Here is a 144,179-nt window from a genome sequence, read left to right as displayed (position 1 = left end):
CATCTACTGGGTATGAGGGGCACAGCATGATAGATGCCAATACAAGTAAATCCATGAATAAAGCCTTTAATTAATGTGTGCAATGGGAATACCATCATATTGAACTTTTTAGTTTTTTATTTATTTATTTATTTTTAACCTCAGTGTGCCACTTGTGAGTTTGAGAGTAGTAAATGTTAGTGCTGAACTCTCATGCAGTGACATTTAATGAGGTTAGGTGTAGTCTGACCTTAAATAATGTCACTGCCTGTTACTCTTACTAAGACCACACGCTCATATCACAGTATGCATTTTTTTTCTGCATATTTGCTTTTCCTCCCAGCTTTCAGTTAGGGCAAGCATTTTCAATGGTGAGCAGCCTCAGGGCAGCTCATTAATGCTGTAGAGGCTGCATGTTAGCTTGAACTAAATCTAAATAATTAAAAAAAGATAAGAGTAAACTTGAATCTGCATTGAGATTATTTCTTTTGGTATGCAGGTTCTTTATGTCCTTTATTATCCTTTGTTTGCTGAAAAACTGTGCCTTTTTATTGCACCTTTAACTTTTCCATGTTTTGTGCAGTAGCATTTGTCAGAAAAAATCACCTTTATGTGGTGTATTTAATTCAGCTTTTAAACATGCTTTATGTAGACTTTCCCATTTAAAGCTGGATGTTGTTACCATACTGCCATCATGTGGCAGGAGATATGGCCCTATTAAAGGTACAGTGTGCAGTATTTAGTGGCATTTAGCAGAACAAACAAATCCAGTTTTGCCACAATTGCTAAAACACATTTCTCAAACTCTTGGCCCCTTTCTCTAAACACTGAACACAAATCTCAGTTTTCAAGTTCCTTTCACAAAACCTCTGATACTGAGGTCAAAATCAAACAATTACATCTAAACAGTCCTAACTGCGCTCAAAATCAAACTCTGTTCTAACATCACAAACACACCAGCTGCAAGTCAGTACGATATCAATACTGATATTTAAACTAGTTCAGACCTGAACTGTGAGGGGTATGTTGGAAATATGGCTAAGTCAAAAGAATGGTTCAAAAAGTTAAGAAAAGAAATTATTGCCCTTGACAAAGAAGGAACAGGATACAAAAAATAGCAAAGGCACTCAAAGGCAACTCCTGCTTATGGAAAGTATTGATTGTTTGACTATTTTGTGTCTGTACCTTATATTCTCTGATCAAAAATTTGGTGCTTTTTTAAAGCTTTGAGAAGAAAAGCTGTATCAGCAACAGACCATGGTCTGTCTGTGGGGCAGACATGCACAGTGAGACAAAGCTCACCCTGAACAGCGAGAGATGATCAGATCAAGTGTTTTCATGGATGCTGATCTGAATGACTATTGGCATAAACCACCCCTCTTGATCAGGATGGAATTTCTTTCCAAATGAGTTGAATCGCAGAATTTTGTTGTTAATATGAAGAACTTTAATTCAGATCAGATTAGCCCTAACCCCCAATAGTACAGAATGCTTTTAAAAAATTCCTGGATCCAGATGGTGATTTGGATCATTCCCAAAATCTAATCAGTTCTTCCTTATGCCATTTCTGACATTTCCTAAAAAAAATTTCATGAAAATCCGTCCATAACTTTTTGAGTTATGTTGCTAACAATCTAACAAACAAACAAACTAACAAACTAACAAACCCTGCCGATCACATTACCTCCTTGGCAGAGGTAACTAGAGGCTGTTGCACACAAGGAATGGGCTTAAATTCATCAGGAATGCTGCCAGAAGCTGGTGTCTGACTATGCATCTCATATGCAGCCAGTCATAGAAGCAAGGGTGTTCTACTAAGTACAAAATGCTGTTCAGCATGAAGGGGTTAAGTTTCAGTTGAATTTAGGGAAACCACTTAAAGCATTTGTTGTGTTGAGCTATTTCAACTGCTTTTGTTTTATTTGTTCATTGCAAAAAGCAGAAAGTCTATAATTTGTCACAATAAACCTGATTTGCAACAGTGGTAGTAGTCCGACTGCTTTCCTAGTTGCTTAAGTTACTTTGCGAATAGTCTGACCCTACAAGGGGAACTGTAGTGTATTTTAACTGGCTCTTTATCATCATGATAATGCTTAACATTAGGCTGTATGATTCCTGCTCATCACTAATACCTTTGTCAGCACCATTGTAGTGTGGCGGTGAAATTTCACTACACATCTAAAAAAAATGCTTTGTTCATTCTTGTTGTGATAAAGATATCTGACCAGCTGTTTTTAATTTGATGGACTGAATTTCAGACACCATCAGATGACCTAATTTTAGCAGAAATGGCTCAGTTCAGACATTTGCAATTTTTACATTCAATACTCTTCAAAGGTTTTTGATTGCAGAATTCACTTTGCTTGCAGGTTCTTGCAGGTTCATTAAGTTCAAATGCTTGATAAAATTTCATTTAAACAAGTTGTGAAGCAGTTCAAAGTATTTCTTATCTATGCTGATTTAGATGGAGTTATTCAGATGAAGTTATGTTTGCAACCCTTTGAATGTACAAGTGTGGCATTGAAAGAGCAATTTAAAAAAGAGACAGACTATCTTACTTATGGGACTAATTGGTCAGAAATTTTCAAATGTAGTAACTTCGAAAGGAAGATGTCATATCTAATTTTGCATGTAGGCTACCGTTTAAAGACTAATGCTCCCTCACGCATGTCTTTATTTGTGCCATACTAACATTTGCTCACATATGCATGACTGCTATAACAGTCCCACATGCGATGCACCTCTCGTGCCGCTTCCAACATTCACACACGCAAACACACCAGCAGATCCTCCACTACACAACCACTCAATATCAGTGGTGAACCATGCGAGTGTCCACTGAAGCCAAATAATGTGGCATTCCTCTTCTTCTTCTTCTTCCCTGTTTGGAAAAAAAAGAACACTAGGCCAGACCATATGGACATGCACAATATGTAGAATATTGGCTGACAAGGTTTCCTAAAAACCAGCACATGCATCATAAAAATCTCTAAATTATACACCACCACAGGCAAAAACGGGGCTTTCACAGATGGATGGACATTAATGTTTAGATGTCCTGTGGTATTCAAGCGGGACTCCCATTTTTCAGGGGTCCTGTGTTTCTTTAAAGCACAGCTCACACTGTCATTCACAGTCAGAACTACTTATCAATATGTTTTTGCCTACAGGCTCCAGTCAGCTTGTCAGATGGATGATTGGCTGATCTTGAGACACGAGGGAAAACTGCTATTCCTGAAGTTGAATTGAGACATCAAGCATTTGTCATTACTGTGTTCTATTCAAAAGCAATATGTATAATAATAACTCTAAGTATACACCTATGCAGTCTATGCCACCATGGCCGATTACTCCCTCCCCAGCGGGGTGGACACATGGTGAGACAAAGCCGGTGCCAACAGATGCACTGACAGTCTCACCCATGGTCTCATTGGACGACTGGAAGTCATGGCAGAGGGTGAATATTCCTCTATTCCTCCCAGAATTGTGAGTATTCTCGCTACAGTTCGCTGTCTTTCTCTCTGTTACGCTCCAACTGGTTTCCTCAACTGGGCGTGCATCTTTCAAACTCTATAAACTCCAAAACTTTGACTAGAAACACACCCAAAAATGCTGCTGGGATTGAAGTTACTCATGTCCGCCATCTCCTGGTGTAAAGTGGTAAAAGCGCAGACCTCTGCCATTAGCCCTATCTCCCAATAGTACAGAATGCTTTAAAAAAAATCCTGGATCCAGACAGTGATCCAGATCACTCCCAAAAAAAAAAAAAAAAAAAAAAAAAAAAAAGTTCTTCCTTATGCCATGTAAAAATTGTCAAAAAGCCTTTTTCCATGAGGAGGACTAGACTTTGAGCAGAGGGGGGAAAGTACTAGACTATTGTACTTAAGTAAAAGTAAAGTTACTTGGGATAGAATTTACTTAAGAAGTAATAGCAGTGATCTATAAATCTACTAAAGTAAAAAGTAAGTCATTTAAAACTTACTTACTTAGGAGCTACTTTTCATACTTGAGGGGGTTACACAATAAAATATTATCTTTTCTTTATATGAATTAACTACAAGAGAATATGAATCTAAAACCAGTTTGTTTTTTTATAAGGTGAGACTTGGCCTAAAATCAAATACAACAGCTGTTTTAGGATGATGGGAATTCCAGCTCTCTTCAGAGATCCAGATTATTCGGCTCAGTTCAGCAGGAACAGCCTGGCTCCCAAACGGCTCTTCATTTGGTACCACTTTGACTTTTAATAAGTCAGACAAGTTAAACATTAATAACCAAATTAATAAAATTTAGGACGTTTTCTGACTTTAACATGCTGAGACTTAGGCTATATCCCTCTCCTTCACATGTGTGTCTCTCTCTGTCCCTAATGAATCATCTGATGGTCTGAGACGTGTGCGCATGAGCACACCTGCGCTAGTTTTACAAGCATAATATGTCCTGATATGGTTAGTTATGACTTCACACCAGACGTCATAAATCTGCATGTTTTTAAAATGAAACTTTATTTTAGTTTTAAATGGGATTAAAACGTATATATAATATAAAAAATAAGCAAGCAAAGTGTATCATCTCCAAAACTTTTAGGGTGGGCCGAATGGACAAGTGGGTGGACACAGGCCCATAAGGCCCGCCCATAATGCCGCAGTTGAATGAAAGAATGATAGTGATGTCAAGGCTCAAATTAGTAGCTTTAACTCATTGAAAGTATATAGGTGTTTTGAGTTAAAACAAATTAATACCTACTATAAATAAATAAACAATAGAATAAATAAGTAAATAAATAATAAATAGTAATATATGTATAAAATGAGAATCTGAAATAAGAAATGAGGAGATTGAGAAAATTATAAATAAATAAAACTAAAAGAATTTCAACATGAATGATGGTGAATGTTAGAAGGCCAATCAATGAGAGCAGAATCATATAAATGTTATCATTATCATAAAGCTGAAGCTAACTGATAGATGCTTAACTATGCCTGCATGTATATCATGTGTGCCAACCACCATTTTCAGCGTGCTTGTAGTTACCAGTGTCCAGAGAAGTAAAACTAGTATTCCTTTACTTGATTCATAATATTCAAGCTCTAAAATCCCAGTCAGCCAACTAAATATGATCCCACACCTGTTGATGGCTCAGTACAAAGGTGATCAGGTTTATCTGTATTTATCAGATCAATAAAAGATGAATGGGAATGGTTGTAGTGATGTGATCATGATAAAGCAGTGTAATTCCCAAAGAAATTGTACTTTGAGGGCTACAAGCTGAATGAGATGGTGCTCTACCAATTGTTAGTGAAAGTTAAAAATAAATTATTCATGAAAGATGCGTAGAATACATAAGAATGGTTTCTCAGATTCAGGTTAAAGAGAAAAGTAAGGGCCTTTACTGCGTAAAATGGGGGTAATTGTTAGTCTGTCGTCTAAAAATATTAAAAATAATAATTTGCTGAATATATTAAGGCTGGAATATAATAAATATAAATTAAAGAAAGTAAATAAATAAAAAATAGCTGTAAAATTACCAGTGGTTTAAAGCTGTCATATACTATGTAAGAGCTCACGATGACCTGTTATGCCAGAGTTAATCCTCTCAAATAATCTACAGAAATGCTGATCATACAATGGAAATGGTGGAGCTAACGGGTACTGCTATTTCTGAAGGAAGAAGGTAACAACTGACACGGTGCTCCCCAGGGTCTGGGCTGAGTGCGCTCCAGGTGGGCTGTGGGAGGCCTATAAAACCCACTGATATCATTTTGTGAAATAAAAAAAAATCAGGTTTTGAATTATCTTAAGATGCTCTAACATGTCAAATGCTTCTTTAAAGTCTATTCGGTAACAAACAAGCATGCATATTTAACTTGCATGTCCCATTTGAATATTTATTGTCTTTAGAATGGGTGTCATTGTTTAACTGGTGATGAACAAACTGGTGACACTCCTTTGGCATTATACTATGCTACATTATCTCTACTAGGAAAGGGTTTATATTGTCAAACTACAATTTAAAGATATATTTCAGAAAATATGTGGCTTGCAGATGCCTGTGTAAATAAATTGAATGCTAGTCACTCATTAAGTGTAATTTATGGCAACGTCAACACTGGCTTGTGGAGTTACTCACGCTAAAAACTAGGCATATGTTCTAAAATTCTGTTTATGAAATAAGAATAACGACTTAAATATTTTGAGGATCATGTCATGGTCAAATGAAGATTTTGAAGGTACCCAAAGATTTCAAAGTCTTAAAGTGGGCCATTGTGCACAGACATTTGGGAAAGACTGGCCTAAGAAATACTGAAGATGCGCATGAATTTTGCACAAATGGAATGCATTTGAATGTTAACAAGGAGCAACAGAGGATGAAGAAATATTAAAATGGATATCCTACATTTCTTCTCTAGAATATCTCCACATCCCAGCATGTTGTCATGAACTAGATTTTCAGAATATTAAAATATCAGATCGACAATGATTTTCCTTGGATTTCTGTATGCCATGAAAGAGAAATTATTTTCATTGTAGAGACTAACACTACAACAAAAATTAGTATTTTAAATTGATATGACTTTCAGTTAAAATTGAGATATTATACACTATTTAGACTAGACAGCAGAATAAAGGAGAAAGAACAATGTTTTATGAAGAAAGAAATCAATGACATACAGTGACAGCTAATAGAGGCTAAACAGTGCAGCATTACACTAAAAAAATGACTAAAATTGAGCTTAGAGAATGTCTGTGAATAATAAGAACAAACAATAATAATAACAATATCAATAACAATAATAATAATGACATAAAACCAGTGGTCAAAGAAATGCATATAGACTCCAAATTTCAACAATAAAAGTTAAAGTATATTATCTGTAAACAACAGTTAAGACATGCATTTCAAATGTTCATCAATTAATTCAATAGCATATAAAATGCATGGAGTACATGAAATGCCATCAAAATAGAGCCCCTTTGAGGTCTGGGCTGTGCCTTTACAGGCTCAATGAAATCCTCTTATTTATCTCAAATCATCTCCAAACTTTTGTTGCTCAAATTGGCTCTAGCTATACTATTTTGGCTATTTTGGCACCTAGGGCTAGAGCCAGCCCTGGTTACAATGTTTAAAGTCCCCTACAATAATAAAATCAGCATCTGTCTGTCTTCTTCTTTTGCTTGAATACTTTACTTTGATGTAATGGAACGGACCCATGGGCAAAAAGCTAGGTGTGTTTGTCCAGTTTTTATGCTTCATTCTGCTGTTTACATGACAAATTGAAAAAAATCAGGAAACACAAGAAATCAAATGATGTGTTATTTGATTATCCATTTAAATGCTCTGCTCACAGCAGCGGCCCCAGGACCCCATATTACCGCAGTATCCCCCACATGACACAATCGTAAGCCTTCTCCAGGTCAACAAAACACAGGTAGACTGGAGGAATAAACTCCCATGCTCTCTCAAGACGGCCCTATGAGCGTAAAAAGCTGGTCCACTGTCCCATGACCAGGATGGAATCTGCATTGTAAATCCGTTACCGATTCGACAACTGGCTGGAGTCTTCTTTCCAGCACCCTAGAGTAAACTTTACCTGGGGGGCTGAGTATTGTGATACCCCAATTATTGGAGTACACTCTTTGGTCGGGGAGTAGACCCCAGGGTAGACCCAGGACCCTCTGGAGGGATTATATATCTCTTAAAACTGGACATGGACAGGTTGTTTTGACTGGGGTGATGTTTCCACCGTGTGATGGGGCTGTGAGGTCTAATATGATGCCTTTATATCCATGGGGGTTCCACTTTATTGTCTACTTAAAAAAATCTTTTACTATTACCTGTTGGCTGTACTGAATGGGTATTAAAAACCAAAATTTTTTGGACATGTCCATTCTTCTCAGTATCTGGGCTGGTTTTAGGATTACAGACTAAATAATCTCCCTAATGTCTGCTTTATTCATATAGAGAGCTAATCCAGTGTATAGGTACTCTTCAAAATCTAATCACATCAGTTCATCATCTTTCATCCATGCTTGTAAGGAGCTTTTATAAGATGATACTAGTGAGATTGCTCCTGTAGACCGGGGTGATTTGCATTGTTTAATTTTGCTTTAGCCTGCTTTTTATGGACCTCTTTTTGGACACTGTTCTATTTTTCCCTTGCACATGAGAATATCTGCAGGGATCTAAAAATAAAACCAGATGATAATCATGTTAATGTAGAATTAGAAATGCAAAGTGAGTTATTAAAACATATTATTCAAGAAAACAAGCTCTCAAAACACACACCCACACATGCACTGGAGGTCAAGCTGTATTGAGGTCTTTTCCTGCTTCTGACATCAACACGCATCACTGGCTGGTTTTCTCTGAGCCAATCAACACACAGCTCACTGGGTGTCTCCTTTTACTGCAGTGGGGGTAAAAAGGAGCAGGACAGAAACAAATGACTGGAAAGGAAATGCCGAGAGGTGTGAGAGAGTGATCGGACCACTTACTACAGTGACGTGAATTTGTTAACTGTATGTCAGACCCAGAGATGTGTCACGCTGGACGGACCAATAGGAGGCTTAGAAATGGGGCCACTTATGACATCAATGCTGGCATGGGACGAGCATTGCCTGCATGAGGGAGCTTTCTGATGGGTAGACAGACGGAGGGAGTATACAGTGATACTCTAATCATCAGCAGTGCAAACACATAATACACATGCTCCCTGCATTGTAATCCACATTTGGCTCGTCGTACACAAACCAAACAGTGTATATTTTTAATTCAATCCGATGTTTACATGTAAAACATATATGCTGGTACATGCATGTGTATTGCTTTCTGTACATTGAAACACAACATATAAATACTCTGCTAATGTTGCCTGATCACATCCCATGCATTCAAAGGCAACTAATATGTATATGATTTGATGTTGCATTTTTCACTGGGCTGTCATTACTAAGATCATCCAAATAAAAAGATTTGAATGTAAAGATAGGTAAGGAATAGTGATTATCAAGCAAGAAAACATCTCAAGGTTAGGAGAATTGTAAAAATCAATCATACATACTTTGTATGATTAAAATCGTCATCCTTTATGCTTGTACTGAAACTTTGAATGTGACTCTTTGTGGTGTCATCATTTTATCGCTCAGCTCTGCATTAACCTTATTTATACCGTGGTCTTGGTAAATATTCGACTCTGATTGGCTCTGGAAATTCCATTGGTGTCCATTAACTTCTGATATATGGACAGCGTTCGAACTTCACAAGTAGTTCCGGTCAAAAAAATCATTACACTACTACTGTTGCTCCGTAGGAGTAACTATAGCAACCTGAGACAGTCATATTTTCTTAGCAGGGAGTACAGCGCTGCCAGCCTAAGGAGCCTGTGGACCCGCATCAACCGTCACTTAACTGACATAAATAAAATGACAGGTTTAAGACCAGTAAAGTAAGGCGGTCTTATCCGATGTACTTGTTTCCAGGCTCACCTTAACACTGAGAGGTGAGTGTCGCAAAAAACTCACTTCCCTCCTGTTCTAACTGCTATAAACTATTCTAAGAAGATTCAAATAACTTACCGTAAAATACCAAATAATCGCCGAGTCCCAATTAACTGCCAGGACCCAATTACCCGCGGGATGTGGCAGTACATCTTGACAAATAAACGGCTGTTCCAAATAAACATGGGGTGTAATTTATTTAAAGCTCTGATATGTGACTGAGATGAGATCCATATAGAATCAACTCTCAACTTCCCCTCCCTTCCTGTTCTTCTCTGTGTTTCACTCATGGTTTGCCATGGATGAAAATGTCAGCTAAATTGAATACTGACAGTGGCAAAGCACTCGTGGAGTGATTTTGCTCGTGGAGTGATTTTGCTCTGCTTTTCCACTGATATCAATGGCCGAATCACAGGCAAGAAAACGTTTCATCTCATCATGAACAAAATCTACACAGGACCGAACACCGCCGTAATTCCGCCATTGAATCAACGTCTCACTGAGCTGAGATACGGAAGCTACAATGGCCAGTGGGAACACTCCCTCTGACCTGAGCCTGATTGGCTGTGAGTACTAGCTTCCTCATTGGCTGGGGCACCCCCGTCCCTTGCTGGTTTACTCAAGTGAGATAGCAGCGCCATGCCCCGGTGCAGCGAAAAAATAAAAAATACGACATTAACTTTAAATTGTCTGTCGTCAACTTTGTGTTTGTTTAGTTCCTTACCAGTATTTAAAGTGTTTAGAGAGTGTTGAGTTGACAAAAGAAGACAAAAGTATAACTATGGTACTGTAATCTTGTCTTAAAAATGTAAAGGTGATACTCATACTGGTGTAAATAAATACCTTGATTAAATTTACCATCTTTTTCCAATTTTGCTAAGCAAGAGTTTTATGAGAAAGGAATTAATCGCCTGCTCTAAATAGCCGCCTGGTCCCAAATAAACGCCTGGTCTACTCAGTGATTGAGACGAACAGCTATTATTTGGTATTTTACAGCAAGCAAAAGAAAAGAAGCCATTATTTCATTACAGAGGCAAAGGAAGCACTTCTGATAATATCTGATAAATATTGACGTGTCTGGCGGACTTTAGCACCTGTAGGGCATGGACAGGTCCGTTTCATATCTGTAACCTCATAGTGCAGAAGGGGGAATTATTCTGTTTATTCAAATAGCTGGTCTGCTAAAACTAAGCTTTCTGTCAGATGACTGTTCATGTTAACGTAAAGGTTTAAAGTCTGATCACAGATGACTCTCAGTCTCACTTGTCTTCACGTCTTTTCATTGATAAATCCGTTCAGAAAGTGCGCTGAGCAGTATAGTTTGTTTCATTGTGACTTCGTATGCCTGCCCTATTTACAAGTCAAGCCCTCAGGCGTTGCTTGGGGAAAGGAATTATTGTTTTAGTAAAACTTTCTGTTTTGATCACAAAATTATAAATTAGTGGTTAATGGTTAATTCATAGTAAGTTACTTCTTTGTTACTGGTTAACTAGTGGTTAGTTACACATTTGTTAATGGTTAATTCATAGCGAGTTACTCCTTTGCTAGTGGTTTTACTTGTAACTACCCTTCTCTAATGGTAAACTAGTAGTTATAAATTCATTATTGGTTAACTTGTAGTTAGTTATGCATTCAATTATGGTTAACTAGTAGTTTGTTACTGATTCGTTAGTGGTTTTCTTGTAGTTTCTCCTTCGCTTATGGTTAACTGGTAGTTATAAAGTAGTAGTAAGTTAGTCCTTTGTTAGTGGTTTATTAATAGTAAGTTACACAATAGTTAAACCTAATTAGTAATAAGTAACTCGTTGGTTAGTGTTTGACTAGTAGTTAGTTGAAAATTTGTGAATGATAGTAGTTACTCATTTGTTAATGGTTGACAAGTAGTTTCCTATTCCTTTGTTACCTATTACCATTTAATTTGTATTACTTATCTATTTGTTATGAAATGATCAAGTAATGGTACACTGGTAGTTACCCCTCTGGTACCCCTTGTGCCAAAAATGCACACTTACTTGATATTTGTTTTAAAAACTTTGTCCTCTTTCACAATTAATATTATCATGTATTGTATTTTTTGTTCATTTTTGCACAATTTTTAAAATTCTGTCCCAGCCACAACAATCAGCCCAACATAAATAAAGTAAACCTTTTTTATAGCTTTAATATCCCTGGTGTGCAAAAAATGCACACATAAACCTATTCAAACCACTTCTTTTGATCCATACACCATTAAGGCATGAATCATGCATTTTCTGGTTTCTGGGCTTCATTTGAGAGTTGGGGCTTTACATTTGCACCTGGACCTTTTTTTTTTTTTACCCTGTGACGCCACTTTTACCATATATGGGCAAGGGCAGGAAATACATGTGTTTTCCACCAGATTTCAGTGTTATACTGGCCTTTGCTCTCCTTCTCACTAACTCTCTGCAGTTTTGTTTAAGTGCAGATCAGTGTGTGAGATTGTGAGTGTGTCTGTGCATGTGATTGTGTGTCTGTGCAACTGAACATGTGTAAATTACATGACCTTATGCCCTTATTCCTAAAAAAGCCAATTAGCATAAGTGAACAGTTTTTCTTTCATCCCCTTTCATCTGTAGTTTTTGTGCAAAAATCAAAAGCCCTCTGAAACTTTTTATTGACAAATACACATCCCACAAACCTGTAAAGAATGACATACACACAACTACACAGCTCTGAGGTACCTATGCAGGGGACATCCCCCTGCACGTGAAAGAGAAATAAACCTAAACAATTCCTGATTTTGTTTACACACCTGCAGCTGCAGTGGGGTGTGAAGAGGGACAGTACATGAGAAGTGGCCATTTCTTACTTTGAATTTCTAGAGACAGAGAGAGAATTTAGTCAGGAGGTCCAACAAGCCTTGGATGTTGTGATGGAGTCTGAGGTGGCTTTCACACTAGTGAAAGAGTGCCATATCAAGCTATATGGCATCATCAAAAACTAAATTTCTTTCCACGGTGCAGCAGTTTGTTCACATTTTTTCTCTTTTACATATGTAGTATACTGAAAAAGAAAAGACTGCAATGACACCAGCATTAAAACATGGCATGTAAGGGGTTAAAAAATTAAAATGAATGAATATTTGACATTTATAATTAGGGCTGACCTCAAATGACAAAAATATAATTCATTAACAGTAAAACAATTTTGAAATATATATTTTATAACATGATTTAAGGTGTGCATTTTTTGCACAGCAGGGTGAAAAATGTATTTTAGAATAACTGACCTCACAAAAAAAAATAACAATGCATTTTAACCAATGTTGCCAATAATCAATGGTATATGCCAGGCTGCAATCATCCACAAATAAGTTATCAAATTGTGTGGTTTTTTTTCCTAAAAAAAATTAGTTTGTTTACGTTACAAGCATGGCATTCATAGGGTTAACAGATATGACAATTATTGAGTATTTAGTATTTTTGTTAAGAGCACAAGTTGACCAAAACGGGAAAAAATAAAACTATTAAAAATAAATTAATATAACTTTTTTATTTACAACAATAACCCCCCTGTGCTTTTTTTGCGCACTAGGAGGAAAATGAGGCAGCAATTTTTAGGGATACCAGGGGGTTACTCATTTGATACCCATTATCTATGCAAAATATCTGTACTTTACTGTAACGTGTTATCATGAAAAAATAATATTTCAGATATTAATACATCTTAGCAAAATAGACACACAAACATGCTTTCACATATACAGTATGTGTACAGACACTTGAGGTATCTAGGTAGATAAATTGGGTGTCTTTACTCATCAATTAACTGTTTTAAACAAAGCATCAACACAAAGACCACAAGTCTTGTGATTTGTCTGCTGGGTAGCATTGTGGGATTGCAAGTCTGCTCCACTGTTTGCTTTCTAGTATGGAGTGATAGCTGTGGACAAGGAACAAATTCATCAAATCTATTTGCAGGCATCTGAAAATATGAGGAGTGCATGTCCTTATTCATGTCGCTAAGTGATCAAGCGAACACAAAAACCCATGTCCTCTGCTTCAGCTGTCAAAGATTTAATCACCTCTGAAGTCTATGCTTTTCTTCTTCGAATAACTTCAGAAAATACAACTGCTGCTCAATAATTATCAGCTCCAGTGCCAACATAATTTGATTATTTTTACTTTGTACAAAAACAAGCAGGACAGTGGTGGAGTATTGCAGAGAAATGCTGACATATCACTTCACAAGTATGAAGTGCTCACAAATTTTCAGTGCCATAAACAGGCTGTGCAAAAATGAGGCAGCTGTTGTGGCTCATGCCATGCAGACTCCATGGTCATGTAAGTCATCAGAAAAAGAGGACAAACTTGAACATAAAATCTTAAAGCACAGTCCTTCATAAAAATTACATGGATGCATTTTACATTTATTACTGTAACAGAAGCTGTTTGCATTAAATCAGCAAATACAGTCCCTGCCTTTATCTTTAACCATGGCATTCAAAATCTTGTTAAAAGTAAGTTGTTTATTTTTCTAGAGAGGTGTCCCCCCACCATGACCCTTGAGCCACAGGTATGTATGCATGTCTGAGAACTATGCAAATCTGCACACATGAAGTTGTGCACATGCATTATTCATGGATATTGATGGATGTGTGCAAACATAGAGGGTGTATAGTGAATACACTCTGTTCTGTAATGCAACGGTCTCAACGCAAGTGATTGTAAAACTTTATTGATCTAAGATGGGAGGATAAATGGAGACGTGATCCCATTCCTATACACAAATCCTGTACAAGGACCATTGACAACTTGAAATGACTTTTAAATTCTACTTATGATAAAAAAATAAGCATTTTGTTACTCCCTGGAGTCCTTACAGCAACACCTTAACATTTACTAACAAACGCTTTCCTGAACCAACTGACTCCAGAGAGGGGATTAAGAAAACTGTCTAGGACTTACCATCAGCAAAACAAGGACCGTCTGATAACCTGTGAAGGGTTTAGGGTCAACATATTTTAAATACATTTCCAAACAAATTGTCAACCCAAACATTACTTAAACATTTACACCTGAAAGGTCTTTAAATCTAATCACATATCAGACATATCAACCTTAACTCATGAAGGTAACAAGCCTCATATTCAGAAAGTGCACAATGCCTCATTCTTGAGGCGAACTTCACATGCTTTTGCAGTGAGGTCAGAGCAGGGCTTTCATTTAACTTGTGTTATACAGGAAAGGCAGAAAGAAATTCATATACTCAGCACAAGAACACCCCTGGGGATTGTGGGAAATAAATTACGTCAATACAAACTGTTTTAAACCGGTCACTCAACCGAAGAGATGACCTGCAGAGTGACAGTGAGTCCAGGATGTGGCTGATCACAGGCCTGTCAGCTTGTGTTCCCATTAATGTTCCCTTAATATAGAAATAATTGTTTTTTTCTGTGTTCAAAGATATGAGAGAGCCAGAAGTGTTATAATATATGAAGCATTTAATAAAACTGCTAACACATGATAAAATGATTAGGTTAAAATAACTTAAATCCACCCTCACTATCAGTGGATTTGCCATATGAACAATGACTTACAAATCCTGTTTTAATCTAAAAAAGGTTTCAAGTGGTGGGAAAAACTTGCACATGGACCATCTGGCTGCATTTGTTCTAATAATAAAAGACAATGTACCCTGAATAGAGGGCAACTTCAGTATGATGTGAATTTTCCACTTGGGCACTTGTTTGCACAAGCTAATGTGATTGCTGCAATCCCCAGGGATTTGACTTTACATTAATCTGCATTTCCATCTACTTTCTTTTTGTTTTCTCACCCTCCCTCCCTCTATTCCTCCCTCCTGCTCTTTGCTGCTGTGAGCCCACAGCTCCTATGGGAAGGTGTTGGGACGATAAGAAACAGACAGTCTGGAAAGCAGAGGCAGGAAAAGAGCAGGCAGTAGTGTGGTGGGGTTTTTACAGCTGTGTGCTTTATTCTCTATGTAGGATTTACATTTTTTTAAAGTTATTTGCACTTTGGAATGTAAAAACCATGTCTTACCATTAACAGGATACAATGTAAGGTCGTTTTCACACCTGATAGTCTGGGGGACTCAGTCCATTTTGGAACAAACTTTGCAACATTGTTGCACTTTCCTTTGGTTTGGTTTGCATTCATACTGCTCTTGGCCAAACGGACCAAACCATCTGAACACCTACAACCTCTACCCGTTAGGGGCGCTGCCGTCACAAACAAACGGCAACCAAGAGGAAAAGCCAGCGTAGAAGAAGACAAAACGGGGAAATCCCATTGACTGTAGAAAGAATTGGACAAACCCCCTGTGACATCAGTCGTCTGCTTACAATAGGCAGACTCAAACGTGGAGGCTTCCATATTGAAATCGCCATCTCAACCGAACTTTGGATCAACCTAACGGCCTGCTCACTAACCGGGACTTCCTGTCAGCCTGCTAGCTAGCATTCTGGTTGACAGAAACAAAGCTTCTGCCTGCCGAGCAGTGTTGGGTAGCGTTACTTTTGAAACTAACTCGTTAGATTACTGCCTTACATACTGAGAAAATTAATTTGTTACGTTACTGCATTACCTACTTCTAAAACTAACGCGTTAGAGTACTTTTGCGTTACTAAATATTAAAACCCTTTAGCCACTCATTTCACTTGGCGGTCTTAAAAACGACACATAACGACACACGTCTGCTTTTGAATGTGCACAATCCAATGCCCATGTACAGCGTAATTTACAGCCCATAATCTGTATCTCTGCAGCCTGAGAACACCACCAACAGAGAAGAAAACCTTTACAGCTCTTTAACATGCTCACAATCAGACAACAAGCTGAGCAGAGGCAGACAGAATCTCTCCAACACTGTGCGTAATAACCGCACATAAGTGGAACAGCTGCACAGCTGATTCAGTGAAAGCAAACAGAGCTTTTAAACTTACATTTCACCAGGATGCTGTTCTTGTCCCTTTCATCCAAAAAACATCATAATGGGGATAATTCCACAGTGGCCTGCTTTCCTCTCTGTAATCTCGTTGGCTAAACAAGCTAACAATGTGCGTGTAATGGCGCAGAATGTTTACCTTCCGCTGGCAGGTGTCAACGTGACTACAGGAAGAGAGAAGGACAAACAGAGCAGATGCTTAAAGGAGCTTCTTTTTTTCTTTCTCTTTTTGAAGCCATGGAAGAGAGAGGAAATTAGGGATTTTTCTTTCAGTAACGGATTACTTTTGTGAAAATGTAACCAATAACGGGATTACGCGTTACGTTACTTCAAAAAAGTAATCTGAGTACTCTAACAGATTACTTTGTAACGCAGTACCCCCAACACTGCTGCCCAGCTATCTGTCAATCAAATGAGATGCGCCAATCAGCTTTCATCCTAAATATAATCCAAATGATCGTGGTACAAAAAAATTCCCCCCTGTACAGTGGGAGCACAGTAAGACACTAGCTAATGAGACACATTTGGTTTTTTGAACCAGACTGTAAACCAGTTTATTTATAGTGTCAAAACCGACTGTTTAACATGTGTCCAGACGGTACTTCCGGTGTTCCAGCAATTTTTTGCACTTGCGCATTGGCTTCATTTTTCAGGAACGGAGGTTGCCGCTTGGGAAATCCAGCTCCTTCCGCCGGTCTTTTTCCACATAAACAATGAAAAAACACCTAATTTACACTGTCTTGGGGTTTCTGCTCTTGCATTGGGGCATTATGAGCAGCCAGTGAGACAGTGAGCTGTCCAGCATGTCATTCTTTACATGAGAAGAATTAAGAAGCTCGGACTATGATGTGTTGCTATGGCTACACAGACGCCAAACGAGGTACCGACATGTTTTGAGTGTATTAAATCACATATAAAACTGGATATCATTAGACCTTATGCCACTTCCTGTCTTTGGTTCACAAGTTGGTCCACTCTGCTTTCACACCTCAAAAGAACCGCACCAGGGTTCGGTTGGAAGCAGACCGAGACCCCCCTGTTTTCAAGCGGGCCAGAGTCCACTTGTTTTGCCCGCACCAGAGTTCGTGTGAGCTTTCACACCACTTAATATGAACCAGACTATCTGGGAAAACGGACCAGAGGTCATTTAAAGTGGACCAAACAGCTCTGGTGTGAATGCGCCCTAACATTTATTTATGATAGTTGACTGATTATTATAAACTACCAAGTTGATGTTCAACACTGATTTGCGGAAGCTTCTATGAGGATCCACCATAGCTCCCACTGAAACCATTCAAGGCCCTACACATAGTAGGAAAGACAAAAATATAAAAACATAAGGGTGAGAGGGAGCAGTGCAGAAAGTAATAACAAGGGGGCGGGATGGTCAGGTTTAAATTCAGGGAAATATCAGAACAGGCACAGTTGAGTTGTGGTTCGCCTCCTGAAACTGCTAACCTTGCAAAGCTGATGGATACGCCCGTTTCCTTGTTTTTCACTGGTGAATCCAGCTTGCAAAGCTCCCATCTGAACCATTTGTGCCCGGTTAGAAAATGACAGGACTAATCAGGGACAAGGGGTAGTACTTTCAGATGCAGCAGAGTTGTGATGTAAACAAGCAACAGCAAGAGCAGGTGCAGTTATGGAGGAAGAGATTAGCATGGATGTTGCTAAAGCGCCAGTTTTATCAAAACTTGACAACATATCTTTGTTAAAAGAATTCTCTGTAGCTATGCACGCGCAGCTCGATAGCAGCTACGTCACGTTTTGTTGCTCTGACTGGCCCATAGAGATGTGATAGAACATTCATCCAATCACACTCAGAGTTTTTTTTTTTAAAGCCTCTGCCTTTTATCAGACGTTGCCTATTGAGGCTTTCCCAGATGGATGTGTGAAACAAATCCATCTGGCGTGTCAGGTTATGAAACTATAGCACTCCTAATGAAACCTAACAAACTTCCGACTCAATACTGAGCATAGCACAGAGCTGAGGAAGACGACTTTGGTAATTGAAATGCCCATGTTGCTCATTTTTCTTTTTTTCTAGCTAGAATATTCAGAAAGATGACAACAGCACGGGCAAAGCCAACAGCATAATTGTTAGAAAACCTGCTCATAAAAAAATTTCTGTACAGCCTGTAAAAAAAAATGACATCTTGGAAGAACTTTCGAACGCCATGCAAGAAAACCTGTGTGGAGCAACTCGGTGCAGAGCACAAAAGGAGCACAGCAGCCACAGGAGCATTTTTTCAGATGAATTGTTTGTTCAATAAGATAAAACCACACAATACACACACATCCACATCTTAAATAAACCACTCCAAGTGTGAATCCTCTCTCCTGACCCTGATTCTCTTACCGGAATCCATCCATATCTGCCGACCTAGACCACAAACAATCCCAACGTTCAACCCTTCAATAATGTTTATTGATAATATTTATTTGATGTAAAGTCTTAACCTGGCATGCTGGATGGTAAACCGATCACAGACAGCGTTTGGGAAAGGGCAGAGGCTTTGAAAAAAACTTGGATGGTGACTGGATGAACGTTCTGTCTGTCACATCTTTATGGGCCAATCAGAGCAACAAAACGTGACGTAGCCACCAGTGAGCTGCACCCCTACCGAAGGAGTAAATTCCATAAAGACCTGTATAACGCAAAGCATGGCAATTGTGGACGTGTCAGTACATGACTTTTGCCGTTTTTGAAAAGAAAACAACTGTTCTTTGTTCTTCTTTTAATTAAGAAATGTCATCAAGTTCTGATAAAACTGGCGCTTTAGCAGCATCCATGTCATCCTAATGTCTTTCTCCATATTTGCACCAGCCTCTTGTTGCTGCTTGTTTACGTCACGACTCCGCCATACCCGAAAGTACTGCCCCTCGTCGCTGATTGGCTCTATCACTTTCTAACTGGGCCCAAACGATTCAGTCGGAAGCTTTGCAAGATGGATTCGCCAATGAGAAACATGGAAACAGCGTATCCATCAGCTTTGCAAGATTAGTAAAGTCTGGCCTCCTGGGAAATAGCCACAAAGTGCTAACCTTTCAGGAATGGAACAAGGAGTAGAAAAAACCCTGAGCTTAGCCCAAACCAATTAGGTCTGAGGGCATGCATCTCTACTAGGCACTTGCGTGTACTATTGTTAAGCCAAGATTTGAAATACCCAAAAAATATAATAATCATTTAGGGGAAAAAAATGAAAAGTTCCAAACGCTGCTGACTACACTTTATGAAAACATGGGTTTAAGTAGCACGCAAGCTAACTGCTGTACTTCTGGAAGAACTGTTACAAATACTCTGATGTTAAAACATTTATCAGAATGAGTTTCATTACTTATGTTTCACAACCTTTACAAAATAAGTCTCTTCAGGGCTGCTTTACAGAGGAATTAGTGGATATAATTGTGAAGAAGAAGAAAACAGGAAGAAGCACATGAGGCAATGACTTCATGAGTAACTAATGTGTTTATTTATCAAGGTTCAAAAACATACACTTACCTGGAAACAGCATGGCACAGCCAAATTCTTTTACCGTTCAGTCAGTGGCATCATGACGGTGACTGTGAGGCTCATTTATTGCTCTTACCTCCTCTGGGGCTTTTTGCTGCTATAGAGTAAAACCGGTGACCTTCTGTTCCTGGACACGAGCCCAGCGCTGTAACCTTGTGTCTACATCCACATAACCTTTGTGTGCATCTGTGTGTGTGCAGCTATAGGTGTAGCAATATTCTTCCTATCATTCCTTGCGTTTTACATCCATGAAGGGAAACACTTCGTTTTTTTTTCTGCAGAACATGTTAAAGCTGCAGACACAAGATAGTAATATTTATTAATTCACAGCCTTTATGTGATCTCTCACATTCATTGAACTACCCCCTGGTGGGCAAGAACCTCTCCCTAGTGCTGTACAGTAGAGACGTTGTTGTGACCTACATGTTTTAGCCAGTTTTGTTTTTATTTTTTTGAATGCAAGATGGTTGTATCTCAACTGGATGCACTCGCTCCACCTTTTCTGATTTTAAATTTAAATTGTGTCCCTGTGATGTATTAGTGTCCAACCTAACAGAAATGTACATTATGTAGATTAATATCTGTTCCTCTGCAGTGTTCAGGTGGTGTAAACATGTTAACATGTTTTGAGGAGATTAAGAATGGAAATACCCGGTGCAGCAGTTTAACACAGCGTTAAGTGGTAGCTGCTTCTACAATAAGCTCTTCTGGTCCCCTAGCACTAGTCGATGGACTTAAAGCCATCAGTTGAAAGTAAAGATTTCAGAAATACACTCCTGATCAAAATTTTAAGACCACTTAAAAAATTGCAAGAATTTACATTTTGCATTGTAGGATCTTAAGAAAGTTCTATGTAGAGCTTCAAAATGCAAAAAGAAGAAATGGGAATGAGACAAAAAAAATTAAGTAAGCAATTTATTGAAAGCAACAATTAAACTGAAATAGGCTGTTCATTACCTGATCAAAAGTTTAAGACCACAGCCTTTAAAAGCCAAAATCTGTGCAAAAATGTGTCTTTACTGTCATTTACTGTCAGGTATTCACACTGTCATGACCTTCTGATGGCAAAGGCAAAAATGCTTTCTGTCTTTGGGCATAGTCTGAGTTGAGCTGCATAAACAAGGTCTCTTGCAACGCGTCATTGCTGCTGAGGTTGGACACAGTAAGACAGTCATTTTGAATTTCTCAAAAGGAACCCTGCATGATCAGACAAGTTCATCTTGTTGATAGTTATTTGTATCTGTAGTATGTGTATAGAACTAAAAAACCCACTAGATATCTGCATTTTGAGTATTTTGAGTTTATGCCATGTTTTGGTCCGCACTGGCACTGTGATGTCACAGTTCTGCAGCGCTCCTTGCTGTTGCTATGCAGCAGTCAGTGTTAGGGCTGCATCTCAGAAACTCAGCACGTCTCAGCATGAATTTTCAAAATTTGAGGTCTCTTCTAAATTTTTTATTTGCACCATGAGGGGGAGCACCAAACATGGGACATGTTTCCACCTTCCACAAAGGTGGAAAAAAGTTTATTCTCTGATGAGAAAAAATTTAACCTTGATGGTCCTGATGGCTTCCAACGTTACTGGCATGACAAGGAGATCCCATTGCGATGTGAGAGGGGGTGCCTTCATGATCTGGGGTGCTTTTTCCATCAATGGAACAATGGAGCTTCAGGTTGTGCAGGGGCGTCAAATGGCAGCTGGCTATGTGGAGATGTTGCAGTGGGCATTCCTCATGACTGAGGGCCCTCGTCTGTGTGGTAATAACTGGGTTTTTCAACAGGACAACGCTGCAGTTCACAATGCCCGCCTGACAAAGGACTTCTTTCAGGAGAATAACATCACTCTTTTGGAACATCCTGCATGTTCCCCTGGTCTAAATCCAGTTAAGAACTTTTGGGGATGGATGGCAAGGGAAGTTGACAAAAATGGACATCAGTTCCAGACAGTGGATGCCCTTCGTTAAGCCATCTTCACCACTTGGAGCATTGTTCCCACAAGCCTCCTGGAAACACTCGCATCAAGCATGCCAAAACTAATTTTTGAAGTGACCAACAAGAACGATGGAGCTACTCATTACTGAGTCCTTTTTTGAAACTTTTATTTCTGTTTTGAGGGGGTTTTCCACGTTTTTTTTTTTTTTTTTTGAGCTATGGTCTTAAACTTTTGATCAGCTGATGAACAGCCTATTTCAGTTTAATTGTTGTCTTTAATAAATTGCTTATTTAATTTTTTTTTGTCTCACTCCCATTTCTTCTTTTTGCATTTTGAAGCTTGATGCTTTCCACGTAGGCTTGTGGATAAGGCTGCTACAATAGCTACATCCTACAAATTGCAGTAAAACTAAACCAGGCCTGTAGCTACTGCCTCTTTTTCCTTGAATGATGCTGATTGGTCCATTAATTCTCAGACTAGGTACAAATGTTTCAGCTTTGTGAGATGGACCCAACTAATGACAGACATTGGAGAGACATGGGAAAATTGCTTTGTTATTTGGAGATAATGACAAAAATAAATTTCAGTCTTGAAAATAAAGTGAAAATAGGTGCTGTGCCCCCCTTACATGACATCTTAACGAAAGATGTGATCATTCAAAAGTAGTGGTCTTTCTCCTCACCCCTTTGGTTGTCCTCAGCTGTATCTGTGGTTTCACAAATAAGGTCAATTACTTTGGCTCCTGGGTCTCTATGCTCAGTGTGAGCCCGTGTGACTCTGCTACAATGGGCCAGTAATGGCTCCCTTGCTGGGCAATAATCTCATGAGGATGATGACTTAGTGGTCCAGCTTTTACTAATGCTTCTCTGTTGCTTGCTAGTATGTTGGAATTCTGCATTAATTTAAAGTATGTAATCGTGCAATGCTTGTAAGTTTTTGTAAAGACTTCCCCAGAAGATCACTTGTCCTGGAAACCTGCAGCTTCTCGTGAGACATTTTCAGGCCAGATGGGAAATGTTGTGCAATCATTTTGTCGTCCAAATGGTTGTCCTCTTTGTTTCTCCAGTGAGGAGCTCTGGAGGGAGTCATTTCTACAGTTTCGGGAAGAACATGACCAGAGTGGCAACTCTGCTGGAAAATCTCAAATGGACAGTTTGTATCAACAAGCTTATTATTTTGGTCACTACATGGCAATACAGAGGCCTTTACATTGTAGCAGCATTTGGGCCTTAAAAGAGTAAGAAGTCCCACCAAAGCATGACAGATAGGCTGGATCAGTTTCTCTTGAGTGTATCTTTGTGATCTTAGCCTGGCGTTGCAACAGGGATGACGCCAGCCTCAGCTGTCCAATGGATATTCTAGCAAAACAAAATGTGAATAAGAAAAGGGATCATATCACAGATTCCTGGAAGGTTAGCATTGATTAATTTGGGACTTAATGTTCAGCATTTAAACAGAAGTAAAATCTCAAACTAAAGTTCAGTAAAGAGGCCCTGTTTTATACGGTCTCTACAGCCCAGATATTATAACCAGTAACAGATCTATCTAGTCTAATAAAAACAGTAAAATGTCCTATTTTTCCCCTTTCTTTTGGTTAAGGATATTAGGCTAAAACAAATGACTGCAATAAAGCACCTCCTTTGATGGAATTCAGTTCTCTTCAGATATGTGTTCCCAAAGTCTAAGGAGGCAATATGTGAGACAAGATAAATGGATTGAGAGAAAAACATACTAGTATTTTCTGCAACATCCCAGCAATAATTCCAGACTGCAACAGAATGTAACGCTACATTGGTGGTTTCCCTCTACAGATTTGGTTTCATGTGTTCAAAGAGTTGACTTTATATACAGTTATGTATTCTTTCTTTTAAAAAAGATAAAAAAGTAGTTATTTCAAAGTCTGATCCACTGTGGGGGCATTTCATTGTTTGGAAACCAACTAACTTAAAACATCCAAAGGCTGGTGGTAGAGCAGTGATACTGGTGGCTAATCCAGAACAGAGTGCTGCAGAAGCTTGTCCACTATGCTGTTCCTCAGGATTGGTTTCTATTTTAGTACAAGTACAGCATCTGCCAATTGACATGGAAGAAGTGATTGGAAGCGAGAGAGAGAGAAATATTTTATCTCAGAACAAACCTGGTTGCTGAGCTTTAATCATATCTTGTTTACTTGATCGAAAACTTTGAGTTGAACAGGATTTATATTTCACTTGGGACAACGAAAGGAAAAGTAATGTTACTTTTCCTTACCGCACAATTTTTTTTTTGTTATACATAAATTCTTACAAGTATTCTCCAAAGTGCATGTTGCTGCAGTAAAACTGTCAAATCCCCTTGATTCCCCTAAGTTGTACTATGACCAATGTTCCCTTTTTTAACTTTCAAAGCTCTTGAGAGGGCAGTCAACTCCACTGAGCACCTACTTCAGCAACTGTGGGTGGTGGGTAACATCTGACATGTATGCTACATCCACATGGCAGCACCATGACATCACCTCTTCAACCCCAAATATCATTACAGGTGACTATTACAACAATGATTAATAATCACATCCAGGGCCTAAAATCCACTTTTTTCACTGTCTGGTTCATCTCAGTTCAAACCCGATGCTTCACATGGGGGGATTTTTAAACTTAGGGGGATGCTTTTCCCTCTGTTTGGGATCACTATGTATCCACACACTGTGTAAATACTAGAGATGGAACGGTATTGGGAATAATGTGGTATCGTGGAGACAAAAGCGCCCCAGTGTTGTCATGGACATGTGACCGTTTCAAACGTAGGTCTAAAGGACAGCAAGTGTAGTTTTTTTTTGTGAAGCAGAGCATAGGAAAGTGGGAATTTCAGTTACCATTGACCCTTTCTGTACAATCATCCTTTGTGCTCCACTCACTAGTTTGATCTCACAGCGCGAAAACGATGGATGCTACAATTGGTGAGGGAGGATCAGTCTATGTGGAGACCTGAGTGACTGAAAGTTTTAAGATTGTGGAGGCTCCAGCAACTTTAAAATCTGACGTGTGGAAGTGCTTTGATTTCCTGGTGTTAAGAAATGCTTTAGTTACAACTTGTGAAATGTTTCCCAAGGGTTCATGGCCCACTTGAAGATGAGCCTCGTTCATAACATACCAAAATGTTTCAAACGTTTCAGAATGCAGAGCATGGTATTCTACATGCTTGTAAATGAGAGCAGAGAGAGGAAAAAAGAGATTATGGATGAGTTTATTAATTGTGAAAGGTGATCTAATGTCGGCAACTACAGCCGACCTGGACAGGCCGTGCACTGGCAGGCTTCCAGGCTTCTTTGAGGGATGCTACAGGGACACAGTAACCTCTCCTCACACCTGCTTAAATTGATGTTTTTGTGTGAAGAGAGGGAGATCCAAATTTAAGTGAAATTGTTGCATCTGCTGTGACCTATTATAATTTATGACATATGGGGGCCCTGTAAAAATATTGTAAAAGTTATATTTTTTCAGGATTTTCCTGATTATGAGAGTGAGACTTAAAGGGATGCAATATTTTGTGAATTTTTAATTGACAAAATACAGTATAGAGGACTATCAGTGTCAGATTCAGGACATGTGCGGAATTCAACAAGGGACAGCAAGATGACCGTCTCTATGGTAAGGAAAAGACAGGGTCATACTATCCACACGTTAACATGATAACAACAAGATCCAGCCATCATGTGTCTTTAAACTTAGCTTTTCAAATATATGCAAACATGTTAATCTGACTAAAATTGTACCAAGCTGATTTTTTTCAAAGTCAGAGCTGCACACCTAAATCATGCAGTTGGGAGTTCATTCACTCTTGCATGTCTAGCCTCAGTCAAACTCAAACTGGCCTAAGCCTACTGTGCATGCTTCACAAGTCCTATGTTGGGCCTCGACCCAGACAAACAACATAAATGAGGACAGAAAATGGACTGACAAGGAGACACTGCTCATGTTGTGTCGCACAAAATGTACAGAGCTGTAAAGTTGTGTTTGACATATGGTTTGGCATGTGCATATGTACTTTGACAAGGATAACAGTCTAATCAAATTGTTTTATGGTAACACGCTGACTACTGCAGTACAGTCAGCAGGGATGTAAAGTTCAATGATTAATGCTACATGGTGTAATCTTTTACACCATAAAACACACACGAAAAATCCAACTAATAGAAACAAAGAGTGTCTGGGAGAACCATCCTGCCTCTCTCTGTTAAGTGTGATTGTTGAAGAGAGTCAGACGTTTAGCATCCAGGCACTTGGCTGTTTCCGACCTTAGAGTTGCGCTCTTTGTACTGATGCTGCTTCTCCATTTTGTTTGTGATTTTCCTGTGTGGTCACCTCTATGTGCTTATGATTTGTGTGTTTTTGTGATATACAGTACTTAACAAATTTATTAGAACACTTGTCATATTTGTCTCAAAGAGAAGCATCATGAAGTGCTTTAATGCGGACTCTTTCATTTTCAGTGAGCTCTCCACATTTTACCATTTTGAACAGGAATGAGGGATTTCAAACTGAATTCACCCAAATTTGAGCCGGCTCACTGGGCTTCTCTGAGAAGTCGGAAATAATTTAAGCATAACATTCAACCACTAAAACTCATTTTTCTGTTCAGGAATGCAAGTAAATAACTATAATTTGACATATCAATCAAGAAATATTCATGTGCTTTACTATTTTTTTAGTTTTTTTGTAAATCAGTACATTTGAAAATTCGTGGATGACAATAATAATTATATTGTAGCATTAAAAATATCATTGTGAGACAAAAACAAGTGTGGATTTTGTCGACTAAATTAACATGACATTTTCATCGACAAAACTAGACTAAAACGAAAAAAAGAATTATTTGTTTGGATCTTGACTTAAATTAAAAATGTTTTAGTCAAAAAACTAAGAATGAAACTAAATCAAAATTCTTTGTTTAAACTAACACTGCATGAAATTAAAAACAGAACCTCAACATTTTGAGGACATTGCTGCAAACTTATGAATTATTACTATTATTATTATTATTTATTTATTTATATTATTATTATTATTTTATTTATTTATTATTATTATTTTTTACATTATTACATTATGAATGTATTTGATTGTAGTGGCGATGACTATGGTTGTAATATTGCTTGAGTATTATTCAACACTACTGTGTTCTGTTGTAATTTGTACTATTATTTTATTTGAATTTATTTTTTGTTTTTGTTGTTTGTTTTTTGTTGTTGTTGCTGTTTTTTAAATTATTATTATTACTGTTATTTGTTCTATGTATTACTGCTTGTTTTATTGAAAACCAAAATAAACACACTATTGAAAAAAAATATCATTTGGGTTAAAGAGCTTCTACATATTGGTGTATTAACCATTGCAGAAACATAAAAAATGATTTTGGTAATTACCAATGCTGTTAATTTAGGGCAGCTGTGGCATTAACCTTACTTTGGCTAGGGTTAGGGTGGTCTAATAAATTTGTTAAGCACTGTATATGCAACCATATGTGGGCATATTTGTCTGTCTGCATGAATTCACCTTCATTTTAGAAAAGCTCCTCGTCAAGATAGGCTTCGAAATTATAATCACACGATTTTACTTTATCATTGCAGTTTTTTTTAGCCCATTGGATGCTGTGGACAATGTTTTTTCCTTGTTGAAACACGTTAAAGATATCTTTTTAAAATATACTTTTGAAGGGAGAAATATGAGAGGAAAGAAATTATTTGGATATATTTTGCTTTTCACAACAGGACAAATAACCCAGTGCTAATTAGAATATTACCATCCTCTTGCCCCTGTTCTGTTTTGGTGAATAAACAGAGAAAGAGTAATGTGATGTTAATGAAAGCTCCATCTGAGGACTGGATAGTGCCAAAGCTGATCAATGACAACCAAGAGTGGATGTAATAATGTTTATCCAGTGTGCATTTGCATGTATACATGAGTAAGTGTTTTAGCTGATCTGGGAAACTGAGCTGGTTTGATGTTAATCAAGCCTGGCAAAGTTACATTAGCTTCACCGGCCCCACAGGCTCTCTCCTTCTTTCTCCCTTTTTGCACCTTTTTCTCTTCCAGCTCTCTGTCACACTGCTCCACTCTGTAAAGGTTTCCATCACTTTTAAGCTTTCATGATGCGTAACATTAAACCTGTCAGGTTGTTCAATGTCTAATATAATTAGGAAACTACTGGTAAAATGGAAGAATGATCATTTCATTTTGGTAACTTTAAGATGAATAAATGGTGGATTCATAAAGGGAATAAAGTGGCTATGTCAGTGTTGCAAGAGCAACCAAAAAAGCTGCATGCTAATCAACCCATAAGGGACACACTTTAGCCTCAGGAATAAAAGTTTGACATTGCAGATTCTCTGTTGGTGACTTGCCAAAAGAGAGCCTGCACCGATACAGAGAGAAACAGGGGAGAAATTCAAGGCTTCATAATGGTCAGATCTGATCTTTCCATAAAAATCTCCTTAAGACAGCAAAAAAATATTTCCCTAAATGTGAAAAGCCATCCCTTAATATAATCATGCTTTTCTTTAAGAAAGGCAAACTTTCTATAAAGGGATTAGTCATACAAAAAGTGCTGTAAAATCCCAGTGTCACTCTCAAATCACACTTATTACACAGTATATTGTGATTATTTCTAATTAGACTATTTGTCTTCTATTTTCATAGTCATTTTTAATCTTTGTTTCATATTGCAATGACATCAGTATTGGGAACCGCTATCTTATTCTAATGTGAGCTCTGACTATTGTTAAACCAATGAAAATGATACAATCGTCTGCCCACATACAGCCAAATGTGCTGTTCAAATAGAGCAGTATCGTGCATAGTAAAGAGGGTTAAATAGGCTATTAGCATAAGGTTCAAAAGCAAAGAACAACTCATACTAGACTGGATAATGTCAGGAGGACAAGAGCTTCTTTGATAAATATTGTAATTAAGAGTACGCACAGCAGATTGGTCATGTTTGGTTTTGTTGTATTAATGAATCCAGGATGTTGTATACTTTATGATGCACATTTACCCAGCTTTGAGACTAGATGAGCTGTGCCATGTAAACTAAACCTGGATACATATATGGGAGGGAATAAAAAGTGTTTGAGTGGGCAATTGTGTACATGTGTGTTGATATGGGTTTAGTACATATAAACTGTAGATGTATGAGAGTTATTTAGCCTAAGAAGTGCACAACTGAGTTTGTAATAGCATTTGTGCTCTGTGTTGTGCTGCACCAATCATGCTCTGTTTCATCCAGATGGAAGAAAAAAGGAATCAGTTAGCTTCTCTTCTATAATTCTTTTCACCAGTGCCTGGTACACTGGTTAACTTGTCATAAAAGTTAATGTCTTTAAATCTCAGGAAAACCAGTGAAATTGACTCATTATCTTAAGTGCTGTAAGTCACTTTTAGGGAGGTTATAGTGGAAAAACCTACGAAGAATGGCAACACCGTGACAGCAGGGAGACGCGGCCAACAAGCAGCAAACTTGCAATGGGTATGAAAGCCATGCACGTCGGCTGCAAGCAGCAAAACACACAGCCAGTGTGCAACGGCTGTAATTAGTTAATTCATCAATCAGAAAATCTCTTCTCTAGATTTCACATACACAAGCAAGGGATGGACGTAGGGCCTGATTACCTTTACATTTGTCAAATGGCCTCCAAAATCTGATCCAATCATCCATGGGTCAAAGTGAAATTTGTGCAGTTTAAAGAAAGTCCCTTGCAGTGTACTTGAGAAATCATGTTCACAACCAAGAATGAACATGAGACCCGATGATTTCAATCCTTGACTTCCAACATCAGATCAATTCATCCACAAGTCAGAGTGGGCACTTATGCAAAGTTTAAGGAACATGTCTGAAAACTTCTTGATATACTGTATTTACAACTACGGCATGAACATGATGCCCAATGGCCTGACTGATGACCTATGACCTCCAAAATCTAATCAGTTCATTCATAAGTCACAGTGGAAATTTGTGCAGTCTTAAGGATCCCTGAGATGTTGTGCTCACAAGAATGGCCAAGACAAATGGACAACTCAGAAACACAAGAAAAATACAGTGTAATGAATGAGTCAACCCCATCTGGTTTAGCTCCACTAGAGTTCAACTCTGTCTTTGATATACATTTGAAACAACAGATGTAAATCATATTTGTCAAAGCTAGCAGTGCTAATAACAACATCCCATCTTTGTCCTGACAGACACTGTGCAGACTCAGTCCTGTAGTTTTTTGGAGGAAGTGTTGTAACAGTGTAATCCATCATTGTGAAGTGCTTAGAGCTGGATCTGAGTTTGTGTGTTTAATTTTTGGCTTACAGCAGGTTATCTGATCGCCCTTGCTTACACAACCTCGCTGATACATCCTGATATTGTCTTGATTCTGTCATCATGTGTAAATATTCCTTTGTAACCTGCGAGACAAGGGCACAGTAACACTGATCACAAGTAACACAAGATCACACACAAGCTCTGATCTTTGAGATAGGAAGGGAGAAGCTACTTGGTAAGAGGAATCTGCTTTTGGTTGTTTCAGTTGGAAGTAGGTTGTTGGCAGTTTTGCTTAGGCTGAACGTGTTAGTTTCACTCTCTCTGCAACAATAGGTGAGGCAGTTGACGCGTGTGGCTCCCTCTATTGATTGCTAAAGTGTAAACTGCCGGGGCGGAGTTTCACTGTAGTCCAAGCTTTAAGAGAGTTTGAATCTAAATTTGCCAGCAGAACAAGCTCTGATCTTTGAGATAGGAAGGGAGATGCTACTTGGTAAGAGGAATCTGCTTTTGGTTGTTTCAGTTGGAAGTAGGTTGTTGGCAGTTTTGCTTAGGCTGAACGTGTTAGTTTCACTCTCTCTGCAACAATAGGTGAGGCAGTTGACGCGTGTGGCTCCCTCTATTGATTGCTAAAGTGTAAACTGCCGGGGCGGAGTTTCACTGTAGTCCAAGCTTTAAGAGAGTTTGAATCTAAATTTGCCAGCAGAACAAGCTCTGATCTTTGAGATAGGAAGGGAGAAGCTACTTGGTAAGAGGAATCTGCTTTTGGTTGTTTCAGTTGGAAGTAGGTTGTTGGCAGTTTTGCTTAGGCTGAACGTGTTAGTTTCACTCTCTCTGCAACAATAGGTGAGGCAGTTGACGCGTGTGGCTCCCTCTATTGATTGCTAAAGTGTAAACTGCCGGGGCGGAGTTTCACTGTAGTCCAAGCTTTAAGAGAGTTTGAATCTAAATTTGCCAGCAGAACAAGCTCTGATCTTTGAGATAGGAAGGAGAAGCTACTTGGTAAGAGGAATCTGCTTTTGGTTGTTTCAGTTGGAAGTAGGTTGTTGGCAGTTTTGCTTAGGCTGAACGTGTTAGTTTCACTCTCTCTGCAACAATAGGTGAGGCAGTTGACGCGTGTGGCTCCCTCTATTGATTGCTAAAGTGTAAACTGCCGGGGTGGAGTTTCACTGTAGTCCAAGCTTTAAGAGAGTTTGAATCTAAATTTGCCAGCAGAACAAGCTCTGATCTTTGAGATAGGAAGGGAGAAGCTACTTGGTAAGAGGAATCTGCTTTTGGTTGTTTCAGTTGGAAGTAGGTTGTTGGCAGTTTTGCTTAGGCTGAACGTGTTAGTTTCACTCTCTCTGCAACAATAGGTGAGGCAGTTGACGCGTGTGGCTCCCTCTATTGATTGCTAAAGTGTAAACTGCCGGGGCGGAGTTTCACTGTAGTCCAAGCTTTAAGAGAGTTTGAATCTAAATTTGCCAGCAGAACAAGCTCTGATCTTTGAGATAGGAAGGGAGATGCTACTTGGTAAGAGGAATCTGCTTTTGGTTGTTTCAGTTGGAAGTAGGTTGTTGGCAGTTTTGCTTAGGCTGAACGTGTTAGTTTCACTCTCTCTGCAACAATAGGTGAGGCAGTTGACGCGTGTGGCTCCCTCTATTGATTGCTAAAGTGTAAACTGCCGGGGCGGAGTTTCACTGTAGTCCAAGCTTTAAGAGAGTTTGAATCTAAATTTGCCAGCTGGGGCGGTTAGCGGCTGTGCACAATCAACTCAATTGTGCACATCTGTGGCATATCTCTCTATAAGTACACAGACTGCGCTGAAGCGTCAGCCCTTGTGGAAGCCCAATTGTGTGAAGACCACATTGGGTAAAGACCAGCGAGTCTACCTGTGCGAGTCCACCGAGCAAGGCCACCGACAGGCAGCACTGCCTCATAACAGTCTAACGCACCCCAGCAGTCTAACGCAACATGTGCAACCAAAAAATACAAGTCATATATGGGAACAGAAAGAAGCACAATAGTTACAGAAAGCTAAACCTGCATAATCTCTCCACTTTGCAGAATGCCTCTTTTCCACAACCTTTTATCACAGTTGGCCTCTGGAACTGCCAGTCTGCAGTTAACAAAGCAGAATTCATCAATTCCCTCACTAAACTGTCTAACATTCAGGTCCTAGCCCTGACAGAAACTTGGCCCTGAGAACACTGTAACACCAACTGCTCTATCAGTTGATGCAGTGTTCTTTCATACACCTCGCTCTTCCGGCCGAGGAGGTGGCACAGGCATTATTCTTTCTCATAGCTGGAACTTCAGCCAGTTCAAACCCTTGGACAATAACACCTCATTTGAATATCATGCAGTACAGGTCACTGCCCCAATAAAGGCTTACATGGTTGTGGTATACCGCCCACCTGGGGGTCACCTGAACAACTTTATTGTGGAACTGGACATGTTACTCTCAGACATGCCTGATGATGGCACACCATTGGTTGTCATAGGTGACATGAACATCCACTTGGATAGAGCCCAGGCTACTGATTTTATTTCACTACTGTCCTCCTTTGACTTGAAACTGGTTCAAACGCCTCCTACACACAAGGCTGGTAATACACTGGATTTGATTCTAACTCGCAATTGCTCCACGGCTAATTTGAGTGTAACACCACTTCACCTCTCTGACCACTACTTCATTCAGTTCTCACTTGGCTTACCTGAACTTCAGCAATCTACTACTCAATTAAGATCATACCGCAGAAACCTTCAGTCACTTGACCCAACACAGCTGTCTGACGAGGTCTCAGCTGCACTAGCCTCATGTAACGAGTCCTTCACACTCACTGTTAACGAGGCCACAGACACATTCTGCTCCTCACTGACCTCCTCTCTGGACAAACTCTGCCCTCTGGTGTCTAAGCCTATTCGAAATACTCCACCTTGTCCCTGGCTCACTGAGGTCATCAGAACCCAAAGGGCAGGGCTCAGAGCGGCAGAGAGAAAATGGCGTAAATCCAAACAAACCACTGACTTGAGTGCCTATCAGCAAAAACTGTCCTGTTTTACCTCTGCTCTAAAATCTGCTAAGAAGGCGTTCTATCAATCAAAGATCTGTGCTGCCACTGATGCACGCAAACTCTTCTCTGCTTTTAACTCGCTCCTCTCTCCTTCAAACCCACAACCCTCCAGTATGTTGACTCCAGACATGTTCGCCTCCTACTTCACTGACAAGGTTTCTACCATCAGCAACCAATTCTCTGAGCCTGTCCAACTCAGTTTTCTGCCACCAGCTAGTGATGCATCACTTAGCTCATTCTCTCCACTAAGTGAGAGCGAGGTCACCAGGCTTCTGCTTGACTCTAAGCCCACAACCTGTCCCCTCGATCCGATACCATCACATCTCTTGCAGGCGATTGAGCCCACAATCAGCCCTGCTGTGAGTTGTATCATTAACTCCTCTCTGTCCACAGGTGTTTTCCCAGCTGCTTTCAAGCAAGCGCGGGTTACACCACTGCTCAAAAAACCCACTCTCAACCCAGCCCTGGTTGAAAATTACAGGCCGGTCTCACTTCTCCCATTCCTATCAAAAATACTGGAGCGCACAGTCTTCAACCAGCTCTCAGAACACTTGCAGAACAATGATCTACTTGATCAGAATCAGTCTGGCTTTAGGCGGGCCACTCTACTGAAACTGCACTTTTGTCGGTAACGGAATCACTTCGCTTGGCCAGAGCAGCTGGTCAGTCCTCAGTTCTCTTACTGCTGGATCTGTCTGCTGCCTTTGACACAGTAAACCACCAAATCCTCCTCTCCACACTCTCTTCACTTGGTATCTCAGGATCTGCCCTACAGTGGTTTAAGTCCTACCTCACAGGGAGATCTTTTAGAGTATCATGGAAGGGAGGAGTGTCTAAACTGCATGGCTTATCAACAGGGGTGCCTCAAGGGTCTGTGCTTGGTCCCCTACTTTTCTCAATATACACCACCTCACTTGGTGCAATCATCCGCTCCCATGGCTTTTCTTATCACTGCTATGCAGACGACACACAGCTATTCCTGTCCTTTCCACCAGATTACACAACTGTCTCAGCTCGGATCTCATCCTGCCTTGCTGATATTTCTAAATGGATGAGGGAACGTCACCTTCAGCTCAACCTGCCCAAAACGGAGCTCATTATCATCCCAGCCAGTCCCACTATGGAACCGCAGATCAATATCCAGCTTGGATCAAATAATCTCTTGCCCACTAAGTCAGCCCGGAATCTGGGTGTCATGATTGATGACCAGCTAACCTTCAAGCTCCATGTGGCCTCGATTGCTCGATCCTGCCGCCTCTACAACATCAAGAGGATCAGACCCTACTTGACAGAGCATGCTACACAACTCCTGGTACAGGCTCTTATAATATCACGTATTGACTACTGTAACTCATTACTGGCAGGCCTACCTGCATGCACAGTTATACCTCTGCAGTTGATCCAGAACGCAGCAGCACGCCTGGTCTTCAACCAACCCAAGAGAGCTCATGACCCGCCTCATTATATCTCTCTACACTGGCTTCCAGTTGCAGCTCGCATTAAATTCAAAACTCTAATCATTGCTTACAAAGCAGTAACTAAAACTGCTCCTGTTTACCTGGAGTCCCTCATCCAGGTCTACACCCCTTCTCGCCCACTACGCTCAGCCAGCGAAAGGCGCCTGGTACTTCCAGCACATCATGCTCCTAAGTCACTAGCTCGACTCTTCTCCTCTGTTGTCCCTAAATGGTGGAATGAATTACCCAACTCCATTCGATCTACAGACTCCCTGTCTACTTTCAAGAGAAGGCTAAAGACCCAGCTCTTCAGAGAACACTTTGCACTTAGCTAGGCAATTCTCTACTGTTGTCCCCAGTAGTAGATTGAGTCTCAGCCAGACTATTCTCCACTGCTGCCCCCAGTGGTTGAATGAGTTTCCCAACTATAGTTAGCTCGCACTGTCCTGCTCTACTTCTGGGATTTCTTTGCCCAGCTCTTTGGGAATGATCCAGCACTTGGTACTTGGTAAATAGTTGTTGTGAAGTCTAATGAATGGCGATTAGTGATCCCACATTTTCCTTGATTCATTGTTGCTGTCTAATACCAAAAAAAAAAACATAAACAACAAAAAAAACAAAACAAAACAAAAAAAAAAAAACAACTACATAAACAACGTATATTTTAGGTACTCTGCCTTAAACTCTACACGGCAGCACTTGCGTCCAATTGGACCTGAAGCACTTGATGGCACTTACTGATGTTGTTTCTTCTTGTCTAGATCATTGCTTGTGTTGTTCTTGCTCTCAAATGTACGTCGCTTTGGAGAAAAGCGTCTGCTAAATGACATTGTAACATTGTAACATTGTAACACTTCAATGAACATAATGTCTTTGATAATGGGGAACAATATAAGCAATATATATAATCTTCTAAATAATTCACTAATTGGCTCAAGAAAATAGAAGATGTTTGTTTGAATCAAAGGTTTCATCTTAACTTGTTGCTGTCAAACACTCTTTAGAAATCTTATAGATGGCTCGGCTGATGGAAATTCAAACTGAACTACGGTTGTATTATCAAGATAGGGAGAACTTCACAAAGTGAATTAGAAAACCACTCAGAGAGTGCAGACCTCCCCGATTAGCCCTATCTCCCAATAGTGAAGAATCCTTTAAAAACATTCCTGTATCCAGACGGTGATTTGGATCACTCCTAAAATCCAATTCGCCGATTACTCCCTCCCTTGTGGGGTGGAGACACAGTGCGGCAAAGCACTGCCTTCGCTACGTGTGGACTGTCATGGCGGAAGCACCCATGGTCTCACCGGACGACTGAAAGTCATGGCAGAGGGTGAATATTCCTCTATTCCTCCCAGCATTGTGAGTATTCTCATTACAATTCGCTGTCTTTCTCTGTGTTACGTTCTCACTCGTCTCCTTGACCGGGCTTGCGTCTTTAAACTCTATAACTTCCAAAACTTTGAATAGAAACACACCCAAAACATGCTGCTGGGATTGAAGTTACTCATGTCCCTCATCTCCTGATGTAAAGGCGCAGACCTCCTCCATAAGCCCTATCTCCCAATAGTAAAGAATCCTTTAAAAAAATTCCTGGATCTAGACTGCGATCTGGATCAGTCCCAAAATCGAATTAGTTCTTCTTTGTGCCATTTCAGACATTTCCTGAAAATTTCATGAAAATCCATCCCAATCCACCCAATCATATAACCTTCTAACCTTGCAAAGCAGAATGATACGCCTGTTTCCGTGTTTCTCACGGGCAAATCCATCTTGCAAAGCTCCCATCTGAACCGTTTGGGCCTAGTTAGAAAGTGACAGGAACACTCAGCGACGAGGGGCAGTACTTTCAGGTGCAGCAGAGTCGTGACGTATACAAGCAGCAACGAGATCTGGTGCCATTATGGTGGAAGAGCTTAGCGTGGATGCTGCTAAAGTGCCAGTTTTATTAGAACTTGACAACAGTTCTTCGTGAAAAGAAGAACAAAGAACAGCAGTAAGTTGTTTTCCTTTCAAAAACAACAAAAGTTGAGCACTTACATGTTTATAGTCGCCATGTTTCACGTTATTCCTCAGTAGCTGCGCAGCCCGATAGCAGCTACATCATGTGTTTTGTTGCTCTTATTGGCCCATAGAGATGTGACAGACAGAATGTTCATCCAATCACACTGTTTTTTTTTTTTTTTAAAACCTCTGCCTTTTCTCAAACGTTTCCATTGAAGCTTTCCCAGATGGATGTGTGAAACAAATCCATCTGGCGTGTCAGGTTAATAACCTTCTTGGCGGAGGTAAAAACCTACTGTCCATGGATAATCTATTACATGCTGTACCAATGTCAGCATAAATGTTTGTTTTATATCAACATTTCCCTTTTCTATTCCTGTTAGGCACTGAAATAATATCATGACACTCCATAAACGAATAGTTTCGTAAGTCAATGAATGACTATATTTAAAAATAGGTTGAATATCATCAGTGCAATCTTCTTTTTTCCATGTTAGCACTATTTGACTTTTCATTATCAACTACTTAAACAACATGCATAATATCCAGACTAAAACTGCACTCAGACCTCATTTTGGCATATTCAATAAATAAAGTGGATTTGTAAAACTGTGCACACATTTTCATACAATTCTCTCTTTATAAATTCTGACCCACCAGGAAACATGCACATGTAGATTTGCCTTCTGTTCTGCCTTTTCCATGTCTCTATTGAGCCTTAAACAGTCAGTGCAAAGGTCCTTAGGAATTACAAATTAAAAAAAAAAAAAAAAAGAGCCAGCTGATCAAAGGTTTTTGGTGGAAAACCATGATGGCAACCTGAAGAAAGGTGGAGAAAACAGTGCCAATGAAAGACCCCATTCATCATTACCCAGAAGTTTGACTGCAGTTTTTTGTTTATGGGCCCACACTTATTTCTTCGCATAATGTCAGATCCTTCCTTGGCTATGGGATATTGTTGAGTTTTGATTGATCACTATGAGATGTTAATACAACAAAGTTTGATCAATGTACAAAGGCTTTAGGCGGTGGGCCAATGGAAGATAACGTGAATTTAGACAATCCCTGGCGAGGAAATACCTAATTTTTTGACTGCTAAATCTTCATTTCAGTCCATGTAAAAATAAAATTGTCATGCTCACTTCTTACACATTTTTTTTTCTATAATCGATAGTTTTATAAGTTATTTTAACCGGCAAATAGGGCAGACAGCTACGTTTGGGGTCCGATATGCATGACATAATCGGGGTTCTCATCCAATGGCACACTTGGAAAACTGTCTTGGACTCAAAGATCTGTCGTAGCTGTCAGACGAACGAATGGACTCATTATCAGTCATTTGGATTTAGATAGTTGTGTACATTCATATTTAACTGTACAGGAGGTTACAGTAACTAAAAAAATGTACAAACTACATACTGTGATTACAGAAATCATTTTAAGTAGCGGTGTTGAATGTAACTTTATTACTCATCGGCTAACGGTTGTGTTTACAGTCACATCTATGTATATTTATACACACACACATATATATCCAAAAGTATTTGCTCACCTGCCTTGACTCGCATATGAACTTGAGTGACATCCCATTCTTAATCCATAGGGTTCAATATGACATCTGTCCACGCTTTGCAGCTATAACAGCTTCAACTCTTCTGGGAAGGCTTTCCACAAGGTTTAGGAGTGTGTTTATGTGAATTTTTGACCATTCTTCCAAAAGCGTATTTGTGAGGTCACACACTGATGTTAGACAAGAAAATCTGGCTCTCAGTCTCCACTCTAATTCATCCCAAAGGTGTTCTATCGGGTTGAGGTTAGGACTCTTTGCAGGCCAGACAAGTTCATCCACACCAAACTCTCTCATCCATGTCTTTATGGACCTTGCTTTGTGCACTGGTGCACAGTCATGTTGGAACAGGAAGGGGCCATCCCCAAAGTGTTCCCACAAAGTTGGGAGCATGGAATTGTCCAAAATCTCTTGGTATGCTGAAGCATTCAGAGTTCCATTCACTGGAACTAAGGGGCCAAGCCCAGCTCCTAAAAAACAACCCCACACCATAATTCCCCTTCCACCAAACTTTACACTTGGCACAACACAGTCAGACAGTACCATTCCCCTGGCAAATTGACATAATTTTGCTCAAAACTCAAAAAAATGGTCTGGACAAAATTATTGGCACCCTTTTAAAACTGTGGGTAAATCATATTATTTTAAGCATGTTATTTAAACTCACCTGTGGCAGTAACAGGTGCTGGCAATCTAGAAATCACACCTGAAGCCAGTTAGAATGTACAAAAGTTGACTCAGCCTTTGTGTTGTGAGCCTGTGTGTGTCACACCAAGCATAGAGAAGAGAAAGAAGAGCCAAACATTTTCTGAGGACTTAAGAAGCAAAATTGTGGGAAAATAGGAACAATCTTAAGGTTATAAGACCATCTTCAGAGATCTTGAAATTCCTTTTTCCACTGTGCATAATATAATCAAGAAATTTATAGCCCATGGAACTGTGGCTAATCTCCCTGGACGTGGACAAAAGAGAAAAATTGACAAAAGAATGCAACGCAGGATAGTTGGAATGGAGGATAAACATCCTCAGTCAACTTCCACACAAATTCAGGCTGTCCTGCAGACTCAGGGTGTAAAAGTGTCAGCTCGGACCATACGTCGTCATCTGAATGAGATGAAGCCCTATGGCAGGAGACCGAGGAGAACCCCACTGCTGACAAAGAGACATAAAAAAGCCATGCTGGAGTCTGCAAAAATGTACCTGAGTAAGCCTCAATACTTCTGGGAGAACATTTTGTGGACAGATGAGACTAAGGTAGAGCTTTTTGGAAAAGCACGTCATTCTACTGTTTACAGAAAACTAAATGAGGCCTACAAAGAAAAGAACACAGTACCTACAGTCAAACATGGTGGGAGTTCAAAGATGTTGTGGGGTTGTTTTGCTGCCTCTGGCACTGGATGCCTTGACTGTGTGAAAGGAATCATAAAATCTGGAGACTATCAAAAAATTTTGGGCCGCAATGTAGGGCCTAGTGTCAGAAAGTTGGGTCTGCGTCAGAGGTCATGGGTGTTCCAGCAGGACAATGACCTAAAACGTACAGTGCTTAACAAATTTATTAGACCACCTGTCATATTTGTCTCAGAGACCATCCAGCATCATGAAGTGCTTTAATGCGAACTCTTTCATTTTCAGTGAGCTTTCCACGTTTTACCATTTTGAACAGGAATGAGGAATTTCAAACTGAAATCACTTTTTTATACCTAAATTTGAGCCAGCTCACTGGGCTTCTCTGAGAAGTCAGAAATTAGTCAAGCATAACATTCAACCATTAAAACATTTTTTTCCTGTTCAGGAATGCAAGTAAATAACTATAATTTGACATATTAATCAAGAAATAATAATGTGCTTTACTATTTTTTCTTTTTTTTTTTTGTAAATCAGTAAATTTGAAAATTCATGGATAACAAATATCATTTCAGTCAAAGAGCTTCTGCATATTGGTGTATTAACCATTGCAGAAACATAAAAAATGATTTTGGTTATTACCAGTGCTGTTAATTTAGGGCAGCTGTGGCATAAACCTTACTTTGGGTGGTGGTCTAATAAATTCATTAAACACTGTACTTCAAAAAGCACCAAGAAATGGTTGGAGACAAAGCGCTGGAGAGTTCTGAAGTGGCCAGCAATGAGTTCGGCTCTAAATCCCATTGAACACCTATAGAGAGATCTCAAAACTGCTGTTGCAAGAAGGCACCTAAGTCTGAGAGACCTGGAGCAGTTTGTCAACTGATTTTGTTTCATTTTTTTGTTTTTGTGTAATATCAGATATTATAATAATGGTTACACATTTTGCCTTAGCGCACAAAAAATGCACTTATACAAAAAGCTATATAAATGTTATCTAAAAACACATAATTCCATTTTTTTTCCATGGATACCGTTATTAGAGGGATATTTCAGGATTTTTGAAGTTGGGTCGTATGAGGTGCTTGGCTATAGTGGTAGCATTAGCCTCCAGTGATTTCTGTGTAATTTGATCCTGTTGTTTTTACGAGCTCAGAGAGAGCTGGTGCATAGCAGCTGTAGATGGGAACATGTTCTCCGCGTAAATTAACAAGTTTTAAGAAAAAAAGGGCCAAGGAAATATGTCAGCTCGCCTGTGCACTGTGTCAAAAACGTACACAGCACTTTATTTCTCCCAAAAACTCCTTCTGTGTCAGGCACTAACTTACGATGCAGCTTTTGCCAATTTGTATCCTTCCGCCTCCGCTCACTGTTTACTTCACACATCCGCCGGTCAGCTGTGTGGGTCTGCGGACTTCTTCAGGAATAATAACACCCCGTCAAGCTAAAACAAAGATAAAGAGCAATTTCGGCATCAGTGATGATGATGTGCCGTTTACTGTGGATGCAAGAGGATATTTGTATGAACCGGATGGATACAGACCAGACTTATACAGCGGGCTGAAAGAGAGACCAGAGAACCTTCATTTGAAATTTTAGAGTAGGAGAGATCCCGAGTTACCTGGTGGTGTAGGTGTGAAAAATGTGAATCCATGCTAACCCACTCAGAGAGCTGCTGTTGTCATGAGTTGGACTTAGTTGTGACACTTTTTCAGAACATAACTTAATCAGAGGATAGCAGCTCACAGACGCCTGCAGTCTGCATCACACTCCATCCAGAATTCCCTGCCTAATCGCCGGTGTTTTGCAGACCTTCTTCAACTTTCTGAAAATAAATTGGAAAAACAAACCCCGACTTGAAGGGCCGAATGGAAATTTGTCATCCAGGTAAGCTTATGACTGTCGCCTTTTCCTCTAATGGCTGATATGTGTGGTGTCCAGGAGGTGTGCTTGTTTAACCAGTTTAACATATTTTCTTGGCCCATTTTTCGTAAAACTCGTTAATTTATGAGGACAACTTGTTCCCATCTACTGCCGCTATGCGCCGGCTCTCTCCGAGCTCGTAATAAAAAGGGGATCAAATTACACAGAAATCACTGGAGGCTAATGCTACCACTATAGCCAAGCACCTCATACGACCCAACTTCAAAAATCCTGAAATATCCCTTTATTTTACGCTGACAACATGTTCCCATCTACAGCCGCTATATGCCAGCTCTCTCTGAGCTCATAATAACAACGGGATCAAATTACACGGAACTCATTGGAGGCTAATGCTACTACTGTAGCCAAGTACCTCATACAACCCAACTTCAAAAGTCCTGAAATATCCCTCTAACTTCAGTCCTCACCGTACATATCAAATATTCCTTGTGTTTCTGAAATTTAACTCCTAAAATGCCAGCTTTTATGATCAGAACTTGAGTCTAAAATGAGACCAAAAAACACAAAAAGTGAAAAATTTTTCATTCCATAAATGCAAAATAGATTGTGATGGGTGGGGATTATCAGGTCCTGGAAGTGTCAAAAATTGGCATCAACACTGATTTTGTTTCATTTTTTGTTTTTGTGTAATATCAGATTTTATAATAATTGTTACACATTTTGCCTTAGTGCACAAAAAAATGCACCAACAAGGACTGCATTGAAATATTATCATTTATTACAAACATTGGAACAGATGGACATAACAGCTTACGTGTGCATATACATGTTACACCATGCAAGTTGAGGAAATCCAAATAGTGTGCTCCCGACACTGCCTGGCCACATTTGGAGCAGCTCCTTGAAAACAGGCTCCTTTTGCCATGGCAGAGATGGCATCTCCTTTTTGCCCCCACCTCTGCTGCAGCTGGTCGTTGGTTGCCCTGTGCGGCCTCCACAATCCCTGCAGCACCGGGAGTACGTGGCATCCGCTGCCGTAGGACCATGGCCGGTCTCACCAGGCAGCTCCCCAGCTCATGTAGGGATAACCGCCGCTGGAAGTTTTTTCCCCTGTTCCACCCTGGCTGCACCTCCAGCCACAGGATGAAGGCGTTGTACGTGCTCACATCAACCATGTTGCTGAAGAGCGTCATGGGCCAGCGGCGAGTCATGCGGCGGCAGCTGTTCATCTCCACGAGCTGAATAAAAATAATAATAATAAAAAATATATATAGGTTACAATAGTAAAAAAAAAAAAAAAAAAGTGCAAATATTTCGAGTGTCATACTAAACAGAATCTGATTAAAACAAAAATAATCTTCATAATTTGAGAAATCTGGCTCCTCCCTTGGTGGAGATCATTATTTTCCAAAACTAAAGCAGATAGCGGCCTTGGCCTACCGCCTACTTTTATTGATTTACTTTTGTATTCTGGTGAGGTGAGGCCATCATAAATGGCACAATAATGCTTGAAAATAATTTAAACTCGATATTCTTACATTTGCTTTATACTTTCAAGTGTTTTTTTTTCTTTTAACATTTCGATGAATTTTGACGAATATATATGTATATGAACTTCGATGTAAATCAGCGGGAGTAGGACTGTTTTTTTTCTCTCTCTTTTATTTTCCTTTTCCTTTCCTTTCATTGTACATAATGTATTTAAACTGGTGCTTATGACAAAATGTTAATTCTGATTTTCCTTTCAAAATGAATAATGGACTATTAAAAAGAAGTACTGGCCCTATGGTAAATTTATTTCGATGTAGCTGCATCAGCTTTATTGGCCAGCTATGGTTAAATAAACAAGGAGTTTGACACTGAGACATTGTGATTGTTACGTATTAACAGTTAACATTAAACATGCACAGATGTTACAAGATTAGGTAAGACAATAGTGCAGATTCTCAACCACAAAACCAAAATGAAAACCGCTTCCATAAACTCTCTAGCTAAAGCAAACCACAATGTGCCATGTCATCATACCAATGTTCAGACAGTTGTACTGTGTAATATCACCTGCAGACCATGTTGATGATCTGATAACTGAGCAGATATAGTGCCTTCACTGTGTTCAAGCACAATTTATTCTCCCCTGCTAGTCTGCTATTACACTAGTAACACTGTTCCATTCCCAAGCACACTTGCATAGGTACACAAACTGATATTAGGTGGTAGTATGCACATAGTTGGCTTGTAAATCTGCCAACAAGAAAAAAAAAGACAGCCTCTTGCATCAACAGTTTTCATGCCCCATGTGAAGAAAGGATTCCATCCTGCAGGCTTCTATGGATTTTTTAAAAATTATTTTTGAGATGTCAACAAAGACTCTCGTCCTACTTCCATGTCTACCAGGTATAGATTGGTTTTTAATTAGACAGGAGAATTCCCATTACAGCTTTATTTTACTGACATCGTCCATGACTGTACTTGAATGCCCATGAATCGTGCATGAGACCACTTCCTCAAGCAGACTACGGTATTCTGGACCAAATATTCACCATCTGGACCAAATGAACCGGACTTGGAGGTAAAATGTTGGGTCTCTATTGTCAAACAACCCTGATGCAAAGGATGGAGTGCCATAATCAGTCCAGTTATTATCCAAAAGGTAGTAATTATTGTATAATAAATCCAGAAATAAAATGATTACTACTTGCAGACTCCAAAATAGAACTTCAAATATTTCCTGGACATATGGCTCCCATTATTGTGAATAAAACACAAAAATAATCATTTGAAAACATACTCTTATGATACAACAGCCGGTATTTTTTGAAACACTACAAATTTCCAAATGATTGGCTGAATCTTCGTGATTACAGTTTTATTTTTACATTTATCATGGTGACTAATTACTGTTTTTATTAACTTGTGCCTCTGGCCTCTGAAAATCTGGACACGCACACAGAGAAATGCTGTGAAACACATTTTTAAAAAACTAAAAATAACCTCCACATCACATGAGGACACCAGTAGAAATGAAAGACCTGTGTTGGCCATTTGGACACCACATTCAATTTGAAAATTCTACTCTTTTTAAATCAGAAGTCAAGCTTTACATAAAAAATGAAAGCATTTCTGAAGCACCTCTGTCTAGCCAATCATATAACGGCTGCTAATGAGTCAAACATTTCCAACAGTCTCTTTTATATGCTCACGCTTGTTCAAAGCATAGTTGCTCACTGTGGTGGCACATTACTGTAAAAAAGTAAACCTACACTCATTGTCACTGCTTCTGGTCTATCTCTAGTTTATGATCAGATTTACAACCTTGCACCTCTGTATGCAACTTCTGCTTTTTCAACATTATGGTTCCTGTTCATGTTGTCATAACCTTTCTGGATAATGTCACATAAAACAATTTGTCATGTTCTGACACAGAAAGATGTCATGGGCCTCCTGTTTGGCTGCAAGAGACAACACTCTGCCTGTGCTTGCCTGTTTAAGGAGAAAACAGGCTGTGCCTTTGTCCCTGTGTGTGTATTTGTGACTTTTGTAAGCACCGTGCAGCAATAAAAGTACTACTCTCTCATCCATTCCCAATGCCTCTCTTTCTTTTGCTTAACATCATAAATGCTATTTGAGAACACAGTTTTGACTCCTTACTCTCTGAGCCTTTTGGGCACAGTGACACACTAAGATGCTGTCTGAGTAGCACCTGAAATCACACCATATGAATCCCTAAAAGCACATCACAGTGATGATCCTTATAGATGTAACAGAAGATGCTGAGTGTATACAAGAGGTTCAGGAAGAAGCAGGCCATGTACAGCGCTTGTGATGATTTTCAGTTTTGTTCAATATAATTTATCCTTCATTTCTAGTTTCCAGTGCAGTTTCTAAGTTACCTTCTAAGCCATTATGTTCTGCTTAGACATACCTGAAGAGTTGAATGAACTTTCAGACAAAGTCCTGGCTAATGAAACTTTGCTGTACTCAAAAGCCTTTTGGTCAGCTTTCTTATACAAGACAAAACGTTAAAAAGAATACATCCTCCCTTCTCAGATAGAATAGCTTCAGCTGTCAGCGGCAGGCTCACCACAGAGTTTCATACTGGGTTTGGTTAAATATTCAGAATAACAGACTGTGTTTAATTAAAGACAATGTTGATATGTTTACTAAAGCACCACCCTGATTGAGTTTCCTCTCTGAATAAAGGAAAGTCTAAGAAAACAACCATAGCCTTGTCATGCGTCGGATGCCACACATGGATTTAAAAAAGCAGCTGGGAGTCTCAGACTGTTTCAACTACTGGTTATGGCTTAGTAATAGCAACGTCAAAGTTATATTTACCAAACTTACTGACACATTTATTTCTACGATATACATAGGGGAAATTGTTGCCTGATCTCTGGAAAGTTTTTGTGTCTCAAAAACTGCTGCTCACTTCCATTAGCCCTCATAGACAGCAGGCCAATCCTTACTGTATTTTACGGCGTACTATTTCCATCCTCATCATTAGATGCTTAATGCAGTTTGCATGGGGTGGTTTTTCCCCAAATAACTGTGCGCCAATGCATATGTGAGGTGATAGTCAAACAACAAATTAGGGGGAGCACTAAAGGTGTTCCTTTTTACTTATTTAAAAAGTACACACACTTTTTAGCGGAACTTTATCAAAGCATCACATGGCCCAGCTGCCCAAATGTGTATACTTGTGATTTTTTTCATGGCACCAGTTTCGAACCAGTTCACCCACCAAATCTTTAGAGGTATCAAGGACAATTGGAGCAATGGTGTGGCATACAAATTGAGACAGACAGACATACTGAAAATTACAGTAGTAAGATGAGTTTACTATGTGGCCTACTATATGCAGCTCACTATAGAGAGGATAGGGAGTAGGGAAAAGTGAGTGGTTTTGGACACAGCCACTGCTACTGCATAAGCCAATACAGCAAAGTGATTTTAAGCAAATGTAGCTAATGCTAATGTTGCTCACATAGCTTCATTAGCTTTATCTATCTTAGCTACATAGTTACATTACGTGAATAATATATGATTTTATGATATTTTCAAAACTGTAAAAGGTGTATAGTCTTCAGCTATGTTTTTAGTTTATGTAGCTAACGTAGCTTTGTTAGCTTTATCCTTAGCTTTGTTAGTTGTGTTAGGGTGTTAATGGAGGATAAGGTTTTTTTCCGGTGAACAGACTGTTTTGTCTGCTTTATTAAACATTTTGTAATTAGGTTTTTTGAGGCCAGGGTTTTGACTTTTGGTATTCTAACCTTACCTTAACCCTTACCCTAATCCTAACCAGAAGTTTCATCTGATTTCATTTTTAACGTTTTTGAGTGTATTTCCATACTGACAGTCTAACAATAGTGGTCTGCAAAAAAGGTGCATCTGAGGCCCCGTCCACACTGAGACGAATTCAGGAGTATACGCAAAAGTTTTTTGTCAGATTTCTGAATATTTGATCAGAACAAAGCAATATCTTTAACTGAAAGTCTTGCAGGAGGCTTGTAAATAAAGCTAGTTCAAAATGTCATCTACAGTGACAACTCTGAAACCAGATGATGTCATTGATCATTTCCACCAGTGATCTGCTAGGACAATGTATGCATTCCCAGTTTAAGAAAAAATGTATGTTTTAGGTTAAACTCTATAAGTGTCTTATCCTTTAGAAATATGATTGTAAAATAAACTTGTAGAGCCTACCAAGACACCTACAGTTAGAAGGTTCTCTCTCCATTATTCATTTAATACTATTTAATGGAACTGCTTAGCTAAACAGGAAAAAAAGAAAATTCCAGTAATAGCACACACATGCAAGACCTCAACCTGCACCCCTTACACATGCACACCTTGTCCATAGCTCTGTCTGTCCTAATTGCTACCATATGATAGATTAGGAGTTGTTTATGAGTAAGTCCAGCAGAAAATGTATCATATCCTGCTTGTTACTCCCCACCAGGGATAAATCTCTACCAGTGGCCTGTTCACACCAGTAACCACTTGGAACACGCAGCTCAAATGTCTTTATAGGTTTCTATGTGTGTGTGTGGTAGGGGAGAGGAGAAATTTATATTGTGGTAATGAAATATGCATTTTTATGGTCTTGTGTCGTATTTACAAGTCATATCTACGTTTTACAAGTGGAAAAACCTCGCTGTAAATCTGCGTGACTCCCAGAAAAGCCCCACAGTATATTGTCCAACCTTTTCTTTGGAAATGAAAAAATGCACCCAGTTCAATGTGAACTCCTGCTGATGCTTGATGTCATCAGACCAGAGCAGGAAACGCCAGACAAACCAGTTTCTATCCGTAAACTAGAAAGACTGCCTTTACTGGGCAGCAGGATGGCATTGCATCAGCAGCATGATATGATGTGTCTGCTAACCCTTCAGGAATCCATGGATAAAAAACAGCTTCTCGGGGCTGTGATAGTGGCCGTAGTTTTTCTGTAACTCTACCTCAGAGTGTGAGACATAAGCTTTCCTGTGCCTGCTTTTGTACACGTTTACACATACGTAGGCGTGCCATTTGTTCATATATTGTAGTGTTCTTGATATTTAAACATGATGGATCTGAGATTGCAGGTGAATAACAGACGTGGTCTAAATGACTTCACTGTATGAAGAGACACAGAAAATGGTCAGATTTGTTGTCAGTTGTTGTACCTCTGCTTCACCAATGGTCTCAGTCCAATTTTTTGCAGTCGCCCATTTTCGTGAACCATTCGCCTCCTTCGAGTGACCCTCTCTCTCTGTTTGCTCAGTTGAAGACAAACCACTGTGTTCAGATGGTACAAATACACATGTACATATGTACACAGAGGGGCAAGTTATTACACCATGCTTCACAAATCTTACCTAAAACAGAGCAAATATGAGGTCTAACATGGTGTGGCAGTATACATGGTTTGAGATGAACAAACGCACAATGTTGCTGCTTAGGGAAAATGTCATGAATTATATAGAAAGTTCTGTCGGCTTACATGTCAGCTACACAAGATTACACTGCAGGCTATATAGCAGCTCCTTAGAGAGACACAAAAGTGTGCACTCAAAGGGGTCTAAAAAAAAGACTAGAGGAGAGGATGAGTATCCTGGAGGATAAAGAGGAAGATCTAAAACATCTGGTGCACGGTGCTGACAGCTGAGAAGGAAAGAGAGGGATGTTCCAGGAAGGCAGATGGTTAAGCAGAGAGCATGAGAAGCCAAGGCGCTTAGAAAAAAATAATCCACAAAGGAACAAAAATAGTGGTTTTCACGAAGTCACCATATTCTTATCTTCAGGTCAAAAATGGACCATAATTAGACCAACCTGCCAGAAGGAAAATGGCCACATAGAAAAACATGGACTGTGAATTAAGATAGAGAAACAGCTGCTTGGGAGTAAAGCTGAAATATTTAGAGCTCCCACAGCGAGTGGCTGGAGTTTAGGTCATAAACCCAAACTCCACCATGTTAACAGATGGGACATAGGGCAAACTACAAAGTTAAATGCATGCCAAATTTCTGTCAAATGTCAGTATCACTCATGCTAGTTAATATTGTACTGTATGTACTCTGATGCCACACATTTTAGTGACCCATCTAAGCAAAGGATAAACAGCCTGTACTACAGACTGCTCTTCATATTACGTACATCTAAAAATAGGCCTTTTATTTGCATTTAAGTACTCAACCTTTGCTGCGGTAGTAAGGATCATTATGATGTTTTGATAAGGTAAGCAAGCTGATAAAAAGGATGCTACCAACTCTGTACACATCATCAGATATCTCAAAGTATGACCCAACCTACTCTGCATCTGATTGACTAACCCTGTGTCCTTACTCAACTATCACACAAAGACAGTATCAAGAAGTGGCCATTTAGAGGCAACTTTTAAAAATGAGAAAAATCTCAAGTTACCCCAGTCAAAATGTATTGAAAAATAATGAAGACTAGAAGGCACAGTTGAGAAAGGTTGCTCTATGAAGACTAAGGCTACATTCACACTGCATACCTTGCTGCTCAATTCTGATCTTTTGCTCAGATCTGATTTTTTATCTGATTTGATAATTGTGAATGACAGTTTTCAAACTCTCATACTGTAAATGCTCCTTTTCTCCACTTGTGCCTTTGTTTTAGTGTTTAAATTTTAAATGACAATGTTGTATCATATTGCTGTTTGTAAATAACGTCTCAAGCACCACCTGTTCACCACAGCCTACAGTCTTCACTAAACCACCCCTTACACTCATCCTACCCCTCACATAGTTTGTCCATGTCTATGTGTTCCTGTAAAGCGTCCTTGGGTTTCTCGTAAGGCGCTATATAAATTCAAGGTATTAAATATATTGCTACTTACTTTGGTGACATGCTTTATCTTCATTATCAGCCAACAGTGTTTTTTTTTTTTTGCAGGCAAAGTAGAAATTTCCATGGCTACATCAGACCCCACCAATCAGAGGTAGGGTGCTGTCAGACTTATGTTTTTGGTCCGGACTTTTCAGTTTGATCCACACTACAATGACAGGTATAAACCTCCCCTGGAACATGGGCCAAACCAAATGGCCTGACCCTGTTCTGACCAAAAGAGATGGTCTTGGTTTTGGACCAAACTGAACCATGGCCCGGTTCATGCCCAGTGTGAAAGCTTTATTTTGAAAGGTTCAAACCTTGGTATCGATGAAAGGAAATTTTGGCATGAGAACCAGAAAAGAAAAATTCAACGCCAAAACAAAATCAGCCGCAGAGGCACATGGAGAGAAAAGACCATGTTATTAGGGTCCAACTGGAAAAAAAAAACATAAATATACAGAAACTCTCCAACTGTTTTCTAAGGGGATGAACGAGAGAGGATACAAGACGAAGGGAGAATAGTGCCACCTAATGATAAAGAAACAGTGGCAGCAGAAGGCCATGAAGGTGTGCCGTGCTTTACAAAAAAGCTGTACTTCCATGAATAACACCACTCACCTCTCCTCAGTCAGCATTGCCATGGCTTACAGGACTACATACTGTCGTCTCCCTTCCTGTCTACAAGATAAAGTTTTCATCTAATGAGGAAGCTCATAAGGAAAACTCTGGCTAGTCATACTGCTCTATGAGTTGGTGCTGGTGGTAGTAGCACATATTTTTTTTACATTCAAGCTACATGCTCAATCAATGCGAACTAAAGAGACATGCAACCCATGTAGTTTATGACAATATCTCTTAGGTTTGTCATGCAAAGTCTGTCTGCAGTAATTCCAGAGTGAACCAAAACCAACCAAAGCAAATATACAATTCACCAAAAGCACGAACCTTGGTCTGGACTTTCAGGTGTGAAAACACCTTAAAGCCGAGTGAGCACTGTACCACAGTCATGGCAGAATGTCATCTCACACTATGCGACTGAATCGTTTACAGCGCACGACCATCGCACACTAGTTGTGTGCCTTACACTGTGCCACTGAAATTGGGACGGACTGTGACAGAAAACCACAGAACTTCCTTTTTAAAAAGACTCACATACTCAGGGTGAAGTGTCTCCATTCATTTTCCTCTCTCTCCCGCTCTCTCTCCCTCTCCCGCCCTCTCTCCTTCTCCCGCTCTCTCTCTCTCTATCCCACACACACACAAACATCATCACCTCAGGTCCACAGAGAGGAATATTTCCTGCTTGTTTATTTCCTATATCAAAACGGGGTGCATCAGAAAGTCATTCTAGCTGTTGTCATGGTAATTTTGGACGTTGTCTGACAGTTTACAAAGGAAAACAATCCCCCAAAGTTGTTTATTATGCTCGCGTTTCTGCTCTCACTGTATGGTGTCTGGAGTCGTACGACCAAAATATCAAACATGCCAGAAATCCTCCTGGCCAGTCAGGTGAGGTTGTGTGGTCGTACGACGGGGTGTGGTCGGCCGTCATATGCCCCTGTACACAGCACAACAAACGACACCCGATCCGACTGACTCTCTTTGGAGTTGTGCAACTCCAAATTCATGGCTGAATCGGAGGAAAATCGCAGTGCACACCCAGCTTAAGATTATGAGATTGTTATATCTTTGGCTGAAATTGTGAATTAAATGTTTTTCTTAAAAAGAAGCTGATGTATTACGAACTTTTGTCTTTTATATGATTTATGTTATTCCCACCCAGGTAGCTAGGGATAAATCTAATTTGGATATTTCTGAAATCATGGCCAATAGTTAAATCCACTATGGTGAAAATTAATGAGATTTTTAAATCTGGAACCGCACAATTAAGTTCTACTCCTGCGTATACTCTGCACCACTGTGTCTAAGTGTAACCTTGCAAAGCAGATTCGCATATTTCCGTGTTTCTTACTGGCAAATCCATTGTGCCAGGTTATATTAATATACTATTAAAGATAGCATTCTTTGATGTAAATATTTTTAGTTGCCCACAGCTAGCCTGACATCATATCTAAAAATGCTGTCACAATGCTTTCTTCCAAATCATTTTTTCATTTAGTACCAGAGAGAAAAAGAGCATTATGTGACTGCAGCACATCTTATTAAATCCTCTCATAAAATGTAGGGCAAACAGGTGAAGGCTGCTAACTTATTCAGCCACACGGTAGACAGATTTAGGATTTTAATCCTAAAAGAAACATGGTTTGCAAGATTGTAACAGCCAACACTTGGTTGGTAGTGTTGTGCTTTTGGTTTCATTGTGTGTTTGATTTTTCTGAGCATCATCCATTAAAGCTACCTCCTAATTCTGGAAGAACCAATTTCCCCTCTAAGTATAAATTCATCTCTATATTGGAAGTGTTTGACATGGGTGATTTAAGCAAGCTTTGACTGATACATGATGTAGTTTAAAGTTATGTGGTGCCCTTATGATGTCCCTTTTTCATCCCCATTTATACACTTCAGTGCCTGTGGAAATATATTACAGGATCATCACGGTTAATTCTCTTAATGGGCCTCCTCCATCTTCCTGAACAAGGCAGGAAATCTTCATGTAAACATGGCATCCATCCATTGCTGAACTGAGTCACATCCAGGGCAGCCTGCGGAGTGAGCAGAAACATGGGGAAGAGGGGCTGAAACGTGAGGGAGGAATCACCGGAGCGGCACAAAAAAAGGGATAGTGTCTAGTGGGAGGGGAGTGAAAGAGAGAGAGGATGAGAGAGAGACTATGGAAAGGAGTGGAAGCAGTGGCCTAGATGTGTGAAACGCCAGGGGTTGCTGTTTTTGGTTCACTGGTTGACTTACAAGGGGCAACTAGACCAAATGTAATGGGGAAGTTCTGCACCACAAAAGTAGGGAAAAAGTTGTCAATCCCTAGATTTTGAATTAAGCAGTTTTAAAATCTTTTGCAGAGTTGCTGAACTCTGATATTGAGGCACTGTCAAATATTTTGGTGCACAGAGAGCATGCATGATGATGGGAGTTTTAAGGGGAACGTGTAGAGACTAAACCTATGTTTTCTAAAACGGTCAGCATTCAAGCATTTGTCTGAGTGACTGATAGCGATGGCCTTGGAGGCAGACAGCGACAGAGGTTCATCGAGAAGCGCTCATGAAAAATATCCCCGGGCTGCGTTGGAGCGCAACGGCTACGTGAAGACATGTGTCACGCCGCTGCACCAGGACGCAGGGAGCCAGTCGTGGCTGAGTGTCGCCGTGACATGGACTCGCCGAGGAGTGTCGTCTGCTGTCTGCGTTGCCTCCGTCTCCGTTATTCTCGCTCTGCTGCTCAGATTGGTCGACTGGGATGCAGGCAGGAGCGGAAATAGCTCGGGTTCTAGTCTTCATTTCGCGGCGGGCTGCGCTGTGGAGCTGCTTTTCACTGCGTGTAACTGCATCTACCCTCTTTTTACACTCGTATGTGCCTTCTTCTGGGTCGGGCTGTATCTGATCCGCTGCGGGGTGCTCATCCGGACCGCCGTGTTTCTGTTAGCGGTCTGCCACTTGGGCGAAGCCGCGGCACAGTCGCTCCTGCGCGGCGCCGAGGAGCAGCTGCTCTCCCTCCCCGCGACCCTGGTAGTCCTCGGCTGCCTGGGCAGCGGGGCTCTGCTTGTCGTCCGCCTGCGCCAGGGAGTGTCCATCCTCGTCTTCATCAGCGTCATCAGGGCCGTCTCCCTCGTCTCTCTGAGCAGGGTCCGGGCCAGCTGGAGACCCTACCTGGCCTACCTGCTGGGGCTGTTGGGGGTTTTGCTTGCGAGGTATGCTGACCGGCTCCTGCCGGCCTCAGGGACCAGCGGGACGGGGTGCTGTGGCTCTGTGACCGGGGCGAAGGAGGAGGACATCCCTGTCTTCAAAAGGAGACGGAGGTCCAGCTCCATAGCGGCCTCGGAAATGATGGCTCACAGTCAGAGCAACAGCAAGTCCCACCGCAGGACTTCGCTGCCATGTATTCCGCGGGACCAGGTAAGACTAGTCCAAGTTTGGACGCGTTTGTCACATCACGGTGAATGATTTGACCTCTCAGTAACTGTAGACATTATCCTGTCCTCTGTTTGTCACTGCTGACATGTGTGACAGTTTTACGCGCGAGTCTTTCGTGACAACGGACCAAACGGGACACCGTAGATAGTCATAACAAGCGTTATTATGATAAGGATGATTTGTGAGCTCCATAGGCCTATAGTGATACTCTGACCTCTTAGTAGTTTTACATCTGTGAATAACGCCTGATATGGTGCTTTGAATTGCAACATCATCTGTTCGCTCTCTCCCCTGCCTCTGCTCTTAATTTGGTCATCATCATTGAGCTCGCGCTGTGTTTGTGCTGCTGATAAGCAAATGGATGGAGCACTTAGCATGCCGAGTTAAAGTGTGCTTGTGTTCCTGTGAGCGCGTGCATAGGTGTGAGGTCAAATCTAAATATTTCTAAAGCGTCTGTTTATCCTGGGTGCTGACCAGTGGCGTGGTGCACGTGCTCTCAAACTTTAATAAATGATGGAGCCAAATTTGAAAGGCTAAATTTGCTACAACAGTGTCCTTACAAGAACCCCCCCCCCCACTTTGAACGGTCTGTTAAATGGTTGTCAATCATTCTTTTAAGTAATGCCTCCTTCATTCTAAACTTCTTTTATATGTGATGTAGTTTAAACTTTAAGCCATGATAATTAGTTGGATAGAAATCCATGAATGAGGTGGATATACTCTATCCTGACTGTTGCTTTAATGAGCGAGCTGTGAGCTTCAAGCATATCTGTGTGTTATCCAGCTTGAAACACATCCTAAAATAGCTCTGATTTCAACCTCTAAACATTCATTCTTACATCATGTTGGCTCAGTTTCATTGACAAAATGCAATATTTTACATATCATGACACTTATAAGATTTTTTTTAACAAATCACATTTGTATCTGATTCAATCCTGCAGGTGTAAGCTTTGTCTGCCACAGAGCAATGTTTTATTTTATACTACTGACATATCAGTCCTATTGTGGCCTGTAAAACTGTAACAGATCTATCTTTGTGCTTTGAAAGGGGAATTGTGCCTTAAACAGTGCTGATTGTTATGCTGATTGTTGATAATGGCCATATACAAAAAATCAATAATGCTTTTTTTAAACTAAAGAGTACAAACAGCCAGAGTTTGCAGTCCTTCAGAATAAAACCATGCTATACATCTCTTTTCAAATCAGGCAATATAAGCCTTATTTGTTACATATTCTGTGATCATATCTTCCCTATCTAAATACCATCTTTTTTATTGTTAAATCATCATGGTAAGGTTAACAAGAAGAGTGATCCTCTGCTAAACATCCCTCAATTTTCACCTCCAAAATTTTGATGAGCAATTTTAAGTGAGACATAACAACTCTGCAGGAAGCATCACTGAAAAAGTGAGACCCAATTTTAAGCATTATATTATCAGCTAACTCAGGCGTACTATAAGACACCATCCATGTGAGTTTCAAACATATTTTCTTATAATAAGCTGCTTGATAGCAGCCAGGGGCAGAAAGAAAGGAATTTCATTTACTCCTGTTGCTGTAATTGAGTGGCGTTTGCATACTTGTTTTTTCCTGAGTAATAATGAACAACTCTGCTTTCACTAAAGTGTATTTTTGGAGGAAGTGTTCCCACATTTTGCACTGTATTCAGAGTAAAAAAGAATTAAAACTAAATGGCAAAGAGAGGAGGTCCAGTGTTTCGGTCAACTATGCGAAACTGGCCAGTTGATTTGGCTTACAGTTCCAAATGACGGTCAGGAGCACATAGCATAACATACAGCCAAAGTTTGAATTTCATTGACTTTTATTAAAACACTTGCCCTTAATTTAGAAACCTTATTGAGGATTCATATACTCCTACTGTTTTTGCATTGCAAGTGAAAGAATGATCATATCTCATTTTTTCATCCCCCATACCTTGGGACTTTGTTAAACCATATATTATTGCTATAATCATACAACAACTAAAGTACGTGTACCAATTTTAAAGATGCTATTTTGTGTGGATGTGGAAACAGTGTGCCTTGAGATTTTGGCTTGATCTTAGCTGTGCCTTGGGCAAAAGAAAGGTTAAAAACAACTGAAGAAAAATTAGGGGTCAATTTTGATTTTTCAGGGACAATACTTATTGTGATTATTAGTGATTCATAAGTCTGGTAACCAATATTTGGAACTGATATGCATTTATTTTGATGGAAAAAATGTACTTCATGCAGCAAAAGTAAAATTGCATGATAAAAAAAATGAAGGGGGAAAAATAGCCCTTGCTCTATGAGCGTGAGAATTGGCCCAGAGCAACACTGTAACAGTTGCAATACAGGAAGTGATGCCATACACTCACTATGTAAGTGGCATCCATGCTCCATGCTTATGTGTTGATTGGCAGATTCTCATGTGACATCTAGCCAATCAAATAGAAGATGTAATATTTTGATAATAAACTAACTTTACACATTTGAATAGAAAATTGTACCAAAGAGACTGTAGACTGTAAATTCAGTTTTAAATGTATAGATAATAACTTTTTTATAGAAGTTATCTCAATGAATACAGGGAGAACTTGCAAACTCTGCAAAAGGCTTATGAATGACAAAGCATTCATACCAGAAGCCTACTTGCTGTGAGGTGACAGCACTGACCACTGCACCACCTTGCAGCCCCCAAAATAAAGTGTATGAAGCCTTAGGTATGGGTATTAATATTTGATCTGCTCACAATCATAATTTAATTTAATTTAATTAAGGCTTGTGTAAGTTTAATAGTAAGGGCTGCCAAAAGATCATTTTTAATCACAATAAATCTCAGAATTTCGCATCTTTTTATGTCATTTTATCATGGAATTAACCAGGGAAAAAGAAACTTGTAGAGTTTTGAAAAAGAAAAAAGGAATCAGCAAAAAGGTAAATGTTTGATAGCACAAGGTGCAGATGACTCTTTACTTTTCCATTAAACTGTCTGTGAGTATTTTTTTTTAAGTAAAATGAGACATGAAGGATCAGAGGTAGACCTCAGCATCACTGTTTCTGCAGAGAGATGCTGACATGGCTTAACCAAAGTGTGAAGAATGGGATCATTTAGCATTAATTGTGATTAAAAAAAAATTGTGCACTAATTGTGGACCTTAATTTATTGTTAATCACACAATTTATCTTGACAGCCCTAGTAATAATAATGTTATATAAATTTATAAGTAAATCTGTTAATATTGGATGACATAGTTGAATTATCTTCCTTACATATTGTGATAAATTTTGACTTTTGCAGTGTGTTTATAACAAATGCCCATGTTACAGTAACAAAACATGCATCCCTAATTTCTTTTGTTGAAAGCTGTTAATATATGGATTAAAAACAACTGAAATTTTCAAAATGCCTTCTCCTTGAAATGTGACTGAACTACAGTCTGATGCATTAATTGATCATGTGTATTCTATGAAAGGACATCTTGAGCATAAATCAGAAGCTGTTTTTGTCAAAACACCATTTATGTGTGTCTGAACTAAACTCCTTATCTCTGGTGAACATTAGTAAGAAGATACAACCTTTTTTGCTGTAGATAACAGTCTTATGTTCATTTTTTCTTGAATAATCAAAGCTCTTTTTGTGTGTGCTTGGGGGTTTGTTGACACATGATAACATGTGCATCTAAATGTTTTTGTTTCCACCTCATCCCCTAATTTTGGAAAAAAAATTATGACACACAAAAAAGAACTGGTGATGGAGATAATGAATGATCCTCTGCAAGAATCCACGGTTTATCCTGAGTGGGTGATCTTATGCTATGTTTCCCAGAGTAAGACTGAGTGATCCTCCCTGATGACATTGCTCTGTTTACCTCTGATGACAACTTTGTTCTGATTTTCAGATTCTAATCTCATAGGTACACGATTAGATTAGGTACACTTTATCTATCCCTCAGTGGAAGAAATTCAGTTTTTACAACACTGTAAATCAGAACAAAGGTATCAAACAAAGTGTTAAAGAAAAATGTGTTGAAGTAAAATAAGATAGATGATTCAAATGATATATATATAGATTATCTGTAGCCTTCACATTTACATCAAAGATAACCTACTTTGAAAGCAGACATATTGAGTATTATAAAGTGAATATACTATCAGATGAGCACATATGAATAACAATTTAAGAGATGTGATAGTTCACTAGAAATTAGGTATCCTGATGCATCAGCATCCTTAGCCTGTGGACCTCATAGAATTGTACAATAAGCAGACTAGACATTTGATCAAAATCCACTTTCTCCTTTTAGGTTATTAATGCTTATTTTGAATACTCTTCATTCATACTTTTTCTAACACACAAAAATACACAGTTTTTTCACTCATGTTTAGTTGTTAAGCTTTAGCTCTACTTAATTTCACTTTATTAATCAATGTAATGTTTATAGTTATATGTAGACAAACTTTTCCTTTGAGTGGCAAATGTTGCTTTAAGCATTAGCCATTAATCCTGTATGTAGACACCTAAAACAGTCTAAATTTCCTCTGTAAATGCATGTTATTTGTGATCATTTGAAAAATTTAGATCTGATCCCACTCTGTCTGTGTGACTCTTGCTACTCTGTTGTTCATTGATGGTATCCAGGGAATGCTAACTGAGTGGACTATTGGCACTATTAACAGCTCCATTACACACTCCACCTCATGATGTCTGGAACAGAACTGAAGAAAGATTTAACTTTTAAATTAAAAAAAAAACAAAAAAAAAATGTTAAGGACATTGTGTCCTACTGTGGCAAGCCCTCACATGAACAGGGAAATTAATATAGGGGGCAGAGAGGAATAAAACACAGGCTGCACTTTGAGTTTGAAGTAGTTGAAGAAATATAGTAGCATTTTAGTGTTGTTGGCTGGTTGTGTTTTTGTATTTATTGTATTTAGGAACATTTTTATAGTCTTAAAGACACTGTTACAATTCTTTGCCCCTCTTTACAAAGTCCAGTTTCCGCCTGCAGCAGCAAAAAGTGTTGACAAGATCAGAAACCTTGCACAGAAACAACATTTAAGTTAGAAATTGGATTACAATGATTATACAAAAGTTGATCAATCTCTGTGAGTTGTGTCAGTGACTTCCTTCACTTTTACACATACACCATTTAGCACATTTATTTATAATAAAGTGGGGCTGCACAGCAGCGCAGGGTCTAGTCTCTCACCCAGTGACAGCTGGGATAGGCCCCACCCCCACCCACCATCCTGACCTTAAATGGCATGAGCTGCGTAGAAAAAGGATGGATTCAAAATACACTCCTAAATTAGGCTTAGAAATGTCTTTGTATTTAGTTTTAGCATTGCTTACCTAAGATTAAAATTTATTTTGGTGACCTAATTAACAAATGCATACACAAGTAGCTTCTTGTAGTTATAAGATATGACATTTAACCCAGGATGTATGAAATGAGTCACTCCTTGCAGACTGTAATGCACCAGCTCTCCTTTCAACAACTTAGATAGGCTCATGCTTAACTCATCTCTGGTTATCTGTCAATCATTCTCAGTTATTAAACCTATCACTCCTCTATTTTTCCTTTGAAAGACACTGAATCATATGCTCTTTTGTGTTGCTCTTGTATTTTAATGTTGGAACAACCTGATACAAGAATTTCTCTCAAAATAAAGTTCTATGTTATCTATTTCTTATCTTTTTCAGTGTCTTTGGGTGAAATATATTTATAGACTTCCACTTTAGATGGCAGATCTATAGATAACTGAGAGACATTGTGGCCAGGACTTGGACACAGGTCACTGTTTACAGTTTGACTAAATGTAAAAAATGGACTTAGAGTTGAGATTACCTAGAGATTCTGCAATATGGGATTTATTCTCTAGTCTGCACTAGTGTTGGGGGTTTCTATTCAAAATGTAAGTCATTACACACCTACAGCTTTGTGTAAGCACGTTGCTGTCACATTCTGGTCTTTTTTGGGCGACAAATTCAAAGTAGTGTTCACATCTCCAAACCTCAAAAGATGTCTGTCCTTCTCCATTGATCCGGCCAACATCACTTGTCTGATGAATGCTGTGTAAGCATAACCTGTCATGCCAGCTAGACCGTTTCTTACGTCCATTGCATGGGATACATTTAACCTCCCATGCAAAGTGTTTGGGAAGGGCAGTTTTCAAGAAATTCTCTAAAGGTGACTGGATTAATTCTCTGTCCGTCATATTCATTATGGGCCAATCACAGCAACAAGAAAAAAGGAGGTTGTAGTCATGCACAGTTCCTGTCAGTAACATGAGCTCGGCAGGCAAATGCTGTTGTAGTTTCCAAAGAGTGGAGCTTGTTGGTGGATAAACCTAATAATGAGGCAGGTTGGTAGAAGTGCAAAAACATCTTCCCTGCCATGAAAAGCCCCCAGTGTGGGTCTGTGCTCCTCTTTTAATAAAGAAATGCTACCCAGAGGTGATAAAATCTGTCCCTAAAGCTACATCCAAGTTAACTGCTACACCAGCAGCCTATGGCGTACAGTAAAATTAAACCCCACCCATAACAAACTCACACTGAAGCAGCTGAGGGGAGGAGCGGAAATGATCTTTTCTGCCATGACAAGTTTTCAGTGTGACTCTGTGACTTTTTTTTTTTTTTTTTTTTTTTAAAGAAATGTTGTCCAGTTCTGGTAAAAGTGCTGCTATTGTATAGCTACATCTGAGCTAATCGCTACACTGGCAGCAACCTTTGCTACTGGTTTCAAGTACAACTAAATGACGCTGATGGGTCAGATCTGTTCACAGACTTGGCACAATCCTTTCAGATTGAAGCTTTTTAAGATGGATCACCCTGATGACTGAAATGGAATCTGGCCAATCCTTCTACTTTGTTAGAGTAGGTTAACGTATGCAAGCATTAAAAAGGACTTTGATTAGATTTTCTGTCACAAATAGTGTAAGAACTTAAAACAATAAAAGTAACACATTGATTTCAAACATTAACAGTAATATGATTACTGATGTTAGCAACAATTATGTGTTTAATTACCGAGTTACAGATAAATGTAATCTGATTACAATAATGTGTTTCTCTATACTGTTATTCACAACACTGCTCTTCTTATGGACTGTATTCCTGTGTTTCAAATAGCATATCGGTTCATTCCACATCATTTGATCAATGGCTGCTTTTGTAAACATGGCCAGTATCAGCCGATACTGATGTTTTATTGATGCATCTGCTTATCCCTTATTAGGATTACACAAATGCAAACAGAATACAAAGTGAATTCAAATTTTCTATGCAGATATCTGTTTCTTGAAACCTTCTTTTGCTTAGTAGTAAGCCATTTTTACACATGCACATGAAAACTTGACCTGAGGTAATTGTTCAGTGAAGGAGGGATGTGAAATTATCTGAATCTGACAGGAGGGTGGGGTCCTTTCAAAGACAGGTTAGTCTTTTCAGTTTGTGAACAGGACCAGCATGAAATTCCACTAAAAATAAAGTTCTAACTCTACACCGCTCAGTGATGATGCAGTAAAACGAGGACAAGTCGATGAATGAAAAAACAAAAACCCTGCCATTACTATTCAATATTGTTAGATAACACTTTACTTCCCCTGATGCCTCTGGTTAGTACTACATGTGAACTGAAATGATGTGCATGTTAATTTTGCACTCCAGTCAGTCATGGTGGAGTTCTGATTCTGACTGTTAGCTTACGTTATTTATGAACATTCAAAGACCTTTGGAGAGAACTGTTCAGTCACTTCTCTTGGTTCCTTCCTTGTCTACTTCCTCCCTCCTTTCTAAAAGTCATATCATCTTTGGTACAGTAATCCATACTATGGATAATGAAGCTCTCCTGAGTGCAGTTATACCTGAGAGTAGCAGGGCTTTTCTTCAAACATCAGCTCTGCAGTATTTATGAAGCTGCCTGGTGCAGCCTGCCAAGCCAGAGGCAAGACAGACACTCTGCTGAGCTGCAAGCTGGAAAAAGCATCACCTTGGTGACTTTATTCTGCATATTCTCTCTGTTTTGAAGACATGGGATTAATTAATTTACTGTTGTACTTCTATGTAGTACATATTACATTAATGTTATGCCAGAAATCCCTTTTATGTGTTGTTGAGTCTAAATATTTGAAGATTTTGACATGACTCCACAGTGATCTTTTCTGCTTTGGCTCCACACAGATGATTTGTGTTTTGACAGAAGTTGTTTGTGTTTTAGCCGGGGTCTCAGTGGGATGGGGATTTCAGGGGAAAGGCCTCAGCTAGTTGTTTTTGGGTCACATGCAATTGAAAAACACTCGCTTTGTACAAGATAGCCACAGCTATAAATAGAAGGTCTAAGATAAGAACAATATTTCCAAGTATTTTGTTGTTCAGTATTTTCTTGTTCAGTTTCCTGTCAAAATAGCTCGTCACTCTCAAAACATGACCAAGTTCTGATAAGAGTCTTCAAGCTGTACATGTCAAAACAAGCCAGCATGTAAGTCAGTATCACTCAGAGCTGTTACTCAGCATCATGTAGAGTGTTTTTGTGAGAGAGGATGAGGATGGAGGCTGATGTAGAAGCAGAAACATGTGCCCAGAGATCTATTTGAGGGAAGAAAGGCCCACATTCTCTCACTGACGCAGATACATTCCCTTAGAGACACACAACCTGCTCCTGCCTGAGATTTGTGATTTTGTGTCACATATTTAACACCATGGAGATAATGGAGAGTTTTGTTCTTTTTTTGTGACGTGGTGATATTTTATTCACCTTTTTAACCAGCAAGAATCACTGATAATGGCTGACTCTGGAAGACTTTTGGTTCTTTTTTCCTAAAACGTACAGTAAGTGATTTTAGGGTTGTTGCTGTTTATAAACTATTATAGGTGATGTAGGCTCAGTTACATTTCAAAGCACCCTAACCCCTCGATTTTGCGTGCCCCCTTGCTTCTTGAAACAGATCAACCTTGCACAGTGGTGAAATCTTCCCCAAAGAAATGGGGTGACGCTTCAAGCTTCTGATTATTTCACAAGTAGTTGTTGACCACATCCCGTAAACTGATGCAACGATGATACCAGACAGTTCTACTACAAGCAGTTTTTTAAAATGTTACGTCATTTTACAAAAACTTTTGCCTGAAGGGACCTACATCCGACACAGGTGTTCCTGGTGCAATTAATGGATGAATTTTACATAATGAAGAAAAAAAAGCTGTTAAAGGTGGCTTTCCTGTGAGAAGCTTGCAACGTTAACCAGTTTTAACTGCCTTTCTCATAACCTTGCAAAGCAGATGGATACGCCTGTTTCTGTATCTCTCACTGGCAAATCCATCTTGCAAAGCTCCCGTCTGAACCATTTGGGCCCAGTTAGAAAGTGACAGGACCAATCAGCGTTAAGGGGCAATACTTTCAGGCACGGTGGAGTTGTGACGTTAGCAAGCAGCACCAAGACACCGGTGCAGATATTGCGGAAGACATTAGCGTGGATGCTGCTAAAGTGCCAGTTTTATCAGAACGTGACGACATTTCTTCGTTAAAAGAAGAACAAAGAACAGGACTGAGTGTTGAAAAAACACAAAAGTCGTGTACTGACATGTCTACTGTCATTATGCTGTTATGGAGTCTATGGAGTTTACTCCTTTGGTAGAGGCGCAGCTAGGTAGCAGCTACGTCACGTGTTTTGTTGCTCTGACTAGCACTTAAGGATGTGACAGAAGGTTCATCCAATCACCTTCCGAGTTTTTTTTTTTTCAAAGACTCTGCCCTTTCCTGAACGCTGTCTATGAGTGGTTTTCCATGTAGATGTGTCAAACACATCCATGTGGCATGCCAGGTTACCTCTCTCTCTTATCATGTGAAATACTTCCATAAACAAAACAAGGGGGTTACTGTTTTGTAAACGCATCTTACAGGGAGCTGAGCAGTGCATTAGGCCTTACCTTAACCTGGGAATGTCTACTGGGGCCACATCATTATGGGGGTTTGGGTGATGGAGCTCGGCATTTTCACAGCCAATGGCAGAGAATAATCATGGCCCATCACAAGTAAGCAGCACAAAATTTGAATGTTGCTTCCAGGAACAGTTCATGCTTCTTTTTGTACCAGGCTGTCATGCAACATCCACCATTTCCAAAACATTTTCCGTCCATAGCGTTGTGTTTGATAACCTGGCTAAACAAGTTGGATCCCTTTGTAGTTGGCACCACAGTTAAGAAGTGATTAAACTAATTCTACATTTTTAAATATTATTTCAAGCCAATAGTCCTGGTCAAATACTCTGTTTGAACTGTAGGAAGTCCACCTGCCAATAGTAGCCACTGTAGCTGTTCTTAATGACTATTGACACAGTCTGATACAAACAACCACTAACTCATAGCACTGATAGTGTCTTGTAGACACGACTTGGATATAGAAAATTGGGGTAAAGTTGTCGAGAGGCTGTGTCAAATTATGCTCAAATCCAAAGCATTGAGGGATGATATCCAACACAAGAATGTGGACACTAACCTGTAAAGAGGATTGGAGGCCAGCAGTTGCCACATGAATGTTTGCTAACATTAGCCACATGCCCATAGTCCCCAACTTTTTTTGTACCGAAAGACGGCATTTTCATGAACTGGTCATTAATGTGTGAGGGATAAATGTGGAGAAATAAAATGAAACAAACAACATAAAAACAACTCACCATAATGCTTAGTTAGTGGGCATTCTCAAATTCCTTTCCACCTTTGCAAAGAAGCTGTCCAACAACGTTTGTTTATTTACTTATTTTAACAAGCTGTGGGCTTAGAGAATCCAGTCATTTTCAACATGAAACATCTTTCAGACTCTGATACTCAATAAAAATAGAAATAAAATAAGTGATGTATCTTCCTGTGTGACTTAGCACCAAATGACCTACACACCGGTAATGGTCCATAGCTCGGTGGTTAGCTAACCTTGCAAAACAGATAGATGTCCCAGACTCCAACTCTGTCATTAGTGAAATCCATCTCAAAAAACTCCAATCTACAATCTTTGTGCTGAACTGAATACTCTCTGGACCAGTCAGAGTCATTAGAAGAGAATGAGGCGGTAGCTATGGGTGGGGTTTAGTAGTACTCAAAGCTGTTTGCAATGGCTGCCTCCAGTGTGATGACTACCTTGGCTATAGCTCTTGTTTAGTGTCAGTTTTACGAGAACTTGACCCCATTTCTACATGAAACAAAGAAAAACAACACTGAAAGTTTTTCACAGTGGGAAAGATGTTTTTCACCCTTCTAGCGACCTGCTTCATTACGAGTTTGTGATCGGGGGACAGGATTAGTTGCACTATGAGTGGTTGTAGACAATGACAGTGATTAGCTCAGACGTAGCCACAGCAGCAGTTTAGTCAGAACTGAACATTTATTTTTAAAACAAGGGCAGAGAGCATCATTGAAAGTTTTTCACAACCTACCTAAACAGCTTTTTGCTACAACTTCCTGAACCTGACGCCAAACGGCTAGTAAAAGAAATACAGCAACTGATGCTTTGTTATAAGTAAACAATATATAAATGCACTTTTTGTGTCTGTGACAAGGTTAGACACAGATTACACAGTGGTTACAAACAAATCTTAGCTTGGACGTTTTTGCTTAAAGGACCCATATGTTCCACTTTCCAGATGATGGATTGTCTGTTTCCTGAATGACAATGTTAATTTGCACTTTATTTTTTGTTTACATGGGGTAACACTGTTTACGCTGCAAAAACTCAAAATCTTACCAAGAATATTTGTCTTATATTTTCCAAAATGTTTCATTTCTGGCTAAATTTCACTTTAAATATGTAGAAAATCTGCCAGTGGATCAAGTTTTTTTTCATATTACAAGCAAAAAAATCTTGCTCCACAGGCAGATTTTTCCGACTTATTTCAAGTGAAAATTTGTTTGAAGCAAGTGAAAATTGTCTAAAAAAAAACAGTTACTTTTTCAGGTGATCTTAATTTTAGTGTAAAGAGATTTTTTTTTAACTATAAATGAGAAATTTTGACAAGAAATAAGACAAATATTCTTGCTAAGATTTTGAGTTTTTGCAGTTTATTGATTTGTTTTTGGAGCTTACATTCTGCTCTGAATTGTTTACATGAGCCCACAGATTTGTGCACTTTGTTGTTTTATGGAGCTCATATTCCAATGCTTGTTAGAAATGTTTTACATGAGCTCACACTGTTTTATTTATTGTTAACAGTAGATTACACTGTTATCTCTTGTAATTGCCAGTTCTTTCATTGAATAAAAGTTTCTTACTGGCCTCTTTCTGTAGATGTCGTATTTGGTAAAGTACATGAAATTCTATATTAAGTACACTGATTTTTTAAAGTTTTTAACCAGGAAATGAAACTTTGAGATAAGGAATCTTAATTTCCCACATAACAGTGGTTTAAGTGCTATTTTTATCTTTGGACAGTAATGGAGTGTAACTGTTTACATTTAATCAAGTGCTATGCCTTGGATAGAACACAATATGTCACTATGTTTTCATTTTACTTAATTGACATGACTGAACATGAAACAGATTATGTGCTGTACTGAGCTATTGTGTTCAGGCTTTTGTGGCCTTTTTACCACCGCCAAGGAGGTTATGTGATCAGGTGGGTTTGTCCATTTGTTGGTTAGTTAGTTTGTTTGTTAGCAACATAACTCAAGAAGTTGTGGACGGATTTTGATGAAATTTTCAGGAAATGGCATAAGGAAGAACTGATCAGATTTTGGGAGTGATCCAGGTCACCATCTGATCCAGGAATTTTTTAAAGGATTCTTTACTATTGGGAGATAGGGCTAATGGCAGAAGGTTGGCACCGGGCCAACCTGGGGAGGTGGTCTCGGGCGTGATTCAAGTGGACTCTAGCACAGTTCAGATGAGATGTGAATGCAACTCAGATACGGGACAGAGCGTCGTATCAGCTTTATGACATCATCGTAAAAGCTAAACTTCTTTATACAGCGTGGCAGTTTTTTCAAAATTTTCCTCAATAAAGGGCGGAAATCATCAGAATCCAGTCAATAAATGGTCTGCTGTGACTCACCTTACAGGTGAACACAGGTTGGAGTCAGTGAGAGGAGATGCAAAGGCAGTAAAAAATCTCCTGTCACCTCAAAAACCGCTGTATCTGTGCAGCGTGAGCACATTTAATCCTCTGAGCTGCATGTAGATGTGCAGATATGAGGAGCGAAGTTGCTGGCATCTTAAAAGTGATTTTTATCATCCATGGATGCAGGATGGACTTTTTGCCGGGTCAAAACAAAAACAATCTTCTTCTTCTTTCTCCTCCTTTGCGGGGTTGTAAACCAGCTACATGCATACCGACACCTGCTGTTTCAGACTGAGTATATACGCAAGTGTGCCTGGGCACTGTTCGATATTGCTAGTGTGAAAGCAAGCTTGCAGGGTAAGGGGGAGGGGGAGGAATCGCGCCGCAGCGCTGTTCAAATCAACTGGGCCTAATGTGAAAGCACCCTAAGATGATGCTGAAGTAACCTTTGTAGTTAAAAAAACTACTTCCCCTGTTGACTGGTGCTCTCACTCTCCCTTGTTTTCCATCTATGGCCCCGATACAGTTGGGATAATTCTACAGCTCCCAAAAGTCTCTCCTGATCACCTCCCACTGTTCTCCCTCTGGAAAAGACACTAACTCATCCTTGAGCGCAATCCACATTGCATGACACACCTCCCTGACAATGCAGCTCACAGTTGCAGAACCCAGCTTGAATCTTGCTGCCAAAGCTTGCTGGCTGATTCCTGTAGCAGGAAAGCGCAGGGTGACAGCTAGTCACTCTGCCTCACTCACAGGCATGCTGTGCAACTTGTGCTGGATGTGAGGGGCAACCCGGCAAAGCAAGTTATCGAATGCCCTGGCGGACATCCTAAAGTACTGGAAATGACACTCGTCATCAATTTCTCTCATTGGCAGTGCTAGAGAAAAGAATTCTCAATCCTCCAGTCGCGATGTATTTGACGGCCTCATCGACCACCGCCTCCTACAACGCTGCCTCCGTTTTTTGTATTTTATGCAAGAGGTACATTATCAATACTTCCTCATCAGTCGCCATGTTTGTTTTTGAGTTTGTTGTTGTCATAAACTTTTGACTCTGGGCTGCACCCCCGGTGGATGTATTGGTTAACATCCATGCCAACATAAAGGACGCATGGAAGTATGTGGGCAGTGACAGTAACATCGTTTGAAAAGGATGTATACATTTTCGTACGTAAAGGGAGTAGAAGCTGACCTTAAGCAGTTGCAGTGCATAGTTTTTTTGCAGAAAGTCTTCACTTAACTTTTGACTTGTTGGCTTAACACATTTTGCTTTCAATCGGATGCTTAGGAATATCCAACTTGTTACAACTATAAATGCAGTGCAAAAATTTTACGTATTGTACCTTTAAGGGAAGAAAATGTTGAAAGGTGGAACTTTCATGTCCAGGAAGTTGTTGAAAGATTTGCAGCCGTTTTCAGCGAATTATTTCAGTCACAAAAAATACTAAGAAAACAAGAAAAGCTGAGTGATGCTAAGAAAGAAAACCTTATTTCAATCAAAGATGGGTTAAAAGAAGGGAGTGATTGAAAAAAAGCTGCCAGCTTTGGCACAGGCAGCATCCAGCCCCAAGCAGCTTTCAAGCAGCCAAACGTATGAGAGATAGAGGAGGAGGAGGGGAGGCAAACCAGCTTGAGGGGAGCTAATGCAGGAGTGACTGCATGAGAGAGGAGTAGAGAAAGAGGGAGGGAGAGACAGAGTGTTGAAAGATCTGCTGGGGAGGGTGAGGAAAAGAGGGGGGAGAGAGGGGAGGATGGCTGCCAAGCACAGCAGAAGTGTTGATGGTAAGAGGACAACTATCTCTCTGGTTCCCTGTGTTTGAGCACTCCATGCTGCTCTAAACACACTATCACATCCTCACACACATAAAAACACCGACAGAGCGGAGGCAAATTCGTGTCCACCACATATGGTACGTGTGACTAGTATCACCTGTGCATTTGTGTTTGTATCCACGTAATGTGAATATGGCTCGGCGCCACATGCTCCAGAAGAGAGAGCGCGAGAGAGAGGAGAGGGCCAGGGGAAGAGTGTGTGAGTGATTGTGTGAGTGCTTCTGGGTTTTAAAAGCAGCAGCAAATAATTTTAACCTAGCCTGGCCACTACTGTATACACGTGCTCACACATTCACACACATGCAGTGGCTTCCCTGCTGGTTCTCCAAATTAGGTTTGGTGGCCTTGGACAAGGATTGCCTTGTTACTCGATTCAATGGTGTGTTTTAGCTCCAAAATATGCTCGGTGAGAGGTGAGAGGGGGGAGAGGGAGGGATGTCGGCCTGGGCAGGGGGTTGCAGAATCGACAAGCAGTCTGGATTAGTCCATATGTCTGTGTACGTCTGTTTTACGGTAAACATTGATGTAGCAGACAGTGAGCAGGGAAGAGTTGGTGGAAGTTTTTGCTTTGACGAGATTTCCCTTTTTTAAGTTTTTTACGAGAAGCAGAAGAGGAGGTAGAAATTCATACATTTTGATATGGGATTTCCTCCTGTTTTTTTTCCCAAAAAAGGATATCCATGTGGGCTCAGTTAGTGTGGGATCCCTGCAATCTCTCAGGGCAGGGGTTGTCAGTTAAAGCATAGGAGTCATGTCATTTTATCTAAGCTGTGATATGATTCAGTCCAGTTAATTATAAACTTTGAAAATTACAGTATTTTCATCAACTGGTAGTAAAATAATAATAATAAAACAATACTGATAAAATAGAATTATTTTTTTCCTGTTGCAAGTAAGATAATCTTTGTCAGTTAAAAAAACAGGCTTCCTCCATTAAAGGACATAAAACAAATAAAAAGGCTTGATTTTCAAAAAATAAAATAAAAGGTGACTATATTGTAGATTAATTTTCAAAGTAAAGAATTAAATAAAAAAAAAAACTCCATACTTGAACAGTTTCAACATAGGTTTTGCACCATCTTTTCCTCTTCCCACTCTTATACTTTTCTTACACTTTTCTTACATTCAGTGAGAGAAATTTTTCAGAACTCATCCTGTTAACCCTTTAAATCAGAGCTGAAATCAGGCCAATTATCAGACAGCCCCAGAGCCATTAAAGATCATGTGAAGTTAAATCCAAAATGTGTGTCTTAACACACTAGATATGTTAGAATAAGGCTGCTGTAAACATGTAAAAACATTCAGATCTACATAGACCTGATTTTGGATTTAGACCATTAGAAAGTTTTTCTCCCCTTTACTTGCTGGGTTTAACTTCAGCTGGGCAAATATGTGGGTTGGCGACATCGCCAGCCCACAATGGGGAATTACCCCATCCCCCCAGCTACAATGATTTAAAATCCCATAGCAGTTCATCTCAATACAATCTGTTGTTAGCTGATGCCTTTTTTGAAAGTTAACAGCCAGTTAAATGCTGTTTTTTGTTCATGTGAGGAAATTTCCCAAATCTATCAGTCACAGTGGCCTATGGATCATTTAAAGCATCATAACGGAGATTTGAGCCAGAAAACAGACTTGGTCTCTTCTCTGGCACAGAGCAAGGCTGCTACGTTCATAAGGGTTATATAAGGTCAAGGGGCTTACTTAATGGAGGTGTGTTTTAATCCATAGTTCACTTGTATCTAGTCCTGGATGATTAAAAGAAGCGGGCTGTGACTGTCTCCCAACAAGTTTCCCTAGAAAGTTTTACCCATTTCTCTTGCCAGGAAGTATAAAATTTGTCATTAAACTTCTAAATTTACAAGAATATGTACAATCAATTGCATTTGTTGTGTGCTATATTGAATTTTAAAGTGGAAAGAAAAGGTAGCTTGTGAATATGTGAAAATTACTTGTTAATAATTGTGAAACTGCAAGTAAATTAATGATGAACAACACCTCACTTTAGTTTGGGTTACATATTCTGAGTTACAAATGTTCAATTAGCCTAGGAATAATTAAGACAACTAAGAACAGAAATGTTATCTTTGTTTCAGAGACCATTCTTATTCAGAGTAATTAAGGAAGAAGAACTATTCCTGTGGTAATACTGGATTATAAGGGCCATACTAAGCAAAACATGATAAGATCATAATAATTGTGAACGACATCCTTATTTGGTGTTATTATGCAGTAATAGGGAGGTTAAGTGAAATCTCTCAGGTAACAGCCTTTTAGCCATAGATTATGGTCTTGTAGAATAAGGTCCTTACAAGCTCTTAATAATGGCTAATAAGCAGTTAGCATGCTACTAATTAGCATTCTAATTAGCAGCTTATTGTGGTGAGACTGTTGGTTAAAGACTTATAGTCTCATCCATCATATCAGGCACTAAGTTAATTCATTGTCTGTGTCTTCAGACCAGATGTTACTGAGTATGGATGCTCAATGGAGCCTCTTTATCAGATCTCATTTTTGAATCATCAAAGTGCATAATAAAAGACTGTGTATACAGACACTAATCCTACTCACATGTACACAGAATGTAGCCTTTGTGAAGCCTTTGGTCAGATGTGGTGTTTTCTTGTGAAGCAGGATCTCTGCTGTGGATGGGTTCAGATATGACTGTAGGTCAGATCACTGACTCACTAGAGTCTACTCTTTATATAAATGCACACACATAAACCATGCTATCTACTGCCAGCATCATATATGTGTGTATACTAGATACAACTGTTACAACACAATTATCAGCTCAGATTCCTCTGTTGCTGCCCTAAGAGAACCCCTTCCAGGAAGAACCTCTCATCTACTACCTAAAAAAGAAAGACACGCTACCATACTAACGCAAACATTAGATGTTAATTTTCCCTTAGAAAAAACAAATACAACTTTTGTAATGACTGTAAATCACCCCATCTTTCATCACAGCTGTTCTGTTTGGCACTTACTCCATCTTTGCATCACTGAGCTCATTCTCAAACACAGGTGTGTGAGTGTGTGTGCTTCTTAGCGGTTTATGCTAGGTCAACAGTCTGCTGACACTGTGTTTGTCTTGGACGCCTCCAGCCGGCCTGTAGATTACCCAATCAGATAATCAAGGGTATAATTACATCACATGCATCTGGGAGTGTTTTTCCCTTCCATTATCTCTCATAATTCACACTTACAAGTTACACGCACATGCGCAGCAGACACGCATTGATGACGTACATACAGCAGCTAATTGCCAGAGGGTGTCTGCTTTGAGAGACAATAAGTCCCCTCGTGGTCTCATCTGGACATTTGAATGCTACATTTTAAAAGTGCTCTCAAGTGTATCTGACATCACAGCAGTACAAACTTGTATTTAATGGTGCTGCCTTAAAGGGAGAAAGGTTAACCTTTAACTCATAACTTCCTCTCTTCTGTTGTAGGGGAGAAATTTCCTCCTGAATCATGTTGGTTCAGGACCTTGTCCTGTTACACGTCTAAAAATAATATATTTAGATGCAGCCAACATAAATGTCTACTTGAGAGGTCCATATGGTCCAAAGTGTGATCCACTGGTTTTTATCTCTTAAATGAAAACATGGTACTTTAAAGCTCCTGGAAAGATTTTTAGCTGATTTTGAAACAGACTGAATTTAATAGGGCCTCTTTATCAATCAATTAATCAATCAATCAAACTTTATTTGTAAAGCACTTTTCATACAAGAAAATGTAGCACAAAGTGCTTTACACACAGATAAATTAAAAGAAGATAAAAAGGGGTATGACCCAAACCCACTATGCCCGACCCCCTAACCCACAATCCATTCACGGTATTGGTAAAAATGCATCATAAATGCGCTAACTGTGCATGGATCAGCTGGTCAGCTGTGAGAACATCATTGCTCTCATTACTGTAAACTCTAAACATATCAGAGTCACGTCTATTGGAGCCATGACTGTAAATAAGTTGTTTGTTAATTATAAGCCATGGAGAATCCATTTTGCTCAGCAATGAAATAAACAATAAATTATAGGTTTTACATCGACCGGGATTGTTGCCTATTAAATTCCAAAAACTCTGGATTATTGCATATTGATGGCACACCGAGCTTATCAGAAATTATGATAACATACAGTTAAATAGCAGAAGGTTCATGCATTTGAAGTGATTGTTTTCTCTCCTATTTGTCCTTCTGTTTACTGCGTAATGCACACACACAGGCTTGCACGTTCAGTTTTCCTCACTCTCTCTTTCTCTCTCTCTCTGCACAAGAAACAACAGAACGATGACAGCACGTCAAAAGCGAAATGTAAACAGGCTTTTCCTACACAAAGGTTCTGGAATTGTCAACAATATTAGAGTCTGCATGAGTTAACATGAAGGCTTGTTGCAACTTCATGTACAACACAGAAAAGTAACAGCTAAGCACAATAACGCTAATAACCTCATTTAAAATTGTACACCAGGTATGGGACAACACAGACAGCAGCTCTACGCCATACAATCACCTCTGAACTTCCAAAAAAGTACGAATGTAGAATATAATTCTAATTTTATCACAGACGATCATAGGTGAAATACCTAGCCTACCTTTACACGTTTACTCAGCCAGCTTACACGCCTTCAGTATTTAGTTGTACTGAAAGCCCTCTAATGGCTGCCTTCACTGCTAGAAGTACCTCAGATATAGCTTTAGCATTTTGTCTGTTTTACTTGAACTGGACCACGTTTCTGTATCAAATAAAAAATCGAAACAACTCTTTAAGTTCTTCATGTTGGGAAAGATGTTTTCACTCTTCTGCTGACCTGCTTCGGCATGACTATGTGATAGTTGAGGGGGAAAGGGTTTCTTGTGTGACTGCTTGTATACAATGGATACTAGTGGAGCAAAATCCCTGAATTAGTCACAGCTACACTTTTGTCAAAACTGGGCATTTCTTTATTAAAAAAAAAATAAAGACAGCAACACTAAAAGCTTTCTGTGGCAGAAAGGGTGTTTTCGCTCTTCTGCCAACCCGCTTTGGCATGAGTGTGTGATAGTGAAGGGGTAAATTTTTGTGGTATGACTACTTGTATATAAGGCCTGCTAGTGGAGTGGTTAGCTCGGACTTACACGCAATTTCCACATAGGACAACTGCGCCGCACTCCGAAGCACCGTGGGTTTACTCCGACCTAAGGCGAGCGACCTCGCCCACTGGAAGCAAGTCTTGAGCATTGTGCCACGGCGCGCAGCCCAGATCAGCAGGAAGAGATCATAGGAGAACTGCGAGTTCACGCAGTAATAGTATGTCAACAGCAGACTATTTTATCTTTTGGGCTTAATTTATCATCTTTCTGGTATAAGTCCATCATATTATTGCTTCCGCCATTGGGTGAGTATATTAGGAAGTTAAAAGGTTAATGTTTGCTGAAAGGATCTGTGATTTATGTAAAATTCTTTGGCTAAATGCCCTCAAAAGTTAACTTTTCCTCGTCAATGGCACCATTGTAGCTCTGTGACCCACTGGCCTCTCGGTGACCCTTTGTTCTCGCTGCAGGATAAGACGTAATGTTGATATAGTGATGATTTACGATCTGGAGTCTGTGCATTGTGTTGTATTTTGAAAGAACCGGATATTCTACGCTTGTGAGTTTATCTTCTTGAGCTTTCTGATCGACGGGTATTGATGCGGTTTGGCAGTGGCCAGCGATGAAAATAGACCTGCAGCTATCTCGAAGAAAGCGTAGCGAAGTGTTGGTCCAAGCATATGCCGCTGCCGGTCTGGAGCGCTGGCTGTGGAAATACTCTGATAGACTAGAGAGGGAGCCATTTGCTCCGCAGTACGAATAGCTTTTTAGCTTGGATGCTGCTGTAGGACCGCTGCAGTTTACTCAGAACTGGACCACTTTTCTTGTAATTTCAGAGCAGAGAACCACACTGAAAGCTTGTCTTGTGCAGAGAAGAGGTTTTCGTGTGTTTCTTGTAGTGATGTGTCCCCTCCCTGTACAAAAGTGCACAGAATAAAGGAAGAATATTTTCTCCTCATGGCTGAAGTGATGTGTCTGTGTTGGTGCATTTGTTTCTGTCTATAACTTTTAACCAATCAGATGCAATAGAAGAAAAGCAGGGGGGGGTATGATGTTGCTCAGGTCTCCACACACAGACACACAGAGGGAGAGAGACAGAGAGAGAGGACAACATGTAGCTACGTGTATAAATTGAAGCAACCAGTTACAATAAATTTGGCTAAAAATAATAACAAAACAACAACAATAATGACAAAATCACTCTGTCAGACTACAGTCGGGCATTAGTTGGGGTCAGTCATATACTAGGTTTAAACTTAGTCTTGTTTCTGCTTAGTGATGTTATGATCAATAAATGCAAAAATTGATTATTTGAAATATATCAGTGGACAAGGCCTTTCATTCTTACTGGCTGAATAGAATCAAACTTTTTAAACATTTTACTTGTAAGAGCTAATGTTGCACTATGAAAAAATAGTTTTAGCATTGTACTAGATTTGAACATTTTCTGTAATTATGAAAATATAAATAAATCCAGAAACCCAAATTAAAAAATTAAAATTTTTATGCTCTTTTTAAAAATAAGTGCCAATTGGATACCTTTAAAATAAAGCCATACCCTATATATGTTAATGTAAATCTGCAGATATAGTGTATTGTAGTTTTAGAATAATTTACACACTTTGGAAACAATTGCATTTATAATCAGTGATGTTTGCTGTGAAGGAGGCTTTAAAAAATAAAAAGAACTACATTATTATTGACCAAGTCATGTAAAGTTTTGTTGATGTTTTAAACATGAATTTGCATGAATGATTGCTTGAAAATAGTGAATTTAACTACTTAATAAGCAAAAACTTAATGGGAAGGCATGCCCTTGGGCCCTCCTAAGTTTGGGCTTAGCCCTGGATTTAAACACTGCTCAGTCTTTCTGTCTTGTTAACACTTGACTCTTCCAAAAGGTATTTTCATAAACTGTGAATGTTAAAGCATTAAAGCATTGGTTCAATATTTCAGAGTCATGACCTGCAGTTTGAAGTCTAGGAGTTATTTCCTCAGGTTACTGGCCATAGTCCAAATATTCCGGCCCTCCAGCTCTCTTTCTCTCTCTCTTATTTCTATATGTATCTCTTACATTCTCAGTGACTTCCTCTGCCTTCCTCATCCCTCTCATGACCCCAACCCCCCATCTTTCTCTTCTTCTTCCTGTCTCTCTCTGTACTGCTTAGACTCACCCGGTTTCCTCTCCGTCCAACTTTCACAGGACAAATGCCAAGAGCAGTAATTTTGTGTCCTCAGCTGGCATCACTCACTGTTATATAAGACACTGTGTGTCTGTGTTGTGACATGTCTTAAATAATTTAGATATTAATATGCACTACATTTCAGTTTAAATTGTTTTTATCATATGTTTGTTTCATTATTCATAGCCTTAATTCCATTCAGTAGATTAGAATGTTAGACTTACTTTTGGAAATAAATTTTCAGTATTTTTTTGGAGAATGTAAACAGGAAGTGTTAAGTGCAGAGATGCAACTTTTTTTTTCTAATTAATGTGGATTGTGTGACCCTTGACCCATCCCGTAGTTTGCCAGACCAGGAAGTTGCGCTGTCGTGATGCGGTACAAGCGAGCAGAAATGCATAAAGGACAGAGACTTTTGAATGACAGGTTCAGCTTTCAGATCATGTCAGATAAGACTGAAGTTATTTTCTCCTACTGTCGACATGAACTGAGTTACAAGGAGTTTGTAGAGTCTTATATAGCCCGCTCCACTCGCTGGCTATGCACACCGCTAATGCAGAGAGCCGCCCCCCCTTCGCCATGCTGGATTTGTTTACAATGGAGACACTCAGACAACTCTGCAGGGATGGACTCGCTATCCGGCATACCGGGCATTTCCCAGAGTGCCGACGCACTTATGGGCCAGTATGATTTATTCATTTATTTAGGCTATTATATCTGCCATGAACCGGCACCACAGCTGCGCTATTGACTGTTGACTGGTCCGATCACGTCTCCTAAAAGTCTGCTCTCATCCCCACACAGCTCCTGCTTGAAAGTGAAAAAAACGAAACTCACTAAAACGATCGACTGGAACTGTAAATAAACACCAAATTTAAATAAAAGTCAATCAAGATGCTGCAAAACTGTCAAAGACTCTGCAGTCCCTATAGGAGATTGTCTGATGCATGGTGAATGTACAGCTGCATCATGAGGAAGAGGAGGAGACAGAGCAGCAGAGGCTGGTGTGTGACAGGAGAGCAGAGGTTAGTGAATGAGCTCTGTAGAGCATCATAATATAAGCTGAAAGCATTATTAGACTGTGGGTCTCCTTTATTTAGGAAGAAAAAAATGGTTTTAGATTAAACCCGGAGCTCTTCTATGATCTGAAGAATGAAGAGATGGTTAAGTCCTCTTAGTACACCTTAAAAGTTCTCCACTGAGACTATTACTTTGTGTGTTCATGAGTTTTGAAAAGAGGCTTCACTTGTGTATATTGACATCATTCCAGTAAATCTACTGGACTGATGACAGTCATTTCTTACTGTCAGCATTTATTTTACACTTGGACTTCATTTTTTAGTTTTAAAGTAAAATATGATAAATAATAGCAGACATTTTTTAAGTAATTACTTGCTTTTTCTCTTGAGCGGGGCAAATGTGTCCACTTTACTCACATCAGAACAGTGAAACACCATTAGATGTGTCTGTGCCTTACTGCTGAGCTCTCAGCAGAGACTTGACTTCTTTATGTCCATGTGTGATGATGAGATCTGTTGTTCTGTGTTCAGCTGCTGAGAACAGAGGAGTTAACTTCTAGAAGTCTAAAGTTTGACTCTACATTATTATATTATATATTATATTAGTATTGTTCAGTAATGTTACATTAAGGACAGTATCTCCATCTGTTGTGGCTTGAGTTTACCATGTTATGCTCTCAGCATATTTTTACAGCGTTCAGTATCTTTGATCTCAGACTAGAGAATTTTTTGGACTTTATCTGTTGTTGTTTTGGGTTGTTGACATGAACAAACATTTGCATAATGCATTTTTGTCCACTTGTGTTGATAAGGGTATTTAAATCTTGAGAAATAGTACTGTAAGGTACATTTAGAACAGACATAAAAGTGTGATTAATTTGCGATTAATCACGAGTTAACTATGGAATTTGTGAGATTAATTGCGATTAAAAATTTTAATCTATTGACAGCCCTAATCATAATCCTTTGAGATTTTAAATTGAATAAGAATTCATTAGCTATCTGAGAAAATGAGAGGAACCCAAGCACAATTACAAACTGAAATGTTTCATTTTCAGTTACAGAGTGATCTTCAGCACATTTAATCCTACTACTACCTCATTGTATCTTGTCACTCTGATTGGCTCATAATTAATTTGACAAAGCGTTTACATCCAATCAGTGTCTAAAAATGTTTTTTTTAAAAGTCCTGCCCTCCCCAAACACTTGTAACGGGAGCTTTCCCAGATAAATTCGAAAAATATCCATGCAATGGATATGAAACAGTTTACCTGGCATGTCAGGTTAGGGGAGGGGAAATGACTAAGGCGATTCTTTGTGTCTTTAACTTCACTACATATTCATTCAACCTTTTTTTGAATGACTAAATTTAACAATTCGTCACAAGAAGCTTTTCTAAAAAACAAATAAAGAAACAGAAGAAGTGGGAAATATAACAGAAACTTGCAGAGCAAGCAAATAGTAGGGAGGCTAATATTGGTCTGTGTTCTGAATACTTGACTGCTTCTTTGTCCCCTGCTAATGATGAATTATACTTTGAGTTGGAAATGAAAGACTTTTTAATAAGATGAAGTTTTGTTAAACTGGCATCAAACAATGTGCTGAGTTTGCTTTAAGCAGTTCCTTTCTGCACAGTAAGCATGGATGTCAACACTGGATTTGTTTGATGCCATAAAAAACACAATACAAAGGAATAAAAGCTTTGGAGAACAATGGTTAGAACATGTACAATGACAACCATGGAGTCAGGGAACAAAAATCTTACATATGGCAGGGAAATGTGTAGCTAAGGTAAGGCATACACTTCAGGATAATCAGGCCATATTTGGGCCCAATTTTCTCTTCTGACCAAAGCCAGCAAAGACCAAATTATCTTATAGTTTTACGGATTATCTTAACAAATTTCCCCTTGTGTGGTGTGGTAAGAGTGATTGAACCCTTACCTATTAACTTGGAAGATGATCAGAGTATGAAATGGTAAATATTAAACATGATCAGTATTACTATCCGAACTCCTGTTATGTGGGGGAAGCACCTGTTATGCCACGTGAAACAGTGTGACAACCAATGAGGGAGGGTTAGACTACAGAGGGAAGCACAAGAAACACTGCCATGGTGATGTTAAACGTAGAAATAAAAAATTAACACAAGAGTTTCTACAAAAACATCCCTGTAAAACCTGAACTGACAAGGAGAGAAGATGGACCATATTTGCCACTACAATGGATGTACCAAGTAGCTAACAGCTAGCAGCAGCTTGTTTACTCCAACCCTCAGATTCCACATATTCCACCTGGGCCACATCCCCAGAATGCAGAGGTTTGCTCTGAATGTGTTTCTGGAGTGATGGGCAGTGGTGAGCAGCTGGAGATTAGAGATCACAAAGTCACAGGTTAACTATGACATTGCACTGGAATAGTGTATAAACAACAGATTATTTTGCCTTTATGGAAGAGATTTACTGTTTACTTTGATATTCTTGGATTTTGACCTGCTGATCTATAAGTGACCTTTGGCCCTTTTGCCACAGAATATGTAACATTGATAAAGTGGTGAGATACAGCTGAAAGTCCATGCATTGTGTTGTATTTTGAAATTGACTGGATGCTTTCCATGTTTTTCCTCCTGCTTGGATTGATCTACCCTGCACAGCCAGTGCCAATTTGGGGGTTATGTAGCATTTGACCTTGCCAGATTTTTAAATTTTGAGAGTTGAGACTCTAGTTGTCAGTGAACAGTTTCTGTTTGTGTGTAGTGTGCTGTGTTTGTCACCTTAAATCTGTCAATCTATCGTTATTTGTCGTTATGTGCAAGGTCCCTCACATTTTCAAAATCTGTCAAGATTTTTAAAATCTTTTATTGTGTGTCAGGCCTAAGGGAATATTAGGTGTGTGAGCATAGAATTGGTACAAGGCTGAGGGAATATGTGACTAGAAAACAGGATATTTAAAAAATAAGGCTGGTGAAGCATAAATAGGGATGGGGATTGAAACCCATAAACCAGTAACAGCTTATTGATGCTGCTGTCGAGTCTAACAGGCTCTGTGGCACAATGCCATGTTATGATCACTGGTGTAAAAACATACATCTGCAAGGGGAACATGAGCTAAAACACATCAGCACTGTGCATCAGTCCAAACCAAAATGTTCATTCAGCTAGCTTGAAGAATAAAAGACTACTTGCCAGCATGCAGTCAAATGCTATGCTGGGAGTAAGATGCAATAGCTCTGGCTTCAGCTGCTATAGGGCAATTTTCTTCTTCGTCTGCTCAGCTCAGTGCTGGAAAGCGCTCCCAAACTGTGTAGGCAGTCCTAATTGTTTAAGAAATTCATCCAGTGTAGAAATTCCTGGATGAATTGGCAGAACTGAAGTTCATGAGTGGATAAAAAAAAACAGAAAGACTGGTTACCTCAAAATTAGAATTAAATTAGACAAACATATCCTGTATGTAGCCAATGATGAGTTCAAATGCCAAATGTAAAAAAAGAAAAAAAAAGGTAAATATTTACAGGTTTGAAGATAAGGATTTTTAATTTGCAGGATATAAAATTAATATAATAGATGGAACCATAACTTTGACTCAAGCTCTGCAAAGATAAAAACACTTCTGTTGTGAATGTAATGTCATCATTTTGTATTTCTGCCAAATAATAGAAACGTATCAATAGACTTAAAATACAAATGAAAGTGTTTTAGAATATTGAAAGGCACTAATCTCTGACTCAGGCGGTTATCTACAGTGATGCTGTTTGTGTAGTGTTCCATGTTGGGCCCTCTAATATCTTTGACAAATATGTAAAAATACGTAAATCAAATTGAACTGCATCACAAAGTTGTTACTCAGACAAGTAGCTAGACATTTGTACATAATTTCTGATTTTTTTTTTCAATGAATTGTGCTTGATTCTGAATTCCTTTCCAGAACAGTTTAACCAGGTATGAAGCAGAGAGTTTATTCCAGGTCAAGTTCCAGTATTTAGAAATAATTGGATTCATTCTATAAATGGCCTCCTGTTTTCTCTGAGCTGAGCCAAAGCAGCACAAAGTGAGCGCTCGCTTCTCATCTAAGGAGCAGACGAAGGAGTTGGCCTTGGGCTGTGATGTGTACACAGGATGATGCACACACAGGCACACATACACACTCTCTCTCTCTCTTTTGCTCTCACTCCATCTCTTTCCCTGTCTCCATCCCTCTCTCTCTCTCTCTCTTTCTCTCTCTCACACACACACACAGACACGTGCATTCGGCTGGTTTGGTTCCTCTAGGCCTGATGCAACTTTTGCTAATGTCAATGTGTTCCCTTTTTTCTTTCAGTTTTTTTCTCTCCAACATCTTTGCCTTCATCCTCCTCCCACCTCTGTCCATTTCTACCTCTCTGTCCAATCTCATTCAATGGCGAATTCAATAAGCCAGTCCTTATTGGATGAAGTTGCTCTGGTGTGAAATAAGCTGAGAGTGTGATCTAGCCTGGAGACAAAACTCCTCAGGAGATATGCTCCCATTCATGTTTTCTACATGTTCTCCCTTTTTGTTTTGGTTCCTTTAAGTGTTTCCTCTTGTGTTCACTCACAGATACCAACAACAATCACAGCTTTGGTATGGTCTTATTAGTATAATGAATCATGCAGGTTTCCTGTGGGGTTTGCAGGTGATGATAGACCTTAAACCTTTACAAATAAATTTGCTTCTTTGCTGAAGACATAAGCAGTATCAAAGGACAGTATGGTTGTGAAGAGGACAGTTCTTGACTGACAGCTCCCTCACTCTGTTAGCTTCATCTCACTTATGAGTCAGAGGCAATTTACACAAGTCGTTAGTGATTCAGCTGTGTTAATACCTCCCTTAACGACCATGATGCCTAATTAACTAGAGTGATTGAAAACACCTGTGAGGTTCTGCTTGCCCTGTGGGCAATTTCCCCAAACAGTGATCTTTATTCACAGATGTGCTAAGACTTTCAGATTCATTTTGATGCTGTTCAGTGTGTTTTTATTTGGTCTATTGAGTCGGAGTTGAATAAGGCAGTTCAGATATAGCTGAAACATTTTAAATTAGACAAAACATTAACCACAAATGTTTAACCGGCATACAACATATAACAAAAATTGGCTCCTCTGCATTTATTGTGCAGCAGCTCCCATTAGTGAAAAGTCAGTCAGCTGGCCAGTATGCTGTCACATTCAGCTGCCCGCTGCCTGTGACAGCAGTGTTTCTCATTGGACTGACAATTAAGCTCCAGAGTTAAGGTACTCTAGATAGAAGGGAATACAGCTGTTTTTTGAATTATACATGCTATTGATAATTTGACCATCATTAAGGCCTTCACACATTAAATCTTTTTTTTTTTCTTACAAATTTTTCACACATTAAGAAGATCAAGCTCATGTTGTGCTTATCATGTTTACACACTGACGGTGAAACTTTTTTACAGAACAGGTTCCATTTGTTAGTGTTTTTCACATTAGTTCAAGTCATTCAAATGGGTGATTGACTTATCAGAGCAGCACCTACTGTTTCCTTCTCTCTTGCTGGCTCGCCCCCTTCCCCTCTCTCTCCCTCTCTCGTGATGAATCCTCACTTTGTATTCATCTGTGTATTATGTTGATAACAACCATAGTAAAGACCAGATAAAGGCATTTTTGCACATTTTTGTTTGTGAGTTCATCCATCATAAATATGACATTTTAAGACCATTCACTGACATGGACAACACATTGACGCTGCTTCTATGACCTGTTGAATCCTGACTATATGATGATGAACTTTAACTTATTTAGTCTCTGTCTCAGTCACTGTCTGTGGCAATAAGGTGTTTCTATTTAATTGGTGTCAGTTCATTTTCAGTTTAAGTCATATCAAATTATTCAGGATGCTAAAAGATTTTGAAAAATATGCTGGAATCTAGACGTCAGTATGCTGAATTTTAGATAATTTATAACTAGAAAAGCAGTCAGAGAGTGCAGACCTCCGCCATCAGCCCTATCTCCCAATAGTGAAGAATCCTTTAAAAATATTCCTGGATGGTGATCCGGATGACTCCCAAAATCTAATTCTTCGATTATTCCCTCCCCAGTGGGGTGGAGACACGGTGAGGCAAAGCATTGGCTTCGCTACGCGTGAATATTCCTCTGTTTCTCCCAGCATTGTGAGTATTGTCACTACAATTCGCTGTCTTTCTCTCTGTTACGCTCCGACTCGTCTCCTCGACCAGGGGTGTGTCCTTCAAAGTCTATAAAGTCCAAAACTTTGAATAAGTTACTCATGTCCGCCATCTCCTGGTGTAAAGTGGTAACAGTGCAGACCTCTGCCATTAGCCATATCTCCCAATAATACAGAATCCTTTAAAAAATTCCTGGATCCAGATGGTGATCCGGATCAGTCCCCGAATCTAATCAGCTCTTCCTTATGCCATTTCTGACATTTCCTGAAAATTTCATGAAAATCCGTCCATGACATTTTGAGTTATGTTGCTAACAAACAAACAAACAAACAAACAAACAAACAAACAAACAAACCCACCCGATCACATAACCTCCTTGGTGGAGGTAATTAAATGTATAACGTGCGCACGTGGAAGAGAGAGAGGGGGAAGCACTAAAGCAGGACTTGAATCGTGAAGCCTGACTGTCATCTGTGAAACCGTCGGGTTAGTTAGAGAAGTTTATGAAATGCCCTGAAGTCTGCAGACACAAACTGAGCGCTGTCTCAAACCAGCGAGCCATGCAGGCAGCGCGTAAACTCAGAGCTCTATGTAGGTTCTCCGGTGCAGGCATAGTGCCATATCTGCCATGAAACCACAGCCAGTGGATGCGTAAAAATGCAGCACACGTGCCTGTCAACATCAGTGCATCAACTTCTCTTCCCTCGGGATTTTCCCGCCTCACATCATGCATGTTACGTTATAGTAACAGCGAAAACAAGTGCATTGTGCCACACAAATAGCATTCTGTGCAACACCCAGCTTACAGCATGGGCGTATATGGATACAAGACTGATTTAAGCGAAGCCTTGAGGCAGATAATTTGCCTCGAGGAATTTTTTGAATAGTATAACTTGGATAATTTGAGGAATTGTTTCGACCAAGAACATCATCTGACCAAGAACAAGCATTTCAAATTGAAGCTTTGCAAGATGGATCCACCTGATGACACATATGGAATCTGGCCAATCCACTGGCTTTGCAGTGTTAATATTACCTTAGATTGCATTAATTTGAGCTGAATTTTTTAAGGTTTGACTATAAAAAAGACGATAGCACAGATCACACAAGTATGAGTGCATCTAATTATTTTATCTTTTTGAGACAAGTTCTACATCATTTACAGGAGTTCTGGTGACTTGTTACACCATCAAACATAGGCAGTGCTCCTGCTGCTGGAAACAGACACTCTTGAAGCTTTTATGATAAATGTACACAATACACAGGAGATTGTTTAATGGTGTTTACTCAAGGAATACCGTGGCTATTTTAAGATACCAGGATGTCACATTACCACCTAACCTTAGACCATATACATGTTTTTGGTATCTTTTTTCCCAAAACTTGAAGTTTAAAATATTGTAGAAAAGTTTACAATTCCACAAGTTCTTCTTAAAGTTAAAATAGCAACACAGAAGAAAGAAAGAAAAGAAAGCTCAACAGTTTTTTGGAAAACAAAAAAAATTGATTGTATGAAGAATGCAACAATAGTGATTGGTAGACTTTTGGCTTTACCAGATTTGTGAGCCTTTGCTGATTAACACCAACACTCCGCTTGATCCTCGTCATTTGTTTTGTTAATCCGAGATTCAGATTGTGCATCATAAATCCTAAAAAAAAAAAGGCAAAAATAAGTAGACATCTCTATGATCCTACATTGATTTAGAATACTTATAGTTACTGTGCAGGGAAATATTTTTGAAAGGTTTTGGCTATTTCTTTTATCATTTATTCCACTTATATTTTGATGGTGACTCCAACAATATTTACATGTTGTTTTAGTTCATGATTTCCTCCATGTTATCACTTTGAACAATGTCTGAATGTTTGTGGTTTAATGAGACATAACTGAATTTACCTAAGGAAGGACTTTTGCACCACACATTCTCTGAAGAAGTACCTGTTCAAACAGAAACATCTGTTAGCAATTCAATTCAAGTCTCATCAGAGAGATTTTAGAGGTGAAACACGAAAGAGCCAAATTTCAAGGAGAACAGGCACAAATAGGGATGCAAGTCATTATGTATTCAGCTCCAAATGGAAGACCAGTGTCCGGATGCTAATGCCTTTCCCACGGGGCTCAGCCTGAGATGCTAACGCCTGCCGACGTCAGTGTCAATCAGCAGGAGCAGAGAGCTGACAGAGAGAAGTGGGCTGTGGGAGCTGTGACGTACTCCCCTCTCACAGTAATAGGAGTAGAGAATGACAAGCTGGCGTCAGTGGCCTAACACAAGTACAACAACGAGAGAGAAAAACACTCCACTTAGCTTCAGAGACTTGGAGGGAGGAGGGAGGAAGACCAGGGTGAAATGGTGTGTGTGCTTCAGCTGAGTTTTATGCATGCATGAGGGCCTGTTTGCATGTGATGTAGTTAATTCAAAATTCAGTGAAGTAGATGCTGCAAGAGAATGAATGCACACAGCTATTAGTCAGATAATACTATGTGATATTTTTATGATGTTTTTAATCTTATTTAAGTACCCTTATTATCATTGCTTTAATTTCTTTTTTTGACTTTGTATTATCAATAATTAACCCCTTAAAATGATGAAGGTTCAGTACTATTCCAAGGTTTCTCCATTTGTGGATAATGGCTCTTACTTTGAATGCTTTATTCCGAAAGCCTTAGAAATGGCTTCGTGACCTTTTCCAGACTGATAGACATTGATGACTTTGTTTCTCATCTGTTCTTGAATTCTTTCATTGGTTGTGGTGTTGCTTTTTGAGAGCTTCCAGCCAAAATCACTTTGTTAGACTGGTTCTATTTAAGTGATCCGTTGATTCAACAGGTCTGGCAGTAATCAGGCCTGGGTGTGTGTAGTGAATTTACTCAGCTTTCCAAAAAAAAAAAAAAAAAAAGGGTTGATGACTAGGGGGTATAAAAGTACGTGTATTCACACGTATCCATTCGGTACGGGCCTCTCGGTACGTTACAGACATGTACCAAATGAATACATGTGGAACGAAGCTCATACACAGATGGGAAACCAGAGAACAACTCACTGTTACACTGTCCTGACAACCACAGCAAACGACAACAACAGCCTGCAGTGTTTCCCACAGGACCGGAATCTATTTGTGGTGGTGGGTTATGATGGAGTTTGATTTGGATTTGAATAGCCTATATAACTTTCACTTAATGTCAAATGTAAACAAACACCAAATCAACTTAACATAAATACATTTAAATAAAAAATACAATAGCTTATTTAAATGAATAGATAAGAAACTAGGTTGAATGAATAAAGTAGGTAACTTAAACCAAAAGGAGTAACAGTTTTGTTACATTTGTGTGGACAAAGACAACAACAGTAGTGCTGATATTATTCAACAGGTCTGTCGCTGACAGCACGTCATCCAGCGGATCAATCAAAGCATTTGAAAAGGCTCCACTCAAACAAGAACGTCACTGTAACAAGGAGGAACAACAAAAAGCCTCACCAGCTGGTTATGACTCTCCCATGATTTGAGATATTTTTATCATAGCAATGGTGCTCTGGTTTTGTGAATCAAATCAATTCTAAACGTAGTACCTTCAACTGTCAGCCTCGGAGGAGGGGGAGAGGGACTCCATCATGTCTGCAGCTTGTCATAGGTGAAGTTATCCTCAGATTTTACACGGCTCTAGCCTCTTTATTCACCAAGTTGGGCTGTGAAAAGTTCTCCCAAACTTTGTAGTAGGTCCCATTGGTTAAAAAAGTCATCCAGTGCTGAAGTCCGTGTTGAAATCAGCAGGATAGATGCTAATTAGCATACTTAACAAGCCAACTTGCGCTTGTTTGATGATGTGTTCAGGTTGGCTGGGGAATTTTAGTGTAAATACACTTCACTAGTTATCTTTTCTAGCATGAAGCAGAGTTCTTTTTTAGGGTGGTGAGTCTCAGCTGTGACTGCATCTTAATTCATCTTAATTGTTTGATGCTGTTAGCTTGGGTAACAACACTTAATACATATTGAAATGTAGAACGTCCCATTAAACAGAATGCACTTTTATTAAGTGTTCACACGCCAAAACTAAACCACTGTTTCTTGAACTGCTTATGTGTCCTATATGAGAAGGCCATTATAAGGATGGGATACAGAAATCTAAACTTGCTGATGGAAGCATGAATTTACTTGACAGTTCATGCAGAGGCTTAGTCATGCAACTCTGCTGTGAAACACACAAACATGTACACTCACACACTTGCCAAAGGCTATGTTGGTAGTTGCCATCAGCACAGGGATCACAGAAGACAAAAGCAGATAGGAAAGCAAAGAAAGAATGAAAATATTTATGCTTTTAAAAGCACTACATTTATATTCCATGTCAGCATGAACTAATTTTCCATTTGTACATGGAAGGCTTTTGAAAGCTGTTTATACTGATCTAGCCGAATGTACTTTTTCATAGCAACATCTTGATTCAACTTCTGAAGATCTGACCAAAACATTAGCATATGCAGCTCTCAGACTAGACGTCGAGCAGATGTTACTATTTGGCACCTGTCTCATAGACCAATACAATGCTTTTCTTTGGCTATACCTGTACTGCCCCTCAGCACACTGCCTTCCCTCCTCATCAGTCATGTTTCCTTGATTATAGGAAGGCAAATTCTGTGATTAGGATTATAAGTCAATCAACTGTGTCACTCTCTTCTTTTCGAATGATGTTTCATGCTATTTAGCCTACATAAATATGCTAACAATAACTGAATTTACCACTTGGGATGTTTTGATGCCATTGTTACCTTTTCAGTGCTTTTGCTTGTATGTAGACCTGAGTGTTGGCTGATGTTTCTGAAATCAGTGGGCTTCAGAAACACTTTTAACTATTTTATCTGATAAATGCATAGACTGGGTTACATTAGCAGAGGGTGACTGTGTTTTCAAACCTCTAAATGGTAACACTTTTTATCACAGACCCAAAAGTTGAACTCGTAGTGCAATCTTATTTTTTCTCAATGCACCTTTCCACTGCATATAAAATGCTTCAGATAAAAAAAAACAAACAAACAAAAAAACATGTCTCCCAAGATTAACCAAAACTTTATAAAAGTTGAACATGTAGCATTAGCTCAGTCAGGCCCAATAGTCAAGTGCGGCCACATAATTGAGATATGCTTTGCTGCTCCCTCTGCAAGTTGCTTATTGCAACAGTCCTCCACCCCAGCTCCTCCTTTATTCTGCTTCTGACTTAATCAATGTCGTTCTGCTGTCATTGATGTGTGCTCTGCTCTGTTTTTTTTTTTTTTTTTTTTTTTTTTTTTTTGCTGCTTCACTCCCTGCCTCAGACTTTCGTTGTAGGCACAGGAAAGGCAGGAACGTGTGCTATTCCTGCTTGATGCTTTCCATGTAGGCATGTGGAAGGGCAGGGGGATCCCAGAATTGCAAAACCTTCAAAAATAAATAATGACAATAAGTAGATTTATAATTGTTCATAATGAAAAATATTTATAACTGCAAATCATGTGTGTTTGTTAAGAATGTGGTCCTTACTGAAATTTAATGTTAAGATAGAATAATTTATACAGTTCTATAATAAGTTTGATCTCGCTGATGCATGCAAACTGTTTTTCTTCTTCTTAGGGATTTTAGGCTAGCCTATGTGACACCATGCACCGGTAATGTTTATCTATTGTTAAAAACAGCAATGTTTTTGGCAAAAACATTGATTAACATTGACAAATTAGTGTTGCAAGCATAGTGCATTGCTTTGGTAGCTTTCCAATTGATGGAAATTAGGACAGAGGATGTTCAAAACCGGGACTTAGTACTACCTGTAGCTGCAAGCATAGCTGCCTTATCTTAATAACTAGCCATACTTGATGTTTTACATTGGTTACATGCTCAAAGCTTTATTTATTACCTCCACCAAGGTGTTATGTGATCGGCAGGGTTTGTTAGATTGTTTGTTAGCAGCATAACTCAAAAAGTTATGGATGGATTTTGATGAAATTTTCAGGAACTGTCACACATGGCATAAGGAAGAACTGATTAGATTTTGGGAGTGATCCGGATCACCGTCTGGATCCAGGAATATTTTATAGTATTCTGTACTATTGGGAGATGGGGCTAATGGCGGAGGTCTGCACTCTCCGAGTGCTTTTCTAGTTATAAAAGTTCCAGTTTTTGTTTTGGTTGTCAAAGCCTGACAAATGTGTCGGTCCATGCCACGTGCACGCAAACACCCAAACACATGCTTGACAGAGTGACGTTAGCATGTAATGAGATCAATACGCAATTGCTGGTGTGGTCTGGTTTCATGGTGCATCAACAGGACCCCTGATAGACTGATTGGAAACAATTAGCGTCAGTGAGCGGCGCTAACACAGTTTGGAGTGATGGTGGGGATGAGTGCATGTCTAATTTGACTGTCTGTGTGTGTGTGTGTGTATGTGGGTGAATCCTCATTATCCGGCCCAGGAGTCCCATCTCTCTCTCCCTCTCTCTCTCTCTCTCTCTTGCTCTTGCTCTCTCTGTCTCACAAAAACATGAACACACAGGCAAACTATGCATACACGGCCAGCTTTGCCAAGTCTTCTTGCCAAGTCAGCTCTGTTGAGTGGGTAAACTGTGATTCCTGGGGTCACTGTGAGCCAGTCCGTGTATAAAAATATGCTGAGGCATTACAGAAACTGTCTGCTTTAACAACACAACAAGAAAAACGACAAAACATGGTTGAGGTGCAATACTACTCTTCCAACATATGTTATGCAGTGATACAGATTTGTAAGATTCTGGGTAAATAACTAACATTATGCCATAATGGGATGCATTCAAAGGGCATGATTAAGACAAAAGTACATCTTCTCTGAAATGGCATTATTTCATTACAGTTCATAATTGTGTAGGTAACCCTTAGGTACATGTAACTGGATGACATTTTAAAGGAAATTATGCAAAAAAATAGTCTGCTAATATTGATAAAAATGCTTTGTGCAAAATAACATTGGACAAAAGTTGACTGCCTTTATCATTGGTCAAAATTTGCATCTGGGATTTCATCAAAACCCCAGAGTTTCAGCTGAGGAGCATCTACCCTGGAATTAAAAAAATGCCTTTAGAACATCATGGAAAGGGATGTTAGAGAGGGGATAAGACACACCCACTCTCTCCTTCTTGCTTATTGACCATTTACTTATTTATGTCATAACCTTTAAAGTAAGGCTTACCATGAGCTGCCTTAGTGTGAAACAATGGTCATGTAGAAGACACAAGTTTGTATTTTATCAACCTTGTTTTAAGAAACACAAGGTTTATTTGTAATCTCAGTCAAAAGCACTACATTACCCACAATCCTAGAGTGTCACAGAAATGTCTTGATTGGTGGATCCATGAACTTCGGTTGTCAGCTGCTACAGGTGAAGGTACCAGTCAAGAAAAGGTATCGATGGAAACTGTTGAGCTCTGTGGTGGCAACAGATGGCACCACATATGACACTTAGCACCTGATCAGCCAGTAGAAGTTTAAAAAAAAATCAGTTGCAGCAGACAGTTCCAACCTGCAGAGGGCAGTTGCTATACCCCATGGACCCTAACTGATCAACAGTACTAATTCCATGTATACATGAGTTTTCATTTGAAAGAAGTGACCTGAGAGTCTAGTTACTCTTTAAGTTAAAAATATTTTCCAGTAACAGACATTAAACTAGGGATGCATGCGCTTATCCTGTTAAACTGTTAAAATTAAATTAGCCTGTGCAAGATTTATAAATCAGTCAAACTAACTGCCTATCATTTTTAATAGACTTGAGCCAAATGAAGCCTCCTGCCACTCCCTTGCGCTTCGCCAGTTGCAAATTTAAGAAGCTTAGTGGTTAGCATATCATAGGAACAGTGTGGTATGGCAGTTTTCATTTACTAGAAAATGAAAGTAAAGTTGTATTTTTGCTGTTGAGGGTTGTGTGGTATTAATCTCCAAAGAAGGCTGGCGGAGCCAGCTGCTTAAATTAGCCATGCTCTACACCACATATCAGACTCACATCAGACCCTCTGACACAATGACCCTGTGATGAAATTGACTGTTTTCTATGCATTTTCTCCTCTAAAGACTGGTCGGCTAAACGCAATTTGAATGGGCATTTAGCTGAATAGGGAAAAGGACGCCGGGGAACATCCTTAGTTAAGCTTCTGTAAGTTATTTAGATGGGGATTGTTTCAGCAAATAGTCTGATCCATTTACCCAGTAATGTTGAAACACCAGATCAATATGCATCCAAGAAAACTAAAGCCAACAAGTTGCAAATGTAGCTGATGTGCCTTCTGTTGCCCACTTGCATGCAAGCTAACCCAGATTGATTGATGAATTCAGACTAAATGAGTTTTGATACATCTGTGTGGTCTAGCAAAGATTAAAGTTAAACCTCCGTTTGATATTTTCAATTAAATGTAATGATCATAATGTGTTATTGCTAACTATAATGAAATGATGTTGCCTACAATAGATCTACAGAAGTCATGATTATTAAAATAATTGTTTGCAAAGATTTGGCCAGTTGTGAGTTAGTTTCTAGCTTTACTGGTTTACAATGAAAATGAAATGTCTGACCTGCTGGCCCTTTATCTGATCTGGATTTTCAGAGAAGGAATTAAAAAGCTTTGTTTAGTATTTCTCTATCTACTGTACACTGTTGTCCTTTAGAATTTGATCCATCTTCATCACTCACTCTCTCCCTCCATATATGGCTTTTGTGTCTTTTCCTGCCTCAGCTGTGATCTAGTGAGAACATTTGCTGGTCAGTAGGGGATTTGGTCTGGCCTGGTGGATTTTCAGGACTCGAGTGTCTGAGTCGTGACAAACAAAGAAGAGCTTGTGTGCAAAGGTTTGCACGTACATTATGTGTGTATGTGGGTGCATGCATGCACATTTGGCTGTTCTTGAGCCTGGGTGTGCACGAGTGAGTGTATGTGTGCGCAGAAGTGTGTCATTTATCTCTTTGGCCGTTACATGGCTTTAGCGTAGGACATCACAACATGCACAGTTAGACACAGACACATAGTATTTGCATGTAGCCTACTTGTGCTGATTAAAATAACATTTTCTTTTCAATGAAAGAAATGGTTGTTTTCTTTAAACCTAAGGGGACAGCTGAAGAAATTTATTATTTTTTATTTTTAGCTTTCATGCAGTTGTTTTTATAAGAAGTGGGTCACAACATTTGAACATTTGGTTCTGGATTTATCTTGTTATTATAATGAGATTGAAGAAAGCATGCAGCACTAGACTTGAACCTAGTAATCATCTTTATCTACATTACTTATTTACTATTCCCGTTGTTTATAATATTATAAATTAAAATTTGGGTATTCAAAAAGTAACTTTAATTTAGGACAAAGGATGATTTGTCACAATTGATGATGTTTTTTCTTTAGATTACTGTGGATTTGCATGTCTTGTTGTGCTTGTCTGACTTGGCTGTCAAGGGTGCAGACTTATTTTCGGTCCAGTGCATGCTGGGAATCAGCCTGATTTGAATTTTGAACATTATTAGATATACAAAAAATGTCAAATTTGTCTAGCCAATGTCCCAATTGTGCTAAAATGTGCCAAATGTGAAATAATTTGACCTACATCAAGGTCCTTCCCTGTGAACAAATCTATCTTTTGCATACTCCAAAAACACCCCTGACACCAGCTATGTCAACAATAACAGTTCCCCCTGCAGTCTGCAGAGGGCTCATGTGTGAATGTGAAAGTACAACTCAGGTGTGTATGTCTAGATGTATCATCCTCTTTTGCACATGACCACTAATTCTATGATGCAGCAGTGTGTAGCTTTCCTTGTATTTGCATGAATGAAATTAGCAGCACTCTGCTTAAGACTGAATGATGGAGCTGTCAAAGATTATGTGACTCAGAATTGCATTAGAACCTGTGTGATTCCCTTGCCTCTTATAGACCTGACATGAGGAGTGTATTTGAGCTGTAATGGAGGTTGTCAAAGGACAGCAGAGCACAGGAGAGGATCTGATAGACTGGGTAAATGATAGAAGCTGAAATTTGTGACAGAAAAAAGGAGAATCATTTCTTTTGTATACCATGGTTCATTTACTGACTGGTTTAATTCAAGACCATGCTTCAATGTTTTACATGATCATGGAGTTCAGTGTGATTCAGCATTACAGTGCTTTTATTCTCCCAAACAACCTCCCTCTCATCCCGAGGAGCTCACATAAAACATGAATCCGCTGTATTAGGCAGATTATCTCATCTGCCATTCAAGATGCAAAGTCATCTCCAGTGGATGACAGTCGCACTGTCAGGTCAGCTCATTTAATGCCATTTTATACGTCAGCCTACACACAGTGACAGCAAGAGCAGCACACAGAAACAACACACAATCACAGCAAAAATGAGGATTTATTCAAACAACCCTTTTTTATTGCAAGCATTCATCACATTTTGCAGTCAGTTCAATGTGTAAATCATTTATTACTTTGATGTTGCAAAAAAGAGAAAGACAACAATGTATGTGTTTCTGAATGTAAAATCTGCTAGCAAGCATTAAAGCTTTTAACCCAGGAAAATATTTGATACTCAATACTGCAGGGATAAAAGATGACAATCAGAAAATGAAAAAAAAAGACAATCACATTGTTTTCACTTAGTGCAAATAAATGCAAAATAAATAACCCAAATTTAACACAATTTGACAATATTTTAAGGCTGAGGTATTATTCTTTTAACTTAGTGCAAATAATCCAAAAATCTAAAATTAACAATAGTAAAAATATGCACCCAGGTTGCTCCACTGTGTAAATAGGAACCTGATCCTCACAGATGTACTCTGCCACAGCTCTGTTTAGTTTCACAGCTTCTGGTGACTTGGGGTCATATTTTCGTTGCTTGTCAAACACATGAGGTAGAGTTGGCTGTGCTTGCTTCTTCTGTTTAGTTGCAGGTCGACTTTTCTCTGCTTCACTCTGCAACTTTAAGAGAAAACAACACGTTTGAGTAACGTTAGCTAGCTAAAGGCTGCTAGCCGCGGCTAATGGCTAATAACAAAAAAAAACAACATTAATTGAGCAGCAAGCGAAATGCGGCTACAGTAGCATGCTAGCTACAGCTAATCACAAAACAATCAAGGCCACCGGCCACGCTAACATCAGTTACAAGTTTAACAATACATTAAGTTAAATGATGAACAGGAGCTTTACTTACCTGTCGAAATTCATCATTAATTACGGCTTTTGACATACCCACTGCTGGTCTATAGCATCATGTCCGGTGTGGGCTTCCAGCAAGTGAAATTACTGAGAGGTTTGGAGTTTCGAAGAGGACAATCTTATTGACATGATGATGCTCTAGAAAGGCAGTGGGTATGTCAAAAGCCAGGCGTCCTGGTCTGTGTGTGTTGCGGCCCAGTACAGGAGAAGCGATGAAGAACTTCTAAGTTTGCGAACACTCTTTGGTCAATATCTTGGTCAGAGAGAGCGGAAATAACTCCAAGAATTTCAATAAATCCCTCTGCTTTGCTAGCCACATGGTCAGGGTCTGAAATTCCAGCATCAACATTCTCTGCCAGGACAACAATATCTGTTATCAACTCACGGGAGAGCTCATGCAGATCCTAAGTGATTGCTGCCATGTTTGTTTGTTTCTTTGTTTGGCGGGAAACCTCCTAGTCTGGCAACCCTGCAGACCAAAGCAATGGTTTGTGACTCGATCAGCATTAGTCCCGCCCACTGAGTTTGATGGGAGAGGATGAAATTATTTCATGATGCACTGCTGGAGCAGGAACCATGAAATTATTAAATAGATAGTTGAATAAGCAGATGTGTTTTTACATAGAATGAATGAACATTTTATATAATTATTTAAACATTTATTTAATTATTTATGTATTCCATAAATTATTTATTTATTTATTTATATATTACCAATTTTAAATAATTAATGACACATTTGATTAATGATTTAATTATTTAATAACACATGCATTTAATTAATTGAATAATTATATATTTATTTATATATTTGTTGATTTAGTTCCAATATTAAATAATTGGTGACACATTTAATTATTTAATTAATTATATATTTATATATTTCATTTTGGCCCTTTAGTCTTCCATACAAATACTTCTGTTCATTGTGCATATGCAGCTTAAAGAGTAACTAAATCCCCAGACTCCTTTTTTTCACTGAAAGCCGATGTGTGTCTCTATCAGTTAGAGTCCAAATCTCAACATTACTGACATCTTACTACTTAAATTAACATTTTGTGTTGTGCATACTGCCCTCTGCCAAGTTGAAACCTGGCTACAAATGAATCTTCAGTCAGTCTGGTGGCGGGGGACGTATTTGCAGGAGATGCCTGCTTTTTTTAGACACAGATCTCAACAGTTACTGCCCACTTTATCCACGACCATGAACTTAATCACAGTAGATAGCAGAATTTTGCAGGTATTGACAGGCTCCACCCGTCAGAGACGTAGCCATGTTACTGTTAGATTGTGGGGAGCGCGGTCCTTTTCTCCAAGATCGTGAATGAACCACTTGCCTCCTTGAATGAGGTTGATAATGTACGTACAACTTTGTGCTTTCTACTGGAGCATATGCTATTGTTCCCCATTTGGATTATCTATAGCAAAAAAAGACAGTTAAATTCATTGTAGATGTCAATGCTGCAGTTTGTGGGTAAAGCAGCTTCCATTAATCAAAGACACCACTTTGACTTTTAATGATTGTTGGCAGTTTTTTCTTTATCTCAAGATGGCAAATAAATCAGCCTGGATAACAATTTAGCCTGGTAATTAATTTAAACTGTTTTAAATTTACACTGCAAAACAGATCATAATTAAAACACAAAAATAAACTATCTTCGTCTGTGCAGATCACACAGTCAGGGTTAAAACGGAGAAGAACATTCTGTGGACCAAAACTGTGATCCCACTGTGTCTAAATTAAACTCCACTGTCAGATGTTATTATGATATTGGGAACACTTTACATTTTAAAGGTCATCAAAATTTAAGTGCGACATGTTTGACATTTTCACATTCAGCATGTTTAGATTTAAGTTTAGCCTTACTGACATGGATCCTTTTGAGGCTGATACTGACACAACTTCAAGAGGGAAGACGTTCAACTGCTATGGAGGCCGATGTAATGTTTTTTTGTTCAAATTAAGATGGACTAAACAATTGAATGACTGCAAAAATGGGTCAGAAGTGGCCTAACTGGTTTAGAGGTGGCAAAATTGGCAGGAACAGTGGTAAAAAGGGTTTATAGAGTGGAAAAAATGGGTTTAAAGTAGTAAAGATGTTGCAAAAATGGCTAGATAAAAGAGGTGGAAAGGGGTTAAAAAGTGGCAAACATGGGTTAAAAGAGGCACAAATGAGATAAAAGTGGCATAAATTAATTCCTACAATGCAAATATGGGCAATGTGGAAAGGGGTTAAAAGTGGCAAATGGAACAAAAAATATCAAGTACGGGTGTAAAGTGACAAAGATGTTGAAAAAAATGGCCAAATAAAGTAGGGGTTAAAGAGCAGCAAGTTGCAAAAAAAAGTGGCAAAAATGGGTTAAAAGTGGAAAAAAAATGGCATCAATGAGGGAACAGTGCGGAAAAGTGGTAAAAATGTGGCACAAATTAATAACTTCAACATCAGAACCTGTTAACAGCTTGAAACACTTTTCAGCTTCGCTACTGATCCAACAAACATGCATTGATATTATCAACAATCCACAACTGAGAAGGGCCCATTTACTAGGTTTTTCAGGGGCCCAGACATTTCTGTGGGCAGGCCTGGTGGTAGGTGGTAGACACAGAATTTCGCCTTGTTGGCATGGTGACCAGTGATCTAGCATTGATTGGGGGGGCTCTGGACTCTGACTTCTTGTTGCTCATCAGTCTGCACAGTTGACATGTGGGGGGCAAAATTAAGGGCCTAACTGGGTTTAGGGATCTCTTCACTGAGTGCTTATCCTTTTAGTAGGGCACAAGCATCATGCTTTTACTTGAATATCTTAAATAGGCCCCTATCGGGTACATCAGCTGTGTAAAACATTGATGTAGTTTCTGTGATGTCACAAACTGGTTTCTTAAGAGATGTATTGAAGCCAAAGCCACTGTAAGGCAGTAGAGCAGGTAGGACTGTAGCTTCAAAGCACCCCTTGTAGGGGATATTAGTGCCATCCCAAATGGTGTAAATATATGTGTAACTGTTTGCTTTAATATAATCAACATTTAAATTTAACATATTAAAGAATTAATGTCCTGCGCAGTTTTGACCAACATAGAAGTGAGCTTTGGGACTTGTGCCATTTTTTAACCCAACATTAATCATGTTTATCTGTGCTGTAAAATGTGCATTTTGACATGTTACTCCCTCCATGGGGTTCCTTTGTTTTTGCACACAGCCTGAAGTGGACTTTTGAGGAGTTTCACATTTTCTACTTCTGCATTGTCCTCATCTTATAAGATTGGCACTTGGTTAGACACTGGTTATTAGTTCATTAAATCACAGTTCTGCTATCACTCTCAGTTCTTCTTTTATCCCCCTTCATTTAATTTGTGCCTGGATAAGAATATATTCATATGACATTTTATAAAAGAAAAATGATGTATGATTTGGGATATTCATATCTGTTCTGACAATCTGTTACAACTTTGTGAGAAATTTAACTGAGAATCTTTGAAGCAAGAGAAAAGGGTGAACCTGTAGTCTGTTAAATTTGCCCCTGGAAACTTTAAAACTCACGGTGTGACTGTGAAATTAAATTACAGTTTTCTTCCACTGAACAAAAGTGGTAATCATAAAAGGAAGCAGACAGTAAGAGGGAAACGATGCACGGGAGCCGTATGCAGATCAGCCCTCCAGCATTAAGGCCGATGTGTTCTTTTCCTCTTCTTCTTCATCATGAGCAGCGTCTGCTCCTCTTTTATTTTTAGACGGGATGACAGAGAGAGGAGTTTGATGGGAGGAGGGACAGAAGAAGAGAAAGGACATTCTGTGCTGAGATATTTCTGTTTAAAGTGGACAGGTATCTTACAGAAGCTTCTGTTTGTGTGTTTTTATCTGCAGATGATGTGCCAGCAAGAGTGGGACTACAAGAGAGCTCTGAGCAGATCCCAGGTTAGTGCAATCCTGTGGAAATGGGAGGATGAATGTGTGTGTTTGGCATCACTCTTGTCTCAGTACTACACATAACACTCATTATTGTAGAATATTTTCAAACTGCAGATTTGGATTAAATAACTTACATTTGTGTTCGGATTAAAAACTTTGCGCCCAGTAGTGAATATCTGTAAAGATTTTATATCTTAAGTATTGTAAGTAAATGCATGGTAAGTAAAATTTCCTATACCAGTTTGCTCTCAATCAAAACAATATCAAAACAATGCATAAATATGCACTGCTCAGTTCCATTGCCTCCATTGATTCTTGTTTGAAATGAGGACTCAGTTCATAAGGACTCCATAAGGTTGATCTGAGAAACTAATGTTTTGGTTTCATGGATAACTTTCATATAATGATAGAGAAAAAGCTGTTAAAGAGTGACCCTACTGGTTTGAGGTGTAGCTACTTACAAAACATTATAAAAATAGTTTTGGATTTTTCATTAGTTTTTATTTTTATTTCGTTTTCACTTTCTGTGTTTAATTTCTGTTTAGTTTTTATTAGTTTTGACTGCTGGTTTGTTGGTTTAGCTTAGTTTTTATTTTGCAAAAATGCTTTGTTTTAGTTTAGTTTTTTTTAGTTTTAGTCTTTTACGGATAGATGTCGGGGCTGAGTGAGCGTAATACATTTTTTAAAAACATATTAAAACAGGCTTCTCGTCACTTATCATTTTATTTTCTTATTAATGATGTTTGAATACAACTCTAGACATAAACAACCACTGTGTGAAGTCTTAACCAATCAAATCAGGCAATTTTACACTCCCCAGACTTGTGTGTAGGTGCCAGTCAGTATGGTTGTGTCAAAGACTAAAATTAAGGATGTTTTGTCTCCATTTTTATTTTATTTTAGTCAGTTTCGGAAGCGCACTTAACAGTTTTAGTTAATTTTCATTTTTTGGCGAAGCTTAGTTTTTATTTCGTTCAGTAAACCAAAATGATTTTTGAATTTTAGTTTTAATTATTTAGTTAATCTTAGTTTACTATAACAACCTTGTTGCATAGAACCAAAATGGTGGTTTACTTTCCAGTGGAATGCAGGTTTTTACTGAACAGAATCCTCAGTTCAACATCACAAGTAAGCTATGTAGGAGTGCAGAGATGAGTAGATTTCTACTTGACTTGGAAATGTCTAGTGGGACCACAATGTTACAGGTGTCAGGGGATGGGGTTGATGGAGTACAAGCAGGGGGCTTGGGCAGCAGCATGCACAGCTGATGGCTGAGAATTATCATGGTCTGTCATGAGGCACAAAACATAAATGAGATATACAGTACCTACAGGATTGCAGCAGCTTCCAGTTCTAATGTCACTCTACTTCATTCAAAAGTGTTTCTTGTTAAACTGTGTTTATCACTGCAGCTCTGTTATGCAGAGCAGCAATCTGCACTAAATAACCAGAGAGGAGAAACATACACGTCTTTGATTGCAATCCATCTCAGAATTTGTGAGGTAATTGCAATTAATTGCACCCTTTTTATGACATTTTAAAATTCCACTATTTTTCCTTTTAACTGTTTTTGTGTCATTTTAAACAATTTTCTACAGCCTTAAACTATGGGTAATCGACTGTTGGTAGGTCAAAGATTTTAATTTTAACTTAAAAAGGAACTTGCTATGGGTTCAAACGAAAGTAAGAAATCATTAAAAAAGGTTCAGATGACTTTGATTTGTCCACTGAGCTGTCTGTAAAATTTTAAAAGTCAAATAAGCCATTAAGGAGCAGTGGTAAATGTATTTTACATCACTGTGGCTTCAGGAAAATGCTGAAATGCCTTAACCAAAGTGAATTAAAAGGGAAAATAAAGCATGCAATTAATCACGACAAAAAAATGATTACACTAAATGTGGATCTTGATTCATTGCAATCAACTAAATTAAAACCAGCTAAACTAAACTAAACTAAACTAAACTAAAACCAGCTGCCAAAATTAACATTGCTTACTTGTGTTCTTTGATGTCTGTGCTTTCCAAAACTTGACTATGTTTCCATAAATAACAGTCTTAGTCTTAAAATAATGACTAAAGCTTCCTAATAGTTTTTTAATTTTTAGAAGGCAAAAAAACATATCATTCACAATAGTGTAAAAAATCCTCAATCTTCTGCTTTCACAGATTCAGCAGCCTCATATTCCACCTCCTTCAATTTCTTTCCGTCCATATAATAACAGCAGCATAATCAACTTCTGCTCATTATTTATCAACTCCAACACTAACATCGAAATGCTCAGTTCAAGTTGCCACAGTTTCCTGTACACAGATAAGCAGGAAGTGTGTCAGCAGGACCGGGAACAGGCATAAAAGCCATACTAGTCAGAGTGGTGTTTAAGTAGAGTATTGCTGAGTGACGCAGACACACTATTGCACAAGTATGCAGTGCTACCAATGGTATAAATTCAAGACAGTAATACAAGCCAAGCTTAAAGCCTTGGAAGTGATGTAGAGGTAATAAAGAGGGGTAAAAAACAAGGACCCTACCATGCTAGCAGCAGCACAAGATAAGGTTAGCAAGATTGGAAAGCAACCCTTTGAAACACTGAAACACAATGCAAAATGTATCAACTTGACAATTTCTTTGACTTAGTTTGGGGGAAAAAGTCCTGATTTAAAGGGAAAGGAATGCAGCAGAAGTTTGAGAAAGTCTTGTTTACATTTTTATCAATTCAAAGCAGGTGTGCCTGTCACCCTACATGGCTTTTATTACCTCCTTGTATTGCCAGATTGTTGCATGGTGCCTTTTTACAGGGGGATCATAAATTAAGTCATTTAATAACAGGTGTTGTTATTGACTGACTGAAAATTGTTTTTCAAAGTAAGACTGACCACGTTAATTCATACATGTTCTAGCAAATATGTAATTTTTATTTTTTGTATACATAGTGGATTGATTTTATCCTTTGTGTTCTCCATTCTGTTAATGATGCTGCAGCTTTGAAAAGTAACTGCCTCTCCACTCTAATAGACCTTTGATGAATCAATAAGTTCTTGGCGGAGAAAGCCCTGCTATGATAACACATGTCACACGCTGTTTGGTTGTCATGCATCACCTGCTATCACAGGAATCACTTGACAAGTTGTGGGTGTAGTATGGCTATGGCCAACTGAGCCCCAAACGACTGTTTTATGGTTCACGGACATCTCGCTTTGATCTTTGTCCCCATGTCTCCAGGCAACTAGATATTTTTTCCAATAGAGGTGATTTCTGCTGTTCGCTGTAGGTCGTCTCATCTGGGAACATTTGTAATTGGCAGATGCAGAGTCAGGGGCGGGTGAGAGGACAGAGGGAGGGAGACGAAGAGTGACGATGAGCAGAGAGAAGGAAGGCAGAGGAGAGGAGAGGGCGAGGAGTTGTCACTGGGATACATTATTCAAATGCAAGTTGGATTGAGACTCTCGTGACTGGGATTATAGGGCACAAGAAAGGGGAAAAAAACACTTTGAATCACATCTATAGGAATCTAGATTTGGCCATTTTCAAACTGAATGATGCAGAGGAGGCACTCAGCGAGCATCATGGGACGCCATCAGGACTACATACATCCTCCTAAACAGGTTCAGTTTTGATTTAACTTGGATCTCTGCCCTTTATGTATGCTCTTCTATGTGCATGTGTTTGTGTGAGTGTGCACATGCATGTGTGCAGCAAGAGGAAAGCCATTTAATTAGTAATGATGAGATGGTTTAAATAGGACAACTTGAAGCAATGTCTAAATTAAGCTTCCTGATACAGCCCAGTTTTTAGGTCAATTACGCGTGTGAGAGAGTGAAGTAGGAGAGTGAAGACACTTTTTGGGCCACTATTGTTCCGAGATGTGTGCTATTTTATTGTGCAGCATTTAATTGTGAGCCTATCTCAGTCAGGTACAGTGGTTTGTTCACTATCTTTTGTGGAAATCGATCTTAAAGAGGAATGCAATCAATATCCATTGAGTTTGTGTCAGTTTTGCACATTGTCAACAGAGAAAAGCCTATAAAACACCTAAGATAGCCTGTGTTCTTTATAAAACTCCTGCTTTATTACCAATTATTACCATATCAATATTTAAATGTGTCAAGGATTAATATGCTTGCTACTATAACATGATTTTTACTTAGTCAACCTCCTCTATCCAGAACCCCTAGCAACCTTCCTGCTATTGCATAAACTAATGAAGACTTTCTATATGTTTAAAACTGTAAGAAAAACAACTCACAGCTTCCTCAGTAGCCCTGCACTGACCCTGTTTAGAGGTTTGGTTGTGTTGGAGCTCAGCTGGCTCTGCTAGAATGAGCGTTTTTCTCTTTCACTTGACTAAACACGGCCTGCCCGTGGACTCATCTCCTCTCATTCTCTTGCTCTGTCTCTCCGTCACTCTTTATCTCTCTCTATATATCTGTGCTCACCATCTGCCTTTATGCTTGATCTGCCTACAGATCCTCTGACTGTCTCTCAGAAACAGGGTGGGGGTGGGGGGGGGGTAGCTGATGTGAAAGGGAAAAGATGAGAAATAAGAGAAGGGAGAAAAAAGGGTGTGTCCTCAGTAAGGTAGGGCCATTAATTATCATTTAAATTAAATCCCAATATGACCTACTGCAATTTTTAAATCACAAAAGATGTAATATTTCATTCATCTAACATGTGTGTCAAAATACCAATTTGATACCATTTCTGAGGCAGAGATGCTATGCACTACACATCATGCAAACATTCAAGTGTTATGTGTCTTATTGAAAAATGAGTAGACATAGAATCATCATTCCCTCACAATAATATCATTTATTACAGTTTATAGTCCCTCACAGTTCCCTCGAATAATCACAGTTCGATATTTTTCAGAATTTTAGCCTAAATTTAATCCAAAAAATATTGTGTTCATTATAATATACAATGATTTATTGCTTGTTTCTTGAGAAACATTAAGAAGAGGAAGTAAAAAAAATGGTTCAGCCCTAGACCTTTGGCAAGACACCAGGGTTTCTGCTGTATATAAAATTATAAGGTGGCTGCCTTAAGTAAATTTCATGCAGCCCCCCAGCCCTCAAAGCTCTGACGTCATGAGTCTTTTTTTATTTTCTGACAAGCATTGCACTTGGTGGATGTCTTTTTTTTTAACTCCAACATAAAGTTATAGGATTAGTATATAAAATCACCTTAAACAGTATATGCACACACTTCATCGTCTCTGTCTGTAACGCACACAGGCTAGGTAGCCTGCTACAGTATTTCGGAAATGTGCTTTTCCTTAATGAGAAGAGTCAACATGTGAGTGTGTGATTACAAAGATTGAGCATCAATCTGATGTCAGTCAATGATTGTAGGTATTTAATTTAGAATTTTCATTTTCAAGTCATAAGCTGCAGCTGCAGTAAAATTATCCATTTCATTATTTTATTTATCAAAGAGTTATATAAAACAAAGATGGATAAACAGAGTGTTAATCCTAGTAGAATGTAAGCTTAACCCAGAAATTAGGTCACATTCAAATAGATGATTTAATAACAAATATATAGCGAAAACAATTCCAGCATAAATTAGGAAATGGATATAAAAGGAAATAAAGGGTGTGAGAGACAGTTTTCTAGGGGGGAATTGGTTTTAGTTAAAATGAGAGATGATCATATTGGCCATCTGACCTACATGATCAGTTTTAAAGATTTATTACCTCTGCCAAGGAGGTTATTTGATCAGGTGGTTTGTTTGTTCGTTTGTTAGCAACATGACTAAAAAGTCATGGACGGATTTTCATGAAATCTTCAGGAAATGTCAGAAATGGCATAAGGAAGAACTGAATAGATTTTGGGACTAATCTGGATCACTGTCTGGATCCAGGATTTTTTTAAAGGATTCTGTACTATTGGGAGACAGGGCTAATGGTGGTGGTCTGCGCTGTTACCACTTGACACCAGGAGATGGCGGACACGAGTAACTTATCCAAAGTTTTGGAGGTTATAGAGTTTGAAAGACGCACGCCCGGTCAAGGAGATGAGTCAGAGTGCAACAGAGAGAAAGACAGCAAATTGTAGCGAGAATACTCACAATGCTGGGAGGCATAGAGGAATATTTACCCTCTGCCATGACTTCCACAATTAGCAAAGCCAATGCTTTGCTTCACCGTGTTTCCACCCCACCGGGGAGGGAGTAATCAGCGAATTAGATTTTGGGAGTGATTTGGATCACCATCTGGATCCAGGAATGTTTTTAAAGGATTCTTCACTATTGGCAGATAGGGCAGATGGCGGAGGTCTGCGCTCTCTGATTGCTGTTCTAGTTCATTCATATATTTATTTTAATGAAAAGTTGACAGTGTTTTATTATACATTCAACATCCATTAAAGAAAGGGTTAAAAAGCTTTTTGATGTTAATAACAGTTTTTTAAGAAAAAAAAGTGGTATCATCCAAATCTATATCAGGAGTTCAGACCAGGAATCAGTTGGAAAGAACAGAAGAATTGGCCAATCAAATTGGAATGGGTGTGTCCCAGGCCTAAGTACTAAGAGAGCACAAAATGGTTAAACGGTTACTTTTTTCTTAGAGCTATACTCTTAATTTTGCTCTCAAAGTGCAAGTCTTTTTACTTTAAAATGTACAAAATTTTCCCCTAGAAATTTCAGAGTGCACACAATCAGAATGGGAACACCTCTGCCTCAACTTAAGCATGGAAAAACTCTGGACATTTAAGCCCAATCTGCTCCCATTTTCTGAATCAGTGGCATGTGAATGTCTATAGATGGGTATGGGGCAAATTAAAGCTAGTGCTATCAAAGTTTTTGGTTAATTTTCATTAATTGATCACAGGGTTGAAAAATGTAATGAAAAAATGTATGATTAATCATACTCTGATGCCATCACACAACTGGCTAAAATATCTTCATTACTTTGATTGGAACACATTTAAAAAATTCTCTTAGCTCTTTATTTTCTATATATATTTTTTTTTTAAATCATTCTACAGATCAACATCATCCTAGTTTGACTAGTAGGTGGACATTCTGCCGTTGGTCTCCACCTCTTCTGTTTCAAAAGCTAATAAAAAGTTTTGATGCCATTCAGAAGCATGTCCTCTCTGATTGTTTTGTTACTATCATTATTAAATCTACCTGCAAGGCAGTCTTTCTCTAATTATCAACATATGTGGTTACTTCCAATCAATTCATTACTGAGCCTATAATAAAGTATATTATTTCAGTTAATATTGATGGTCTCTACACATAGCAGCCTTTGCCATTAGTGTGTGAGCGTGGAGTGTATTGGCATGAATGGTTAGGTGTGATCTAAGATGCAAAAGCGTTTCTAGTAGTCAGACAATCAGAAAAGTTCATTCAACATTCAACAGGTGTCTCTGCCGATTCATCTCACCAATTCATAACTCCTCTTGGTGGAGTTTAGGACATTAATGTGGGTGATGTGAAGGAAAATTAACCAGCCAAAGAAGAACTCAGCAGGGTATCAGGCAGTGATGCAAACTCCAAAGCAAGTTTGAGGTACATATTTCAAATTTCCAGTGCTTAATTTGACTGTATATTAAGTGCCCAGAGTACCACCCACTGAGGTCTAGGTTGTGCCCCAATAGACCCAATGTCATCCTCATATGTTCGCATGTTGTAGTTATATCAAATCATAATGTAAGGTCTCTACTGAAACCTTTTCTACATTTCAGTACATCATATGGAAAAAGTTTCTATGCTAATATTCAATAATATATCTTATCTTATCTTACCTTATTAATGAGTAAACTTTCTTAACTTTCTACCAAGTGATGATGAAGTGCTAAGTGTAGGTGCCGAAATGGCTAGAGCCAGGCCTGTTTGCAATATATATCAGTTATCACAGAATCACTATAATGTGATGTTTCCATCACGTGTATCCTGTCCTGTCCTGTTCTTTGCCGTCATTTAGCACTGAATCACATTGTGTCTTATCAAGTTGTCACGCTTATTATATTTTACACTAACATGTTGTATCTTATTGTTGTGTCATGTCACATAATCTGTATAGCTTCACATTGTATTACATCTTAGTGTCACCTTGCTATTCCCACCCTTACAGTGCATTTCTGCCTGACCAGCTTTGATGTTTTATGGTGATGCAGTTTCACTTTTATGTCTTTAATAGACAATTCAGAGCTATGTCTGGCTGAAGGGGGTAGAAGTGTTAGTGGGTAAAGAACAACTGAAATCATGAATGAATGTTGTCCTTGCTTATTACCAGGGGCATGGGAAAGTAATCTGTTGAAAAAGAAGTATACATATTCAAGGTGGAGTCTGTGCCCCTGGTCATACTGCTGATGTCCCAAGAGCCAAGGGTGAAATAGCCCAGATAAAAGAGATACTGTTGATCTTGGCCTTGGCTGCTGAGTAGGGGTTGTATGACTTGAGAGTTTTTAAAGTTGACCGTCATGTGATAAAAGCGGAGTCCACTCTGACTAGTCATTGATGAAATCATGTATGAGTCTAGGAGAGGAGAAGCTATCAACTTTTAAGACCAAGTTAATTTTCTGAAGACAAGACTGAAAAACACCTGAAGCAAAGTAAAAACTCAACAGCCTGCAAAATGTCAATGCAGGCCCTACTACTGAGTGATACTAGTGTGTCTGGCTTGACTCAGTATCTTATAACTAAGGTCGTCAGTTAATCAGAATTGTTTTGATGCATATTAATCTCAGAACTTCCATAGTTAATTGCAATGAATTTTTTTTTTTTAATTTTGCATTTTCCACTTTTAACTCACACTATCTTGCATTTAGGACTCTATTTGCCTTATTTTGGATTTTTTTGTTGTCGTATACTGAAGCTGAGAGTTTCTGTGTTTGTATACATACCTGTTTTAATTTTAAATTAGGCTACAATAAAAGAAACATCAGATGGATTGAATATAATCACATGAACTTAACCAAGGAAAAATGATTTTTATGGGTTGAAAATGACAATAAATCTTCAATCTGACATGAAGGAACAATAAAAAGCAACAAGGTTTGAAATCATGCGATGCAGATGGCTTTAAACCAATCCACTTAGCTGTTATTTTGTTTTAGTGAGTTTAGACATTAAGGCACAGTTTTTCAGATTCAGACAACTTTGTTTTTCCTAAAGGGCAATTTGTTTTTTGCATTTTACCCAGTCCATACAATCATATACAGACAACAGCAGATACGAAATGTCAGAGACAATAGTCACTGAATTGACAGAGATGCTCATTGGCACGATGACCCCCTCTTGTGGCCCCTCTAAGGATGACACACCCAGGGTCAGGCAAATATTAAATGCACATTTAAGAGCAGCAGCAGACAAAAAGACTAAATAAGATACACTATTTGAATTGCATTGCAGCTACACTGTTAAGTCTACATTCGTAGAATTTATGAAAGAGCCACCAGCATAAGAACACAGTTCAATCCCCTATGTGGTTAAATGCCAAACAAGGAAAACAAAATAAAACATGTTGTTTAGACCATTAGACTACTATCAAGGTTCAACAACCTGATTGCAGAAAGTATGAAAGACTTAGTATAATGGTTTTTTTTCCAATAAGGCGCTCTAAAGCAGTGGCCTGATGGCATTAAAGTAACCTCAGAGGATGGGAGGTGGCCATGTTGGGAAATTTTTACTGTAGTGTTTTTGGATTACCTGCTTGACTCCAATTATTTTGGAGCAGATTTTAACAATAGTGTAAACACTGTTCTTGTCTTTGACAGACAAGCCATCAAACCAGCAGATAAAAGAAAATATGACTGTGTGACTTTCAGTGAAGGCTTGCTAGAAAATACCCAACATTTTGCCCATCCATCCATTTTCTATTCGGCTTATCCTGGTCAGGGTCGCAGGGGGGCTGGAGCCTATCCCAGCTGTCATTGGGCAAGAGTCGGGGTACGTCCTGGACTGGTCGCCAGTCAATCGCAGGGCTGACATGTAGAGACAGACAATCAGGCACACTCATATTCATACCTACGGCCAATTTTTAGAGTCACCAATTCACCTCATGCGCATGTTTTTGGTGGTGGGAGGAAGCCGGAGTACCCGGAGAGAACCCATGCATGCACGGGGAGAACATGCAAACTTCACTGAAAGGCCCTGACCAGGAGGCAAACAAGGGACATTCTTACTGTGAGGCAACGGAGTTAACCCCTGCACCGCCGTGCAGCCCCAACATTTTGTCACAAACTTTAAAGGACTTAAACTTCCTCTGTAAGTGGATAATTTGTTGACCTCCCTTAATGACACACTTAGAGTTCAAATCATTCCCATAATTGGGAATTGAATACTGTTACTAAGTACTTCTATGCATCAAAAATCTTAACATCCTTACCATGAATAGAGCTGGCTTTAGGTTTCTCACAGTTTTTCCTAAAATCAAAATTAAGCTCCTTTGTTTTTGGCATGTTAAGGTCAAGGACGTTTTCTGCACACCAATCAATAAAAGCAGGAAGGGCACTATCATGATCTGACTCCAAACCTTGAGGAAGTGCTATGAGTGCTGTATCATCAGAGAATTCAACCAGGCACCAGGACCACACTATTTGGAAAAATAGCAATTATATTTTTTCTCCCACAACATTGCGATATCATATGTAATTATTTTTGGTTCCTCATTATTCCTCATTATGTATTTTTCAACAAACAAAAGCAATAAATTATTCTATATTATAGCCAAAAGAATATTAGGTAGATTAAACTACAGCTGAACAATTTTGAAAAAAATATATAATTGCAATTGTTTTGGGTTATATTGCAAATACATATTTTAGGTTAGAATATGCCACACTTTGCCATTTGAATGTTGCAGCAAGCCATATTGCAGTTTAATCTAGATTTCGATTAATTGCCCAGTCTACATCCTACCGTCTTTACAAGACCCGCAGCTTTCTGTGTACAAAATAAAAGAAGAGTTGACAGAACATAACCCTGGAGGGGGGACTGTTCTTGAAACCAGGACATCTGACATGATTCCATTAGCTAAAACCAGCCCTTTGCTGTCAGTTAAAAAGTTAAAAACCAACAATAGATTTGTATTTGTTTTACATCAATGTGACTTGTGGCATTGCAGTAGCTTAACCAAAGTGTGCTGAAAGGGGTAAAATGTGATCTGAATCACCTAAGAAGTGATAATTTATTATTAATTTTAAGAATTTGAAGCTTCTAAAACAAACAGAATCTGCGCAAAGCTCCAAATGAGGACGATTTTATGGAGAGTCAAAGAACAGCTACCTCTAAACCAAACTGTATTTCAAAATTTAGTAAAACTTAACTTATCTAGCACTTTCAAAACACAATTTTCTTCCAAAAGACATAAAAACAGAGAAACCTTTATATCACATTTCAAAATTCCACTATTTTACATTTCAAACCACTTTGGTGTCATTTTGGTGTTTTCTACCATCTTAAACCAAGGTTAATTGACTTCCTGTTTGGAGACAGACCTGCTTCTATAGGCAGATCAAAGATTATTCATAAATTTAGCCACAGAAAAAGGAACTTGTTATGGATTGTTAATTTTTTTTAAGTGAAATGAGACATTAGGGAGTAGTAATGGACTTATTCAACATCACTGTAGCTGCAAGGAGATGCTGACATACCTTAACCAAAGTGTCCTGGAAGGGATGATGAAGCCTGCCACTAGACTTTATAAAAAAAAAAAAAAATAGCGCCCTAATTTTAGAACTTAATTAATAGTGGTTAATCTTGACAGCCCTAAAATGGAGAAAATCAAATCACATCGTAAATCATATGATCAAACAGAACACAAAACGAAACAAAAGGAATGCAAATTACTGGATGACATGAAAGCGTGTCTATAGGAAAGATGTGGACTTAAGCATCAACACAGCTGTTTTCATGTTGCTGTAACATGATTTGCCTAGTATTATGTCAGTATTGTAATATATGAAGCACTTTAATGCGTGACCACACATCCATGTACATATGCAGCTTTATTCTGATTACATATTGATTTGCCTTTGAGCATTGATGATGCTTTCACAACTGATTCAAATCAATAACTCCTTGCTTAGAAGCTTGACTGATACATGTCTCTCTCTGTTTTATCCTGCACATCACTTCATATTGTCTTGTGTTTTACTACACTGGATATGGAGGTTGATTATGACCTATCTATCTGTGCACAGATTGCTCTGTAAACCCTGAAAGCCTGACAGATTGATCCTAAGGGGCAATTCTGGAACATGTATGTTGGGATTTGTGTGAGTGCGTGCATGCATTCATTGTTGATTTACTCATTGACCACCGCTCCCCCTGCTGTCTCCTCTGGGCCTTTATGCTGGGAGGGCTCAATAACCTTCTCCCTTGCCTTCCCTCTCTGCTGTGTCTCACCAAAACAGTGCTCTGTAGTGCTCCATCAGTTTTCATGCTTCTACACAGAATGGCGTTACAAATGCTGGGGTAAAAAATTCTGACGGGGAAACATGCTTTAAAAACAGCTGCATCACACACAAACTCACACACATATTACAGCCCCCTTTATCTCCCTGACATTAGCTGACCAGAGTCCATTACTGCCAGGTAATGGCTGAATGTCACAATAGCAGGATGTCATAAAGCTCTGGAGTGGTCTAATGGGTTTTGTTCAGGTTGAGGTGACACATGCACACTCACACATGCACTCTCACAAACACAAGCTCTTCCAGGAAACTATCTCCCTATGTGCTTGATGCGTTTACTCATCACATCAGCTGATCTCTGACATGTTTGAAGAGCTGATACAATCTGTCTACGGAAACAAATCCTGAGCATTATCTGAGACTTTGTTCAAGTCAGAGATCATGTTCTGCTTTTGATGCTTCCCATGTTCCCCCACCACTCTTTTGTAGCTCTTCTAAAGACAGTCAAAAGAAAAAGTGGAAGCAAAATAAGAAAAAAGAGGGAAATAAGCCAACTCATAGGGTCAAGATATGAAAAGCGCTCCACAAAATCACAGCCAAAGTGAAAAAGTCCGGGCACTGTTTCAAGTAGCGTGGCAAAAGCAGAATTTGCTGCCAGTTTTCCTCACACAGTAGCCGGGGGGGGGGGCTGGCAGATGGGAGAGTGGAGGCTCATGGATGGCATGATCACATGAGTTCATTCACTTCATGTGTCAGTGCAGTGAGGGGGAGATGGATGCAGGGAGGAAAGATGGGAATACTGTTTGGAAACAGACCAGTTTGGGATGTCAGGATTCAAAGACTCAGAAAGCTTTCCATTGCTCCATATACTTTTCAAACACTACCAGTTTGGATTACTTTTATTCTGTATCATTTTCCTTCTAAAGATGTCAAGAAATACTTCACTTCATCGTTAATTAAGTGGTTTATTTTTGTAAATAAGACTATATAATTCAGCTGCTGTTTTTGGACAATGTTTCCCTGTGTTACTGTCTCGCTCTCATACTAATTTAACGTGACATTTCATATCCCTTGTCCACCTTTTACCACAGTCCACTATGATATAATGTCTGTGCTGTGCTTTGGTTAAAATATAATATGGATCCAGCACCAGAGGAGGTTTTTGACTCTGTATAAACTAGCTCTTAAAAACCTTTCCCTCTTCCCAATTTCCTATTTTTTGCATATTTGTCACATTAAAATGTCTCAGATCATCAAGCAAATTTTAATATTAGACAAAGATACAAAATGCAGTTCATTCAGGGCCACTTCGTCAAGAAACGCATATTATTTGCAGCTATAAATACATTAATTTAAGGTAACAAGAAAGTGACTTGTGACTGTAAAAATTCCTGAAAAACTCCTGAAAAGAAAAGACCTAAGAACTTTTTATCACCAAATTAATTTTTCATAAACTTTTCAGTCAGTGTGTGCCACCATTTCATTTATTTATTTATTTTTTACTGTATTTTATTTCAAGCTTACCTTTTTTCCTTGTATGCACTGTGATATTTGTACACAAATATATGATTGGTGTGTATGTTCTGTGAGGACATTGATTAAAAGCTAAAGAGGAGCTGATTAGCACATGTTGACATTATCTGGGGAATCCATTATTGAAGCACACTTGATACACATTTGACATGATGAGCCTTTGGGCTTAAAAGTCAATACATTGATCGATGGAAGCTTAAATTAGGTAGGGTAGAATGGCAAGGGTGTAATGGTTGTGCTACTTTTTAAAAGGAGATTCTAGGATGTCTTTTAGTGATATTTTATAAAACTGTAGTAGGCTACTGTTAGTACTTTTTACCCTTTAAATATTATGGCCGTTTTCTACTGATGTCAACTTGATATATCTTTATGGGAGGCAACAAATGAGATACCTCCATATTTGTGAACATTTGACTTCACATACCCTCTCCTTTTGTTGTTGCAGCTGAAATGTGCTTGAAATCTCTGCACACAGCAGTACTTTTTGACTGTATCTTTAAAACTGATAGCAATAGTATTCTTTTAAAACATGTGTTGGCCTATAGAAAAGTAGGCTATCAAAATATCAGAAATCAGACAACTAGAAGGGAATAAAAGATAAGTCTGTGTCCAAATTGCATACTTTTGATTGTATGCTTTACTGCAGTAGGCTACACTTAAGTGCAGTAGTAGTAGCCCACTAATCTTGACAAGGTAGTGAATTTGAAACAGACATTATGTGATTATCACCCAAATTAGAAGGTTTTCACCCACTGTTAAATTCCTTTAACTTGTATTTCATTTGAACATTTTTCACCTAAAGAAAATTAACATTTTTGTCTTAAATGCTTTATGCCTGATTTAAACAGCATATTTGCTAGCTTGCAGATAGCCTACTAACTTTAGCCAGCATGTTCACTGAGGGTGAGAAGTCTCCACCGTTCCTTTAAAATACAGTACGTCCTGTATTTGACAGTTAAATGCAGCGTCTTGTTTTGAGTCAATACAGGATTTGTTCTGTATTTTCATCCCTCACATACTACTTTGCCACTGATTTGTTGATACATAAATTCATCACTCCCTTTATTACAAATTATATCAGATTTGCAATATAGGACAACATATTTGCAATAAGACATTTTTGTTGGATCCATTTGAATTTTGGGGGAAAATTAGCCAAGAAATTTGTAGATATTTTTGTGGAAAATGTTTTGAGAAATATTTGAAATTTTTAGGAATTTTAATTTGAATTTCTTTGGAAATTTGTTTAGAAAATTGTAGGTATTTTAGGGAAATTTTTAACACTTATTTGTAAATTTTGGAGAATTTGGTTCAAATTTCAGGGAGAATAAGGTTTGAAACTTTGGGTCATTTCATGAAAACTTGGGAAATGTCTTTGTAAATTTTTAAGAAGTTGATTTGATTTTTTTGGGTGGAGTTTACTTAGATTTTTTTTTTTTTTTTTTAGAATTCTTATTTATTTTGAGGAATTTATTTGTAAATTTTTAGGATGTTGATTTGATTTATTTTGGGAAGGGGGCACTTTTATAAATCTTTATTATTTCTTAGAAATTTGGAACATTTATTTGTAGATTTTGGGTTGTTCAGTATAAATTTCTGGGGAAATAGCTTTGTGTGTTATGATATAGAATAGCTTATAAGATGAGGAACCTGAAGAATAATTGCATGCTAAATTGGAATCACAATATTGGATGAAAAAAATTGCAATTAGATTATTTTCTCAAATCATTCAGCCCTATTAAAAAAACTCCAAAAAGTAAACAATGGCGTCCACAACAAAACTCAAAGAGTGGTAATAGTAGTCATGGTACAGTCACCCCGTTCCTCCGACCTGTGATTGTGGGGTGTCCTTTATTTTTATGCTCAAAAGGTGGCAACCCTAGTTCTAAATGAAATTATTTTTGTCTGCACCAGTAGTATACTGTATTCTAGTCTTCCAGTGTGGCTCAAATCACATACTTCTGTTAGTATAATATATTACACTGCATCTAAATGAACTACAGCACTTGATCACAGTGGGTTAGTTAATCTCTAATCGCTACCGTTGAAATTTGACAACTATTTTTACTTAATAATAGATTACTGTCACTTGTGTTTCATGTTAACATTACTCACTTAAAGAAAGTGAACCTGTTTTGCCTTAAATGCCTTTCATGATTAAAATCTGCTGCCATTGCTAATATCACATTATAGGTCACAAATGCTAACGTTAGCTAGTATGCTAACAATATCCACTACGTCATTAACATGGCGTTCATTGGAGGAGTGAAGTGTCCCATCATTCCACCCTCAATTATTTTAACGGTTTTGTGTGTGCCACTTGTATACTGCTTTTTAGTATACTTCTCAGTGTGAATGCACTTTGCACACTTATGCAGTCAAAATGTTTAACGTGTAACAAAGGTATGCAATTTGGAAAATACCTAAGTTTCATGTTGTCCTAACAGATTAGCATCTTGGAAAACAGCTAATGCTAGTATTCTAGGCTAAAACCATTACTGGCTAGCTTACATCAACTCTTGCTAGCCGACAATGGTTATCTTGCTAACTTTTACTGCAAATGGGAAATGGACAGAATTCCTTTTATGTTGATCAACATTATCTAAAATAACATTTGTAAGGTAGGTTAGTGGTTAAATGTTAATATGAGCTTCATTCTAACTTTAGTGTATTTCATTTGTTATGTTGTTTTAACTTGAAGTATGGCTATATGTTCAACATGTTTTTAGTTGAATTTCACACATAAACAGGGGATTGGTAACGACTTTTCATACTTTCTAACTTTTACAACATGAAATGGTCAATGGTAGAATGTAGCAGCATTTCTGCTAAGCTTGTAATCAGTCAAAATGTTGAAGTTTCACATTATTTAACCAAACTATTGACTATGCAGTACAAGATCAGACAGTGTGTTTTTTGCTGTTTTTTTCTGCTCTGTGACAGAAAAATGTTAATTAAGTAAAGACAGGCGTACACACAGTGCCCATACACTTTCATCTCCTTCTCCTAGCACAGAAACACAAAAGCTGCATACATCAGTGTATATTGACGTGTGTTCATCCCATCGTTATCAAACAATGGTCTCATTTTTGATATTCACTCTTTCTCTTCTCCAGTCCTCAGGCACCAGTGTGATTGTGGACATTGCGGTGATGGGGGAGGCGCACGGTTTGATCTCAGACCTGCTGGCCGACCCCTCTCTGCCCCCGAACACCTGCACATCTCTGAAGGCCGTTAGCAACCTCCTCAGCACCCAGATCAGCCTGCAGCCGCTCCACCGGCCCCGCCTCCCCGCAGACACACACACTTGCTCTGACTCGGAGGAAGGTCCAGACAAAACCGACAGACTGGCTATCCCAAAGGTAATGTGTCTGAGTGCACTATGTTCTTTTACTGAACATAGTACTGACTAAACATCATTTACATTAAAAAACAAAGAACTTAAAGAGGCATTTTAAACCACCAGTGAATTATATTAATTGATGACTTCTGTGTCCCAGAATGAGTAAGAAGACTGAGTGTAAAATAGTAGAGATTGTGCATGAATCGAGATGAGATACAGTTTGTTCAGCCTGTTGATCGATGTAAAAAAAAAAAAAAGGAAATTGCTCTAGAAATGCATCAATTGGCAAGAGCATTTACTGTTGTAGGGGCAAACCGCTGTATGCCTAGAATGCAGTGCAGTGCAGGACGGATTGAAAAGATTGGTACTCCTACAGAAGGGTGCCAAAAAAGTTTGACTATATGGATCGTTTTTCTGGGACCCTTTTCAACTTTTGCTATATGGAAACGCAAAAAAAAGTGTGCTGTGCCGTACCGAAACGGACCAGACCGCTTGGTGGAAACCTAGTATTGACATAATGCAGACCCTATGGCACATTCTACATTATCTGTATCTGGAACCTTAATGGGCAAAAATATGTAAGGTACGTACGGTAATAAAGCAAAATTAATGTCTAAAGCAGTTCAGCCTGGTCTGATGCATACAACTGGTGTCACGGCTTAACTGGTGTTGGATTAACTGGTGACCATCTGTTAGACTTTCCACTGTGCCACTTGCTTTCTGATTTTAAGAATTTATCACTGTCTTTTCAGACATTAATTTTTCTTGGGAAGAGTTTGCTGGGCCATAGAGTGTGTTCACAGATATCATATTAGAAAAGATGATTTAATTGGCTTTGCAGATGCCTGATAAGAACAAAACAAATGGCATAGGTTTATTCATTGTATTCTGTGAAACTGCAAACACTTTCTGAGCAATGCTAATTTATCTGAAAGCAAAGCATTCATTCATTCCCTGTTAATAAAACAAATGTATGAATGATAAAAGGTAAATATGTAAGTCTCATATTAAGTTTACAAGGGTTATGGTGGGCCCAAGAAGATTCTGAAGTATCAAACTGGGCAGCAGCAGACTGAAGTTTGGGAAAGACTTCCCTACATCTACATCTGAGAAACCCAAACTTTCATCTTCATTTTTAAATAAGACACAAGAACTTTTAATAACTCTTTTCAACTTATGAAACCAATATTTAGATTAACTTTGTCATCACTATATCAAGATATAATGAAATCCATGGGGAATCTCTCCTGAACAGCAAAGGAACACTTTAACAGATAAAGGACCAATAAGTATCATAGAAATTTTTGCTTTAAAAAATTATAGAAAAAATTACCAAAAAATTGAAGTATGAAAATGTCAAAAGGGACATTTAAAAGTGACAATTGTGCAGATAAGCTTGTGTTCAAAAACATGACTTTAAACTGACAGATGTGATGTCTATGATTTTAACATTTGATTTAGTCACTCGATGACTTGTATTTAAGCACAAGTTACATTGCACCTCTCATAGAATTACCAGACTAAGCTCAATGTGTTGTGATCTGACCTTTTCAAACAGCAGTCTTCATCTCCAACAGGAAAATTTACCATTTACAAAGCTCCCTTGGGGAACCCTCACATATGCAGCAGAATCCCTCTTTACACAAAAATGCTCTGATTATCAAATCTGTAGCTATCCTATTAATTATTTAAGTTAATCAGTTAGATACAGACAGAAAATAAAGATAGATTTAAATAAATGAACTCAAATTGAAGAGATCCAGCAGTACATGAGTTAAGGTTAATGAAAGCTGCATTAAATGCCAGTATACCCAGGTGTGCCTCCCTCTGCATACATCCCCTTTCTTTGCCCCCTCATTGCTGGCACAACATCAAGCTCTAATGTTGCAAACAATGACGCACAATCTTCCAGAGAGCTTTTTAATGTTTTACAAGGCCAGCGCTTCAAAATGTTTGCGGGCACTTTAGGTGGCAAGGAAACTAAATAAAGCGTGTGATGCAATGCAAGGACAGCCTACCAGGAGAGTGACAAGCAGCTTTAACGCTGCCTGAGTGCACTCACATGCTCTACTGATGTAGTGCAACTCAAACAGATGCTGCTGCAATTTGACTCAATGGGGATTCATTTGTCTGCATGTGGAAAAGAGTTAAAATTTGTGATGTAGCTACTTTTTGTTGCCTTGCTACAGTGGCTTTGTAAAGAGTATTGGACATATAGATGGCTGTGGTACATCTCTTAGTAAAAGTGTCAGAATAGTTGATATTACTGCTATTTTTTATGCATGAGCAGACATCATCTGCTCCAGTATTTTATAAGTTATAAGCTCAGATGTTTATTCAAGAAAACTACATCATCAATTTGCAATAATAAAGTCTAAGAAAAGCAATAAATGACCACTAAACTGCATTTCCCTTTTACTCCCCTTTCCCACATTTATTCCTACTTCTGTGTTACAGTTTAACACCCCATTAGAGGCCTTTTATTGGTTTTACTTCACTGCTGCAGGCATGTTAACCGCTACTGGTGTATTTGTGTGTTTTCAATGACTTTAATTCTGTGTCTGTGTCATTATATACCAAAGAATGAAACAGGCAAAAATGGGTGGATGGTTTTTCTCAGAACTGTGGGAAAATTTATACACTGATGCCCTCAATGTGTGTGTTTGTATGACAGAGAAATGCCCTTTTAGAAAAATACATCAACTTTACATAAATACAATCCGACAAATAACTGAGTGTAGCTCAAGGCCGAACAACAAAATTTACATCTCTAGAAAGATTGTCACTACAGGGGTAAACAAAAGCATGACTTCTTTCTACTTACCACTCAAGTCCTCCATATGCTCTAAGAGAGCAAATACTGTCTGGAAGAACTCTTTTTGCAAGAAAACTTCCCCTTGTAGTTAGAACATGTACTTTAGACTGAAACATCACATTTTAAATACTAATTGGAGTTTTATCTCTCCAGACAGTCTTTCGCTCCTTACAACAGTGCTGTATATAAATATGGCCTGTATATACTAAAATATTTAATTAGAGCTTGTACATGTTTGGATTTGAAATTTTACATTTACGCTTTAGAATTTTTTAGAGCTTCATCTCAAAAAATGAGAAATTTTTTGCCTATGATTTTTTTTTTCAAAAAAATTAACTTCCATGAATTCTAGATTAATTTCATACAGAGTGAAATATTCTAAGCTTTTTTTGTTTTAATTCTGATGATTATGGCTTCCAGCTTGTGAAAATCAAAAATCCACTATCTCAAATTATTAGAATATTATTGAAAAGTTTCCTTCTTCCTTCATTCACTCACTCTGGTTCACACAACTACAATCATGAGAAAGACTGCTGACTTGGCAAATGTCATTGTCACCCCCACAAGGAGGCTAAGCCACAGAAGGTGACTGCTATTGCGTCCAGGAAATGGGTGATACTGTAAGTGTTGTGTTCTTAGTCTCAAGCAACTCCTGAACACCTGTTATCAACGTCTCACCAGGAATCAGAATCCAAGGTGCTTAAAGTCCAGTGTTTTCAGTTTCCACAGTCAGTGATGGTTTGGGGTGCCATGTCAACTGGGCTTTATTAAGTCCATCTAAGAGATTTTAAAGCACTTCATGCTTCCAGCTGCTGAGGAGCTTGATGGAGCTATTCAGTAGTCCCACAGACCGACTGGGTCCATGCCGTGTCACACAAATGCAGTAATTTGTACAAAAGGAGCTCCAACCAAGCACTGATTGCATTAATAAGTATAATTTCCCAGAAGGTCAACAATTCTATTTTATACATCCTTTGTTGGACTTTGTTTTGATATTTCAATATTTTGAGATAGTGAATTTATGATTTTTGTGAGCTGTAAGCCAAAATCATCAACATTAAAACAAAGCAATGTAATGAAATATATTTAATTTTTTAGTGATTAATCTATAATATTTGGACGTTTCACTTTTTGAATTAAATCACTGGAAAAATATTCTGATATTCTGAAATTTTTCAATGTAACTTTAAATCATTTTTGCCACTTTTACTTTTTTTTTGCCTCTGTTTACCCTTTTTTCTTTTCTTTTGTGTTTTGCCAATTTAAACCAATTTGTTACTCTTATAACCCATTTTGCTCCTTTTAATCCTATTTCACTTTTCTGCCCATTTCGCCTCCATTACCCTATTTTTGCCAATACTATCTCCTTTTGTACGCAATATTGCCAATTTGAAGTGAATGACACTCTTTATTACACTCATTGCTGCTTGTAACCCCTCTTCACCACTTTATTTGCCTGTTTTACCATTTTTAAGCCATTTTTATGACTTTCCACCCATTTTTTTTCTTCTGTTAAGCAATGTTTGCAACTTTTAACCCCTTTTTATTCAGTTTTTAAAAATGGGGGATTTACATGTTTACATAAGGTTTTTAACTTTGAAGCCTATACTGTGACATAAATAAATCAATTATTTGCTGCTTTGTTAAGATTTGTTGTTGTTCGGGTAAAAAAGAATGGTTATCACAGCTTAACATTGTTTTATGGATCAGGATTTTGCTGACCTCAATGGGCCCCCCAATTGGCTGGGATCCTGAAAGCTCTCCCCCTTATCCCCCCTTATGGGCGGCCTTGGTCGAAGAGTTGCAGTAATTCTGATTTTTAAAAAATAAAACCTTGTTAAATCTGAGGATCCCATGCACATGAACTCTGGTGGTTTCTTCCTTGCCTCATCCACCCCTGTGAAGCCTCAGTGAGTGTGCCAACATTCGTTTTTGTATCTGCGTTACAGCGTCTGAGGCGGAGTCTCCCCCCAGGATTGCTTAGGAGAATATCATCAACTTGGACCACGACCACCTCAGCTACAGGGCTGCCTACCATCGAGCCCGGGCCTGTACGCAGAGACCGCTCAGCCAGCATCAAACACACCACAGAGAGGTAACACTGCCATCAAGAAAAATACATAAATTATACAGAAAGAAACATCAGAGTGGAGGAAATGCATTTATGTGTTTTCTTTTTTTTATATTAAATCAGTGAAACATGGAACAACTCGATGATGATGACAATCTCAAAGGGTCGCTCTATGTCTGCCTCCTATGCTGCCTCTGTCACCTCCAACCACATCTACAGCAAACCACTGGGAAGACCAGGTATGAGTGTCAGTCCTGACTTCAAATATGAAGTAAAGTATGTTACAAACGTTAGATTCAGTGTTATTTTTTCTTTTTCAGGTTTCCCTCCCACCAACGTGTCACCTCTGAGCTCTCCCTGCCCATCTCCACCTGTCCAGGGCACTCCAGTCTCCAGCCCCACCTCAAAGTCATGTTTAGTGCAGCTGCCTGAGCCTGCTGGGCCCCTGACAGAGCGGGCCCCTGGCCCTGTGGCCCCTAAGAGCCACCACAGAGCCTTAACCCACAGTCAGAGTGCCCCAAGCTCCACAACACCTCATTGGCGGCCTCCATCACTCTGTGGCAGGTAAAACACTTGATGCTAAATTCATTTTCCCGTTATGTTATAAGAACATGTATATTTAAATGTATATTTAAAAATTAAAATGAGGCTGAAAAGTGTATGAAGACCTATCTTTTTAAAATTTGTGAAAGTTTATCAGTCACAGGTGAGAAGGCAGGGGCCAGTTCAATTATAAGATAAGAAAAAATTACCAGAACGGACTAACATGTTTCACTTAAATGTGTTAAATGTGTCTTTGTTTGCTTTCTATCAGCTGTGGCAGGCCATTTAACAATCGACTCAACCATGGTGTAGACTCTACAGACAAAGGAGACAGAATACCCCATCCAGGTAAAATGAATAAATGAATAAATAAATAAATAAATAGACAGTTTTACTTAAGACATAACTATGAAAATGATCTACTAAATTGTTATTTTAGAAGAAAAAAAAAGGCTTTACAGAATTGAAAATAAAAATAATATAAATAATAAGAATAATAAAGAAAGAACAGCAGGCCTAAATTTTGCCCCCAAAAGTTCCTGGGTCCACCCAAAACTTTCAGCAGCTTCTATCAAGACCAAGATACAGGCTGTGTCTAAACCAGTACTTCACACTATTCATACTAAATGTGGCATCACACTGAGAATGTGGTATGTTAAAAATTCCTAGTATGCACTTTAATGAATGCCAATCCTTGGAATTACACTAGGCCAGCCGGCATTTTTAAGTATGGAAGTGAAATACACTGGGTGTTTCCAAGTAGCAGAACTCCCTAACCAACTAGCATGTGGCATAAATATAAACATAACTGTATTTTAATACTTCTTAAATGTTAAATTACCCCAAAATGCCTTTGTAGCTAACCTGACATGGCAGATGGATGTGTTTCACACATCCGTCTCGGAAAGCTTCAACAGGAAAGGTTTGAGAAACGGCAGTGGCTTTGAAAAAAACTTGTAGTGTGATTGGGTGAACGTTGTGTCTGTCACATCTCTATGGGCCAATCAGAGCAACAAAACACATGGTGTCGCTGCTATAGAGCTGCGCGTGCACAGCTACTGAGCAATAATGCAAAACATGGCGACTAAAGACATGTAAGTACTCGACTTTTGTCATTTTTGAAAAGAAAACAACTCACTGCTGTTCTTTGTTCTTATTCTAATGAAGAAAAGTTGTCAAGTTCTGATAAAACTGGCACTTTAGCAGCATCCACGTTAATCTCTTCCTCCATAACTGCACCAGCTCTTGCTTCTGCTTGTTTACCTCACGACTCTGCTGCGCCTGAAAGTACTGCCCCTCGTCACTGATTGGTCCTGTCACTTTCTACCGGGCCCAAACGGTTCAGATGGGAGCTTTGCAAGATGGTGAAAAACAAGGAAACGGGCGTATCCATCTGCTTTGCAAGACCCAGTTCTTTGAGAACAACTCCACACTTAATAGTTTGATACTAAAGATGACGATGTTGATGGCACTACCATTACTCTCCTGTTAAGATCCTTGCTTGTGTTGTACTTACTCTCAAAAGTACATTGATTCGACTTCTGATGGTGATGTGGCGAGGAGTTGTGCTGAAGAGCTGGAGCCGTGTAACAGCCTTTGTTACATTATATTATCGCCAAATGGTTTAAATTGATAACATGAACCAATCCAGAAACACACGAGCAAAAAACCTTCAAGGCCTAAAGAATTAACCAGTTACTGTCCCTGCAGCTGAGAGCTAATAGCATTCAAGCTAGCAGCCAAACTTTCAGCAAAGCTGTTTTCCCCCACTATGGGGGACAACAGACTCTTCTAGGTCCCAGAGTCTGGAGGAGGAGTGAAGAGGCACAGAATCCATGTTGCTTGAAGTCAAGTGTGAAGTTTCCACAGTGAGTGATGATTTGGGCTGCCATGGCATCTGCTGGTGTCGCCACTGTGTTTTTTGAAGTCCACAGTCAACGCAGCCATCTACCAGGACATTTTAGAGCACTTCATGCTTCCTGACAAGCTTTATGGAGATGCTGATTTCATTTTCCAGCAGGCCTTGGCACCTGCCCACACTGCCAAATGTACCAAAAGCTGGTTCAATGACCATGGTGTTACTGTGCTTGACTTGCCAGCAAACTGGCCTGACCTGAACCCCATAGAGAATCTATGGGGTATTGTAGAGAGGAAGATGAGAGACACCAGACCCAACAATGCAGACTACCTGAAGGCAGTTATCAAAGCAACCTGGGCTTCAGTTACACCTGAGCAGTGCCACAGGCTGATCGCCTCCTTGCTACGCCACACTGATGCAGTAATTCATGCAAAAGGAGGCCCAACCAAGTATTGAAGGCATAGAAATCAACATACTTTTCAGAAGCCTGACATTTCTGTTTAAAACATCCTTTTTTCATTGATCTTATGTAAAATTCTAATTTTTTGAGACATTGAATTTTGAGTTTTCTTATCTGTAAGTCACAATCATCAACATTTCAAGAAACAAAGGCTTGCAATATTTCACTCTATGTGTAACAAGTCTTTATAATATATGGGTTTCACTTTCAGAAAGAGTGACAAAAAATATTAAACTTTTTCATGATATTCTAATTTTTTGAGATGCACCTGTACATGCAGGACCTTAATTTAATTTTGTATTTTATAAACTCAAGGACAGTTATGTTAAACTTAGCCTGATTCAAATCGCTTATGGACCCGAAGGTTTCTTTTGATTAAACTTAACTTTGTTTCATCTTCCTTGCTTTTCTAATAGAGACTGATGTATCTCTAAAAAGCAAACATGTTTTATTTCTGGTACTATCATTAATAGGCTAAGAGTAAGGTTGGTATTTTCCATGTACTTATTTTTTACTTTAAATACGGTGATTAAGATCCTTTTATATTATGCTGTTGTGGCAACACTAAGAAAACTTTGGTACACGCCATATGGACAGGCATTTTGGTTGGGGGATGGGAAGGGGAATAGACAGAGGGTTTCTTCGTTGTGGGATTGTTCTAGTTTGTAACGGGAATGAAAGCCAGTCATGTTCTGTGTTTTGTTGGTGGCACTGGATAGGACTAAAGGGGTCTGAATCTGACCTGATCTGGAAATACATGACAATTTTTTTTCACAGATTAATGACAGACACAAGTGTTATTAAGATTTCCTCATGGAATGTTAATGGCCAAGGCTCATATGTCAAAAGGCGTAAGGTAATAGGCTATCTGAAACATGAGAATGCAGATGTACTGATGCTTCAGGAAACACACCTCTTGGGGAAGGATACAAGTAGAATACATGATAGATGGATTGATAAATCTTATCACAGCAAATTTAGCCAAGAAAGACACAGAGTATCTATTTTATTCTCAAAAAAGCTAAATGTAGAGGTCCAACAGGAATATAAAGAAAATGAAGGGCGTGTACTCATACTTGTGGTTAACATATCAGGACTGAAAATAATTATGTGCACCAAATGTGGAGGACCCCGACTTCGTTCTCCAACTTAAGAGAATTATTTTGGACCTAGGTGATTTTCTTGTCATCCTGGGCGGGGATTTCAGTGAAGTGCTGGATGGGTTGCTGGATAGATCAGGGAACCACATGTCTAGGCCATCTAAGACACAAGTTTTTATTCAAGCATTGTGTGAAGATATTGGATTACAGGATGCATGGAGACTGTTAAACCCTACTACTTGTAATTACACTTTTTTCTTAAGCAGGCACACCGTGTATTAGATTCAGATAAAGTGTTGGACCGGGTTTGCTGGGACTACTTAAATATCTCTCTCAAAGAATTTGGATTTGGAATCTTACTTCAAAATATTATTCAAATCACCCTCAAACAACCCAAATCTATTGTAACAACTAATGGTTTAAGATCAAACGCTTCCCCGGGAGGACGTGGAACAAAACAAGGCGGCCCACTTTTACCACTCCTTTTCATTATCGCTCTGGAACCTCTTGCAGAGGCTATAAGACTAAATAATGCAATAAAGGGTATTGAAATGGAGGGAGCAAGAACACAAAATATCCGTTTTTGCAGATGACATTTTGGTCCTGATTTCAGACCCACATGGATCTGTCTCACCTCTATTGCACTTAGTGGACTTATTCTCAGGCATATCAGGATATAAGATAAACTGCACCAAGTGTGAGGTGACGCCCTTATCCAAGTCTTGCTTCACATCTCTTTTCGAAACTGGAACTTCCAGTGGGTCACCAAAAACCTTAAGCATTTGGGTATACTTTTTAAATTCGGGGCTGGAAAATATTATCTCTGATAACTTTGACCCAGCCTTGAATAAGATACAACTCCTAATAAAGGGATGGGACAAACTAAAAATTTCATTATGGGGAAGAGTTCAGGTAATTAAAATGGCAATAGCACCTAAACTTTCTGTTTCAGACACCACTTTTAAAATTTTAGATACAATGATCAGCCATTTCATCTGGGCAGGAAAAAGGCTAGGATGAGACTCAAAAGACATCAGGCAGGAAAAGTCTGTGGAGGACTGAGACTACCTAATATGAGACTTTACCAGGAGGCTTTACAGGAACCCACATAACATCTCTACTCTCCAGCAGGGGGATTAGTCCCACATGGGTAGATATGGAGGATGATTTGATGGCTCCTTTGAAGGCAATTGATTATTTAACTCAGTGTCCTAAAATTGTAACACAGAATCCAATGCTTGCACATACATGCAAGACATCTGGCATTCTATGCACAATAGAGAGGGTATATCCTCCTTCCTTATAGAGTCAGCCCCAGTCTGGAACAATCCAAAACTAAAGATAGGAAGGAAAATGTTCTTTTGGAAAGAGTGGCATTCAAAGGGTATTGAAAATATAGGAAATCTGTATCATAATAATACTTTTAGAACATTTGAGAATCTCAAAGAAACATAATCTTAACAGTAAGGACTTCTGGAGGTACCTACAGTTAAGGGACTGTCTTACTAAAGCAACTCCACCAGATACTGGGCTACCTATCCCGACTCCTGTGTATTCCAAATTTAAAGTACTCTGCGAATTACCACACCTGGCATCCCAAATTTATAAATACTTACTAGAAGGTCTTAGTGATTCTAACAAAGACCTAAAAGCTGCGTGGGAAAGAGATCTGCAGAGAACTTTTGAAACAGATAAAAGGACAACTCTTGTGAGGGAAATGTTAAAACCCATGAGAGATGCCAGATCTAAGCTTATTCAGTTTAAAATACTCAATAGACTCTATTGGACTCCTGTAAAGTTGCACAGGGCTGGGATAAGTTTTTCCAACCTTTGTTGGCGATGTTAAATAGATCAAGGTGATATCTCTCATATGTTTCTAACATGCCCTACATTAACCACTTACTGGAAAAGAGTTATGGAAAAGATTAGTGATAGCTTAGCAAAAGAAGTTATACTAACACCTGCTTTGTGTCTCTTAAAGAATCTTAGACCCAGGAGATCTAATCAAACTCTAAATCACTACAGTGCCCCAGGTTTGACTGGCTTAAGGGAGGGGGCAAGAAAAAAAAGAAAAAACAGGTTTCCTTCAAAATTTGCCATTCTGCTTGCTAATCTGCACACGTATGGTTTTGTTTTAATGTATTTTATTTTTGCAACTGTTGTGGTTTATATGAAGTGACTTTTATACTTATTTATGTTTTATTACGAATTTCATGTCTTAATTCATTATTTTCATTCTGTCCATTATTATAATTATTGCTGTTTATGTTGTTATAGTTTATTAATAATTAATTGGCTTCCTGGTTACTTTATTCTCCCTTTTTGTCCTTAAATATGTTTTCATAAAATTTTATTATCTTATTCTTGTAAATGTGCAGGACGATGGGCTCAATGCAAGGTATATGATACAAAGTTTATTAGCTTACCAGTGTGTTTAAGTATAGTTGTATCACCTTTTGTTTAACTTGAAGCAAATGAGTGACTCTTGTAAAAATGTTTACAATGTTTCTGTTTTTGAAGGAAATAATAAAATCTAAATTGATTTTTTTTTAAAGTACATTGATTCAGACAAAAATGTCTGCTAAATGAAACTGTAATATTGGAGCATTAATAATGAACATGTCTATATTGTCACTGAATTCTACTTAGAGACAAATGGTTGCTAACCTTGCAAAAGCAGATGGATTGGCCAGATTCCACGTCTATCATCAGGTGTTTGAGGAGAATGAGGCGGTAGCTGCAGGCGGCTTTAGTTATTGCGGGAACTGGTAGCAACAGCTTCAGCTGGTGTAACAATTATTTGAAAACTTGGATGTAACTGTAGTGTAGCTATATCTGATTTTATAATTATTTGTTATTAAAGAGATTTAAGAACGACTCTTAAAGCTCTTCATGGCAGAAAAGATGTTCAAGCTCATCTCAATGTTTGGCATGAGTGATTAGCTCAGATGTAGCCACAGTGGCAGTTTTATGGGCCACATTTCTTTATCAAAACAAGAGCAAAGAAGTCCAAATAACTGCACAGAAAGCCTTTCATGGCAGAAAAGATGTTTCCAGTCCTATATAGCTTTTAGTCATATGATGCAGAGATTACTGATTTTCAGGTGATGTAGAATAACATACTTATTATTACCTTAGGACACAGTATTTGTTTTAGTATAAAGTACTAGTAGTATTACTACTAGTAGTATTTAGTAAGTGGTTTTGGGCACACTTGTAGTACTTCCCTGTTTATATTGAACTATGAAAAAAATCAGCAAACAACTATTCCATCCACATACACATGTAAATTTATTTTATGCAGAAAAAAACTATGAAATAAAAACTATTAATCAATGATAACTTTTTGTTTTGTCTTTGTAAATTATAACAGAAGATTAATTCTCTGGGAGGTTCCCAATATGAAAGACATCTGTTATAAGGATTTTAAAAAAAATAAGAATCAAAGTTTTTATATACTTCAAACTCAGAAATAAAAGTACATTATTTCAGGAGATTACTTTATAGGCTGAAAACTTCCACTCATCACAAACTTCTCTTTGACTTCTCTCACTGTAATTTTAAGTGTCTTAAGTGTGTTATTTCCCCTAGATGAGCGCGCTGTAGCATCTTCAGACTACGACAGCACCTATGACAGCACTTATGAGACCAACCACAGTGACAGCAGTGACTTTGCACAGAATGAGGAGGAGGGAGAGGGAGGCAAGAAGCCTCCTGAAGCAAGGGAAGGATGCAGGGAGTATTTGGCAGAGGGTATCATACTTCACCCACTCCTGCCATCACCAGAGGTAGGCCGTCACATGGGATAAATTCAGTAATGAGAGATGCTTTTAAATGTGCCCATAGTTCTTCAAATTCCTGTGAAGCCTATAAATCAATTACTCCCTCTCAATAACAGTGAATAAGAATTATTATTATTTTAAGTTTACTGTCATTCAATCTGCATTAACTGTTCAGTGTGAACTACTATGCCCTCTAGAGTTGGCACAATGTTGATCCGAAATACTCAAAATACATGTATCCCTTTGTCTTTTCTTCTATTCTGTGATTTTTTTCCTGGCAGGACAAACCAGTCTTGGTGCCTGAGCCTCTCGTGATGCCGGCTCTGGAGCCACTTATGAATCAGCTCAACAATTGGAACTTTCCCATTTTCAGTCTAGTAGAAAAAACACACGGCAAAACAGGCTGCATCCTCAGTCAGGTAAATTAGAGAGCAAATGTTGCGTTCCACGTGACATTTATTTGATGAAAACATATAAATACTGATTGAATTTAAAGGACTAATGGAAAGATTCACATGAATCTAATTAGCAGCTAAATGTGGTTGTGACATTAGCAGAGGGAATGGAGCATAGCTTGAAGCACAAACAGTGTAAGACTCAGATTTTGGAAATAGGGGTATTTTTTCACAAGTCATGAGTTTCACTGTAGGTTTCATTCATGTTGTGTCCCAGGTTTCCTATCTCCTCTTTGAGGACACGGGTCTGTTTGAGACCTTCAGAATTCCTGTACAAGAGTTCATGAACTACTTCCGGGCTTTGGAGAATGGGTACAGGGTCATCCCTTGTGAGTATATGTCTGTATTTATTTAACAGTTTAAGTAAATTATTTAGACCCATGATGCCTCTATCTGCCACAAGAGGGCAGTATTGCTTCATTAGTTAAAACGGCACCATGAACAGACTTCCTAGGTAGTTTGTAGTATGTTCATGCACTTTTATCAATAGGTAGACATTTCAAGTTTCAGAGGATGATTATATCTTAAACACTGCTTTGTTTGTCATTTGATGTTAAAACACATGTGAGGAGTGTTTTAATTGTTAATCAAACAGACTGATACTAACACTGATGCCTCTTCATGGACTACAAAAGTGAATAAAAGCCTCAAAGGGTATTTTCATTTTGATATGCAGATATTTCCAAACTCATAATAGCTGATTCTGATATTTCTATATCAAGAGCATTTTTATTGTGAAGAACACCAAGCCTCTCATGTGTTGGAATTGACTTCTTTACTCTTTCTGTTACAGTCCATCTTTTTAAAACAGACATAAAACAAGATAAACAATATTTGATTTAAAATGATTACTACAATTTTTCCAAGTACTTACATTCAGTAAATTGAAGATTAAAGTCATCTATTTTTGATACAGATACAATATATAAAAAAATAGGAATTTTCATTTGCCTTTGTAAGAGCTATAAGCAGCACTACACCTGTTGACAGACAGTGAGCTCTGTAGTGCACTAATTAAAAATGTTACCCTTGTTTATTCAGCTTATGTTTGTGCTTAGCTTATACTATTTAAATGAATTCTGCCAATGAAACAACGTGTTTAATAGCAGGGTGGTTCACTGAGACAGTCCTGACAAAGTGCTTGAGATAATAAAGAAACAAATTCTCAAATGGGAAAAATAAAACTAGCTATAGTTCAAAGGTAAAATGTCAGTTCTTAGAGCCATTTTAAAGTTTAAGGAATGAGGATAACAACTGAAGTTGATCCATTGATTTGGCATTAGTCATACATATCAGCAAACTTAAAAAAATTAAGTTGTGCAGTATAAGTGTACACCAAAGCATTGGCTGGAACTTTTGACAGAAAGTTTTCATACCTGATATGATAGTTAACATTTATAGTAATTAACTGCCCATACTGATAAACTTTGTTTATCATTATTTTCAAATGTCGAAGGGACTCAACAATAGATAAAAGCCCCCCTCAGGAGCTTTCATACTGAACATTTTTCAGGTTGTATGCATCTCTAAATTGTAAAAGCACCTGCAATCTTTGAGTTTCTTTTTTTGCAAAACAATTAAATATAAATGCAAACTATTATAGAGTTTTTTTAAAAAAAAAAAAGGTTTTTATGCTCTGACCATTACAACTGTGTTTTTTTTCATCTGGTCAATATGTTTGCAAATTAATAAAAAAAAATACCTGGAATATCAGATTGAGAGAACAACAATTGGAATTTAGCTCAGGTGCCTTCCATTTTTCTTGATCTTTGCTGAGATGCTTCTTCACCTTGACTGGAGTCCACCTGTGGTAAATTAAATTGATTGGACATGATTTGTAAAGGCACACTGGTCTATAGAAGACCTCACAGCTAATAATGCTTATTAAAGATAAAACTAAGCCATGAGGTCAAAGGACTGCCTGCAGAAGTTAGAGACAGGTATAGATCTGGACAAGGCTACAAAAATAGTTCTGCTGCACCGAAGGTTCCAAAGAGCACAGTGGCCTCGGGGGGGAGAAGAGCCTTAGTGAGAGAGGTGACCAAGAACACAAAGGTCACTCTGACAGAGTTCAAGGGATCCTGTGTGAAGATGGGACAAAGCTACACAATGACAACCATCACTGCAGCCCTCTGAGGCTTACACATGAAAGCCCACTTTGCAAGTTTGCAAAACCCTCCACATAAAAGCTGTATGGGTTTTCTCGTGCTTTGCATTGAGGAGAGGTTTCTGTCAATCCTCTCTGCCATAAGCCCAGATTGGTGGAGGGCTGCAGTGATGTTTGTCCTTCTTTTACTTTGTCCCATCTCCACACAGGATATCTATGAGTTCATCAGAGTAGCCATTGTGTTCACCTCCATTATTAAGGCCCCTTTCCCCCAGTTGCTCAGTTTGGCCAGGCAACCAGCTCTCGGAAGAGTCCTGGTTTTGCAGTACTTCTTTCATTTGAGTATCATGGATGCCACTATGCTTTTTGGAACCTTCAGTGCAACATATTTTTTTGGTAGCCTTTTACAGATCTGTGCCTTGCAACAAGTCTTTGACCTCATGGCTTGGTTTTTGTTCTGAAAAGCATTGCTAACTGTGAGGCCTCCTATAGAAAGGTGTGTCCCTTTCCACATCATGTCCAATCAATTTATTTTACCACAGGTGGACTCCAATCAAGGTGTAGAAACATCTCTGCAAAGATTGGGAACAATGGGAGAATTCTGACCTAAATTTCAAATGTCGTTGCAAAGAATCTGAATACTTGAGAAAGATTATTTTTCCATAGCATCCAGCAACAACATAGAAAAATTGAAAAAGGTGAAGGGGCTACTGTCTGATTGTACTGTATGTGGGCAATTTATATCAATTTGCTCAAAAGTATAAATTATAATGCTCATTATGCAACCAGAAGATGGCGCTGTCTTTTCTCAGCTTCTTATTCTGCATCAGTAGCAGAAGCAGTTGTGCTTATCAGTGTCACTTTATTGACAAAAAATATAACTCAACAGTACCTTTGGCTTGCAATGAGTAGCTTAGAGCAAAATGAGTAAGTAGATGGGTTAAGGCTTCAGTTGTCTTCTAATTTTGAACATATTTTTGCAAATCAGTGTAATACCAGGATAAAAAAGCTTTACTCCCTTCAATAGATGGACAATAAAATCACCTTTATGTGGAAGAGCAATAACATTTTAGAGGTCTTTTTCTCTTTTAATATTCTGAAAAACATTACTTAGAATACACTTTTTTTGGAAGATCAACCCATGTTATAATGCAGAAATGCATCACGTCAGCAGTGGTTCAGATGTTTTTTTTAGCTGAAGGGCCTCCACTGTGTGTTTTTAGTTTTTTAGTGTTACAGGTTTCAAAATACTCCAGCTTGGATTTCATCACAGCAGTCTTGCTGCCTCCGGCTAATTTGATTTAACATTTTATTTCCCTCTGCTCAGATCACAACCGGATCCATGCCACTGATGTGCTTCATGCTGTTTGGTACCTCACCACTCAGCCTGTGCCCGGCCTGCCCACCCTGCTCACTGAGAACGGGATACACACTGGTGAGGACGACCTTAAATACATCCAATAGTATTCTATAAGCTTACCCTAACTAGGCCTGGGCGATATGGCCTGAATATCATATCACAGTATTTTTGTTGCCTTTGATGATAACAGTTTTATATCGTATTATTACAAAATTAAAAGAGATAATGCTTTAAAATCCAAATTCAGGTGCTATAAACCCCCTTCTCCCCTTAAAACAAGCCTTTGGTGGCATACTCAGTTTATATCTAAGCATAGGAGCACAAGGCTGTCTATGTTTAGTTCTTTCAGACTGCTATCCAAGTTTTACATTTAATCTCTATCCTGCTGAGGTGTGTTAAGCTGCCAATGACTTGAGCACATTTCCTGATGAGAGCGTTCACAATAAAAGCGTTTCAGAGAAATAACAGCCGCGGACTTTTATTGTGAAGAGGTTGACGGAAGTCATGTGCTTAGCATTGATTAAGCTTAGCTTTGCCTGCCGTACCAGCAAGTTTTTGCAGCTAGCTTCTTGGACCTCATTTAACGTCACAGCCTAGATCTTTGGCTTGTCATGGCATAAAAAAATAAAGTCATAAGTTAAAACACACCTTTAAACAGTTGTTTAAGCTGTTGTAAGATGAATAGCTGCAGCGCACCAAACACACACAGACACACCAAAGCAGCATGCAGCTTGTGTTAAAGCCCTAGGCAGGCTGACTTTGTTGCGGTACAGCCATCAAACTTGGAGAGGAAGTTACACGTTTTACCTGTTTACCGGGCTTACAATGGTAAGCGTGGGTGACGTTCGGTTACTTACCTTGCTATACATAATGCTGGAATGTATCACAGCACAACATAGGCGTTTAAACCAGTGATGATGGTAATGCAAAAATTTTACCAGTGATAGTATTAATACCGGTTTACCACTCACCACTACCCCTACCTTTTTACTAGGTTTACAAAGCTTCCTGATCCCACACTTAGAATCCTGCATGTGCATTTTCATGAGGTCAGAGTTTTGTAAATCATGGCTGTGGTTATTCTCAATCTGACCATCTTCCAAGGAAATCCTATTATCTTTTTCTTTGGCTTAATCACCTATGTCTCTAAAATTTCTTGTCAATAAAGGAAGGAAAATCTGCAACAAAATAATTAAAAGAGGGTGAAAATGAGGACCATATGTTTGGATTTTTCACATTTTTAAGTTTCCTCTTTCTTTTCTCTTGTACAGTAAAAAAAATGGAGGGGGAGAACGTAGTACTGAGATAGAATGAGAGAGCTAATTACAGAAACATTTTTATTTCAGTTCAACATTCAGATCTCATCAGTTTAAATATGATGGCTACTCTTATTTCGCTTAACTTAAATCATACCTCACGGACTGACAACAATTCATTCACATCAACAACTGCTCCTCCTCCACCGCTCCCCTGACACAAGGCAACCGCAGGATTCGATGCTTGGTCCCCTCCTATTCATAATCTACCTGCTCCCCCTTGGTCAAATCATTCGCCACCATGGACTTAATTTCCACTGTTATGCTGACGACATCCAACTGTACATCTCCACCACCTCCATCACCACAGACAAACACTCCACATTAACCAACTGCCTCTTTGACATAAAAATCCCTCACCAAACCCATCCATAACTTCAGCTTCCAATTTGACTCTTTCACTCTGTCCCCCTCACCTCACACCCACAATCTCAATATCATTGTCACCTCTCCTTTGATCAACACGTCACCCAACTCACAAAAACTGCCTTCTTTTACCTAAAAAACATTGCCTGCATCCATCCACTACTCTCCTTCCCTGCAGCTGAAACTCTCATTCACGCTTTCAACACATCCCGACTTGATTACTGCAATAGCATCCTTTATGGCACATCCTCAACAGTCCTCAATAAACTTCAATACATCCAGAAGTCAGAAGCACGTCTCCTGACCCACACCGGCTCCCATGACCACATTTCCCCTGTCCTCCAAGACCTCCACTGGCTCACTGTCTCCTACTGCATCCAGCTCAAAATCCTCCTCCTCACCCATAAAGCCTTAAACCAACAGCCCCCCACCTTACGGACCTCCTGCTGCACCATCACACCCCCTCCCGTAATCTTCGCTCGCCAAACCTCGATCCCCACCAATAAGAACCAAGCACCGAACCTGAGGGGATAGAGCCTTGTCCATAGCCACCCCCTCCCTCTGGAATTCACTCCCTAAACATATCCAAGACTGTAAGGACTCATCCACATTCAAATCACTGCTCAAAACTCACCTTTTTAAAATGCTTTCAGTGTTTGAGTCTGTTGTTGTCTTGTAAGGTTGTTTGCTTGCTTGCTTGTTTTCTCTGTTTGATTGTGATATTGTCCTGTTTTTGACTTTTTCTTTTTGTGTAATGTATTTTATTATTATTGTACAGTGTCTTTGAGTTACTGAAAAGCGCTTTATAAATAAAATGTATTATAATTATTATTATTAACTGGTTTAGATAAGAATAAATCAACATGATCTATTGTTTTTCCAGTTGTTGATGATATTACTTGGCTGTAAACATCTGTTTTCTGCTCTAAAGTTTGATATTTTAATATTGAGCTCTATGGGAACTGTCTCATGTTTGAAGACGGCCTCTGGTGTACACTTGAGGAGCTACAGCTTCTGGCACTTCTGCATTGGCTTCATTCCTTGCCATGATAATCATAGATTTGTTCTGTTATGCCTTTTCATTTCATTTTTATTCACTTACCACAAATGTACCTGTCAATAAACTGTGTATACTGGTCTTGAGTTCTTTTTTAGATTAACACTCTTAAAAGCACTAGCTTTAACAAGAAAAACTGATGTGGAACTATTTTAGCATAGAGGAAAATCGGTAGTATGATCTGTGTTTTTGTTTTTTTGTTTTTTTTTCAATTCTCCCAGACTCAGAGAACGGCATAACACCTGGTGCTGCAGGCTTTGTGGTGTCTAAGATGAACTCTGCCCAGACGGAGGGATATGGCTCTCTGGCAGGTCTTATCCCTGGTCTTGAGCTCATGGCTCTGTATGTAGCTGCTGCCATGCACGACTATGACCATCCTGGAAGAACCAATGCCTTTCTCGTAGCTACTAGTGCACCACAGGTAATTTAGCACAAACATGATTCAGGAGGGGCTGTGGGAGATCATTGCACACAATGGCATCGGCATTAATGTAGTCAGTTTTTATGTTATGAAGTAATACTGATGAGTAAAAGCTTCGTCTGAGTGTAGCCCAAAAAAAGCTCTTGATTTAAGGATATAAACAAGAAAGGTCTGCCATGACAACAGTATGACAGTAAGTAAAAGACATATGCAAATGTGTGGCAGAGTGATATACAATGGCAATGTTTAGAGCCCTTATCTCAATATACATTGTGTGAATTGGAACCAGTTTAACTTAATGCAACAACCAGATAGATGTCTCTATTCATGTGTCACAAAAGCTGTCACTGTGCATTTTCCAACCAACAAACCAAATAACACACAATGAAATAGTGTAATTCAAAATCACTGCGATGTATGGAAACTGTTAGAGGACCCATAGCCATACATTTTGATTCATGAGCAATTCCTTGTTATTTTTTTGAGCTCTAGACTTTGATTTGTGTCACACCTCCAAAGATGCAAAGCACAGAAATAGACTGTGGCCTATCACAGTCATCAGACTACTGTTTTATTTTTCTACATCCCCATAAATTATCCTTAATAACAAAAGGAGCGCTGTGATTTCAAGAAAAAAGGATAGATACCGGGGAAAATCAGTTCTATTCTCCATCAATGAATGCCTGTTCACCACAGCAGATTAAAGGCAGCATTAAAGCTACAAGCAGCAATCTCAAAATTTGTATCCACTGAGGTCTCACAGAGCTGTGAGACAAGAAATAAGGTGCATTGTGTTTCATGTTCAACAACATAATTGACTACTGATTTAATTTTCTCCTCTTGTGTACCCACTGTAGGCTCTTCTATACAACGATCGTTCAGTTTTGGAAAATCATCACGCGGCCGCAGCATGGAACCTCTTCATGTCTCGACCTGAGTACAACTTCTTGATTAATCTCGAACATGTGGAGTTCAAGCGCTTCCGCTTCCTTGTCATTGAAGCCATCCTGGCCACAGACCTCAAAAAGCACTTTGACTTTCTTGCAGAGTTTAATGCAAAGGTAATAGAAAAAAAATCTTAATTTGTTGAGACAATAGTCATTAAACATGTAAAACCAGCACTTGTTGAATATTGCTATAAAAATGTCATCCTCAATAATATTTAACAGTCTGTAAGAAATATGATCCATGTTTATCAGTGTTTCTTTTTATTTCCTGTGCACATGTCCCTAGGTGGGGGATGAAGGAGTGTCAGGTATTGATTGGACCAATGAGAACGATCGAATGCTGGTGTGTCAGATGTGCATCAAGCTGGCTGATGTCAATGGACCACTGAAGTGTAAGGAGCTGCACCTGCAGTGGACCGAGGGGATCGTCAACGAGTTCTACGAACAGGTACGCTTATAAATGCTCTTTCACAGGAGAAAATAGTAAAAAAAAAAAAAAAAATCCCTCTTCCTTGCTATTAGTATTTCCACTGAAAGTCCTTCAATCAAAAATGGATGAATGTGAACTTAGAAATGTATCTGGGTGCGAACAAAATTTTCTTAGAAAATGTAGCAAAATTGAAGTGAAACATATGTAAACAGTGAAAAAAAAAACGATTGAAACAAAGTGAAGATCCTGTTTTTAAAATGAATAATTATGAATTTGCATAATTTAATGTGACTAAAAATTTCCTAAACCTCTTTAATTATCAATGAAAAAACATATTTAATAACTGATAGATATGAGTTAAGAAATAAGACTTAACATTTTATTTTTTGCTCACCAGCCTCTCTAGCTAGTAGTTATCTAAACTTACTAGCCATTCTGAATTTTCATTTCATTTCATTTTTTTATGTGACTCAGACCATGTTCACATAGTATAGAGCACAAACAGAACATACAATACAAATAGCAAAAAGATAACACATGACATATGGTGCTTAACAAATTCATTAGACCACCACCCAAAGTAAGGTTTATGCCAAAGCTGACCTAAATTAACAGCATTGGTAATTACCAAAATCATTTTTTATGTTTCTGCAATGAAAAAAGATATCCTGGGTTTGTTTTTCCTCTCACTGGTCAGGCTCGTTAGCAGTCATTTACAGTCACTCAGAGAAGGATCACCAGAATGGAAGAGAGACTCTCAGTGGCAACAGATTCAGTTCTATACATAAATATTCTGCATGCACATGGATTAGAGTGAGATCAGTATACATACTGTACACACATGAACTAATGGAGAGCACTGATGTGATTCAGATTTCAAGTTTCCATAGTAATATGAGCCCCCACCACCTTTGTCCTTCTACTCAATTGCTCTTCAAGACCTGGCATTTGAAAACAACACAAAAGCACAAAACAAGACTTTCAGAATATATGGAACTATGACCCTATAGATGCAACAAAAGCAAAGCTGATTTCAGCCACCAGTATTGTCAATAGTCATATAATAGTAAAAATCCTGACATAAAATGGTTCCTCTTTTTTTCATAAATATTTCAAGAATCACATATTTTCCATCACTAGGCAACAGAGTATTCTGAAGTTACAATCATTATCACCTATAATAAAGATGGAAAGTGACACCTTGAATGCAATAAGCAGAGAGAATCCAATTATGAGATTACAGTCATCTTTGATTTATTACAGCCGTCAACATGATAGGCATCTAAAGGATGACAATCAGAACACCTCTGATCCTTGTTGGCTGACAGTAATTGAATGTGTAATGTTTGGTGCTGAGAATTTCTTGCCAGTGTCATATGTCAGTACTTCTCTGCGTTGACATTTTTCATAAACACATACGGCCACATCCCTGCTGACAGCATCAGTTATTGTTTATACAAACAGATCAGCCATAGTTTGAATTTATGTTTTTTTCTTTTTGTTGTCTCCTTGACCAAGTCAGTAGACTATGAAAAGAAATAGTGCATCTTTCTTTGTCTTTTGCATGCATTTTGCCTGGTGTGACTAATGTGGATTTATATAAAGAAGGGAACTTTTCATATGCAGTCAAAAGGAAACAGAGGGGCTACCTGATTTTGTGCTGTTTGCATTTTCCACCAACTTTTAAAGATGATTTAAAGTAAAACTCATTTGAAGCTCTTTTGTGTTGTATTTAGCTGGTTGTGCGACATGCTGAATTAATACTGATGTCTTTTTATGACCTACAAAAGCAAAAAAGACTATGATAAAACAAGACCAATTATTTCTTTAGATGCTTTGTAAATGTCTGAAACTGCTGCAGTAGGGTTAGTGTCAGAATTGATTTATAGCATGCTGCAAAAGCAGATTTATTTTAAGTTTTCAAAAATATTCAAAAAATGAAATATGCCCAACATTAGAACATGGCACTTGTGCTTGACTTGTACCTCTTAATTTTGACTCCAGGCAATGCTCCTGTGTTAAATCTGTAAACAAACATTTTGAAAGGGAAAACATTTTGTTCATTCATTCTTTTAATTCGCCATGCCCTGATGAATAAAGACAGAAGGATTATGGCAGCTGTCATTGTCTCCCCCTCTTTGCTGTGAAGAGCGCCACTTGTCCTGACTAGTAGAGGATCCTATAGCAAAAGCTGACTAGGGACCCCAAGATCTGATTGACTGCCCTAAAATCCTTAGAAATGATTGTTTCCCTTGTTTGACATAAATGAAGGCTGTAATACAGGCTGATTTTTAGCATATTCAACAATCAGTCAATTTACAACAATTGCAGATTGTAACATCAGGCTGCAACATAACAAAAAAGGAAATGAGTAAAGGGGCTGAATTCTCTCTGGATTCACTGTGTATCAGTGTGTCTCAGTCATCTTTATGTTTCTCTGTATGAAGCCCTTAGTGAAAGAAGTTGGACACCCCTGGAGTAAAGTTAAACAAAGTTTTGATCCAAGGGCGGCTGTACTTGGTCAAGCTCTTGATGTTGGCCTCTCCTCAAAAAGGCTAGCGTAAGCGTTTTGGAGGAGAGTTGAAACATTTTAGGGAACCTCAACCCATTCCACTTGGCCCTTGGATTAAAACTTTGAATAACCATGACAAAAATGAATGAGAGCCTACAGACACATCGTGGAGTCAAAGTTCTTTCTCTCTTTTAGAATCCAGGTTTCATTTATATTTCATCAGTTCTATGTATCTGACTTTACGGTTCATGTTTCTAAACTTCTAGGGTGATGAAGAAGCAAGCCTTGGTCTTCCCATAAGCCCATTTATGGACCGGTCTGCTCCACAGCTCGCCAAACTACAAGAGTCGTTCATAACTCACATAGTGGGACCTCTGTGCTCTTCCTATGACTCCGCTGCTCTCATGCCAGGACGCTGGGTGGACCCACCTGAGGGGGAGATGGAGCTGGAGGAGGTGAAGGAAGGACAAGACACGGAGGAAGAGGAGGAGGTGGCAGATGAAGATGCATCAACAAGTTCTGAAACTTCCCGTATGTTGATGAGAAACTACTCAATTACAGTAACTTCAGTAAATGCAATTTGTTACTTTCCACCCCTGGCCAATACTAATGTTAAACCCCCTCCCCCAAAACAGCTGGGATGAATTGAAAAATCGGCTCACTTTTAGAGTCGGCCTCTAGTGGCCACTTGAAACTTCTTTTTTTTCTAGCTTCCATGTTAGCTTCATTTTAACCTTTACAGTTGCTGCTTGATATTAGGGTAATCTGATGTTTTGGGGCTTTAGAGAAATCTCCCACTGGACATTTATGAAAACCTTGGACTGAATCAGTCAGGGGGAGCTTGATTTTTTTCTTGTTTTACTCTTTATGCTAAGCTAAGCTTTCTATCTCTAAACTATAAAACTGAAATACAGAGAACAGAAAAATTTATTCATAATAATCTTTGTGAGAAGTGTGATAAACTAGTCATTGACTTTTGGCTGTCTTTCAGAGCGGCAAGAAACCAAAAAGGCGAACAGAAGAAAAGTGTTTTGCCAGATCACACAGCATCTTCTAGAAAACCATGAAATGTGGAAAAGGATCATAGCTGCAGAAAACCAGGAGGAGGCACAAAAAGAGGAGAACTGTATCAGCAGCACAACTGATCCAATCACAGCCATTCATGAGGAAGAGGAGGAGCAAACAAGCAAAGAGGAGGATTCTCCTGAAGGCCTTGATGATAGGGAAGAGGTGCCAGCTATAGAGGAAGAAGAAATCCTTCCAGAATCAGAGACTTCAGGGGACAAAGAGGAGGAACCAGAGTGATATCATGAACTTCCTAGTTAAACAGGACTATGAACGTTGTCTAAAAATGTTTCTTTTCTAACAGAACTCTTGATATGGTAGCCAGCACATCACTTTGACACAACACTGTAGAAGATATTTTGGGTAATACGTGCCTAACAATAATACTGGGTTTGAGGACAGGGATGATGCATGCCCAGTTCCTCTGACATGGAGAGAAGAGTGAGATGAGCAAAAGATGACATGACTGTGGAAGAAAAAGAGTGAATGGGACAGTCTTTGTTTTTGTTATTGTGTTGGTTTCAGTCTGGATCTGGTGCCCTGCCCTCACCCAGGCTGCCCATCCTGCACTACAGGCCAACCACGCTCATTCACAGATTCACTCCACCAGTGAGTAATACACTGTCACGAGTCTCCATGCCCCCCCCCCCCATTCCGTTACTCCTATGCTGTCAGTACACTGTGGAGACACCCAGCTGGTTGAGGATGTGCATCAAGCCCCCTTTCCTTGAAGACAATGGGATGAAAGCCAGGGAAAAAGCTGTGTCCACTGAGGCTCGGCCGTGTGGATCTCACAGGGAGACTGAAAAAGGGCCAGTTGTAATACATTGTGTATACAGACACACACAGTCCAATTCAGTACAGTAAAAACACATTCCATATTCAGAACTGATAGGAAGTCAAACAAAGAACCCTGCTGCTATAAAAGCTTTATTCTTGCTCAAGGGAAAACATACAAAACAAGGTTTTGTTCATGTCAAACAATGTCTGTCTTTAGTTGCATATTTTCTCTTAGTCTTTGTTACTCAAAGCCAGTCCAGCACACCTACACATCTCCAGTCCACACAACTCAGGAAAGTAGAATACTGTAGAAAAACAAGGACTTGCAGTGTCCTTGTCCTTTACTTGTAGCTTGATTTTCTGTTTGCTCTATTTAAGACAGCTTTGACTTCTGATATCCAACAGGCATTGCTCTTTGTGTAAGGAAACTCAAGGGAAACAGAAGCATTGATGACACTAAACTGTATATCCCCCTTCTATTTATTTTTTTCATACTCATTCACTTATAACCAGGAAGACCATAGCACTAACTCTGTGACCAGGAAGACCATAGCACTAACTCTGTGGAAAACCAACTCACAAGACAAATTTAAAATAACATGTTAAAGTGTTAGGCAAATGTCACTTATCTACACTTTTAGGTCACCTCTCAGCTTGCTTGCTTACTTTGTACAGTGATGATGTTCAGAACAGCAAGAAATTGTTCTTTTTGTGCGCTGTAATTTAGGTATGTAGGCCAAATGTTTCAAAAAGTAATCCAGTAAGCCATATGGGCCTGGGCCAGTGCTGACTCACAGCCACCAATCACCCAAGAGGATTTACATCAATAAGAAATTGCCCACATTAGATATTACAGATTGTGCAATATTTGTTTTATTTATTGCATTAAAAGATTAAATCAGATACAGTACTTACCAAAAGTATTATTTTATCCTTTTACCGATTTAATGACTCAGTCATGGTCAGTATGATTTCACTTTTTGGACAAAAAAACCCCTCTTGAATGGCAAAGTGAAAACAAATTTCTACACTGTGATGTCAATGGAATAAAAATCTGCCAGGTAAATGACTGCATAAATATTCACCCCTTTCAAGTCAGTATTTAGTAAATGCACCTTTGGCTGCAATCACAGCACTGAGTCTATGTGGATAGGTCTCAATCAGACTTGCACATCTGGACATGTCAATTTCACTTCATTCTCCTTAGCAAGACTTCTCAAGCTCTGTCAGGTTACATGGGGATCAGGTGTGAACAGCGCTTTTCAAGTCCAGTTAAAAATTCTCTTTTGGATTGATGTCTGGGCTCTGACTCAGCCACTCTAGAACATTCATCTTGTTGTCTTTAAACTAAATCTGTGTAGCTTTCGCTCTATGCTTCAGGTCCTTGTCTTGCTGGAAAAGAAATCTTCTCCCAAGCTGTAGTTCTCTTACTGACTGAATAAGATTGTCCTCCAGGACATGTTGCTGCATTCATTTTACCCTCTATCTTTACAAGCTTTCCACATATGCCATAATATTTCTGTTGTTTTGATGCTAGATTTAACTGAACTCTGGGGATGTTCAATGCCCTGGAAATGTTTTTGTTTTCCGTCCCCTGACTTATAATTTTCAATAACCTTTCTCTGAGTTGATTGGAGTGTTCTTTTGTCTTCATGGTATAATGGTAGCAAGGAATACTGATTAACCAGTGACTGCACCTTCCAGACACAAGTGTCTTTATACAACAGTCACTTGAGACACATTCACTGCACTCAGGCTATCCCCATTTCACTAACTGTGAGACTACTAGCACCAGCTGGGTTGACCTCTGTTGAATTAGGTTAGTGTCTTTAAAGGGGTGAATATTTATGCAGTCACTTATTTTACATGACATTTTTGGTTCATCTGACATTACTTTGCAGAAATATGTTTTCACTTTGACATTACAGACGGTTATTTGTATTTTTTGTCAGAAAAGACAAATTATATTTACTGTGATTCATAAAATCAATAAAGGGGGTGAATACTTTATAGGCACTGTACATGGTTAAAGCTCCATTATATCAAATTCTGCTTTTTGGTACCCTCAGTGTTATTGTCAGGGTTTTTTTAAACGAAGCATATAGTTTATTCTCTGCTAAGAGCAAATAAAAGGGGGAAGTATGAGGTATAGAAGAATTTTACAGAAGAAAAATTGCACTTTTTTTTCCACTGAAACTTCAGTGAAATCTGAACATATTCAAAGAGACCACCACCAATTGATTTTTCCCTCCATTTGTGGTTCTTACTTATAATTCAGCGTTTGTCTCACAGAAAGTTTTGTGGTTCTCCTTTGATGTCTTCTGAGATTTAGACGGGTGATGAAGGGAAGCATGGACAAGCTGAACAGCTGTCGTAATGAGGCTTGTTAATAAAAGAGGAAGGAGGAGATTGAAAAAGCTGTTTAGCTTGACTTGTAGCTGTCTATCAAAGGGTTTTCTGTCATTTTCTACTTTTTCCTCTAGATGTAACCCTTTGAAGATGAGCCAGTTCCAGTAAATTCAAAATCACGTGATGGCCTGCATTTCCAAGTATTTCAGGGATGTGAAGTACAGTGTATTTGATGTGATGCTTAAGGAGAAACTAGGGCACTCTGGGGATTCCAGTCAGAGATTTGTGTATCCATCAGCTAATCTGTAGCAGGTACTTTGTGTCTGGTGGCAACGTGTATGTGAGCACATTTTTGTACAACTAAAACAACTTTTTTGAGTTTTGTCAGCACTTTATCAGGAAAAGATATCTAGTACTTATTGCTTTGCCATGGGGACACCTTCTAAAGGTAAATCAAAATGTACTAAATGTGTGTGGTGTTCTTTAGTGGCTTTAAGGGGATTTTTAGGCAGCAGTGATAATTACTTTGCCACAGAGTTGTGTATGTTTGCAATCAATAATAAGTTGGGTTATGTTAGGCAACGCTATGGTACATTATTATTATCATTATTACTATTAATATTATTATTATTATTGTCACTACAGGGTAATTTGTGCCCATTCAGCATAACAGTTGAATCATTCAATGAAGGGCTTGGCCAGTATTGGTTTTTCCAAGATGACTGATACAGAATACTGACATTTAACCTTGATATGAATTTTCACTAAAATGAGCCATTGTGAAGTTTAAGTCATAAAAATGTTTGATTTATTTCCTTTACATGTTTAAAAGTTAATATAAACCCAGCACAAAAAGTAAAGAAATTTGTGTTTGATAGATTATTTCTTTGGTGTAACAATGCTTATTGGCAATAAGTCTTTACCTT

At 38.8% G+C, this 144,179-nt stretch overlaps 1 protein-coding gene across 1 annotated transcript; it reads left to right on the top strand.

The window, feature by feature from the left end:
- Positions 1 to 52,902: 52,902 nt before the first annotated feature.
- On the top strand, positions 52,903 to 142,294 carry LOC121516136 (cGMP-inhibited 3',5'-cyclic phosphodiesterase A-like). Its single transcript, XM_041797240.1, has 16 exons — positions 52,903 to 53,799; positions 98,177 to 98,227; positions 115,233 to 115,478; positions 120,224 to 120,369; positions 120,469 to 120,584; positions 120,666 to 120,909; positions 121,160 to 121,236; positions 127,898 to 128,094; positions 128,370 to 128,507; positions 128,761 to 128,872; positions 131,978 to 132,085; positions 134,971 to 135,170; positions 136,028 to 136,231; positions 136,404 to 136,565; positions 139,326 to 139,590; positions 140,051 to 142,294. The coding sequence occupies exons 1-16, from the start codon at positions 52,903 to 52,905 to the stop codon at positions 140,362 to 140,364; spliced, it is 3,477 nt and encodes a 1,158-aa protein (XP_041653174.1). The 3' UTR covers positions 140,365 to 142,294.
- The last annotated feature ends 1,885 nt before the right edge of the window (positions 142,295 to 144,179 follow it).

The sequence above is a fragment of the Cheilinus undulatus genome, linkage group 2 (genome assembly GCF_018320785.1).
Source record: "Cheilinus undulatus linkage group 2, ASM1832078v1, whole genome shotgun sequence".
NCBI lineage: Eukaryota > Metazoa > Chordata > Actinopteri > Labriformes > Labridae > Cheilinus > Cheilinus undulatus.
This window is presented reverse-complemented; position numbering and strand designations above follow the sequence as displayed.

Bases quoted from the DNA above. Each gene is read 5' to 3' on its own strand.
- LOC121516136 (XM_041797240.1), top strand. From the start codon at position 52,903: ATGGCCTTGGAGGCAGACAGCGACAGAGGTTCATCGAGAAGCGCTCAT. The intron at 120,370-120,468 runs GTAACACTGCCA...ATATTAAATCAG, and splicing joins ATCAAACACACCACAGAGAG to TGAAACATGGAACAACTCGA. The intron at 128,508-128,760 runs GTAAATTAGAGA...GTTGTGTCCCAG, and splicing joins CAGGCTGCATCCTCAGTCAG to GTTTCCTATCTCCTCTTTGA.